The following is a 141,883-nucleotide window of genomic DNA, read 5'->3' on the forward strand; positions in this document are numbered from 1 at the left end:
TAATCCCCCGAATTTGTGAAAATGTCACCTCGCACAGCAAAAGGGATTCTGCAGCTGTAATGAAGTTAAGGATCTTGAGAGGGGAGATATTCCCCGATGCTCTGTGTAGCTCCCGTGTAATCACAGGGTCCTTGCGAGCGGGAGGCAGGAGAGGGTCAGAGACAGGGAAGGAGAGGTGATGTCAGAAGCAGAGGTGGGAAAGAGATTGAAGATGCTGGCCTTGAAGGTGCAGGAAGGGGCCACGAGCCAACACATGCCTCTAGAAACTGGAAAAGGCAAGGAAATGGACTCTCCCCAGAGCCTCCAGGAGGAACCAGCCCCGTTACTGACGCGGGTCCTTGGACTCTTTAATCAGTAGAAACTGATAAGAAACCTGACGAGGAATTCAGGCAAAGCTTTACTGGGACTTGTGGAGCCCGAGAGAGTGAAAACAAGTAACAGGTGCCCTTGCGTGCTCCTGCGGGCGGGGGTGAGCTGCTCCCTTAAATGGGGGGAGGGCAGGGGTGGATCGGTGGGTCGGGCTGGAGGGGGGCTTAGGTGGCCTGTCCACCCCCTTGGTGGTGCCGTGTGCAGGGGTCATGCACAGGATCCTGCTTTTGCTCCCGGCACCTCAGAAATGGCAGTGGGTTTGTGGCCTTTTTGTATCTTTTTTTAAAAAAATAAATTTATTTATTAATTAATTTATTTTTATTTTTGGCTGCGTTGGGTCTTCGTTGCTGCGCGCGGGCTTTCTCTAGTTGCGGCGAGCGGGGGCTACTCTTCATTGTGGTGCACGGGCTTCTCATTGCGGTGGCTTTTCTTGTTGCGGAGCACGGGCTCTAGGCACTCAAGCTTCAGTAGTTTCGGCGCGCGGGCTCAGTAGTTGTGGCGCACGGGCCCAGCCGCTCCGCGGTATGTGGGATCTTCCCGGACCAGGGCCCAAACCCTCGTCCCCTGCATTGGCAGGCTGACTCCCAACCACTGCGCCACCAGGGAAGTCCCAACCTTTTTGTATCTTATTGTTCCTAATTGCCCCAACTGCACATGCACCGCAGTTGTTTTTAGCCCCTTGTAGTTTCTTTGTATTCTGTTGTTGTGGAGACGTTTGTTCAGGTGTAAGCAATGCAGCCAAGGGTCTCGGGTCCCAGCCTGTCTCAGCCCTGTTGACACGCAGTGAGACCCGTTTCGGAATTCTGACCTCCAGGGCTGTAAAATAATAAATGTATGGTGTTTGAAGGGACTAAGAAATGAGCGCAGTGGCATTGGTTGTTCTTCCTCAGTTAGACAAGGCTCCAGAGAGGGGGAACAGTGCCTGGTTTCCTGCACTCCCACGGCACAGTGCTGTTTGCTGGCGAGGGGAAGTTGGAAGCAGTGTCTGCCATAAACTTTGCGATGAGGTTAAGTCCTCCTCTTTCCTGCGGGGGCTCACGGGAACTGATGGCCTGGGCATTGAGGCAACCTCTAACCCATCAGCTGGGATGATTGCCTGCTGGAAGTCAAGCTGGGAAGTAGTGCAGACCCGGCCTGGACCCGGGAAGTCCGTCTTGAACCCTCATCTCTCCGTGGCACCTCAGTCACGCACATCCATCAGCCAGCGTCCCACTGGGAGCCCCGCGGACCTCTCTTCTTGAGAGTTAGCACCCAGGGGGTGTCTGTGAAATGCAGATTGAACAGTGCAAATTTGGGGGTCTTTTTCCCATTTACCGTGGGAGTCGGGTTGTGCAAAAACTGACTAAATTCATTGTCTCACTTAGAAATTTTTTAAAAGATTTTTTAATAGACCTAATTTTGTAGAGCAGTTTTAGTTGACAGCAAAATTGAGTGGGAAGTACAGAGATTTCCCATATACCCTCTGCCTCTTCACACGTACAACCTTCCTCACTGTCAGCATCCCCACCAAAGTGGGACATTTGTTACAATTAACGAACCGACGCTGACACGTCATTATCCCCCAAAGTCCACGGTTTACAGCAGGGCTCGCTCTTGGTGGTGTACCTCCTGTGGATTTGGACGAATGTGCAGTGGCATGTGTCCACCACTACAGTAACACACAGAGCAGTTTTGCGGTTTTCCTTTTTTTTTTTTTTTTTTTTTGGTTTGTTTTTTTTGCGGTACGCGGGCCTCTTACTGCCGTGGCCTCTCCCGTTGCGGAGCACAGGCTCCGGACACGCAGGCTCAGCGGCCACGGCTCACGGGCCCAGCCGCTCTGCGGCATGTGGGATCCTCCCGGACCGGGGCACGAACCCGTGTCCCCTGCATCGGCAGGCGGACTCCCAACCACTGCGCCACCAGGGAAGCCCCGGTTTTCCTTTTGATGCAGATCGCAGACCATGGGAAATACTTTGCGTGGGATCAGCTTGCTCAGTAGATACTCGGTGTGATTCCCCTGTAGCTTCACCCGGCACTTATAACTTTGGCCAGTTGTCTATTAAACGTATATTGTTTGTTATGAGGAAGAGCAGGTGAGAGGGTGCGGCCAGGTCAGTGTAAAATCCTCCCAACTGCATGGAGAATGTTTAAGTCATGCTCACTGACTGAGATACATTCAGCGAGTACCAAGCACCCAGTACCACACATTAGGGAGCAAAAGCCACAGAGCTTGGTCCTCCTAGAGTTTCCAGCCTACACAGGGTTGTTTAGGGAGCTTGGCAAATCCGTTAACTACAGATGAGGAATAAGACAGGATTTGCCCAGATAATACAACAGAACTTTCTTAGGAAAGGATGGAGTTGGCGTGTAGGTCCTAGCAGGCCCTCCAACAAGCCAGTCCAGGCAAAGCTTCAGATGCCAGACCACGGGGTGAATGACCCCTCCCGAACTTCCTTCTGTCCTCCTGGGATTTTTGCTCACTCCTATGGGTGGGTGAGGAAGTTGGCAAATGAGAAACCCAGGTTCTGGTCCCTGCTGTGGGTCTTTAGGTTGGCCATGGGCTCCCTCAAATTGAGTTTGCTTATCTGAAAAGAAAGGTTTGGACATGACGGCCTCTGGGATTTCTATTAGCCAGGACAGACTGATTCTCACGTGGATGGGGGCCCTGCTAGACCAGGTCCACCTCTGTTTGTTTCCATGTCCTGGTCAGTCAAATACCACCAATCCTTAGCTAGAGCTTCAGATGAATTCCAAATGCTTGGGCAGAAGTTTCAGCCACGGCCCTGTGGCCCTCTAGTCCTGCACTGCTTGTCAGATCAACAAGTTCCAGCTGGAATGCACCTCTTTCTAGCCAGGGGGTGAGTAGGAATTACTGTGCTGGTTTTGGAGTCTTGCAGGAAAGAAACGTCCAGGAAATCGGGCTCTGTCCTCTTGTGCCTGCAGAGGGCGTCCTGCTCTTGCGGTCGGCCTGCATGCATCCTGTAGGTCGTTGCCTCCTTTTCGTGTGGCTGAGGCCCAGGGCTGGGATGGAAGAGGAATGGAACTGACATAGTAACATCCGATGCAATTTAAACCTGGACTCGGCCCCTCAAACGAAACTTCTGCTGCACTGTTCTGACTGCCACACTTGTGCCTTTCTCCTCTGGCTGACGTGGAGACGTCTGTCCTTGTCCCGTGGCCTACATTCTCACGTTCCTATTTAAACCCCCGAGTTCATAAATTGTCCCTATCTTTCATTTCCTCTTTGAAAGACACTGAGAACTCAATTTGTGGAAAATGAGGTCCACTCCTCCTGGACCTTGTATGTTATGTTTTTAGGCAAAACCACTTTACAGATATTACTCTTTTGAAAGTGGTTTTGCCTAAAAACAGAACTTACAAGGCCCAGGAGGACTGATTCATTTGGTTCCCGTTGCCCTTTACTTAAGAAGAAAACACAAACAGGAAAACTGTGAAGTAACAGTTAAAACCAATGTATAAATTCATTTCTAACCAAGCTCTAGAATTCCTGGAAAGTACTCTGCGCTTCCACTGCAGGGGGCATGGGTTCGATCCCTGGTGGGGGAACTAAGATCCTGCATGCCATGTGACATGGCCCCCCCAAAAAAGAAAGTACCGTAGAATAGATATATATATATTATATATATATATATAGCCTTAGAGCCATTTAATACCACTGCAGGTTGCCATGAGGAGGGTAGGGGCCAAATGGCGGCACAGAGGAGGGGCCCTAACCCGTTGTCACAGGACTTCCTTATTGCGGAGCAGTTACAGCTGTGGGGGAGAGGAGGGCGGACGCAGTGCCGTTTCCCATCCCTCTGTGCTCTCTGTGGTCCCCTGTGTCTTCCTCCGTGAGCACAGTATGGAACTCTTAGGCTGGCTCCAGGGGTCATTTGTCCCTCCCTCCCACATCCAGGGGACACCTGTCATAGCGTCCCTCAACACTTGCTGTCAGAAACACACAGCTGCTGTCTAACATCTGCTGCCCTTACCGGGACTTAGATGAATTTCCCTGTTTTTATTTTCGGGATGAGCTAGTTACCCTTCCGTAGTGGGTTCAATAGTGTCCCCACCAAAAGATATGCCTGTCCATATCCTAACCCCTGGGGGCTGTGAATGTGACCTTACTTGGAAATAGAGTCTTTGCAGATGTGATTAAGGTGAGGATCTCGAGATCTTCCTGGATTTGGGATGGACCCTGAATCCGATGGCTGGTGTCCTGATAAGAGAAAGGAGAGGCGGAATGGAGGCTCACAGAAGGAAAGGTGATGGGAAGACGGAGGCGGAGACTGGAGTGATACAGCTGCAAACCAAGGACACCAAGGAGTGCAAGAAACTCCCAGAAACTAGGAGACAGGCCTGGGAGAGCTCCTCCCTCAGAGGCTCCGAAGGAGTGCAAGAAACTCCCAGAAACTAGGAGACAGGCCTGAGAGAGCTCCTCCCTCAGAGGCTCCAAAGGAACCAACTCTGCCGATACCTTGATTTCAGACTTCCAGACTCCAGAACTGGGAGAGAAGAAATTTCTGTCGTTTTAAACCCCGCGGTTTAGGGTAACTCATTACGGCGGCCCTAGGAGATTAATACACCTCCTCCCCAAGCCCTGACCATTTCAACAAGGGTGTGTGATGGCTGGCTCTTATTTTTAATTAATTAATTAACTAATTAATTAATGAGGTTGTGCTGGGTCTTTAGTTGTGGCAGGCGGGCTCCTTAGTTGCGGCTGCCTCTCATTTTTGATTCTCAGTTAAACCATCCTGTGTTTTTGAATAATTTACATTTCAGGACTTCTCTTCTGGGCCCCTCTGCCTTGGGCCGTGGTAAACCTCATGGATACAGTCTCCTCCCTGACTTCAGCCAGCTTTCCCACCAGGTTTGCTCTGCTGACCTCCAGTGGGGCTGACTGGGTGCCTTTTCTCTCACCTTCACTTGGGCGGGCTGCTTATGCTCTGAGGCCCAGTGACATGTCATTAGCTGAAAAGAGTCTCAGAAGGCTAATGATGTTTTCTCCTGCTTTGTCCTCTCTTCTCTGTTGATTTCCTGAAAATAGACTACCTATTTTTAAAATTTATCTTATTTATTTATTTATTTATTTTTTGCGGTACGCGGACCTCTCCCGTTACGGACCACAGGCTCCAGACGCGCAGGCTCAGCGGCCATGGCTCACGGGCCCAGCCGCTCCGCGGCATGTGGGATCCTCCCGAACTGGGGCACGAACCCGTGTCCCCTGCATCGGCAGGGGGACTCCCAACCACTGCACCACCAGGGAAGCCCTATTTTATTTATTTTTATTTTGGGCTGCGTTGGGTCTTCGTTGCTGCGCGTGGGCTTTCTCTAGTTGCGGCAAGTGGGGGCTGCTCTTTGTTGCGGTGTGTGGGCTCCTCATTGCGGTGGCTTCTCTTGTTGCGGAGCACGGGCTCTAGGCACGTGGGCTTCAGTAGTTGTGGCACGCGGGTTCAGTAGTTGTGGCTCGCGAGCTCTAGAACGCAGGCTCAGTAGTTGTGGCGCATGGGCTTAGTTGCTCCGTGGCATGTGGGATCTTCCCGAACCAGGGCTCGAACCCGTGTGCCCTGCATTGGCAGGTGGATTCTTGACCACTGCGCCACCAGGGAAGTCCCTGTGAGTCGTTTCTTTTTTGTTATATTCACTAGTTTGTTGTATTTTTAGATTCCATATATAAATGAGATCATACAGTATTTGTCTTTCTCTGTCTGACTTATTTCACTTACCATAATACCCTCCAAGTCCATCCACGTTGTTGCAAATGACAACATTTCATTCCCCTTTGTGGCTGAGTCGTATTCCATTGTGTGTAGGTATAAGACGACACAAGTTTATCTGCTCACTGCTCTGGAAGGCAGACATCAAAATCAAGGTGTCAGCAGAGCATGCTCCCTCCGGAGCCTCTAGGGAAAGGTCCTTCCTCACCTCCTCCAGCTTCCGGAGGCTCCAGGTGCTTCTTGGCTTGTGGCCACATCACTCAATCTCTGCCTCCCAAATCTCCCTCTGCCTTTCTCTCTCTCTTTCTCTCTCTCTCTCTCTCTCTTTTTTTTTTTTGGCTGCACTGCAGGCTGGTGGGACCTTAGTTCCCTGACCAGGGATTGAACCCACACCCTTGGCAGTGAAAGCACGGAGTCCTAACCGCTGCACCGCCAGGGAATTCCCCTGCCTTTCCCTTATAAGGACAGGTGTCATTGGATTTAAGCCCAACCTGATAATTCAGGATAATCTTATCATGAGACCCCTGGTTTAATGACATATGCATAGAGTCTTTTTCCAAATAAGGTCACTCGCACAGGATCCGGGAAGTGGACAAATATTTTGGGGGGGCCACCGTTCGGAGAGTGAGTGTGCTTTGGGGTGCAGCTGCAGCTGTGTTTCTGAGCTGTCCTTCCCCCCCAGGACTCTCTGAAAGGTGGACTGTCTGACGGCCTCTCTCTCACATCTGCAGGCTCTCCCTCCACCCCCAGCACATTTTCCTCACCTTGTAAACCACTCCCAGTCTTGAACACAAAACAAACTGAAGACCCTTCTTCTTAAGACCACTGTCCCTGGAACTCCATTCATCCCATTTTTCCTCAGCTCCCGGATGGCCCATAAAGACAGTCCATGTTCCAGGTCTCACACCGTGGGCCTCCCTCTGGGCTCTGCACATTCTGAATCTGGGCCTGCCTCCGGAGGGGCTCCTGTGACCATGACCGTGGCTGCTGGATGGAGCCCGTGGGATCCTCCATCTCTTTACCACGTTTCCTGGGTTGGAGCCTTACCCTCCCGCTGGCTCTGTAACAGCTCCCAGCTGGGGACACGTGGGCCAGCCAGGGGTCTGTACCAGTGGAGAGTGGGTCTCAGCTCAACCCCTCACTAGCTGCCTGTTGAATTTGAGCGAGGCACCTCTGCTCTGGGCCTTGGGGGCTCAGGTGGCCGTGGAGGCCATCGGATGGTGGAGGTTGAACAGGACCAGTTGGCAGGCGCGCTGTGACTTCCGCGGCTATAGGGGCTCCTCCAGGGGAAGGTGATGAGGGCTTCCCTTCTCTCCCAACTCTGCTCCGAGGGTGAGACAACGGGGTGGGGGATGAGGCCCAGGGTCTCTGAAGCCCTGGGACGTCTTGCTCAGCGCAGCCTCGTCCTTTCAGTACGGCTGAGGTTTCTTCCTGGGAATCTCCGTCAGCAACTGGAAGGGCCCGGCTGGCAAGCGCTGGGGAACGAGGCTCCACACCTGCTGTCTCCTGGCTGGAGAGAGGGCGCAGCTCTGCCGATGAAATTCTACGTGGATTAATTAAAATGGGGAAAAGCATTTCATCGTTGGATCTTGTTACGGAGGTACCAGAGCCTCTGTTTTGGTGGTGGTGGTGGGGAACGTGCTCCAAGCCTAGGTTTTTTTTTGTTTTTTTTGGCCAGGCTGCGTGGCTTTCGGGATCTTACTTCCCTGCCAGGGATCGAACCCGGGCCCCGGGCATTGGAAGCTCAGAGTCCTAACCACTGGACCACCAGGGAAGTCCCAGCCTGGGGGTTTATGGTAGGGGAGAAGCTGGTTGCCTGCCTCACTAGAGGTGTGGTGTTAATCCTTAACGCCAGAAGGGCAGTGCCTTCATGGGGGAAGTCTGCAGGGGAAGCTTTAGAAAGATCCCCCCATGCACAGTGGGCAGCCTCACATTCCTTTCTTTTTTTTTTCCAAAGACGGCAGTCCTCCAGGGCAGCTTCCCCCAGAGAGGGCAAGAAAGGAGCAGGCAAGACAGAAGCCACAGAATTTGTGTAACCTAATCTTGGACATCCCATCGCTTTTGTGTTTTCTACTTGTTAGAAGCAGGTCCTTCGGTCCAGCCCACGCTCCAGCAAAGAAGATTCCACAGGGACACAGAGGTGAGGATCATGGGGCCATCGTCGGAGCCGCCTACCAGTTCACAGCCTATGGGAACGAATATGTGTCAGGGGAGTGTGACTTTGGTTCCGTGGGAGCTATTAACACCCACAGATTTATAGGTCAGGAGCATGCTCTTCCTGGCTATCTGGAAGAGAGAGACCCACTCGGTGGCCCATTAATTTATTTGACTTTATCATATTGTACACTTTGCAAACCACTTTGCTTCTGTCTGTGATAGAAGTTAAAATCCAGTTAAAATCCGCAAATTACAGATGTGTATAAGAGCAGGTAGCTGCACATATAAGAAAATGCCAGGGACTTCCCTGGTGGTCCAGTGGTTAAGACTCTGAGCTCACAACGCAAGGGGCCCGGGTTCAATCCCTATTCGGGGAACTATATCCCACATGCTGCAACTAAGACCCGGTGCGGCCAAATAAATAAGTAAATAAATATTAAAGAAAAGAAAAAGAAAATGCCAGCTCTCAAATGTCAGCATGAAAAGTTGTTTGTCAACAGTTGTAGGTTTGCAGATTGGGGCTCTGCCTGAAAAATGGGCAGGGGGAGACTCCATCCTCTAGGGGAGCTCGGCCAGACCCACGTTGATGCTGCCACCGGATCGTGCTTACCCTGGAGAAATCAAGGTCCTAGACAGTGGTTTCTCTCCATTGCCACTTGTGGTGGAAATGACTCGGCAAGGCTCAGCTCTGGCTAGAGGGGACCACCCCACCGAATGGGCCAGGCCAGCTCCTTAGGCCACTGGGCAGAGAACTGGGGGAGGGTGAGCAGGAATCAGGACACTCTCTTCCTTTCCTGAACAAGGACATATTTTAAAGCAGCTTAGAATCCTAGGAAATTACAGGGCATGTGGTCCCATTCCGTTCAACTAAAGGGGGCCCTGGAATGACTACTTTTGATCGGGAACTTCGGCCAGGTCCTACTTCTGCTTTTTTATCTCTTCCTCCTCCCAAGATCTACTGCCCTTTGTGGGGAGCCCCACTCCGCCTGGCTCTTCCGGGCGTGTGATGTATTAGCAAGTGCATGGATGTGGGACAGGACAGACCCTTCAGGACCCTGGCCTCACGACTTCCCAGCTGTCAGACCTCAGTTTTCCCGTCTATAAAGTGGGGATAATACCACCTACTTCGTAAGGTGGTATGAGGGTTAAATCATCTATGCAAGAGGTTGGCAGAATTACAGACGTATCACAGTCACGTGAAGTATTGGGCGTCTCCTCTCTCCTCCCGTCCCCCACGACAAAACAAGAAAACCAGAGCTTTTCTTCTGATATGGAATGCTGACTGTTTATGTGGGCTTGCTGTGGAGGGGCATTCCTTTTGTGCGGCAAGTGTGGGGAGTGGAAGAATGTGTATGTGTTGGCGAGGTTGGGAGGGTAGCTCACAGAGATGGAAAGGACAGAGTGCTGCTCTGATTCGCATTTCATTCCAGGAGTGTCTCCTCGTAAGTGATGATGCTATAGGGATGCAGGGCATTGATGGAGCCCCCTCCCTGCTGGCGGCCCCAAGCAGCCTCCCTGGTCCCTTGTGGGGGGACAGTGGCGAAGGAGCCTTACAGAGTGTTACGGACTGAACATCCCTGTCCCCAAACTCACAGGTTGAAGCCGCAGCCCACAGTGTGATGATAACGGGAGAGGGGGGCCTTTGGGAGGTAATTAGGGTTAGATGACGTCACGTAGATGGAGTCCTCATGATGGGATTGGTGCTCTTACAGGCAGAGACATCAGAGCTCGCTCTCTCCACCATGTGAAGACACAGCAAGAAGGCGGCTGTCTACAAGCCAGGAAGGGAGCTCTCACCAGACCCCGACCATGCTGGCACCCTGATCTTGGACTTCCAGCCTCCAGGTCTGTGAGAATATAAATTTCTGTTCTTTTTTTTTTTTTTTTGCGGTACGCGGGCCTCTCACTGCTGTGGCCTCTCCCGTTGCGGAGCACAGGCTCCAGACGCGCAGGCTCAGCGGCCATGGCTCACGGGCCCAGCCGCTCCGCGACATATGGGATCTTTCCGGACCGGGACACGAACCCGTGTCCCCTGCATCGGCAGGTGGACTCTGAACCACTGCGCCACCAGGGAAGCCCTAAATTTCTGTTCTTTAAGCCCCCAAGTCTATGGCGTTTTGTTATGGCAGCTGAAGAGAGAGCCTTCCAAACTGCCCCTCTGGAAGCTTCTGCCTTGCCCGGTGGCAGCTCAGTGTAGTTACAGGATGTCATCTGTTGGAGGCTGGGACCCTTGGATGGATGAGAATGCAACCTTCTTAGCAGGAGGTTGCTTGTCATTCAGCAGAGGTCAGGGGTGAAGGACAGTATCTGATTGGGTCTAGTCCCTGACCTTTGGTGGCGTCTCATGATTGAGAGAAAGGCACAAAGGTCGATTCTGAGCCAGGGCGAGGCTGAATAGCAGTCTTTGGGCAGCGATTGGACTATGTTCTTCCAACGGCCACCTGCAAGTTCTGTTCCTGCAGAGAACCTGAGAGCCCCTTGAGGGCTCAGTCAGGGAGGACAGCCACCCATCTTGGATGGAAGAGAAGTCCTCCCCAGCCTGGGGGGCTGCCCTCATCACTGATCCCTGTGGATTCAGCAAAGACCCCCAGAGAGTGGTCTCTCTGTCCAGCCCCTGTCATCCAGGGCCTCAGCCTGCTGAGCCCTGGGGGCCATCGCTCCCCACCTCTACACGGCCACATCAGCTCTGCACCTCCCCCAGAGATGTTCCCTTTGTTGCTAAATTTATTTTTGCCTTGTCTGTGCCCAATTATGCTTATTTTCTTCCACCGCTTGCCTCTGAGCAGGGGCGGAGAAGGGAACGAAAAAGGGAAACTGATTTGCTCTCATTGTGTACACCGAATGCACATTTTCTTTGTGAGATTTAAACGTCTGGGGGTCTGAGCTTTGAAAGTTTGTCTTAAATGGTCTAATTGCTTGGTCTCAATCCTGGCTTGGCGTTTTGCATTTGGCACTTCCTGGATTTGAATCTGGAGAGACAGTGGGGGGGCGGGGCCGGGGGGTTGCCTAACTGATGGATATTTTTAGCACATCAAAGTTTGCTTTTCTGGGTCAATTCTATCCTGTCTCATCACCACCTTCCAATCTTGTCACTTCCCATTGCCTCTAGGACCTGGTACGAGGCCACCCCCGTGCTGCTGAATTAGCTACAGGATCAATGGCACAAGCCTGACAGCGTCCCCAGAGAACCCAGGGGCGCCACCCAGCCCTGTGCCCAGGGAAGGGGGTGCACGTTTATCGAGCTCCTGTTTGTACCAGAGACTAGGGACCAGGGGCTTCATTTAAGTCACCCATTCTCAAAGTGGGGTCCTCACAAAGCTCCAGGAACTTTTCTTTACACAAGCTGACCAAATGCAGAAACAGACATGAGAATCCAGCTGCCTTCGGGTACGCCAGACCTTAAAGAGAGCTGCACTATTGTAAAACGATGCCTTTCTTTGCGCAGAAATTGTGTTGTATTGGAAACTGGAGTTTTTTTCATTAAAAAATGTTATTTATGCTAACATGTCATTGCTTTCTTTTTCTTGGCCACGCTGCACGGTTTGCAGGATCCTAGTTCCCTGACCAGGGATTGAACGCAGGTCCCCTGCAGTGAAAGCACAGAGTCCCAACCACTGGACCACCAGGGAATTCCCTATTATTGCCTTTTTTTTTTTTTTTTGGTTGCCCCTCCTCACACGCGGGGATCTTAGTTCCCTGACCAGGGATTGAACCTGCAGCCCCTGCATTGGAAACACGGAGTCTTTTTTTTTTTTTTTAAATAAATTTATTTATTTTATTTATTTATTTTTTGGGCTGTGTTGGGTCTTTGTTGCTACGCATGGGCTTTCTCTAGCTGCCGTGAGCGGGGGCTACTCTTCGTTGCGGTGTGCAGGCTTCTCATTGCGGTGGCTTCTCTTGTTGCAGAGCACGGGCTCTAGGCGTGCGGACTTCAGTAGTTGTGGCACATGGGCTCAGTAGTTGTGGCTCGCAGGCGTGGGCTCAGTAGTTGCAGCTCGTGGGCTCTAGAGCACAGGCTCAGTAGTTGTGGCGCACGGGCTTAGTTACTCTGCGGGATGTGGGATCTTCTTGGACCAGGGATCGAACCCGTGTCACCTGCATTGGCAGGCGAATTCTTAATCACTGTGCCACTGGGGAAGTCCCTGTCCCCAAACTTAATTTACATAATTTGGATCGTTACCATCGTGCAGGATTTGAACCCAGAGGTGGGTCATAGCGACGAGCTGAGATTGTGTCTCTTGGAGGCAGTGGCGGGCAGCTGCGGTGAGGAGGTGGCTTCTGCCTTTGTTTCCTCCTGTTTTGAGAGTGTCTAGGGAATTCCCTGGCGGTCCAGTGGTTAGGACTCAGTGCTTTCACTGTTGAGGGCCTGGGTTCAATCCCTGGTCGGGGAACTAAGATTCCCACAAGCTGCGCAGCAAGGCCAAAAAAAAAAAAAAAAAATAGTGTCCAGGAATAGGTCCTGTAGACTGTATGTTACAGGCTGAATTGTGTCCCTTCAACCCCAGAGCCTCAGGCTGTGATTGTGTTTGGAGACAGGGCCTTTAGGAGGTGATTAAGTTAAAACGAGGCCATTAGGATGGGCCCAGATCCAGTGTGACTGTGCCCTCACAGGAAGAGGAAGTGTGGACATGGAGAGACGCCAGGGATGTGTGTGCTCGGGGAGACCCTGTGAGGACCCAGCAAGAAGGCAGCATGTGCAGGCAAGGAGAGAGGCCTCAGGAGAGACCAGACCCCTGACACCTCGACCTTGGACTTTCAGCCTCCAGAACTGTGAGGAAACCCATTTCTGTTGTTTCAGCCCACCGTCTGCGGTACTTTGTTGTGGCAGCCTGAGCAAACTAACACACGGTGTCTTATTCTCTCTTTGGGAACAGGAGCACGAGTGGGGTGGGGCCTTCAGACGACCCAGGCTGTTTCCCACGAGGGGGATCTGCAGGGTGAGGGGAACGAACCCACGAGAAGCAGCAGAGACTGGGCCTGTGAGCCCCTCCCAGGCCCGGCATCCTGGGGCCCCGCTTGGCCTGCCTCAGGCTGGGGCCGCCACCTTCACCCCAAGCTCACGGAGTGGGGAAGCAGCTCAGACCCTTCCTGGCACAGATGTCTGCTTCCGTGGATCGGACCCTGTGGAAAGGACCCCGCTGGCCCGGACCCACCGAAGAAGAGCTCAGGCCCGGCCTTGGAGGTGGGCCAGCGCCAGTGAAACCTGTACCGAGAAGAAGAAGCAAGACAGCAAAGTGCCGCTCAGCACAGCATCCAGGGAGTCAGCCCAGAGGTGGGACAGGGTGCCCCCTCCCCTTGCTGACTCCCGGCCTGCGCTCTGTCCTCTGGGCTCCATGTCTCAGGGACACCCTGGAGAAGGTGCAGCCAGGCAGCTCCGTGAGTGGCCGCCGAGCATTACCAGTGGTGCCCAGGCCTGAAAGCCCCGTCCCTCCTCCTTAATGAGGACATGGACCTGAGCATCCTTCCCGCCTCCTGGTATCACCCTTGAGCTTGTTGCCAAATCTGGCTCCCTGTGCACCTATGCCGAATAACAATACGGAGACAGAGAATTGGAAGATAAGAAATAGAGAGGCTTTTTATTTTCTTTGCCAGGCAAAGGGAAGACACGGTAGGCTAACACCTCGAGAACTGTGCCCCCTCCTTGGGGAATTGGAGAAGATTTTATATGTGGGGCTCGCAGTCTGGGGCATGTGATAAAGGATCAAAAGTAGTGAAGGTCTTGCATTTCTTTTCTTCTGTAAATTCATGGCCAAAGCTGGCATCAGGTGGCTCATCAACCGGGTCTGGTGTTCCTGAAGTTATCGGCCTGTGACCTTCTTTCTGAAACGATGAGTGCCACAAGGGAGTGTAGGGGGAGAGAGGTGCCAGGTGCAAAGGGTAATTTGTATGGAGTCAGAGCGCAATCAGCTTTGTGAAGGACAAGTCTAGCTACAAGTGTTTCTTAGTAGTAACAACTAAAGAATAACCAAGATTGCTTAACTCTTTCAGGCCTGTTTATGCTGTTTCCTCAGCCTATTCATCGTTTCCTTATTTTTCCTGGTTATCAGGAGAGGAAAAAACCTCATTTCTTTTTTTTTTTTTTTTTGCGTTGGGTTTTTGTTGCTGCGTGCAGCCTATCTCTAGTTGCGGTGAGCAGGGTCTACTTTTTGTTGCGGTGCGCGGGCTTCTCATTGCGGTGGCTTCTCGTTGTGGAGCACGGGCTCTAGGCATGCGGGTTTCAGTAGCTGTGGCACACGGGCTTAGTTGCTCCGCAGCATGTGGGATTTTCCTGGACCAGGGCTTGAACCCATGTCCCCTGCATTGGCAGGGGGATTCTTAACCACTGCGCCACCAGGGAAGTCCCCATATAGTTTTTCTTTATCCTTCATCTGTCGATAGACACTTAGGTTGTTTCCATACCTTGGCTATTGCAAATAAGGCTGCAAGGGACATGGAAGTACAGATAATTCCTCAAGACAGTGACTTCGTTTCCTTCATGTATATACCCAAAAGTGGGATTGCTGGATCATATGGTAATCACATGGAAATTTTTAGTTTTTTAAGGAACCTCCATACTGTTTCCCATAGTGGCTGCACCTGCTTACATTCCCACTAACAGTGCACAAAAACTCTCTTTCTCCACATCCTCACCAACACTATCTCTTGCCTTTTTTTTTTTTTTTTGTGGTACGCAGGCCTCTCACTGTTGTGGCCTCTCCCGTTGTGGAGCACAGGCTCCGGACGCGCAGGCTCAGCAGCCATGGCTCACGGGCCTAGCCGCTCCGCGGCATGTGGGATCTTCCCGGACCGGGGCACGAACCCACGTCCCCTGCATTAGCAGGCGGACTCTCAACCACTGCGCCACCAGGGAAGCCCTCTCTTGCCTTTGTGATGCTAGACATTCTAACAGGTGTGAGATGATATCTCATTGTGGTTTTGTTTTTCATTTCCCTGATGATTAGTGATGTTGAGCTTCTTTTCATGTACCTCTTGGCCATTTGTATGTCTTCTTTGGGAAAATGTCTATTTAGGTCCTTTGCCCATTTTTAAATTGGGTTATTTGGGGTTGTTTTTTTTTTTTTTTGCTATTTTTAAAAATATTTATTTAGGCTGTGCCGGGTCTTAGTTGCAGCACACAGCATCTTAGTTGCAGCATGTTGGATCTAGTTCCCTGACAAGGGACCGAACCCTGGCCCCCTGCATTGCGAGTGCAGAGTTTTAGCCACTGGACCACCAGGGAAGTCCCTTTTTTAGCTATTAAGTTGTATGCATTTCTCGGTTTTTTTTGGTTATTAACTCCTTATTGGATACAGGGTTTGCAGATATGTTCTCCCAACTCATAGGTTGCCTTTTCATGCTATTTTTAAAAATATTTATTGATTTATTTGATGGTTGATGGTTTCCTTTGCTGCGTAGAAGCTTTCCTTTTTCTTTACGTAGAAGCTTTTTAGATTAATGTCACCCCACTGTTCACTTTCTCTTCCATCCCTTTTGCAGCATGCCATTTCTACAAGGTTGTCAGAGTATCAATCAGTGTCCGGTCAGGGCAGGAGCAGCCAAGCTTGGCTCCTGTTTCCTTGAATGTGGCTGTCCTGAGTCATCTGTTCTGTGATGAGAGAAACAGGAGGAGCGCTGGTGTGGAGCTGATGGATGGCTTCCAACACCCTCAGGCCAAGGCGCTTGCTGGGACTCTGAGTCATACTGTTGCCACTGCTCTGCTCCCTGTGTCCCAGTCATGCCTGCCGGCCACTCTCATTGTTGGAGACCTTCTGAAGGTCACTGCCAAATCCTGATGCCCTAACTGCATTGTGGGTCAAGGTGAGAAGCGAGGTGAGTCTTCCCCTTGGACAGTGCACGGCCCAGTAGACCCCCTCAGGAGGAATCATGGGTGCCTAAATGTATTACGGGGAGGAAGGATGGGGGATGGATGTGGAAACAAGTCACCAGGAAGACCTCCCTTGGGACAGATTGGAATCTACAGCCCTGGAAAAGGGTGTGACATGAGCTGGGAAGGCCTGGAGAGGGTGGGTGTGGTCAGAACCCCAGGGCCTGGAGCTGCCCAGTTTACTACAGGCAAGGAGCAGGATTTCTGCCCTGGGGCCCCCCCTATCCTAACCATTCTGGGTGGCCCATCACCAGCAGACTTTGGCCGTGCCTGTCTCCTGGGATGTTGGGCAGTTCTCTGAGGGTTTGACTCCCTGCAACGCCTATCCGGGATCCCATTCAGCACTGCAACCCTCACCCAGGCCAGCCCCTTCCCGTCTTCCATGACTGTTATGCTGAAGGGGTTCTAAGTTTTCAGATTACTTGTAGCCAAGGTAACCCATCAATATAGCACAAACTGATTCCTGTTTTGAATGGAGACAGTTTTCATTGGATTTCCACTTAGTCCCCGTCTTTCTCTTTGGTTCCCCTGTGTCTGGGGTTCCCGAGGCTGCTGCCACATTTGGTGATTCACTAGGACTCACAGGTCTCAGCATAGAGTTGTACCTACGACTAAGGTATATTACAGCGAAAGGACACACAGTAGGATCACCAAGGGAAAAAGATGCAGGCGGAGTCAGGAGAAATCTGTCTAGGACAAAACTGAAAAATGTCACCATCTGAGTTCGTTGAGCTCCCCCCTTTCCACCTGAGGGCAAGTCTAAGATTGGGCGGGCCACACCTGTGGGACAGGTGCCGACAGGTGGGACTGAGTACAGCTCAGGAGCAGGGCAGGATACTCTGAGACATCTGAGACATCTCAACGTGTTCCTGGAAAGTCACACAAAATACCTCTGACTTCCATGAAGTGAGAGAGTGGGACCAGGAGGGGGCGCACTTCTAGCCCGCCATCTCCCCACACCCCTCCACCCTCACCCTCTACACCCCACCCCACCCCGGCCCCCCAGCCGCCCTGGGCAGAAGCAAGAAGGAACAGGCTGAGGAGATGGGGCCCCGTGGAGAGGTGGAGGCCTGGCCTCACAGGGGGTGGGAGGAAGTGTGTGCCCTCTGGGGTCCTGTGAGAGATTTCATGCAGGGGTGACAAGTCCCTTTTTCCCCAGTGTCACCTCACTGGGCCACAGCTTTCTCGGATATTCCAAAGAAGACTTAATTCATTATCATCTTAAAGATGGATTTATTAAAAAAAAAAAGCCCTCAGAGAACTGCTGGGATTTGGGATGACTGATGGCTTTATTAGCTTGCCTCAATTTTATATTTATGGAATTAAACCAGCAGCCAAGGGGCACTTAATTAAGATTCTTTCTCATCAGTTGGAGAAGAAAAGATGGTGGGGAGACAGGGCTTGTGACCCATATTCTAGGAGAAAAGTTTTAAGTACTTGCAATAACACGCTGGAGACCCTCGGTAGGGGGGCTTGGTGGGTCACAGGCCGGGAACAAGGGCTGTCTTCACGCTGGGAACCCAGGGGCCTGGTCCTGGTCCTTCACTTCTTAAGCATTTGCCAGTCAGAGCAGCATTTATTTGGTGTCTGGTCCACAGCGCCCTCTGTGCTGTGTCTGCAGATATACAAGAGCACAGAGCAACCAGGGAGCTCGGGCTTGGAGACAGAATCTGGGTTCCAATCTCGGTTCTCCCCCTTACTAACTGTGTACTTGTGGGCAAGTTATTTCATTTATTAAAAATCGAGATATAATTCACATAAAATTCACCCCTTTTGAGTGTACAATTCAGTGGTTTAGTATATTCATAAGACTGTGCAAATATCACCACTATCCAGTCTTACATATTTTCATCACCCCAGAAAGAAACCCCCTACCCATAAGCAGCCACTCCCATTCCCCTCCCCCAAGCCCATAGTAATCAGTAATCTACTTTCCATCTCTATAGATTTGCCTGTTCTGTACTTTTCTGATGAATGGGATAATACAATATGTGACTGGCTTGTTTTACTTAGCATAATGTTCTCAAGGTCCATCCATATTGTAGTGTGTCAGAACTTCCTTCCTTTTCAAGGCTGAATAACGTTCCATTGTATGGATGGACCACATTTTATTTTTTCCTTCTTCTGTTAGTGGACATGTGGGATGCTTCCGCCTTTTGGCAGTTGTGAATAACACTGCTCTTGAGACCCTGCTTTCAATTCTTTGGGGTATATACCCAGAGGTGGAATTGCTGGATCATATGGTGATTCTATTTTAATTTTTTGAGGATCATTCCTTCTTAAGGCTGAATAGATAGCATTCCATCATACAGACACACGACAGTTCATGCATTCATCCATCAGTGAGCAGCCTGGGTTTTTTACACTCTTTGGCTATTCTGAATCATGCTGCTGTGGACGTTTGTGTACTGGCTTGTGTGTGGCTGTGTGCTCTCGTTTCTCTTGGGAACTGACCTAGGAATGAAATTACTCCATCCTTTGAGTCTCAGTGTTTGTTCGTGAAATAGTAGCTGCGACCTTGCGGGCTTAGTGTAAATTGATGAGACGCGTACCTGGTGCAAGGTGGGTGCTCAAGAAATGGAAGCTAATAATAACAATGATTTTATCTTTCTCTGTGCCTGAATCTAGTCCTTGAGGAGCTTATAATTTAGTAGGAAAATAAGACAGACAAAAATCAGCACTTACTAGGTATCAGGCCCCGTGAGAAGTCCTTAGGTGCAATCCTCACTCTTTATTTATTTACTTAACCATTTAAAAAATTGAAGTATAGATAACTTACACTGTTGTGTTAATTTCAAGGTTATAGCAAAGATTCAGTTATACATACACACATACTGGGCTGGCCAAAAGTTCATTCGGGTTTTCAGTAGGATCATATATATATATTCTTTTTCAGATTCTTTTCTGTTATAGGTTATTACAAGATATTCGGTATATTTCCCTGTGCTATACAGTAGGTGCAATCCTTACTTTAGAGATGAGGAAACTGAGGCTCTGACAGTAATTTGCCCAATTAAGGCAGGGATGCGGTGGCAGGATTGGAGCACAGGCCCCTGTAACTCCAGACTCCTGCAGTGAGTGAGGCAGTGGCTTGTAGGATCTTAGTTCCCCAACCAGGGATTGAACCCGGGCCACTGAAGGGAAAGAGCTGAATCCTAACCACTGGACCACCAGGGAATTCCCAGAATGAGGCAGCTTCGATCTGGGCAGACACTGCTGCCCTTCAGGTGCACAGGTGAGCATGCAGGGCAGGGGCCAGGCCATGCCCTGGGGGCTATGTGTATATACACCCCAAAAAGCCAGGAATAGCACAGGGAGGCTGACCTTGGAGGTGATACTCAGAGTGAATGGGGATTTGCACAAAGGAAACAGATTTGGTGACAGTGGAAAGTAGGGAAGGTTTGGGGCAGGAACTCTTTGGACGGCGTGGGAGTGAATACTTCATGGGGGGGGGCTTGCGGAGTAGAAGTGGGGTGCAGAAGGGAAAGTGAGAAATGGCCCCAGCTGACGACAGGTCAGGCTGGGCTTAGAAACTGGGCTGCTTAGAACCAGCCCTTCGACTTTTCCCTGCCCAAACTTCTCTACTGGATGTAGCTTGTGTCAGATACTGTCCAGGACATTTGGGGCACATTGGTAAACAAGAGATAAAAATCCTTCTCCTAGCTGGGGGAGTGCATCTTCACCCTCCCTCATCTGCCTCCTCCTCAAACCTCTCAAGGGACCTAGAAGGGATCACGGCTCTCCCACAACAAGCTGGGGCGTGGGAAGCAGAGGCAGAGTGGGATTGATGAAGGGGGAAGGGACTGCTTTCCACACCTGCCGGGTGTTGGGAGGTCCGTGCCTCTCAGTAGGGGACGGTCCCACATGGGGTTGGATGTCAGGAGATCTTGCTAAAAAGGGACAGATTCCAAGGTGGTCTGAGACACAGCCCAGCGAAACTTGAAATCCTGCATCACCCTTGCCTGAATGGACACCAGAGAGGGGAGCCTTTGGGCAGTTGCTCTTTTGAGATGATCCAGGGGTATTCGGGGAGAAGAAGGGGGAAACCGAGGCAGCTGGGTGGCTTCCCATGTCCACCAGCAGCTCTTGGAGGGAGGGAGCTTTCCTCCTGGGGGCTGAACTCTTTGGAGGATGCCTGCTCATGCCTGCCCCCCAGGACCCCTGGACCAGAGTTTTGAACACAATGAGTGACATAGGTTCTGAGGTCTGCTGGGCTTGAGATTGGAGGCTGGATCTGCAGTGACCCCTTGAGCAAGATACTTCACCTCTCCGAACCTCTGTTTCCTCATCTGTGAAGTGGAGATATGAGCTTGTGTGCGGGGGGCATCAGCCTTTGCAGTGCCTGGCAGTGGTGGCTCTAAAAGACGGTATGTCAGCTTTCTATTACTGCTGTAACAAGTAACCACACATGTGACTTAAAACCACACAAATGTACCAATCATTTTGCTGTTCTGGAGATCAGGAGTCCAAAATGCATCTATCTCATGGGGCTAAAGTCAAGGTGACAGCAGGGCTGTTTTCTTCCTGGAGGCTCTGGGGAGAATCAGCTTCCGGAGCCCACCTGCATTCCTTGGCTTGTGGCCTCTTTCTCCATCTTCAAAGTCAGAGGTGGCCGGTCGAGTCTTTTTCACGCTGCTTCCCTCTTCCATATTTAAGGATTTTTGTGATTACATTAGGCCAACCCAGATAATCCAGGATGATCTCCCTATTTTAAGGTCAGCAGATTTACAACCTTAATTCCACTTGCAGCCTTACTCTCCTTTTGCAACGTTACATAACATATTCACAGATTATGGGGATTGGGACATGGTCGTCTTTGGGAGATCACGATTCTGCTCACCCCAGATGGCTGCTCCCGTACTCCTGCAGTGACCTGTGATGCAACTGGGGAAACTGTCCAGAAAGAAAGGGGTCTTTTAAAAAAAATTTTGGTTATTATCATTTTTTGGCCGTGCCACGTGGCATGCAGGATCTTAGTTCCCCGACCAGGGATCGAACCCGTGCCCCCTGCCTTGGGAGCACGGAGTCTTAATCACTGGACCACCAGGGGAGTCCTGGGGGTCATGTTTTTCAAGTTGCCCTGCTAAAGAAAATTTAAATAAAATAGCCATATAGCTGTGGTGACATATTTAGAATCCCTGAGTCATTTCTGGGCACCTGGTAGGTGCTCAATAACATGTTAAATGAAGAGCTTGCCCTTGTCTCTGGCGCTGGGATGGGGTCCACTTGGGAGGGTCCCCTGTCTAGTCTGTCCTGGGCTTCCCTGCCCGTCCACACACACGCACAGACACAGACACAGACACAGCCGCTAACTTCCCTGTAGAACAGGGAAGTACGATGGCTGTGTTCCCTGCTCTCACAAGCTGTGCGGCAGAATGGCCTTCTGTCATAAATAAAAATAAACCCCAGACACTGCTTTTCAATCGGAAGATTAGGCTAAATGTGAAACAGAAAGCATGAAAGATGAATTGGAGCGGTAGCTCTCCCCGCTTCTCAGCTGCCAGGCCCGGCGCTAGGCTGCGTGCGGCTCTTGTTCCCGCCCAGAGAGGCGGCTGATGATTTGTGCGCAGTGTCAGTGAACGCTGTTATGACATTATTAATGCTCTGCTCTCCGGCAAAGGACAATGGCCTGTTGCCTCTTAATGTGCTGTCTGCTGCGGCGGTCGGAGCACATTAAATGGGGATTTCAAACACCGTAAACCACGTTTCTTTCTCTCCTCTTCCCACCCCAGGCCGCTGTGAGCTCCAGAAGCAACCTTGAAGCCTTGGGCAGGTGGGTGTGTAGTCAAAGCTGTGATGCCCCAGGAGACTCCAGGGGGGCCCTCAAGGGGGCAGGGAGGTCCCCAGGGAGCCCCTAGAACCACTAGGAGTCTTGACCTTCCTGGGGGCAGCACTGTGTCTTTGCTGTGGGGAGGGGAACCTGGCCTCAGGGAAGCTGGACTTGCTGGGTGGGCAGGGCTGGTGGGCTCCCTGCTCTGCCCTTGGGTGACATCTGCAGGAGGACCCAGATGGCAGACCTCCAATGGATTTTATCGGTCTTGCACAATGTTCTAAAAATATTGAGTCTGCATTTTAAAATTGTGTGACCACACGTGAGAAGCCCAGGTTTCTGACTCCCTTGAAATAACTGGGTCCAGAATCACACAAAGCAATGGCGGCACATCCCCTCAGGGACCTCCAGTCTTTGGCGTTCTCTGATCACTCCAGCCCCTTTCTACCAGGTCCCTGAAGTAGGTTGAACAGTGCCCGCCCGCCCCCCCCACCCCCAATTCATGTCCATCTGGAACCTGAGAACATAACCTTATTTGGAAACAAAGTCTTTGCGGATGTAATTAGTTAAGATGAGGTCATTCGGGATTAGTGTGAACCCGAATCCAATGACTGGGGTCCTTATAAGAAGAGGAGAGGACACAGAGAGACACACACAGAGAAGGTCACACGGAGACAGGGGCAGAGACCGGAGAGATGCAGTTATAGGCCGAGGATGCCAAGGAGTGCTGGGCCCCGCCTGAAGCCAGCAGAGGAGCACGTGACAGTCTCCCTCAGGGCTTCTAGAAGGAACTGATTCTACCAGCACCTTGATTTAGGACTTCTGGCTTCCAGAACTGTGAGAGAATAAATTTCTTTTTCTTTTTTTGCCATACTGCACAGCATACCAGATCTTAGCTCCCCAACCAGTGATCGATCCCAGGCCCCCTGCAGTGAAAGCACCGAGTCCTAACCACTGAACCGCCGGGAAGTCCCGATAATACATTTCTATGGTTTGAAGCCCCCCAGTCTGTGGTCGCTTGTTACAGCATACCTAGGAGACTAATATAACTCCCCTCCCTTCTTTTATTTTTTTTGCGGTACACGGGCCTCTCACTGTTGTGCCTCTCCCGTTGCGGAGCACAGGCTCCGGACGCGCAGGCTCAGCGGCCATGGCTCACGGGCCCAGCTGCTCCGCGGCACGTGGGATCTTCCCGGACCGGGGCACGAACCCGCGTCCCCTGCATCGGCAGGCGGACTCTCAACCACTGCGCCACCAGGGAAGCCCACCCCTCCCTTCTTTGCATGGCCCACCATCTAGGTATTTTGAGTACGACACCCCCGAACAGTACTACATCACCCACTTTCCCCCAATTCCTTCCCTGGAGTCCTGCTCCCCTTTCGGACAGAGACCCTCCCCTGCCTGCCCAGGGCCTCTTGCTGGTGCTGAGCTCCTCCTGACCCCTCTAGCCAGACCATCAGGTCATGCAGAGGGCAGCGGGAGAGAGCCAGGAAGTGCCACGGTTAGAGCACCCGGGCCGATGCAGGGTCTGCACCTGACCCCCCACGTTGGGCTAGGCTGTGGTTCTGTTCATAGCCTCAAAAGAGTAAAACAGTAGAAAGGGGAGGGTTTTGGAATGTGGTGTGAGCCGGCATCCTGGGTCCTTGGATGTGCCCCCCAGCAGAAGTGTCCCCTACTCTCCTCTCATTTGTTTCGGGTCACTCTGCTGCTTATCTGAAGGCTGTGGGTATGTATCTAGAACATGGGTGTTTCTCCAATGGTTCTCCACCCTGGCCAGCTATGTGGGCATAACCTGTGGCATTAAAAAACAAATGTGACATTGTAAAGCAATTATACTCAAATAAAGATGTTAAAAAACAAAACGAAACAAAACAACTCCCTCCCCCCAAAAAACCCCCAAATGTGCCGGGAATTCCCTGGCGGTCCAGTGGTTAGGACTCGGTGCTTTCACTGCTGAGGGCCCGGGTTCAATCCCTGGTCGGGGAACTAAGATTCTATAAGCCGTACAACATGGCCAAAAATAAATGCCCAGGGCCCATCTTAGGTACCGAATCAGAATAAGGACTGCATTCTGCAGGTGATTCTGCTGTGAGTCAGGGCTGAGAACCACTGGCCTATAAGCCAGGGTCTTAGTTTGGGTTCCCCAGAAATAGATTCTGAGACAAGCTTTCAAGTGCCAGTAGTTTATTTGGGAGGTGGCCTCAGGAACATGGATGGAGGAGTGGGGGATGAGGCAGGGAAGGAAGGAAGCCAACATGGGGTACATGACCGAGCCGGTTACCGCTGTGGGCAGAGGGAGCTCAGGGAACTCTGGGAACCGAGCAGCCCACCTGAGGGAGAGGGAGCCCTTGAGGGCTGCTTCCAGGGCATGAATTCCCTGATACTTCTATCTTGCCCCTGCATGTTCGAGCATATTCTCACAGCCAGGAAAAAAGCCTCAGGCAGCGTTACATGTATCCTCCGTGGTCTGTCTTCTGGCATGTAGAGCTGGATGCCCGGTGGGTAGGACGAGGCGCCGGCAGCAGCTGCTACAGGTAGACAATAACAAGAAAAGTATAACCACCTGCTGCGAGGGCTCCGAGGTGCTCGGCAATTCACGACTGGCAATTCACAAGTTTTCCCCTAATGTCTGCAGCACAGCGGAGAGCAAGCAGGGCCACGTACACTGAATTTCGCCACAGACAAGAGGCCGACAAAGGGGAAATGGGCTCCGAAAGGAAGAGGCAGCAGGGTGGTCTGGTTCAGCGTCTTTCGCTGTCTGCCCCAAGCCTCCCTGCCTGGCTCGAGCCTGCAATGGGGTACCCTCTCCCACCTTCTGAAATCTGGCTTCCGGCCGAGAGGAGAACACCTCCCCAGATGAGCCACACCTTGGGGGGGACCCCCATCTTCTCCCCTCCCTTTTGGCCTAAATGCCAACCAGGAGCAAATGTGACCCCCTGAACTTACGGGAGAGGTGCACACAATGGGAAGGGGCATTTCATGCCCGAGTGTAGATGTGGCTTTTGCCCTGACATCCAAGGCTTCAGTTATTGCCTGAGTGTGTAGCAGATGTAGGTGCCCAGGGACAAGTGGGACCCCAGGAGAGACCACCCCCCCACCCTCAGAGATCTCCTTGGCCAGCCTGCCGTGATGCCCAAATTTCCCGTCACCATTTGTCACTCTTCGGCACGAAGGCCTGGTCAGCGTGTCCTTGTTCAGTGTAAACTGGCTGCCTAGCAGGAGTTAACATATTAATCTGCCAACACCCATTCATCATTGGTTTTCATATCAGCGGAGAGCAAGGCGATGAGGTAATGGAACGTGGGACAGGTGAATTTTGATGAGGAATGAGCAGGAGAAACTGAACAAGAGTCACAGCTGGTGAGAAATGGCTCGGAAGGGGCTGGGAGTTGGGCTAGGCGAGCAGCAAAGGGGCTGGGGGCTGGGGGCCTAGTTGGACCAGGCAGGGACTGGATGGACCAGAATAAAGGTTTTGTCTTGTAGAAAGACCCTCAGGGTCATCCATGTCATTTTACACGTGGCCTGAGGCCTTGGGCTCTTCGGTCTGTGCCTGGCCAAGCTGGTCTGGCAAGTGCCCTTCCTGACTGAGCAGCATCTTCAGCTCCAGGCCTGGCTCTGGGAGCTGCCGTGCCTCGGGTGCTCACAGGGGCTGCTGACCCCTCTCTGCGGTGGCAAACACCTCTCCAGAGTCAAGAAGTGGAGGGAGGGTGGGGTGGGGGTGAAGGGGGGCTGTGCACGCTTTACAGAGTTGGAAGGTGCATTAGTGAACCTCGGGTCACTCTCATTTCATAGCAGAGAGACCGAGGCCCGGGAGTCCCCCTGACTCTAGGCATCACCCACTGGTCAATGGAGGGTCTGAAAGTAGAACCCAGACCCACAGGGCGCGCCATTGCTTCTGGGATCAGTGGGAGAGCCTCAGTGTCACAGGCCGAGTTTGAAATCAGAAAGCAAAGGGGAGCTGCTGCAGTTTCTGTTCAGAGAGGGCCAGAGGATGGGCGAAGTTTGCAAAGCGAAATCACTGTGGGTGTGAAGGGGCCATTGCAGAAGCCCACTGTGGCGGCAGAGGCAGCGGCGGCGACCGGAGGGAGGGCCCTGGCACCGCGCGGAAGCGGGGATCGCCTCCCAGCGCCGACCTCCTCTGTGCTCTGCAGGAGCCGAAGCAGGCCTCGGCCCTCAGAGCTGGTGGCACCCGGGATGCTTCCGAAATCCAGCCCGCCGCCCGCCCCCCGCCCCCCGCGCCCCGCCCCGGGCCGGGAGAACGCACTGCTGGGCCGCAGCCATGAGGTGGCGCCAGCGCGCCGAGGAAGCGCGGCGGCCGCTCCTGGGCCGCCCCAGCCGCTGCTCGGCCGCCTCCTCCAAGGAAACAATGCGGCGCCTCCGGGCGTAACGCAGCGCGGGGCCGGACGCCGGACACCCGAGCGCGGGCAGACGAACGAGCGGGAGGCAGGGCGGGCGCGGGGCGCCCTTGCCCGGAGCCATGGGCGCAGCGCGGCGCAGGGCCCGGGAGCGGCGCGGCCCGGAGGCGCGAGGGGCCGGGGCGCGGGCCCGGGGCCGCCTGTAGCCGGCACCGAGGGCGCGGGCCCGGGGATGAGGGCGACCGCGGCGGGGAGCCCGTCTGCGCGCCGCGGCGCCGTCCCGCCCAGAGAGCGAGCCCGAGCAGGCAGACGCGTGGCCGGCGGTCTGGGGGCGCGCCGCCTCCCGGCCCCCAGAATGTGAAGCGGGGAGGGCAGAGACGCAGAGACGGCCCGGCCGGGCGCCCTCGCCGCCCTCCGGCAGCCGCGCCGCGCTCCCCTTCCCCTGCCCGCCGAGGCCGCGCCGACCCCGCGGGCCACGGCCCGGGCAGCGAAGTCGCTGAGCCCCCGCGTCGCTCGGACCCGGCTTCGGCCCGCAGCGGGTTCGTGGCCCGGACGTGGTAGGAGCAGGGCCCGGGACGCACCGTGGTGCGTCCGGCCTCGCCCGCGGCTCCTCGCCCAGACAAGTTTGAACAATGATCACAGTCAACCCTGATGGGAAGATAATGGTCAGAAGATGCCTGGTCACCCTGAGACCCTTTCGGTAAAGTTGTTTCCCGGTTGGCGTGGGGAGGTCTTTTTCTCCAAGGGGGCGTGGGTTGGGGTGGGCGAGGTCAGCCCCTGCCAGAGTGTCTGTCCCAAGGCTGCCTGTCCCGTTAGCAGAGGGGGCGGTTTGTGCTTCGGCCCTCGGTGGTGGCTAGTGGGGCTGGGAAAGGGATGGAGCTGGGGTTCCGGTTCGGGTAGGGAGGGTGTGTAACTCTGGGACGGGTACCGAGTTTGGTCTAGGTTGGAGAGGATTCGGGGTGTGAAGGTGGGAATGGGGGCAGAAGTCACCGATGTTGTGGTCCTGGACCCTGGAAGTCGCCCAAGCCAGGGTGCCCCTTCCCTGCCCCTCCGGTCCTTCCCCACCTCGCGGACGGCCCAACCCCCGCGGCAAAGTTAGCGCTCTGGGCGGGGCGGTACCCCCACCTGGCGGGCCAGTGGAGCCCTAAGTCGGCCCGCTCACCCCCTCTGCCTGTCCCACCCCCTCTGACCCCGCCTTCTGCGCGCACTCCTCTCCGCGGGGTGCGGGCCTCTGTCCAACGGGAGGGTCCCCGAGATTGCGGCAAGGACCCCCTCTGATGGGAATTCGATCCCCGATCGCGGGCCTTGGAGAGGCTGGGGCAGGGGCGGCGCTGTGGGGCGGAAGGGCGACGAGAGCGTGGAGGCAGGATGGAAGCGGAGACCGACCCCCCCCAACCTCGGCGGTCAAGGCCAGGCAGGGCTACGGCCGTCTGGGTCTGCCTGGGTTCTGCTAGTCCCACCCCAGGGGCCCCCAGAGCCCCGCGGTTCCGGGGCAGCTCCCGCTCCTCCCAAGCGCCATCGGAGCCGGGCCTGCAGCCGGGGCTGGGGAGGGGCGCTAAGCGATGAGTGCCCAGCGGAGTCAGGATGCCACCTCGCCCAGGGGCTGAGCCGCGGAGGGCGCCGAGGGGGCGGCGGGGCCCGGGGCGGGGGTCGGGGGTGGGCCGCACTCGGGATGCGGCCACAGGTGGGGTCCGGGCGCGGGAGGGAGCCCGCGAAGGCAGGAGCTGTACGGGCTCTGCCCGAAGTTTGGGGGGCGGGAGGGGCCAGATCTGAGGCCCTCCCCACCAGACCTGAGGCGGAGACCCGGCCCCTCCCATGCCCCCCGCTGGTTTTCCTTCTAATGGAAAGACCGTGGCTCACGTGGCTCCCGCCCCGCCATTGCCTCCAGCTATTGGATCCTCCGGCGTAGGGTGCAGAGTTGAGGAGACAACCTTTAGGACGGCAGGGGTCAAGCTGGACCACCAATGTCCAGAGGATTCGGGACGACCGTAGAGCTGGGGGTCCCCAGAATAGAGCCTTGGGCAGGTGATTGGGGGTGTCAGGAGCCCCCACGCCCTAAAGTTCCCATGGGAAGCAGGTGGGAAGCTAGCATCTCTGGAAAAGGCCTTGTTCCTCCGGGGAAATCCTCAAATCCCTAGCCAACCCAGACCCTCCTCAGCCCTGTCTCTCCCACCCAGTGTTGGCCCCTCCCTCCAGGCCGTGGGAAGCCCAGCCTCTGACCCCAGCTTGGCTGGACATTTCCCGGCACAATAGGAGGTAGCGGCTGGCGCCAGCACCACGGACAGCGCCAGCTCCCTAGCGCTCCTTCCCTTTGGGTCCTGCCCCTGTGGCTCTTTCAGGCTCTTTTCTGAAAGCAGGATGCAGAGGTGGGGTTGCATAGGTTCCCCTCCCCACCCCCAGGTTATGTAACTTCCTCTCAGGGTATCCCTAGGCTTCCCACAGAGACCCACAGCCACCAGTGAAGTCTTCAAGTCCCCTTCAGATGCGGGGTGTGTGTGTGGGGGTTTACGACCTCCAACGTATCAGCCCTACTTGTTAATCCTCAAGGGCAGCTGGGAGCCCTATTCCCAATGGTTTTCGCAGAGCCTCCGGCAGGGTCCTTATTCTATAATTGCTTCTGGAATGTTGCTTGAATGGATACATGGGTGGACAAAACCATTTTAACTTGAATCTACTGTAAATAGTCCCAGTATTGGGTCTGGCAGAGAGAGATGCAGATGAGGTGTTTTGGGGCTTCAGGTTCTGGGCTAAAGGCCTAGATACCTTTCTCACAGCAGGTTTTTGGACGCTGGCAGCTCAGGTCCCCAGCTCTAAATACAAGTACCCCATAGCTGGGGAAGGGGAGAGGGAGTGGGGGGCGAGAAACTTGGAGAGACCCATCCTCGTCCTCAGGCTGGGGGGACAAACCGCTGATTTCCTCCAGGATCTTCCTGGATGTGTGACCACCCTCCCCCTACACGGCCCTTCTGGCTGCTACCCTGAGACCAGCCTGACTTCATCTTGGAGATCCCAGGGCTAGAGTCCCACCCCCAGGCTTGGTAGAATTCAGTGAGGGGTCCCTGGGAGGTGAGGGAGCAGTGTTCCTTGTGCCATCTGCTGGGGGAAGCTCCCAGTGCCATATCTGCTTTTGGGTTCTGCCCCCCCCCCCCCCCCCCCGCCGCCGCTCTGAGTTAATCTCTAACAGCTTTCTTTAAGTATGGGTTGGGAATTTTGTTGTGCTTTTATTTTCTGCTACAATTATGTGTTTTCTTTAATGAATCAAATTTTAATTAAATACTGCTCTGCCAGTTTCAAATAATGAAGATTAAAATGCATAAACAAGTCTTGCATAGAGATACAAACAAATGTGGGGTTTGAGGATGGAGGTGGAGGTGGGAAGGCTGGAGGTCTCCGGCATGATTTGGGGGGCCCCCCCATGGTGAGCCTGGCTCCACCAGAGTTGGGGTTCCTCACCCTGACCTGGGGGGGCTCCCCTTTCAGCTCTGCCAGTTGATCAAGTCCTCGGGTAGATTCAAAATCCCAGAACAGCCTCCACCTCTGCTTCCCTAAGGCTGTGCTGGCCCAGAATCTAGTATGGAAGCAGCAGGAGCCTGGGGCCAGACTTGAGGGTGGGTTCCCTGCTGTCCCCCTGGGGATACCTTAGTTCTTGGCACTTGGGATGTAATCAAAAACTATGTGTTGAAGTATAGACAGTCGTGTTTTGGCCAACTCCCCTGACCTCTGTGACGGCACACACTTGTATGACACCCCGTGCACAGGTGTTGGCTTACTCTGAGCCGTGGTGTAATCTACCGTGTGCCTGCCTGGTGAAGATGTGGATAGGGGGAGTCTGGACACAGAAGGCAGCCACAGGACCCTGCCCTTCTAGATCTTACCATCTGGTAGTGATGGGAGCCCTTCCCCACCCCCTGCCCTGAACATGACAAGGATGTGTTCAAGCTGGTTGCTGCAGCAGGCCTGTGTACACAAGTGCTGATCAGGACCCAGGTGATTGATGGGCTCCAGGTGGGTTTTGTCTGGACCAATTACTTGCCCTCTGGCTGGCATCAGGTCCTGCTGTTTCCATCTATACCAGTTGTTCTCACACTTGAGCGCGTATCAGGGTTACCTGGAGAGCTTGTTAGAATGCATTGCTTATCCCACCCCCAGAGTGTGTGATTCCGTAAGCCTGGGACTAGGGCCCAAGAATGAGCATTTCTGATATGTCCAAGGTGATGCTGATGCAGCTGGTCTGGGGACCACACGTTGAGGACCTCTGCTGTCAATGAGCCAGCTTCTGTCTGGAGACTAGAACCTGCCCAACCTTATACCTTAAGGATGCCTCACTGTCCTGCATGGTTTTGCATGTGGCCACTTCCTTGTAGTCCAGCTCTCTTTATCCTGTGTGATGGGAGACCTACTGGTCTGGGAGCTCAACCCCCTGGTCTTTTATTCCTCCATCCATCCATCACTCATTCATTCGTAGGGAGCCCTTACAGGATAGGGGTGCATGTGCTGACCTAACCCTGACCTGCCCTATTGTCTCCGCAGGCTTTTTGTCCTGGGCATTGGCTTCTTCTCACTCTGCTTCCTGATGACGTCTCTGGGAGGCCAGTTCTCAGCCCGGCGCCCGGGGGACTCCCCCTTCACTGTCCGCACAGAAGGTATGTTGGTGGGGAAAGGGGTGCAGGGGTTGGGGGGTCAGAGGAGAGGGAAGCCTTTGAGCCTAACGCTGCAAGAGGCTTTCTGGGGCTCTGTCTTGGGCATCTGGCCACCTCGTTGGTGGCTGTGTGAATGGTGGGGGCCTTGCACCCTGCTTTGGCTCTTGTCCTGGCTGTGGTAATCAGGCTTCCTCTGGTCTAGCCTCTCAGGCCAGGAGGGGCCTTTGAGCCAGGGTCTCCCAAGCATCAGAAGAGGCTGCCTGTGTTGCTTCTCTAGTGGGGTGGTTTGAGGTTTCTGGATATGACTCCTGTCTCTCTGAGATACACATATTCTGTACCTTCGGCCCAGGCACAGGGGAGAGGGCAGGACTGCCGTGGGCTCACGTGTCTTATCTCCAAGCTCTCTGGTCCTTCATTCTTGCCCACGTGATGCTTACAAGGCAGTGGAATGGGGGTTCAGAGCATGGGCTGTGGGGACCAGATGGACCTTGTTCGTACCCTGGTTCATCATCTACTAGCTGTGTGCCATTGGCCACATCACTTAACTCACCTTCAGAGAAGGAAAGCAGTGACCGTTTTCAGGGGTTGGATTACATGGGCTCACGTGGCATGGGGGTGTGATAGGGTGGTGGCCTGGGAGACCTCCTTCTGAAGGTGAGTCCCGCTCCCCCCTCATCCTGCTCAAGGAAGAATGGAGAACAGTTCAGAGCTGCTCAGTGTGTCATGGGGGCTCTCCCAGTAACCGTGGGAAGGAGACACATAGTGGGGAAACTGGGGCAAAGGGGGTTTCTGGAACTGTTCAGGGGGCTGCTTTGTGAGCTCTCCCCTGCCCCTCTGGGAAAGTCCCCCCAGGCCTCATCCGGCTCCCCTCTTCCCAGCAACGGATAAACCCTCCAGTAGGATGGGTTGTGATCTAGGGTCGGTGCCCCGAGGGGCACTTACTCTGCCATCTGGTGTCTCCTTAGATTCATGCCTTTGGTTTAACACGCACTTCTTTAAATTTGCAACAGCTCCCAGCAGGAATTTCACATTTATTAGACATTCTAGCCTGAATGTAAACGAATCCATCCCCTCTCTGACCCACAGAGATCCCTCGGTCTCTCGGAGCCTCCGTTTTCTCCTCTGGTAAACGGGGCTAACATTACCCTCTTCCCCGGGATTGTCATGAGGGGGTGTGAAGATAACATATGTGAAGGGTCTCGAGCAGCTTCTGGCAAACACTGTGAGCTCTGTAAACATTTACTGGATGTGGTGAGTCTGAGACGGGGGGGCATTGCCGGAAAGAATGTTTAGGGAAAAGAGGACCAAGGAGATACTGAGTTCTCTACATGGGAGACTCCTGAGGATGTGGGGGGGGGGCTGTGGAGGTGCACTTGAGGGGTAGCTTGGGGAGGTGGAGAGTAGGGGAAGGGGTATAGGGAGCGATGCTCAGGCTACCTGGGTGCCGTCCCTAGCAAGGGGGTGTGTCTGTCTGGGTGGGCTGCTGCAGGGGGCTTGGGCAAGCTGACCTTCAGCAAGGTCAGGGCCCCAGCAGGTGGGAGTCAGGGACTGGGGGAGGAGGGATGTATGGCTGGGCTCTGGTTCTTCTGTTCATCTGCCTGGGGTGGGGGATGGGGGTCCCATCCTGGCAGGGGGTGGGCCCAGTGCCCAGAGGACTGGGGGCTTGTGGGCGTCCTGCCGTGCTCTGCACTGTGCAGTTTTGCCTGGCAGAGGGAGAAAGGGTCCAACTCCAATCTAGATGTTGTGTCTAAGGGGTGGGCAGAGCCATAGAGGGCAGAGGACTTGCCCAGGGTCATGCAGTTAGACTAGAGGCGTGTGTGTGTGTGTGTGTGTGTGTGTGTGTGTGTGTGTGTGTGTGTACATGGGCACGCGTACACGTGGTTAAGCTTCCTATCGGAGTACAGTATCCAGAAACGGAACCCATGCATGCACCAGCAACCTGGATCAAGAAACGGAGTGTGATCCAACCCCAGAAATGCCCTCAGGCCTCCTTCCACTCGCTCCTTCCCCAAGGACTCCAGGACCCTGACTTCTCATAGCACAGAGGAGTGTTGCCTGGTTCTCTGCCTTTATGAGAATGGAACCATATGGCAGGTGTTCCATCGCGTGCCCCCCGTCTGTCGATAGCACATTTGTGAGATTCGTCCATCTCGTGTGCGGTTGCAGACGTTTGTTTTCACTGCTGCACAGCATCCGTTGTGTGGACACATCACAATATATTTATCCACTCTACCCCGGGGCGGACGTTGGGCTGTTTCCAATTTGGGGCGTTTGTGCTGCTGTGAACATTCCAGCACACGTCTGTGGTGGACACATATGGCCATTTCTGTTGGGTGCACCTGGGGGTGGAGTTGCCGGGTCTCCTGTGTGTTGTGACATTAGTTCTCAGACCAAGTGTTTTCAAGTCTTTTCACACCTCCCAGGCCCCTGTGCTGGAAGCTTCGTGCCTGGAATATGGAAGTAAAGGCCGTGAGGAGGAACTAGACAGGGAGGGAACCCTCTGAGAACCCCTGGGAACTGACCCCAATTCGGTTCACATCCCAGGTCCCATTTTCCCCTCAATTTTTTTCATGCCCTTGGATTAAGTGGATTTGCTTGGACAGACCCAAAACAGAGACTTGGAAAAGCCCTAAGTTGACTTTGTGGGCTTAGAATCCTGGTCCTGTAAGAGATGACCCCCCAAATGAGAACCCCACCCCGGACCTGGGGTGGCCCTGCAGACAACCTAGGAGTGCCAGCACTTCTACCCAGGAGCCGCCCAGGGAAGGATGGGGTTGGAAGTGGGGGGCGGTTGGGAAGGGGTCTGGGGAGCGATACTGGAGGTCACAGTGGGGGTTGGATGTTGGATAATGTTTGTTCTGGGGGTCTGTGAAGCCCCAAGGCAGAAGCAGAAGGAAACCCACTAAGGGTTAGAAAAACGATTTAGAAAGAAAAATCCTCCATTGGTCAATAAAACTGTCTGAGCACAAATAGGGAGATAACCTCTCCTCTCCTTGCCTGTCAAGCCTGCGAAGATGTGGACATGGCTGGGGGGGGAGGGGCAGGGTGAAGGGTTTTCTCTAAAAAGCGGAGCGCCTGCCACAGCCTCTTGCGGACTGTGGTCTCCCTGGGGAGGCTCTGGTTTCCCCTGTGGGCCAGTTCCTATTTCGTGATAAAGTTCTCTAGTTTGGGGATAAAAATGTGACAGACATCTCATTCTGTACTCTGCACACTCATCTTAAGATTCAGGGGAGCAGTAGCCTGAGCAGAGAATCATAACTGGAAGGAGGGCTAAGCCTAATTCCCTCGTGCCGCAGTTGGGCCCAGCTTGGGCCTTGGGGGAGGATTTTTGTTTTTTATATGCTCCCTCTGCAGTCCTCCCTCCCCACCCCAGTCCCTCCTCCTTGCCTCCTGCCTCTGCTTTCCTGCTCTTGTCCTAAGAGGAACTTGCTTCGCTCCTAACGAGAGGGGACTTGAACTTATGTCTGACGCCTCCCTCCTGGGGTCGCCGCAGATCCCGCAGAGCCTGTGTGGCGGTTCCTGGCTCTCTGTCCTGTCTTGAAGTAGAGGTCAGAGGCCGTCTCCGGGGAGAGGGCTGCAGGCCACAGGTCCTTGCTTCAGCTGCTTGTGTCCGCCCTGAGGTTCCCCCGTGGACTGGCCCTGCCAGGCGTCCCGGACCCTGGCCAGCCTTGGAACCTGGGGAATATCAGAGACGTAGTTCCTTGCTCTGGCTCTGGCCCTGGATCTCGGTGCTAATGGGGCTTCTATTCTCAGAGGCTGGCAGTGGAGGGGTGAGCCAGGGCCTGCCCTCGTCTCCCACGCTGCCCAGAGCTCCCGTGGCCTCAGCTGGTTTCCGCGTTGGCCCTGTGCAGAGACAAGTGTGCACACTCCTTCAGCTGTGCAAACACCAACTCACAGCCCCCTCTCAAGTGCCTGGGAGGTCTCTTCTGTCTGGCAAGGTGGGGGCTCCTTCAGTTTCCAGGAACCAGTGGGAACGGGTGGCGGGTGGGGACAAGAAAGGGGACAAGGGCAGAGAGGAGAGAGAAACAGAGAGCATGTCTGGGGAGGGGGTGGGGCCTCGGCGGGTGATAAAGCACCCCTGTCGATACATGTGAGGACCATTTGTCTCTCTCAGCGTCCCAGCTTTCCTTATTTATATGGAAATATGGAGGGAACCTGAGTGACTTCTGGATGTGTCACTGGGACCTCACATTAAATGCGGTTCGGTTTAGCCGCCGCTGAGAGCGGCGAGGTGGCTCCGGGCAGGCACGCCGGGGACCCGCTCTGCTGATAGCCCTGGCCGGCGGTGGCATCCAGGGGGCACGTCATGTGGCCGAGCGGCTGGACTGGCTGTGTGTGGCCTGCTTCCCTCCCGGGACCCACCCCCTGCCTCGTCCAGGGCAGAAAACGTGCCTAGTGTCCTGGAGCTCCTCAGGAAGTGACGGGGGTGGGGGGTTGGTGGGGGGCTGTCTCCTGAGGTCTCAGGAGCTCCTGGAGTCCTGTACCATCTGCAGACAATGGGAGTGGCCCCCGAACCCCAGGTCCTGGGAGGGTGTCTTCGTCCAGTCTGATGGAGGTGGCCTTACAGACCCATGTGAGATCTGTCTCCTTAGCCCCAGCCTATAAGCCCTCTGGTCTTCTGGGGTCCCTCTTTCTGTTGACTTTTTTTTTTCTTTTTGGCCGCACCATGTGGCATGCGGGATCTTAATTCCACGACCAGAGATCAAACCCACGCCCCCTGCAGTGGAAGCTCAGAGTCCTAACCACTGGACCGCCAGGGAATTCCCTCTGTTGACACTCTTAAAGAATTGGCTTCGTCCCTTGTATGAAGGGCACTCCAGAACCCCCAGATATCTCCAAATACTCTAGGGGGCTTATGTTTCCCTGGTCACCTCTTGCTCTGATTCCCTGCTTCTACTGAATTATCCTACTGGATGTCTCCCCTCCTGCCTCTTCTGTGTCCCCTACACTGACCTAGTGGGAAGGACACACCTTCCTCCCTAAACCCTCCACAGGGGTGGGGGGATTTGGGGTGGGGTTCGGACCACTGCTCAGCACAGCAAACAGATGACAATTCTCTTTTATCCCTGCCTTTCGCAGCCCCCCCTCCCACGCTTCCCCACGGGTCATCCCTATGGCAGCGGAGCTTCCCCCATCCTGCTTAGCCCCTCTGGGTCGTTGTCCTGCCCCCTGCCCATGTCCTCAGGCCTTGTCCTCTCTCCTGGTCTCCTAGGCTGGGCTGGGAAACTCCAGTCTTCCTGGCTGAATACGCAGCATCATTTAGGTTTCTCTCTGTCTCCTTGCTCCCGGCATCTAGATGAAGCTCTGGCCCACCCAGGGCTTTAGCAAAACAAAACAGAGCTCTCTCGCTAAGGAGATTCTGATGGCTTTTATAGGAACACTTCTTTCCTTTTCTATTACCCTGATCTCTGGGGGCAATTAGGGGAAGAGCAGAAACAAGGGTCCCAGGCTGTAGACCATGGTGGGGGGTGGGGATGGACGCTGAGGCCCAGAGAAGGACAGTGACATGCCCCTTCCCCCATCTAGTTGGGGCAGAGCAGGTCTGGAGTCAAGGCTTCCTGGGCCACAGTGCTACCCCCAGGCTCTGTCTGGCTCTTGGGGCCGCTGTAGCTCTAGGCCAGATCTTGCAGTTATTGGCTCCATCAGCTATTTTGAAGTTTTTGAAATGAGATGGGGTTGGGAGTGGGGGTGGGGTATGGTTGTCAGTGAGATCTTGGGAGGGGCACAGACAGTGAGCTCAGAGGGGAAAAGGAAGCTTGGGATGAGCCCGGAGAGAGGGCAGCCGTGTGACAGGGCAGGTGCCAGGCCTGAGGCATTGTGGGAACGCAGCGCCACCCCAGGAGCAGTGATGTGCCTCAGCACTGCTGGAGTGCTGTTTCAGGTTCCAGCTGCCGCCCAGGCTCTGTGGTCCAGTTGGGCCTGAGTGCATGGCTGGGGGGCCTCTCAGGCTCTGGCCTGAGAATGTTCCCAGCCATGGCCTCGCTCTCCGTTTTTCATCCCACTCCTTTGGGGAAGGGGCCACCCCAGCCTGAGCTATGAGCGATCAGGGCAGCCCGGTGAGGCCGGCCAGGCTGTGCACTGCACAACTCCAGGACATCCATCAGGTGGCCCACAACATGAGCGGCTCCCCTGGGGCTGTGCAAAGTGCTGTCAGGACAAATCATCTGCTGGGCTCGGATTTCTCTAGCTGAAATGAAGGGAACTCCCTTCTTGTTTTACTCTGTGCTCCAAGCACTGGTTGAAAGCAAGGTATTGCGTTTGAATGATGGGCTTTGGGGGTTGTCCTCAAGATGAGAGAGATTTGAAAGAGTCATCTGTTGTCCCCAGCTCTGTGGAGTTGAAAGAGAGAAGGAGCTATTTATATCTTGCTTTTTGATTGACTAACCGATTGAGGCCAAGTGAGTCGGGAGGGGCCGAGTGGTGGGAGAGACCTCAGTTTTGCTTCATTTAACACTATGGTGAAATTTCCTGATCCCAACTGAAAAATCCATCCAGTTTTCTGAGGGGAAAGTGGGAAGACCATTACCTCTTTCAGCTACTCGGGTGGGAGGGGTTGGAGACAGTTTCTTTCCTTCCTTCCTTCTGAAGCCCAGTTTCTCCAGTGCCCAACCCCACCCTGTGTCTGTCCTCCGCTTCCTCTTCTCTCCCCCCCCTTGGCCCCCAGCCCCCCATTCATGCCCATCCTTTTCTTCGGAGCCAGGGATCCAGGCTCTCTGAGGAACCTGCAACTCCTCCCTGCTCTGGATTTGATGCTTGGCTGGGTCCCCCCGTCGAGCTCCCCATGGCCTCCCATCTGACCTCAGGTGGGCTCAGCTGGCAGGGGACCCAGCAAGGAGGTGACTTGGTGTGAGAAAGCGGTGGCAGTCACTGGAACGGGCCTGGTGCCAGGGGATATGGGGACAAGCAAAGCAGAAATGTCACAAGCAGCCCTGGTGACGTGCAGCCTCTCTAGGCCCCCCTCCTTGGCTCAGTCCCAAGCATGGAGTGGAGGAGACCGGCCCCCTCCTGCCCACCTCCCCACGTCTCCCCCCGTCTCTGCCTCTGGTCCTCAGTGGCCAGCCGTGGTCTCTCCCGCCCCGCTCCTGGCACCTTGACATTGAGTTGCAGACAGGGCCTGGTGTTACTGCCTTGGGTTTGGGACACTGAGGCTGAGAGCAGTATGACGACTCCCTTGGCCATATGGCCATGCAGGGGGTGCTGGCAGAGGCAGGTGAGAGGCCAGGTGTCCACCGTAGCCCCTCTGAGTCCGCTGGGCCCTGACCCTTTCCTTTCCTGAGAAGCAGATGCTGTTGGTGCCCACGTCCTCAGCCCTCACGATTCCTGTCACACGCTGGAGACGGCTCTGCCACCCCACGGCAGGTGGAAAGTACCAGAACATGGCCGTCCTTGGGAGCAGCCCTTAAGCGGTGACTGGCGGGAGGTGGTGTGCACATGCCTGGCCCCCTCGCCCCCCGGGGGAGAACTCTGAGGCCGGTTCTACACCTGCTGGTTTCCCCAGGTTGATGACATGCCCTCTCTGGGCTGCCTCCTCGTCCCTGGGTCACCTCCCCACTTCCCTTCACCTCCCAAATAACGACTTGCCCTCAAACCCTTGTCTCAGGGTCTGATTCTGGGGAGCCCCACCCAAGGCAGCCCCTGACACCCCTGCCCCTCCAGCAGCCTGGGGAGTCCCGGAGAGCATCTGCGTCCCCATGGTTTCAGCTCATTAATTAAGAGGGACTCAGAACTTGGCCCCTGGGGTTTGCAGGCAGCCCGGGTGGGGATTGCAGCGTCTGGAACCGAGCACCTACGGATGGTTTGGAGGCACTGCTTAAAACCTTCACAAAATTTAATTGAAAAGGAAGGCAAGGGCTGCTCTCCCACACGGGCACGATGCTAATGATCGGGAGTGATTAGTAAGGACATTGTGGAAAGTATCGGGCCGGTTAATGGAATCTTGGTTGAAGCACCTCGTTTTCATTTAATTTTATTCTTCACAAGGTATCCCGGCCCCTCAACCCTGGAGTTGATCTCTGGGAACCCAAAGACCGGGTTGAGAGTCAGGACAAATTCACAGTGGTTTTTCTAGGGTGGTGTCTGGGGGAGTGGGTGGGGACGGGAGGTGGCTGGGGCCCCGAACCCCTTGAACACGGGCTCACAGCCTGTGCATCCGAGCCACGTGAAGAGCAAGCAGAATGCAGGGTCCTGGGCCCCATGCCCTAGAGATCTGCATTGGCAGATCTAGACAGCGAGGGCCCAGGAATCTGGACTTTAGCAGCCTGGCCGGGAGATTCAGGTGTGGGTGGATGGCTGACCACACTTTTAGAAACCCTGGTTTACAGGTTCTGTCTGGAACCTGCTGTTAGGGGGTTTTGGGGTTCCTGTCCCACTACTGGCCCTTCCCTGTCCCTTCACAGACCTGAGATTATGTCTAAAGCCAGATTTTGCTGGTGGCAAAAACTGAGGCCCAGAGAGGTTAAAAGGTCATCCCAATGTCACACAGCTGGTAGGGAGCAGGGTGGGCCCAGGCCTCTCTGGATTCCTGTCCTGCAGGGGTAGGGGGTGGGGCAGGCTCATTCTCCTGGCCCCTCCCCTTCCCGAGAAGATGGGGGTGGGGCTGGGGTCTGAGACACCCCGCCAGACACCAGGTGGTCTCCGGTGGCCTCCGGGCTGCTTGGGCTGTGCCTGACTGCACCCACGCTCTTCCTGCAGTGATGGGTGGGCCGGAGTCCCGCGGTGTCCTCCGCAAGATGAGTGACCTGTTGGAGCTGATGCTGAGGCGCATGGACACGCTGGCCAGACTGGAGAACAGCAGTGAGCTACACCGGGCTGCTGGCGACAGGCGCTTCCCTGTGGACAGGTGAGGGGGCCCCGGGAGGGAGAGAGGCACCCCACTGTGTGCTGGGCTGGGGATTCGGCCTCGAAATGCATTTCATACACACACACACACACACACACACACACACACACACACACAAAATGCATAGTGTGTGGTTTTTATAAACTTCCCTAAGTGGCTTCCCATTGTACATATGTTGCCCCTGCTTTTCTCACTCACGGTGGTGATTTTGAGCTCTGTCCATGTCGATGGGCATGTGTGGATATGTACTTGGTTGTGATGGCCATAGTGATCACCTGTCCTCCTCCTGTGGACATGGGCCGTATTTTATTTATTTATTTATTAATTTTTGGCTGCGTTGGGTCTTCGTTGCTGCGCGCAGGCTTTTTCTCCAGTTGCAGCGAGCAGGGGCTACTCTTTGTCATGGTGCGCGGGCTTCTCATTGCAGTGGCTTCTCTTGTCGTGGAGCATGGGCTCTAGGCGCGTGGGCTCAGTAGTTGTGGCACATGGGCTTAGTTGCTCCGCGGCATGTGAGATCTTCCCAGGCCAGGGCTCGAACCCATGTCCCCTGCGTTGGCAGGCAGATTCTTAATCACTGCACCACCAGGGAAGCCCCGACATGGGCCATCTTTGCAAGCAGGATTTCCTGGTTTATTCATTCTAAATATTACCCCCACTGAGGCCAGAATGTGCAAAGTTCCCCAAGGTTTTGTGCTGCAGCCCCACGTGCCTCTGTGTAGCCCCAGGAACCCAGGTGGTGCAGCTTAAGTGTCGGGTTCTCCTGAATCCCAGAGAATGAGGGGATGTGAGGTCAGGGCCGTCCCAGCTGGGAGTCCTGCGCCCCAGACTTGGATGTGGAGGGAGGAGGCTTGGACCCCACCCATCCCAGGGAGGCACTCTGCACCTGACCTTTTAGATGTTGAGGTTCTTGATGAGATGGAATTGCTCAACGTGTCCTAACTGCTGAAAAATTCGTTTGAAACCCACACTTTTACACAATTTGGGAAAAGCTATACTTCGGCCAGTGTGATTTGCTAAAAGTGTTCTACTGCTGAAAATTATGTTTGAAATCCACACTTTTAGACAGTTTGTGGGAAAGCTATACCTCAGCCAATGCGTGTGATGTAAAAGCCAAAGTTCCAGGCGTTTCTGAAGTTCGGTGTCGGGCAAAATCAAAGAAAGTGGTGGTGGTGAGTCCTGGTCATTGAGGGGCCCTGGCTGGGTGGAGCCTGGAGCACAGCCCACCCCTTTGGTCTAGTGGGGGGATCCTTTGCCCCATAGGCTGCCTGAGCTGGACTACTGGCCGTGGGTCCCGACCCCAACAGGCCTTGCTGATTTAATGTTCTGGGTGCCCAGTCAGGTCAGCCGATGGCAGCATCCCCGTCCTCATAAGGGGCGCCATGTACTGAAAGCTCACTTTATTGAGTTACCGCCATGATCCTGCCAATCCCACAGCCACCTATGGGGGACTTCAATCCCCGTTGCATAGAGGAGGCATCTGAGGCACAGAGATGTTCATGAACCTGCTCAAAGTTGCACAGCAGCTGAGGCGCTGGGGCCCCGGTCAGATGGCCCCAGGGCCCCACCTTTCTAACCGGTGTGCTCTTGGTGGCCGTTCGCTACGTAGGGGTTCGTTTCTATCCCTTTGCAAGACTTTTCATATCAATTAATTCACAGCTCAGGGCAAACAAATCCTTTGTTAGACCTTTGCTCTGATTTTTTTGTTTTGGAAAATGTAGGCACTGCAATTACAGTCCTGGAGCCTGGGATGAAATGCAGTTGTGGGTGTGAGGAGCCCACTTCAGCGCCTGGCTCCAGGTGGGAGCTCTCCACCCGCGGGAAGTCGGGGCCCCTGGGTGGGCTGTGCGGCTGTGTGCTGGGTCCCCAGTTAAATGCTCTCACCCTCCAGGGACTGAGCATCTGACAGAAGAAACTAAAGGGATCTGTCTGCTCATGAAATACGTCCTGGCACTTACTAAGCTCCAGGCACTGCTCCCGGTGCTGGGGACACAGTGGTGGGCCTTGTGCTCATTCCTGCGGGGAAGACAGACAGTAACTGAGAAAAAGAAAGAAATGAGATAAAGTCAGATACTGAGCCGTGTTCTAAGGATGAGGCAATGGGTGACTGGGAAAGGGGCTATTCAAACAGGGCGGTCTGGCAAGGCCCTTGGGAATCGATGATATTTGAGCTCAATTCTGCATGATGGGAAGGAGCCAGCCACGTGAGGAGCTGGGGGGCAGAGAATGAGGTAGAGAGAGCAGCAAGTGCAAAGGCCCTGGGGTAGGAGCAAGCTGGTGTGTTGGAGGAAAGGAACCAGTGTGAAGGCCACCCTGGCGGAGCGTGGTGGGGTCTGGGAGGGGTCAGCTGTGGTAAGTAGCATTGGGACACTATTCTTAGAGCCGTGGGTTAGTGGAGTGGGAAGAGGGGAAGCAGAGGGGCCAGTGGCAGAGACAGGAGACGGAGGCAAAGCTGCTGGGCTCCCATGGACACCCCCCGGAGGCGTGAGACTGCTTCTTCTCCACGTGCACAGGGCGATTCTCTCCCATGCTGCTGTGTCCCCTCTGATTCAGCCCCTCGCCCCCCTCTCATCCTTTCCACTTTCCCGGCTGCCCCCAGCTGTGCTCCCACCTGTCTGGGCTGCGGATCCAGCCTCTGTCCACAGGTCTGTTCATCAGGGTGAGGGCAGCGGGTCCAGGTCTCCTCCTTGGCAGGCCTGACTCCTGAATGTGCTCCTGCCAGCACATTCAGTGTCTCTGGTTTCTTCCAGTCCTGGCCTTGCCTCCCTCCCATGCTCTGCCCTTCATCTCCACCCCCTCCAGCTCCATCCCCAGGAAATAGCAACAATCTACCATGACCAGCAGAGCCCATCAAACCCCAAGGGCAGAGCCATAAATTTCAGGGACACTGTTGCTTCTGGTTTCGGGGCGAGAAGCAGTGGGTGTGTCCAGGGCACGCTGGGGCTGCTTGCCCCCACTCCCCCTGTGCACAAACACCGCAGCCCCCTCCGCACCTTATCCCCCTCCGGCTGTCAACATGGAGCTGGCGGGCGAGAATCCTGCAGACGCGAACCCTGCTGTGTTTCTAGCAAACTCTTCAATGACCTGCACTTGGATTTCTCACTTTACAATTATCTGTGGTTTAAAAAAGAACAACCTCCACTGCCCTCCTTCTGCCCTTTGGAAGCTTCTGGGCTGTGCCTCGCACTTATGGCTGGTTTATCCTCAGGGAAAACACATTTGCCTTTTTTAGCCTAGGAAAACAAAATTTGGGATTATTTGCAGACTTGTTGCAAATGGCATCATATTATGTATCCTAAAACCAAATAGTAGTGATCTCTGAATTTTCCATAAGGCTTCTCTGCAGTGGCAAATAAGGCCGGGGTTTGAGGCTGCCTGCGTTCAAGCCGGTCCGTATTTGTTGAGTGCCTACTGTGTGCGGGGTCTGGGCTGGAGCGTCAGGGATGAGTGGAGAAGACCCAGGAGACAGAAGTCAGAGAGCTCTGTCCTCAAAGAGTGTCCGAGCCTCTTAGGGAGAGGGAGCCAGCACCCTGTCCCTGTGCAGAGGAGACGGCAGGAAGGAAGATACATCAAAATTCTTGTCTGTGGGTAAGGAGTTGAGGTTTTTTTCCCAATTTTTTTAAAGCTTTATTTAAAAACTCAAAAATGCTTCTAGACATTCCTGGCCATCTCTGTACTGGCAGGGCCAGGTGCCGGGGAACGTAGCTTCCCTGGGGTTCTATGTGTGAGGATGGGGAGATGCTACCGGTTAAGATGACCTCAGCCTCAATTTTAAAAGATATGCCTCACTTTTCTCAGGCCCTGTGCTGGGCCCAGCCCCTGGATTTGCCCCTTCCTAACAGGACAGATCTGGGAGCGTGTCTGGCTCCTGGGGCTGGGGAGAGGCCAGACTGGTGGATGTCGGGGGTAGTTGGCGGGTGGGTGAGAAGGTCACTCCAGGGCAGACACCTATCAAATGTGCCAGAAGTGTGAAGGGTTAAACATCCCTAATAAAGACAGAGGTTCTCAACATCCAATTATATGCCATTTGTAAGACAGGCCTAAAAACAAATGACTCAGAAATTAAGAATAAAAAGAAATGTATCCAGGACACACAAAGGGAAAGAAAGTTTAGATGGCAGTGTTTATAGCAAAGAAAGCAGAATTTGAGGCAAAAGAACATTCAACAGGACAAAGACTTCCGCCTCGCTAATAATAAAAATCCCACCCTTAAGAAATGGTTTAACTTATCAAACTGACAAGTATGTTTTAATTATAAGACTTTTATCCTTGAGGGTACAGCCAAATAGACACATGTACTTTGAAGGTACTTAAAAGCACTACTATTAAGAAGACACTAGGAAAAGGGCCACTACAGTAGGGGATATCTGTGATGGAATAAAATGTAACCACTAAAAAATATGTTTTAAAAGAGATTTACTGACCGGCAATGTATTTATTCATACAGTCTAAGTAAAAGAGGCAAGATACAAGGCGTATGTAGCAGGATCTCAATGTGTCTTAAATAGAATAAACATATGAGATGTTAAAAAGGAAAATCCTCCAGGGGAAGTCTGGGCCCTGGGTTGTGTGTGGGGCCTCTATCCCCCGTAGTCCGGCTTTGCCCCGCCCATGGGGTACCACTCCCTTCCCCAAGTGATGAAACCACACGCACGCAGTCCAACTCCAGCTCTCTTCCTATCAATAGTGGGAAGACATCTATCTATCCATCTAATAGAAATATATATGTGTACACGTACGTGTATATATATTTCCTGGCGCAGGAGAGAAGGAGGGTCTTACTTGGGGAGGGGCAGGCAGGTCCTTAGTCATCACGTGGGGGCACTCACAGCATCAGGACCTCTGATGGGAATGAGGCAGGGGCTGAAGCAGAGGAGGAGAGCAGTAAAAATGCAGGGAAGGCTGGACACCAGGCTGGGGGTTTCCTGTGTCCCATGTGGTGTGCGTGAGAGGTAGACAGATAGACAGACAGACAGACAAACCCAGAAAGTACACATCTCCTGTCTGTGGTGCTTGTGTTTCTGGCTGTAGTGTTTGTCTACAGCATGTCTTGGTACGTGTGTCTGCGGGCCCCTGTGAGCTCGAGTCTGTGTTTTAAAAGGAAAGCGATCAGTTTCATAGTGAAATAACAACTCGCAGAAATCAATATCTCATTAATTGAATGCAACCCTCATAGATCATGGGAGGAACTCGAGATTAACCCTCCCTCCCGTGGCTTCCTGGAGAGTTGGCGCTCAGGGCCAGGGGACTGAGGGCTGGAATCAGCGATGGCCTCGTGGGGCTGGGAGGAGGGGGCTGAGCCTCAAGGGGGCCTGGCCTGTTGGGAGGTGATGCCTGGAGCTGGTGTCCTGGGGGGAGCCAGAGTTCCCGGCTTGGCTCTGACCCCTGGCACCTGGCCCTGGGTGGTGGAGGGAGCAGGGTGTCCTGAGGCCAGTGGGTGGCCTGTGGTGTTGGTTCAGTGATGGGCCAGTGCTCAGAGGCTGGCTGCACCTTGGAGGCCGGCTGGCTCTAGGAAGCCACTTACGCCTGAGTAGGAGGGGCTGGTGGCCCATCTGTCATTGCGAGTGAGGAATGCTCAGATAGGTGTTTGAGGATTTAGAGAACCATGAACGCTTCGAATACCCCAGGGAGGCTCCCTGGGGCTGAGGAGTGGCTGGGCGGGTGACCAGGGCCTGTCTTGGCCTTCTTTTACTTTCCAAGTAAGAATTGATCATTTTGGTGGAATGCCTGATACTTAGTATGTGTGCGCAGAGGCCCAGGGCTCACAGTCCGAGCAGGTTTAGTTATTTTGCAAATACAGTGGGAGGGAGCAGGGCTGGTCCAGAGCACCAGTGTCTCAGTCTCGCCTGCAGTGCAACGTTGGGAAATCATTTTACCTTCTCTGGGCCAGTTTCAGAGCTAACTGAAGTAGCAGTAATAATGATTAATGATGAGAATAGTAAAAGCGGCTACCCCCTACTGGGTACATATTATGAACTTTGACCTTGGCCAGCGGCCCAATGAGGAAGATCCTGTTCAGGTTTGCATTTGACAGATCTGAGGGAACTGGGCTCAGACAGGAAAAGGACTGGCCCAGGTCTTAGGGTTGGAGGGGGCCTAGCCTGCCTGCCTTGTCTGCACTGCCCCTTGGTGCTGAGAGCCAGGCAACCACGTGACTATCACATTGGTGGGGGAGGGGTGCGAGGTGGAATCTTCGCCAGGCTGAGAGGATGGCTGGACCCTTAGGGCTGGCGTGATAATGCAGAATGTCCCCAGCTTTTCTGCCCCGGCCTGACACCTACAGATTATAGGTTGGGGCCAGAGAACCTCACTCCTCTTGCTGGGGTGCTTGTGGGGCCCCTCCCACACTGGTTCAGGAAGAACCTTTTGCTGCTGGAGGAAGTGCAAGGCCTGGGCCAAACCTGCCTCAGCCTGGAGCCCAGGCACCTACAGAGTCCCGGGCCTGGAAGGGGACAGCGCAAGGCTGATGCCCTGGGCAAACTTGGGTGGGACCGGGGGGGACACAGTTTAACCAATAGCAAAATAATATTTTATGACTGCATTGGCAGAAAGATGAATATAGTGACATTACATATTAAAACCTTTTCTTTGACCTGCAATTGTTTCCCGATGTTTAAAGAAATGGAAACACTTTCGTGGACCCCTAAAAGCACTATGGGCCCTGGTACTGAACTGCCTGGGCCTGATGGGGAAGCCAGCCCCGCCACCACCCTGACCCCATGGTGACAACACTGTTAGCTGCAGGCAGCTGCACACCGTCTCCCCAATCCATCCCCCCTTTTTCTTTTCCATGGAAGCATTTCCCAAGTCATAGATGTGCTGCGGGACATCTTCTTTGATTGTCATTTTAAAAAAAGCTTCCCAGGGAGAGAAGCCTAATCCTATATTATTTGAAAACAGAAAGTGCTGTGCAAATGCTAAGTCCAGTATAATAATAGTGACGCCAAGTAATTCTGTTTTGAACAAGTTGAACTTGTTAAATCAGACAGATGCCATCTGCACTGTTTTAAAGCCAGGGCTGGTGATACGTTTTATGCAAAAAATGCTTATCAGATGAAAATTGCTGAATCTCCCCAAAAGTAAATTGCTTTGCTCCGTAGTTAGACTTATGAGACTTCCTCTCAGGGATGGGGTGACCACTATAGGTAGGGAGAAAAAGAAAAGCATCTCAAGCATTTTTTGAGCATTTACTGTATGCTGAGCACCTGACAGTCAGCCTCATGTTTAATCCTTGCAGTTAATCACTCTGTGAGGTAGTTGAGATTATTCAGATTTTATATGAGCTAACCCTCACATAAAGGGTTATAAATCAAAGGGGTTCAGAGAGGTTAGATAACTTGCCCAAGGTCACACAGCTCTCCAGTGGAACCAGGACTTGAATCCAAGACCTCAGACTCTGGGGCCCTTTCTTGGTCCAATAAGTCTCCGAATAATGTGGAGAGTCATGGACCTAGAAGTGTGAGGAGTCAAGGGCTCCCCCGCCCCCCGTGGCTCTTCATCTCCCATGAAAGGAGCAGCAGGATGGAGGCTGGACTACTGCAAGAGGAGGATGGGTGGGAGATAAGACGTTCCTGACAGCAGGGTGGCAGGAGAACCTGGGCTCTTTTTCTGTAGTGGATTAAAAGCCGTTTTCCCTCAATTCTGCAGACGGTGATTGTGTTTCGTTTCCTAGGGCTGCCGTAAAAACTGACCACAAACCAGGCGTCTTAAAACAACAGAGACTTATTTTCTCTCCATTCTGGAGGCTGGAAGTCCGCAATCTAGGTATCCGTAGGGCCTCACTCCTTCTGAAGTCTCCGGGGAGGATCCTTCCTTGCCTCTTCCAGCTTCTGGTGGCTTCACGTGTCCCTGGCTTGTAGACACATCACTCCAGTCTCTGCTTCCATCGTCACATGGCTTCCTTCTCCCTGGGTGTCTCCACACGGCCTTCTTATAAGGGCACCAGTAACTGAACTTAGGGCCACCCTCCTCCAGTGTGACCTCATCTTAACTAATTACCTCTGCAGTGACCCTATTTCCAAATAAGGTCACATCCTGAGGTTCCAGGTAGATGTGAATTTTGGGGGGACACTATTCAACCCAGCATAGTGATGGAGCTCTGGGCATGTGGCCCATGTGGGGCAGTACCAGGCTCCACTTATGAAAGCAAATCCCTGTTCTTGAAGGCGCAGGACTCCTTTGGGGGTTTTAAACCAGCCACTCATAGCCACCCCCAGGCATGGTGGTGCCCAGAGAGGTGGATGGAGCAGAGCCTGGACGGAGAGGTGACTTCAGGAAGGCTTGAAGTGAGGTGGGATCCCTTCCAAAGTTTCCAGGGACCTGGCAGGACCCCCACTGGTCCCACACAGGGGTAACTTGTGCCCTAAGGTCCCTGGTTAGAAGCTGGAGGGCACCCAGTCCTTCTCCACCTGGGAGCCCCTCCTGTTGGGCCTCAGCTGCCCGTGCTCTGGGCCAGCCCTGACCCAGCAGCTGTCAGGTCTGGCCTTCTACCCTGTGGCCGCCTCCCTCCATCACCAAAATGCTCCTTCCAGGCAGTGCACTGTCCATCCTGTCCCTGGAGGTCAGTGGGGAAAGCATTCCACGACCCTCATTCAGAATTTATTTCAGAGCCCAATGGACACCAAGGTCATCACAGTCATCACGTTCCTTCTCTGCTGTAGCCCAGGCATTGTCAATGGGTGCGTATCACCCCCTGAAGGGTGAAAATTGGCTCTTGTAATTTTCGCTACTACGATGGTTTGTGGCCCTCCACAGGCTATAGTGTGTAAACAGATCTGCAGAATACCGTGGAGTTGACATTTCAAGGGGGGAGGGTGAGAAGGGGAAACAATGTCTAAAAAGACTCCTTAAGGGGGTGATAATGAGAAAAGGTTGGGAAACAATGGTCCAGCCCAAATCCCTTCTGCTGCAGCTCCAACCCCACCTGCACAATAATGATCGCTAACACAGACAGGGCTGCTTTCACGCAGGCATTGCTGTCCTGTGTGCCTTACTCCTTTCCTCACTGAGTCCCCCCAGTGCTATGAGGGAGGTGCCACTATCTCCTCCATTTTATTTGATTTTTTATTTATTTTAAAATTTTTATTTATTTTTAATTTTGACCGTGTGCACAGCTTGCAGGATCTTAGTTCCCTGACCAGAGATCGAACCCGGGCCCCCTGCAGTGAAAGTGCAGAGTCCTAACCACTGGACCACCAGGGAAGTTCCTTTCTCCTCCATTTTAAAAGACGAGAGCCGGAGGCACAGAGAGGCTAAGTGACTTGCCCAGGGTCACACAGCTCATAAGAGGCAGAGCTTCAGCTCATCTCCTTGTGTGTCACTGTAAATTGGAGATGAACTGACTGTTCTCTTCCCTATAGCATTCCTTGACAATCTGAAGACCAAGGAGAAATATTGCTACTTCCTGCCTGAGGACTTTCTTGAGCAAAAGAAACATCATCTTATATGTCTTTGCTCATTCTTATTTGTAATTTCATAGAAGGTTGTTGAAGGTTGAATTGTATCTTCCAAAGGGATACGTTGACCTTCTAACCCCCGGTACCTATGAATATGATCTTATTTGGAAATGGGGTCTTGGCAGATGTAATCAAATTAAGAGGAGGTCATACTGGATCAGGGTAGGCCCTGATCCAATGACTGGTGTCCCTATAAGGAGAGGAAATTCGGATACACACAGAAGAAGGCCAAGTGAAGACAGTGAAAACAGAGGCGGAGGAGACTGGAGTAATGTGTCTACTAGCCCAGGAACGCGGAGGACCGCTGGTCCCAGCCAGAAGCTGGGACAGATGCTCCCTCAGGGCCTCCGGGAGGAACCAACCCTGTCGACAGCTTGATTTCAGACTTCTGGCCTCCAGAAGTGTGAGAGAAGACGTTTGTGTTGCTTTAAGCCCCCCCAGTACATGGTCATTTGTTACAGCAGGAAGTGAATAAAAGGCAATGCCATTTTCCATTATAGTTTGGAGAGAGTGGACTGGACTGTGTGTGCACATGTGTGTATGTGTGTGTGTACATGTGTATATGTGTGTGGAGGGCTCGTCTGTCACCCCCTTCCTGTCACCTCTGCCTTGTGTCCCCACCCCCACCTCCGTGTCTCCCATACCAGTTGCCTTTCTCTGTGGATGGGGCCACGCCCTTCCTCGCCTTACAGAAGGTAGAGGTAGGGGGGGCGGGGGGCGGCCCGAGGGGCCAGGTGGCCAAGGAGGGGCACCACTCTGCCTCCTCTGGTGAGAGATGGGGTTTACAGACCCCAGAGGAGCCCAGGTTGGAAAAATCCTCCTTCGTATAATTCTCATTATGTGTGGCAATAAAGACCTTACAATAAAGTCCTTGTAAAGGGATAAATGGAGCTTAAACGGGGCCTGCGGAGCCAGAGGACGTGGGGAAAATCAAAGGAATTGGAATTATCGTCTTCAGAAAAAGTGAGCAGCTTCTTGGAGAAGGGCCTCCAGAGCCTTCCTTGCTCCGAGACCCACGTGCCAGCCAAGTGGGATCTGTCTCAATAGAAGTTTCGGCAATGAGATAAATACTGCATCTGATGTCTAATAAACTTCTCTGAGAGAGGAGTAGTAATCAACACCAGGAAATAAATTCTCCAAAAATAAAGGCAGCACGAGTATTGATGAGGTGGAGGGCCGTGATGTTTATGGCAGTAAACTCATTTAAGATCCTGGGAAGAATTCATTCTTGGGAACCCAACAGTAGTTTACTAGAGGTTTAATAGTTGGCAAGTCCCCAGGCTGCTCTGGGTGGAATTTACTTTGGCAAGATACAATTCCTCTGGGAGAAAATAGAGAAAACAGACTCAGGGCAGCCGGCTGTGCTCAGGAAAAGGGCCTCCACCACCTGGAGATCCCTAGACAGATCTCGTCCAGGCTCTTGAATGGAATTCCTCTGCCCATGTCAGCCTCAGGCACTGCCCTTCACACGTGTGCAGACACGCCTGGCACCGGCAGATGTGGGCTTTCCCAGATGAATGCCACGTGGGTCCGTTGATGGTTAGCGAGCCCCTCCAGCCCGGGCTGGGGCAGCAGCGGCTCCATTTCCTGGCCTGACTTTACCCATCGCTACCTTTCCGTTTGGGGCAGGGCGGTGTCTGGGTGCCGGGGGCCCTGCAGTCCTGCTGCCTTTGCTGGCAGGCTGAGGCCTGCCCTGCCCGGGAAGGAGATCGCGGCAGGCTCACCCTGGCTTCTCCCACTTAGGCTACCCCCCGGGGCCGGCCTCATGGAGCGGATCCAGGCCATAGCCCAGAACGTCTCGGACATCGCCGTGAAGGTGGACCAGATCCTGCGCCACAGCCTGCTCCTGCACGGCAAGGGTGGGGGCCGGGGGCACCCCTCTACTCCCAGGAGGCCAGAGTACAGGGTGGGACGTCCGGGGTGGGGCCCTGATTTCTCCCCACGGCAGCTGCCCAGGCTCCCGGGGGCCCTGTGTCTGGCTCTCAGCGGGGTGCCTCAGGGTTCACCCCACCGTCCCTGGGCGGCCCCTTCCATTCCTCTTGATGTGGGGGCATCAGGCTGGGAGGCCCTACCTCTGCCCCCGTCAAAAAGTCAGGAGTACATTTGGGTGGATGCCCGAGGTCTGCCTGTCCAGAAAGCTGGTTCGTAGCCATTCAGACCAGCTCCGCACTGGTTCTGAACCCCCTCAGGAGGGTGGGAGCGTTGGAAGAGGGGGAACCCCCGGCACAGGGACCCCCCTGGCGGTGGCCTTTCAGTGGAGAAAACTCAGGCCAAGGGCAGAGTGGGCTCCTGCACTGCCCCACCCCAGACCAGCCCACCTGCCTCACGCTTTCTCTACCGCGCTCCTCGTTGGACCCAGGTCCTCAGCAAGGTGACCTTCTCTCCCTGCAGTGTCTGAAGGCCGGCGGGACCAGTGTGAGGCACCCAGCGACCCCAAGTTCCCTGACTGCTCAGGGAAGGTAGAGGTGAGGCCTGGGCCTGGGGCTGGGGATGACCGGGGGCGCCTCCTCCGCGGGGGCCATACGCCAGATTAGCTCTGCGGTTCTGCTCCTGGCAGGGATATCCCCCATCAAGGGCCTCTCTGCCTGACCTCTGGACTCAGAACCTGGCACTAGCTGGCAGAGGCCCGCCTCAGGGAAACCACTTCTCTGCTTGGGCCATCTGCCTGGGGCACCAACCCAAATGTGCCAGGATGGCTCACGTTGCAGGGTTTTCAGTACTTTCTTACAGCAGGCGAACTATTGAGTATACGTATGGTACCACCAGCAGCCTGATTCCCAACAAATTCAGACACGATGTGGACCTCATTCTCTCTCCCCCTCCCTCCCGGCCCAGCTGACCAGCTGGAGGGAGAGACCCCCTCCCTGTCCCCGCCTCCAGGGTCCCACCTCTGGCTGCATGAAGTCTGTCCATCCGGGGAGCCAGTCCACAGGCATAAAAACCAGCCCCCTCACTGGTGCTGAAATCCCTAAGAGCGTGGGGTGTTGGCACTGCAGACCCCTTCCTTGGGGACCAGGTGGGGGTCACTGTGGATGAGTCCTGCCCTGGCCGCAGCCCTGGCCCCCCTCAGAGGCTGCTCCCTGACCTTGGCTTCAGCTGAACCCTGCTCTTGGTTACGGGCGGAGGACAAAGGAAGAGGGACCAGCCAGGCCCTGAGCTGCTGCACCTCCACTGTTGCCCCTGGAACCTTGGCCGCATGTGTCCTGGACTGGCCTCATTCCCCCAGGGTCCTTCTCTTTCTGGGCCTGGGCGATGGTGGTCCTGTCTGGCCTTCCCTGAGGCTCTCAGCAGCCAGGACACAGGGCTGGGTCCTAGGGCCCCGGTCTAGTCTCTCTTCTCTGCTTCTAGCCTTGCTGCGTCTTTAGGGTGGGCCCCGGAGACCCTGTCCTGGGGGACCTCGGGGTCCCCAGGGACATGCATGCAGGGGCTCACCGAGGGTGCGCACGGGGCTGGCGCTGGCTCCTTGGCCCAGGCTGGCCCTCTCCACAGTGGATGCGTGCCCGCTGGACCTCTGACCCCTGCTACGCCTTCTTCGGGGTGGACGGCACCGAGTGCTCCTTCCTCGTCTACCTCAGTGAGGTCGAGTGGTTCTGTCCCCCGCTGCCCTGGAGGAACCGGACGGCCACCCAGAGAGCCCGCAAGCCCCTCCCCAAAGTCCAGGTAGGTGTGGGAGGTGAGTGGGCCGGCACGGGGCTGCCAGCCAGCTCTGCCAGGTGGGTGGGCTGCTCCCAGCCCGCCAGCCTGCGGGTGCCCGTCCCGACTTCTGCAGGATGCTGCAAGCTGAGGCTGCTTAAGGGGCAGGCTGGGGCCCTGGAGGTGCCCCCTTAATGGACTGGAATAATGGTAATAATAGCTGTCACTCATCGAGGACTTCCTGTGTGCCACTTTATTTGTCCTTATGCAATCGCATTTCATAAATGACGGATCTGAGGTCTGGAGAGCTGAGTTAACTTCTTCAAGGCATATAGTTACTCTGGCTCCACTGAAAGGCGGCCTGGCTTCCCTGCCCTTGGAGCCCCGGCTCCGACCACTACCTACTGCTTCCTTGTCGCGGCTGGGATCCTGGGAACTGTCATAGCTGACCCGCTCACGAAGGGCTCGGGACGGGTGGCTGATTGGAGCTGGGCTGGGACAGACCAATGTGGCTGGGGAGTGAGTGTTGGGGGGAGGAGAGCTGGGCTCCCTGACTGTGGGGACTGGTGGGCCTCTCAGAAAAAGTGGGAGGGACTTCCCTGACGGTCCAGTGGTTAAGTCTCCGCGCTTCCAATGCAGGGGGTGCGGGTTTGATCCCTGGTCAGGGAACTAAGATCCCACAGGCCGGGCGGTCGCAGCCAAAAAATAAAAACAAAAAACAAGAAAACAGAAAAAGGTGGAGAAGCTAGAACAGGCCCAGCCTCACGGGGAAGGTGCCAGCCCCTGTGCCCAGGGCAGTGGGTAATGGCGGTGTCGTGGCTGCTGGGTGGAGGATTAGAGAACTGAGGTCTGGACCCTCCTCCAGGCAGTTTTCCGGAGCAATCTATCCCACCTCCTGGAGCTGATGGGCAGCGGGAAGGAGTCTCTGATCTTCATGAAGAAACGTACCAAGCGGCTCACGGCCCAGTGGGCACTGGCTGCCCAGCGCCTGGCGCAGAAGCTGGGGGGCGCCCGGCGGGACCAGAAGCAGGTACCTTATCCTCTATGTGCATTGAAGGAGCTGAGCTCAGAGAGCTTAGGAAGGGAGCTCAGGGCCTCAGGCTGCCAAGTAGACACGGGGTCTACCCTTACAAAAGTTTTACTGCATTTGTTGGAATTTGAGCCGCGGGCAGGGGGAGGCAGAGTCTGGATGGATGCATGCGGTAGCCCTGGCCCTTTTCATGTTTGGGGCAAAGTGACACCCCCTCCACCTTAGGAGTCCTGCAGTCTGTAGACATCTTGTTCTTGTCAGGCAGAAGAGTCATGGCATTTGCCTGGAATGTTGGGAATAATGTAGCCTGTTTGGGGGAAGTTCCTTCGTTCATTGGTTCGTCCATCTGTCTGTCCATCCATCCATCCATGCAATAAATATTTACCTGACTCTCTCATCACCCTGTTTATTTCTTTCAGAGTCCTTATCATTTCATGAAATTATCTCTTATCTGTGTTTACTGTTGTCTACCTCTTCCATCTGGAACGTAAGCGCCTAGAGGGCAGGATGTGACTGTCTTGTTCACCTGTGTCTCCAGCGAGGTCACTCTGGCCCTTGGCCCCTCTGCTGTGCTCTGGTGCCAGAAAGCGCCCTTCCAGGCACAGCCTGGACACAGTGTCTTCCGCTGGCCGGGTCTCCCTGGGGCGGCAGGGCTGAGGGCTGCTGCTTCTCTGTGCTGATCCTTTGTGCCCCCCCGCCCCCCCCAACCAGGTCCTTGTCCACATTGGCTTCCTGACAGAGGAGTCTGGGGACGTGTTCAGCCCACGGGTGCTGAAGGGCGGGCCTCTGGGGGAGATGGTGCAGTGGGCAGACATCCTGGCTGCTCTCTACGTCCTGGGCCACGGCCTCCGGGTCACGGTGTCCCTGAAGGAGCTGCAGAGGTGAGTGCCGGGGGAGCGGAGGGGAGGAAGGGGAGTCCCTCGTCGCCCGAGAGCTTGTCGGATGGAGACATTCCTAATTCCCTCCTCCGGCTGCTCAGTCTGCCTCCTGCCCTTCCGTCCTCATCGCTGATGCCTAGTCATTTTGGGGATTGCACCAAGGGAGTGTATTTGCGTAGTGCTGTTCAAACAGGGTCCTGGTCTCCATCTCGGGGCTACTGTTTGTGCTCAGGGACTGACCACTACTGGCTTGTGGAGTTGAGCCATGTCACGCAGATGGGGTCCCCTCTGCCTGCTGTCCTGGTGGACTTGGTACAGCCTCAGGGGTCCTCTTCTGGAACGGGGCTCCTTCCTGGGCCTGTTCTGGGGGTTGGGGGCCAGGAAGACCTGGAGGGTGGTGAGGTGGGCCGGCGATGCCTACCCCTTCCAGTGCTTGCCTTTCCAGGGTCCCTCTGGTATTGTTGGAGGTGGGAGACTAGTGGTTAGAGTGGGTAGGATTGTGTGTGTGTGTGTGTGTGTGTGTGTGTGTGTGATGAGGTTTATTTTAACAACTGTATCTGTGGGATGTAGAAATACGTAAGATTTTTCTTCTTTTATTTAATAATATTTATTATATGATATTTGATACATACAAAAATATATGTACCGTATGTCATGAAGTACAAGAATGGAGTGATCGCCCATGGTTCTGCCATCCACCTTTAGAATGAGAATGTTACCAGGGCTCTCATGTTCGCCTGGGACTCCTCTTGCCCATCCCTCTGTCCTGCCCGCCACCCCCCACCCCCACCCCCGCCCCGGCCCTGGAGGAAACCTGGAACTTGGATTTTGTGTTTATCATTCTTTTGCTTTTTATTATTTATTTATTTATTTATTTTGGCTGGCCGTGCGGCATGTGGGATCTTAGTTCCCTGACCAGGGATCAAACCCCTGCCCCTTGCAGTGGCAGCTCAGAGTCCTAACACCTGGACTGCCAGGGAAGTCCCTCTTTTGCTTTTTTAAAAAAAAATTAGTTGTTTTTTTTACAAATTCATGTATCAATAAATAATATATTGTTTAGTTTTCTTTTCTTTTTCTTTTCTTTTTTCTTTTTTTGCGGTACATGGGCCTTTCACTGTTGTGGCCTCTCCCGCTGCAGAGCACAGGCTCTGGACGCACAGGCTCAGCGGCCATGGCTCACGGGCCTAGCCGCTCCGCGGCATGTGGGATCTTCCCAGACCGGGGCACGAACCCGTGTCCCCTGCATCGGCAGGCGGACTCTCAACCACTACGCCACCAGGGAAGCCCTTATTTTCGTTTGGTTTGAGCTCTGTAAAAATGACATCTGCTGTCTGTAGCCTCCAAGACTTGTTTTCTCCACCTATTATTAGGTTTTAAAGATTTCTCCACATTGCTGCCTGTAGCCCTATTTCATTCATGTTCAGTGCTGTATGATATTCCATTGTGCGAATGTACCATAATTATCACTTTTTCCTGTCTGTGGACATTTTCCCCTGTTTTTACGAGTTATTATTTTTTTTAATTATATATATTTTTTGGCTGCATTGGGTCTTTCATTGTGTGGGCTTTCTCTAGTTGTGGCGAGCGGGGGCTACTCTTCATTGTGGTGTGCGGGCTTCTCACTACGGTGGCTTCTCTTGTTGTGGAGCACAGGCTCTAGGCATGTGGGCTTCAGTAGCAGCAGCCCACGGGCTCAGTAGTTGCAGCATGCGGGCTCTAGAGTGCAGGCTCAGTAGTTGTGGTGCACGGGCTTAGTTGCTCCGCTTCATGTGGGATCTTCCCAGACCAGGGATCGAACCCGTGTCCCCTGCATTGGCAGGCGGATTCTTAACCACTGCGCCCCCAGGGGAGTCCTTTACAAGTTATTTTGAATGATGCTGTGGTGGACATTTTGTACATGTCACCTGGCGTCCCTGGGTCAGAGTTTCTCTTGGGTATAGACTGAGTTTTTTCTTTGGTATAGACTTTGGTGCACAGTTGCTGGGACTTAGGGTGTCTGAAAATTCAGCTTGACAAGGAAATGCGAACTGTTTTCCTAAGTGACTGTACCAGTCCAGTCCTAGTGTGTGTAGGTTCCCAGTGGGATACGTTGTTACCTGCATTTAGTGTTATCGGACTTTCTCGTTAAGGCTGTGGAGTATCTTGTTAGTATCTTGTGTAGTATCTTGTTATGGTCTTAACTTGTATCCCTGACAGCTGATGAGGCTGAGCAGTTGGTTATATTTTTGGCCCTCCTTGTTTCCTCTTGATGAAATGCCACTTCACGTCATTTGCTCACTTTTCTGCCGTGTTTGTCTTTTCCATATTGAGTTGGAGGAGTTCTTTATATATTATGGGTATAAATCCTGTGTATATGATATGTGTTTTAAAATCCTCGAAGGCTAATTTGTGGCTTGTCTTTGTAATTGCTTTATGGTCTTTTGTTTTGTTTTGTTTTAAGGAACAGAAGGTCTTAATTTTAATGTAATCAAAGTTATCAAATATTTCCTTTACGGCTTGGGATTTTGTGCTTGGTGAATGTCTGTTCCTTTCACTGGCATTGGGATAAGATTGTCTTCACTTTGTGCCAGGGCATAACTAAGGAAGGCCTCTGAGTTGTTCGCCTGCAAATGAACTTTTCTCCATCAGCCCATCAACTTACTCTCAGGTGGTTTTCAAGCTAGAATGTGATTCCTCTCCAGAGCCCTCCCACCAGCCGGATGGTCTGTTGGTTCTAGAAGTCTTTCTCTTTTTCTGATTGGCATTTTGTCCCGACCACGAGTGCTGGTGCTATGTAGCGTGGAAGTGTTGGAGAGAGGAGGATGCTGATGGGGACAGAGCCATCGACACTCCTAGGTCGACAGGGCCCAGGGGGCGCTGGTCTCGGGCAGCTAATCAGCCTCTGCAGTTTTCCCCTGAGGCTTAAAGTCTGCCAGTGACTCAGGTAGAACTTCTTGTGACCTCAGTCGGAGAGAGCGTAGGGGGAGAGGGAGGCTGAGACTGGGGTGTGCTTTGAAGGTTTACATCCCCATGGCTTGAAATTCACCCCTCTGGAGTCATCCTTTTAAGTTGATGCGCTTGTCTCCAGTAGGCCTAGTAAAGATGGAAAGTGTCTTCAGAGGGGAACGGAACATGTAAGTGTGCATGTGGAAGAGGGTCTGCTTTGAAGGGGGAGAAGGCGACAGGGACCGACGAAGGGGCTGCATGGTTGTGGCAGCGTTGCGAAGCCCATCCCAGGTCGGCGGGGGGGGGGGCAGCAGGTTCTGGGGAAGGAGGTGCCGCCTTGAAACGGCACCTCTGCCCCATCTGTTCGAATGTCACCAGAGTGGGAAGGAACTAGGCTGGGAGCTGTCCCCGTATGCCGGTGCTGAACCGTCAAACTAGCTACCCGGTGCCGGGAGAGGGAACCGGCACATCCCTGTGGCATTTCGTTGTCAGACAAGCTGTTGCCATTGTGCGGGCCATTTCAGAGCAGTGTGCCCTCTCGCTGCCCACCAGAGCGCACTGCTGCTCGCTGAGCTGTGCCCGGCCCTGCTTCCCCTGACCCGAGGGCTCAGGAGATGTGTCTACACTGTGTGTGGAGCAGAGCACTGCAGAGGCAGCTAACATTTGCGAATAATGAAAAGAGGCATCTCTCCCTGGCCTCAAAGCTTCCTACGGGGAAACTCAGATGGGGTGGGGTGGGGGGAGGGGGAGGGAGGAGAAAAGGGACCCGAGGTGTGGGACACCAAAGAGGTCTTAGGCCACTTGGGATGGTACAACCAGTGCCGTGGGAAGCCAGACCTGCCTCAGGCAGAACAGCAGGCAAGGGTTGGGGGACCCTTGTCCCCTGGGTCACCAGAGACCCCAAGATGCAGTGGGAAGAATCCTGGGGGTGGGGACTGTTCAGAGCCCTCATCCCAGACTCTGCCACGTACAAGTCCTCTGTCAGTGTGAAGCATCCTTCTGTCAACACCACGGACCCAGCTCCACCTCAAGCGTTAGATGAACTCACGTTTATCAAACAGCGCTGAGCTGGATTCCTCCCTTCTGACCGTGCATCTTCTGAGGCCAGAGAGGCGAGAACTTCCTTCCTTTACTGCTCCCTCAGGGAACGGGAAGGCTCCCGTGCATTTGTGACAGCCCAGCATCACACTTAGAGAACCGTCCTTCTGTCCTTCCGTGAGAGAGAGCAGGTTATGGCAAGTCTCCCTAAGAGGCAGGAATTTAACTCAGCTGTTCTGCTTCTCAGCCCGTGCTGGGGTGTCTCCTCTTGCAACCTGGGCCCTGAGTCTTTACCTGCCCAGAGTACTTCCTCTTCCTCTGGCCACCCTGGCCCGGCTGGAGCTGAGCCTGTGGTCAGTGAGGTTGCTTTTGCCCATCACAGGGCCCGAGCGGTGAAGATGGGGGTCACTGCACTTGGGAGGCCCTGAAAGTGAGGCCCTGGTGAAAAGTGCCAGAATCTGAAATATGCCCCTGCTGCCATTTCTTTCACTCCACACATGCACCCACGTGCGTGCATGCACGCCCCTGTACACAACCACACATGCACACCCTGTATGTGCACACCCCACGCATGCACACCCCTGCACACGGGCGCACGCCTCCACACACACGCAAACACACACCCTTGCACATGGACACGCACATACCCCGTGCATGACATGCAGCCCATGGCACACACATGCACACACGCACACCCCCAATGCACACACGCACACACCCCACAGAGAATCCATATCTTTCCACCAGTGTGTCACTTCCTGCCAAGCCTGTACGGATCTGAAATTCCCAGAAGCAGGGGCTCTAGGGAGAGGTCGCCCCACCTCCGCTTGGCAGTGTGTTAAAGGGGCAGAGGCCCAAGGCTGTGCCCAGACAGCTCTGCCCTTGGCTCCCTGCGGGGTGTAGGTGCAAGCAAAGACTTGCCCAGACAGGGCAGAACTGTGTAAACAGCTCAGTCACCTCAGGAAACAGTCTCAGGAAGACCCTTTCTAAATCTGTTAGCAGGTACAATTTAAAACAACTAAACGAATAAAAATTAAAAAAAAGAAAGCCACCTTCCGCAGGAGACAGCATGCTTGTATCTATAAAATTAGCCACGCCCGCTGTGCTGGAATTCGTTTCAGGTGCGAATTCTTAACCCTGGCTGTAGCCAAGCTGCCTTAGAAATATACCGACCTTTGGGCCCACTCTTGGCGTCTCTGATTTAATTGATCTGGGCTGGCGCCGGGTATCAAGTCTTCAAAGCTCCCCCAGGCAATGTACGATCTAATGAGCAGTGACGGTTGGGAAGTAGGAAAGTTGAGGCTGTGGCTTTTCAATGCCCCCCCCCCCCGCCCCAAGTCTGGGTAGCAGGATAGCTGTGGGGTTAGGACATTGCAGAATGTGTGCACGGTCCTGAGAAGTAGGATTAGGGCCTGGGGTAAGGGCTCAGCGCCTTAAAGATGTGTGGATTCCTCCCGAGCCTGCATTTGCACACTCAAAAGCACCAATGTTGCCCTTGGTTGCAGGGTCGGGGTCAAGTGGAGGGGCAGGCCAGGCAGGTACTCCTTGGAGGTGGCCCAGGTAGCGGGGCCTCTCGCAGCCCACCCAGGACATCCGTGCGAACCTCTGCCCTGGAGTGTACTTCATGCCACGCCCTTTCCTGGATGTACTTTTTCCTGGTGACAGCTGTCAGCTGGGGCTATGAGCTCCTCAAACTGATTCTTTGCTGGGACCACCCGGACGCTGCGTAAATGCAGGCCTTTCCTCGAGTGGAGATTAAAATACAGATGTGATTTAGTTTGCTAAAGTTGCCATAACAAAGTACCACAGACTGGGGGGGTTTAAACAACAGAAGTGTATTGTCTCCTAGTTCTGGAGGCCGGAAGTCCGAGATTAAGGTGTTGGCAGGGTTGCTTGGTTCTGAGGGTGTGAAGGGGGACCTGTCTCAGGCCTCTCCCATAGCTTCTGGCGGTTGTTGGTGATCTTTGGCGTTGGTTGGCCCGTGGAAGCATCACCTCCATCTTCGCCTTTATCTGCACATGGCATTCTCTCTGTGTATGTGTCTGGGTCCAATTTTCCCCTTATAAGAACACCAGTCATATCAGATCAGGACCTACACTAATAACCTTATTTCAACTTGGTCACCTCTGTAAATGCTCTACCTCCAAATAAGGTCACATTCTGGGGTTTTGGGGGTTTGGCGAGGTGACCATTTGAACCTAGAAAGGGTTTGTGGGCAGAGATAGCAATGAATACAGGCATGGCACTGCCATGGGTTCTGCGGGAGGTGGGATCATCTGGGGACCCCATCTCCCAGCCTTGTGGAGCTGTTGCATGCAGCTGGCACCAGGGTAACGTGAAAACAGGTCAACGGGATGTGAAGGTAATCCGAATTCTGAGGGTCGCAGCTTGGGTCCTGCCATAGAGCGTCTCCCTGGGCTGGCAAAATGCCCCTCGTGGGGAAAACCGCAGGACCAAGATGCCGCCTGTACATTTGTGCAGTTTATTCACAGGTGTTCATGGCAGATGTCTTGGCCACTGACTCAAAGACGAGGCCGGACGGATGAGCCGCTTTTCTCTGCTCCTCGTGTTTTGGTGTTTTAATTAACTGACTCACTGGAGGGATGTTTGGGGCAATGCACAGAACCCACATCTGGCTTTGCTGCTGCTAGTTGTTTCCGGGGTGAGAGCGGTGGCGTGCGGGGACAATGGGCCCTGATCAGACTGCAGCTTGGGCATGTCAGACAGTCCCGCCCGGGCCTTGCGCGTGAGACGGGAGGAGAGATGAAGCCAGAGCTCCCGTCAGCTGCATCTGAGACATCCTCGTGGATGCCCGGGTCCACGGCGGGCATTTTAAAGTGAAGCCTTTCCCTCCCTGCCTGCCCAGAATCGGCTGTGCTCACCCATTTTATCTGCGTAATTTCAAGCGTCATTAATAGTACATTGGCATGAGGAAGAATTACCAAGCTCTTCCTCCCTCCATGAGTGAAATTGGGTTTAGTAGAAAATTAGTTGACTTAACTGGAAAATAATGAAAGTTTGAGAGGAGAATGTTTAAATAAGGAGGACGAGGACGGGAAGCTCGGCTGTGTAGCCCCGGCCCCTGTGGAAATCGGTCTCCTGGCATTTTTGTTTGTTCAGTGTTTGTTCAAGGGAAATACTGGGGAGGGTCCCCGGAGAATGACAGAGGCTGGGACCGCATCCTGTCCCTCGTGCTCAGCCCAGCTTGACCAAGCTGCAGCCAGTAAACCCTCTGAGGAGCCAGTCCAGGCAGGCCTCAGGGTTTGAACCCATTCAGATCTGTCTGTGACTGGCTCAAACTGGCCTGAACTAGCCAGCTTAAGGCAGCCACTGGGGGGATGGTGCTACCATTCTCTGGAGTGGGGGGAGGGGAGAGAAGAGAAGAGCACTGATTTTGGGGGGCACATGGGGAAGACCTTGAATCTGGGTTTAGACACGTCGAATTAGAGGTGCCCACGTGGAGGCAGCTGAGTGATGGGCCGCGGGGGCTCAGAATGGAGACAGCATCTCGGAGGCCGCTGGTAACTGAACACACGCGTGAATAAAATTGCCAAGTGATAGGGGAAGAGGCCTGAGAGCAAAACCTTAAGAAAGAGCAACACTGAAAGGCTTCTTGGGGAGAGAGGTGCTGGCAGAGGGACTGAGAAGGAGTGGGCACCCATGGAGAAGATGCTTCTAGAAGGAGGGTGTGGCCAATGATGTCACATGCTCACAAAAACTAAGAAGGAGACTGAAAAATGTCCCCGGCATTTGGTCACATGGACGTCATTGTCAACCCTAGAAAGAGCCATTTTGGTTGAGTTGTGGGGACAGAAGCCAGAAATTTGTGGGTCGTGGAATGAGGGGGCTGTTGAGGAAACCAGCAGCGAGTTAGCTTCTCCAAGGAGTTGAGCTGTGAGCGGGAGGAGAGAGAAAGAGAAGCGCGGGGACAGTGGAGTCGTAGATGGTGTGTGAGTTTCTTGGGGCTGCTGAAACAAAGTACCACAAACTGGGGGATTATTGTCTTCCAGTTCTGGAGGCCAGAAGTCCGAAATCAAGGTGTCGGCAGGGTTGGTTCCTCCTGAGGCTGGTGGAAGACTGTTCCATGCCTCTTCTAGATGCTGGGAGCCTCAAGCTTTCCTCAGCTTCTAGATGTCTGTCTTCTCCCAGTGTCTTCACACCATCTTCCTTCTATCGTGTCTGTCTCTGTGTCCAATTTCCCCTTCTTGTGAGGGCACTAATGACCTCACCTTAACTTGACCATCTGCAAAGACCATTTCCAAATGAGTCACATCCCAGATACTGGGGTTAGGACTTCAACATCTTTTGGGGAGAATACAGTTCAACCCATAACAGAGTTTTGCATGTTTATTTTTCAAGATGGGAGAGTTGTAAGCATGTTTAAATGCTGGTGTGAAGGAGGAGGAGAAGGAGGAGTTGAAGCCACAGGAGGGAAGATAGTATCATGCATGGTGGCCCAAGAGGATGGCCCCCAGGAGGAAGAAGAGGCAGGATGTGGTGGGGGCACCGAAGGGGCTACAGGGATGGAGGCAGGGGTTGCAGCGTGCCCACTGATGCTTTTTATTTTATCTTTGTTGTAGGAGGGATGAACATCTGCTGGGAGTGAGGTGGAGGGGGTGGGAGGTGTGAGGAGAGTGGACGAGACCAGAACACCCTGAAGGCTGCCCTGGATTTGTGCTGTGTTAGCCCTTAACAAAGAGATTTCAACCAAATATGGCAAAATCTTATGACTTGACAAGGCTGGGAAGTGGGAGCACAGATACTCATTATATCATTGTATTATTTTCTATAACTTTCTGGATGCTCAAAATATTTTGTTGTTCAATCCGAACAGAGGGGGAAGAGCTGCATCCAGCATCTGCTTGGCGCTTAGCAGACCCTGAACACAGTGGTTCTTTCTCCCCCACCTATTCCCAGAGGAGGCATGAGAGGCAAATGACTAATTTACACTAAAACACTGCATCCCCTCTCCCTTCTGGTTTGTTTGTTTATTTGTTTTTTTGGCTGTGCCACGTGGCTTGCAGGATCTTAGTTCCCTGACCAGGGATCGAACCCGTGCCTCCTGCAATGGAAGCGTGAAGTCCTAACCACTGGACTGCCAGGGAATTCCCGCCTCTCCCTTCTTTTCCTTCTTCCTCCTTGGGTTCCAAGGAGCCTCGCTGGTCCCTGCCCTTCATCCTTCCCCGGGATCCAAGAGGGATGATTCCCTGCACCTGCCCCTCCACGCTGCTCTGAGCCACAAAGAGTGGGAGTCTGTCTCTTGCAAATCAAGGCCCCTAAGCCTTGACCTTGGCCCGTAAGTGTGACCTCACGGATGTAGTGGCCGAGGCGCCTTTTCCAGCTCCGGCCTGGTCCACACTGGGGCTGGGAGGTCGTAAAGGAAGAGTGATTTAAAAGAAATCACAGGCCCTCAGGAAAGGTCCACGCAACCCAAGTGGGGTGGGGAGAACTTGGGGGGAGTCAGAGAAGAAATGAAGAGGAGGAGTGGCTTCTGAAGGCTTTTGAAGGAAGTTGCTAAGGAGGTGGGATTCCTTCCGGGGGGCGGCAGGAGGGAGGCATCAGTACATCTTCAAATCTGAGGAGCCATGTGTTCTTGTAAACAGAGGTGGGGTCCTGAGCAAGGGGAGGTCTTGTCCCATGGCGGCTGGAGAGGTGGAAGGCGGACAGTGGGATGAACTTCCTGGAGACTGAAGTACCCCCCACAGGAGGGATAAAACTCCACTGCTCTGCGCTCAGAGCAGGGGCAGGGCCGGCCTGGGACTCTTTTCATTCCTAATGAAGCTGGCAGAAGCATAGGATGGTACAAATAACCCCTAGCACTCCTTCTGACTTCCCCGAAATCATAAAAGGGCCCCTGGGCAAGAGAGGATTTATCTTGGGAGCCAGACTGTTCTGGAACGGACCCAGATTACCCTACGGTTCGTGGCGGCACTCCAGGGCTGTGTCTTTTCTTTAACCCGAGTCCCCCACGGGGCTTGTTCCAGTGGGACTGAGAGCAGAGTCTCACCCATCTTTGTTTCCTCCATGGGTTGGTTCCTCACAAAGGTTTGTGGAACTGGATAGAACAGCGAGGGCCCCTAGGACCTGAGAATCCCCAGAAGAACTGAAAACCAACATCCCAGTGGCAGGCCCCACCCCAGAGCGAAGAGGTGGCACCTCTGGGACCAACCTGGCCATCAAGAGCCGACACGGGCTTCAGTGACCCTCACCTGCACCCGGGCCTGAGAGCCACCTTCACTGAAATCCTGGCTTGGACGAGAGAAGCCTTGTTTCATTCGCAGCATTCACGTGCATTGTTACATAAATGGGGGAAGGAGGCAGGGGACAGCCAGAGGGACGTGTTCCCTGCCCGGCGGCCCCCAGCGAGCTGGAAGAATGAGTCTGTCATTTCACCCTGCTCTCCTGGGAGCAGCAGCCATATTTTTAGCCCTGAGTTTGCTTACGAGGAGGGAACGCTGGGGAAGAAAGTGTCGGCTTTGGACCACAGGCCCAGTGCCGGCCTCCCAGTGCCGGCCGCCCAGTGCCATTTCCGAATCCTCCTGCCTGTGTTTCCTTTGGGCTTTGGCTGAGGAGTGGCTTTTCCTTTGAACTCCCTTTTCCTCTGAGCCCTGACTCCACTGGGGACCTGACCGTTCTCTTTAGCTGTGATCCCTGACCCTCCGAGGGCACTGGGACACCTGCCTTTTCAGGAGACGGAAGCTGCGGGTGAGCCCATCGTGAGGGCTTCGCAAGGCTGCTTTCGTTGGCTCAGGAAGGTCAGCTCAGGCTGGGCAAGAGAAGAAAACCCTGCAGGAGAATTTAATTCCTTCCTTGTTAGTGATCCTACCTGCTAAAGCAGCTCGTTAGAAGGCCAGTTAACTTTCTGGATTTATTTCTCTGTGGTCCTCACGCTCTGGGGAAGGGGCGGCAGCCGCTCTAACAATGGCCGTGAGAGAGAGACGGGGTCAATGTCTTAGTGCTCAGGGGGTGGGCACCGGACGGGGTCAGAGGGCTAGCAGGCCCCAGAGGAGACAAGGGTCCTGGGCTGCCCAGGCGGGGTGCTCCCAGTAATGAGGAGATGGATCCAGGGAAGCTGAAGTTCCCCATGGGCCCTTAGCGCCTGGAGGCAAAGATCTTTGAGGCTTTGTAGGATTCTTTTTAATTAGGTCCATCCCACACAGAGAAGACAGAGAGGGAGAGAGAATAGTTTGTTCCAGAATTTGAGCACTACCTGGAGAGATTATTTCTAGCCACAGACCAAAGGCACAGGGAGAAATAAAACCGGAGAATTTTTAGCCTAGAAGGAGCCGTGGAGGTTTGTCCACGTGTCATGGAATGGGAGCGGAGGTGGACACCAGAGCGATTCCGTGTCTGCGCGAGGCCACCCAGCGAGCTCGTGCTGCAGCTGTACGCCCAGGGCTGCTCTTCACCGTGTGGAACTCAGCATTTTGATTCCTAGCTGAGGTTCGTTTTTTTCTTTTCTTTTGGGCGTAGATTATATTTTTTTCTCTGCCTTGTCCCATTTGCTCATTCACCTTCTGATCTTTTAGCAAAGAGTAACAGTCACCCTGCTTTGGCTCTTTGCTGAGCCCCTACATCGTGGGGGGCCCTGGAGAAATGGGGACACGGGTGCCTTTGGGAGACAGAGTGCTGGGCGTGCACTTGTGCGTCTGGGCACGGAACCGTGAGTGTGGACAGTTTGGTTTTGGCTCTTAAAAAAAATTGTAGTAAAGTACGTACAATGTAAAATTTACCATCTTAACCATGTGCGGTTCAGTGACGTTAGGTCCATTCACATGGTTGTACAGCCATCCCCACCATCCATCTCGAGCCTTTTCCCCTCCCCAGACTGAAACGGTCCCCATTAAACCCTAAGTCCCCATCCCCCACTGCCCCTGACAGGTTGGCTTTCAAGGGTGGATTAATCTGGGTTGGGCACCGGGACCAGATGACCAGGTGACCTGCAGAAAGGCTCTTTTTCCCTAGATCACTCCTTCCCCCAGCCCCTTCATCTGTATTTAGACTCCCACTCAGGTGGCCTGGGGACATTTGGAAATCCATTCCAACCATCCAATTTGGCAATTCCACGGAAACTTCCCAAGCATTGTGGGTGGTAGTGGGCGGGCAGGGGAGGCTAAGCGGGTGCATCTGAAGCCCCTTCATGCTGAGAGGCTGCTTGACCCCCTCTCACCAGGGCCATGGGGGTGGGGAGGCTCTGTGAGCCCCTCCCGACACAGCCCTGGGCTAAGAGTCGGAAGAGAAGTGAACTTGACATTGGAATTAGGAAAATGTCTGGACAGGGGCCTTTTGAGGAGTCAGCACGGAAGGTGGAATTGTACAGCTGAGCCTCCCTGGGCACCTTTGTCTGAAGGTTGTCAAGAGACAGCGTTTTTCAATTCATGTCACTGCTCCAACCAACCACTTAGAGTAAAATTGCCCATAAAAGTGAACTTAAATTACAAGTGATAAAACCACAGCCCCCTCTCCCCTCGGCTGACCCTCTGTGCTGTCCTTGGGACGAGCTCAGATTCCTTGTGACAAGAGTAATGAGGAAGCTTCAGACACATTTCCAGTGAAGTCACCGTGAATTGAAAATCTTTGTTTTCTAGGGCTGGGGGGACTGTGGGTCTCTTCGTTAACTCCTCCTGGGAAGAGGACCTGCTGTCTCTGGACCAATTTGTCTCTCCTCCTCTTCTTCCTGCTGTGATGTCCTTTTGGGACCCGTGGGGCCACTTGTGTCCAGTCCAGGCCAGGAGGCTACTCAGCTAATAACCCTCGGCAACGCCCATCAGCCCTGGGCCCCTCTCACTCACCCACCCCCTCTCTCCTAACATGCTTTTCTTGACCATATTTTCAGCCTTTAAACCAGTTCTTCCAGGGGTGGGGGGATGGCGGGTTCCCATGGTTCATTACCTTGTGAATTCGTTCATGAACACAACAGTACTTATTGGGTCAGATCCTGTCCCAGCTCTGGGCTTTCAAAGATAACCTGGCCCTGCCCTGGAGGGGCCCCGGTTGTGAGGAGGTGACTCAGGGCAGTGCAGAGGGATGGTGGGGAGGGGAGTGGGATGCTGGGGCAGGGGGATCGAGGGAGAAGGGCGTCTCACTCTGACCAGAGGTCCAAGGAGGGTTCCTGGAGGAGGAGGCATGGTTTGAGTCCAGGAACAGGAGGTGAGAAGTCTCTGGAAAGAATCAGATGGAGCCAGGGATGACTGACCAGGTTGACATCATGGAAAGATCTCTCTAGAAAAGAGTCAGGCAAGACAGGAGGGAGGCAGAATGGAGAGGAAATTATCTCAAGATTCCAGCTGAAAAATGACCGTGACCTTAAGTGAGGGGTGTGTGTGTTGGGCGTGGGGATGGGGTAAGGAGTTGCCAGATTTGGAAATTCAGAAGGTGAACCTGATGACTAAAGTAATAATAATCAACGGAACTTTCACTGTCCTTGCCCCACTTGATCCTACCAGGAACCCCGTGAGGTAGGTTTTTTTTTTTTTTTTTTTTTGCGTTACACGGGCCGCTCACTGCTGTGGCCTCTCCTGTTGCGGAGCACAGGCTCCGGAAACGCAGACTCAGCGGCCATGGCTCACGGGCCCAGCCGCTCCGCGGCACGCGGGATCCCCCCGGTCCGGGGCACAAACCTGCGTCCCCTGCCTCGGCAGGCAGACTCTCAACCACTGCGCCACCAGGGAAGCCCAAGGTAGGCATTTCTATTTGTCTTTTGCTGATGAGAAAAATGAAATCCCTAGAGGCTAGTGGCCCCTCCAAAGTTAGCAACAAAACTGGGCCCAATCTCTGCTGGCAGCCCGGGGCTCCAATTTCAGGATGTCACTGTGGTCCAGTGACCCACCATTGTGCTGTCTGATGCCCGGTGGCCCTGGGGAGGAAGGAGAGCTCAGTGGGTGGGAGTGTGGGCGCTGGAGCCCACTGCCTGGGCTCCAATCCCAGCTCCACGGCTTCCTGGCTGTATGATCCTGGGTAAATGACTAAACCTCTCTGTTTCCTAATCTGTAAAGAGGAGAGCAGGATGGGAATGGGTCTGATCTCATAGGGTAGTTGCCCAGATGAAAGGAATTGAAGAATCGATGAGTTGAAAGCACGTAGAATGGTGCCTGTGTTCAAAATGGTAGCCATGAAGGTGAGGAAGACCACACAGGCTCTAGGAAGTCAGTGTGCGGTCATTTTCCCAGGAGAGGGCTGTGACTTGCTTATCTGGCCTCTCAGTGGCCCTGGTGTCTGGGGCTGGGGCCAGGGGTGCGGTCAGGGTTGAGGCAACCAGAGGAAGCACCCATGACTCTGTTGGTACCACCCATGGCCACAGAGGGACAACACGTTGCCTGGTAACCAGCCAGAAAGGCAGTGTGGGAAAATCAAGCATGTGACTGGTGCAGGTAGCAGCAACTAGACCCACCTACGGTTTATATTTTCAGAATCGTCTTAATTTTCCCAGACCCAGATTCCATGAGGGAGGAGCAGCCACCCGCTTCCTCACTTCTGCAAGAGAAATCATCACCTTGTCTTTCTATTTGTGGTTCTCAATTGAGTGGAGGAAGTGGGGAGGGGGACCAGGGTCTGTCCTAAACCCGGAGCTTCTGTAGCCCAGGACAGAAATGATGCTCCGTCTGACTGGAGGGCTTTGGGGTGTGAGAGGCAGCCACACTGGAAAGAAAACAGGGATCCTACAGAGGAGAATGTAAAGCCTGCTCACCACTTAAAAATACCACCAAATAGTTCATGCAGTCTCCAGGCTGTGGGAACTGTTTCCTCTGATGGCTCCAGACCCCTGGGGTCCTGGGCTTATTCCCCTTTGCTTTCTGAGTAATTCAGCAAAAACCTGAAGAAGCACGTCCTGCCTGAGAAGCCCTGGGTTTGAGAATCCTGTGTGGCCGTCTGGTTGGAAAGAGGGACTCATTGGAGGGTTGGACGGGTGGAGACAGGGGTGGGGGGGTGCTTGGCCATTTTTAAGTTTATAGATAAGAAACGGGGAGAAAATGGTTATAAGATTTTTGCATTCCTCTCTCCCCACTTAGCAGCAAAGGTTCTACCACTGGGGGAGCCAGCGTGGGGGAGCTGCGTGAGGCTGGGTGAGCTGGCGGGGGGAGGGCATGCCCTTCTCTGCCGGCCACAGACCAACCCCTGATGCCTTGATCCCCGTCGCCCGAAGCTCCCCGTGACATCTTTCCATCATGGCCTTGTCATCAGGTTATCATCAACATCGCTGAAAAGGCCGCGTTAGGGCAGTTTGCTCAGCGGACGGTGTTTACCGAGCCTCTGTGGGTGTCTTGCTGAATGTGCGCTAGATGGTGCAGAGGCGTCCAGGTGCTACTTTTCCACATGGCTTGAATTGTCTCAAGGAGCCGGAGATGCGACCCAGGGAACTGATGATAACTGTGGCCTTTTGCCATGTGGATCCCTGAAGGGGCTCACTGGGAGGTCTCACGGATGCCTTCCAGCATCTGGACCACGAATCCGAGGGAGGCGGGAATGGGGGAGGTGGGCAGCTGCTGGGGGGCTTCCCTGGGGGCCGACACTACTCTCTGCCTGGCTCAGCCGCTCAGTACAGACTGACTGAGTCATTCATCTGAAAGCCGCATCATCTCTGCAGGGGGTGTGTAGTCAGGCTTAGCAAAGGCTCCCGGATGGTGGGCAGGGACATCCAGGACAAAGTTCACGCTGGCACTGTGGGGGCCAGGCAGGGGGCTTTGAGCCCGTCTCCAGGGAGGTGGACTGGGCAGATGGGAGGCCGTGTCCTTCAGGCTCCAGTGAGATGCTCCAAAGTCTCCACCTGGGTCACCAGTGGCAGCCCTGTTCCCGTATGAAAGCCTGCGAGTAAGTGACCCAGCAGGCAGGGTCTGCCTGTGGGGCAGGGCTAGGCATCTCCGTGGGCCAGGAGCCAGTCAGCAGTGCAGGGCACAGGTTTGGGGACCCTTCAGCTGCTAACAGATGCTGAAGCTGCGCTGGGGACCTCGGCAGGTGTTTATGGCACCTTGTGAACATTGGGTACAGGTGCCCCCTCTGGGTGGACACAGCCCTGCAGGGATCAAGTTTGTGCAAATTAACAGAAGGTGCTCTTTCCTTCTGGCAGGTAGCCCAGGCCAGGAACAGTCTTGGCAAGCTAGCCGGGGCTGGATCTCAGTCCCATTTGCCCCTCGTTGGAGTCTCTTGTGCAGTGAAAAACCTATACAACCGTACATGGCTGCCCTGTTTGCTTCCTCTCCAAGAGTTCGCCAGGATTCATGCACTGACCTCACTTTCCTTTACAGTGTTCTCCCTGCCACTTATTCTGGGCTATAGGAACAAGGGTGGGCTCCAGGTTCCCCCAAGGCAAGCCTGTTTGGGAAGAGGGCTTTTTGCTGTCTGTGGGTCCCTCTCGGGGCTCAGACTCTGAAGGGTTCTTCTCTCAGTAACTTAGGGGTGCCGCCAGGCCGGGGGAACTGCCCGCTCACCATGCCCCTGCCTTTCGACCTCATCTACACCGACTACCACGGCCTGCAGCAGATGAAGCAGCACATGGGACTCTCCTTCAAGAAGTACCGGTGAGAGGGCAGTGGGACTGTGGTGATGGCCCATGGCAGCCCCCGGGGTCTGGCTGCCGGCTGGTCCCCAAGGTGGGGGATTGCACTTTCCCAGGTTCCGCGGTGGAGAGAAGGCTCCCCTCCCCCACTGCCTTCCTTCTCTGACAGCTCTGCCTCCTGACTAAGGCTGACTCAGATGACAATTAATAAACCACAGCCAGGCGATCCAGGCCCCTGCGCTGCTGGACAGGCTAGGGGGCAGGGTCAGAGCTGATCCAGATGGAGGGGGCAGAGGAATTTCAGGGAGTGGTGGAGGGGAACAAGGCAGGTAACGGGGCGTGACCTCTGTGGGTGGGGACCCAGCAGCCCCCCACCCCGACTCCCTCCTCCACCCTACCCCCTCCAGGGCAGGAGGAAGGCCGATGCCATAGCTCTGTCTCTCTGCAGCCAGCCGGGTACGGGGTTTAATTTAGCACAGAGAGCCCTGCTGTTTATTACGTTTGCTCTAGTCTCATTGACTATCCCACATGATTTTATTAGGGAAAAAAAAGTGACAGGCAGCATTATTGCTTTTATTATTAATGCATGTTCTCCGTGCACTGGGGGCCTCTTCCTGCCATTCCTGCCTCTTCCGGGGGAGGAGTGCCGACCTCAGCAGTCTGGTCAATTCTGGGTCACCGGCAAGGACTCTGGGTGAGGGAACTCCTTGTAGGGGCGTCTGAGTCTCAGTGGTTTTCTTCAGGTGCCCACTCCAGGGTGGCCCAGATGGAGGGAGAGGTTCTGGGCTTTGGCCCATTGACAGCAGCCTCAATGGGCCAAAGGGTGGGACAGAACCTCCACCGGCTGGGAGGCCCACCTGAAGTGGCCACACTTGCAGGAGACTTTGAGGCACGATGGACACGATGGGCCCGTGGCAGTGGCTGGTCCCTCTGAGGCCCTGATCTTCTGCACGTCAGCCCAGATAACCCCGGCACATCCTGCGGGTGTCAGGCTCCTGGGCAGAGGGACTGTGGACCCCCTGCCCAGGAAAGTAGAAATCGTACAAGTGACCCCTGGGGCAGTGGGGAGGGATCCCATTCCAGGCTGGGCCTCCCCTTCTAGGCTCCCTTGGGGCAGCTGTAAAAACTAACAGTTTCTGAGTTAGTGGTCCCTGGTTCAGGTGTATCATTGAGACCCTGAGACAGTTATCCCCATTTCACCAATGGGGAAGCTGACCCAGAGAGGTTAAGGCACTTGCCTGTGGTCACACAGCCAGCTAGTGTCTGAGCCCAAGCCCTGACCACACATCACACTATCCTGACCAGCCACCTTTGGGTTACAGAGCCCATGGCTGGCACAATCCTAGCCCAGGGAGACACAGGGAGGTTGGTGACCCTGGTTCCTGATCCCGGGGGGGTGGACAGGTGCCGCATCCGGGTCATCGACACCTTTGGGACGGAACCTGCATACAACCACGAGGAGTACGCCACCCTGCACGGCTACCGGACAAACTGGGGCTACTGGAACCTCAACCCTAAGCAGTTCATGACCATGTTCCGTGAGTGTCCGGCTCTGGGAGGCGGTGGGGGCCTCTCCGAGGTGGCCCGGGAGGAGGCAGGCCCCATTCCTTCCTCTCCTTCCTTTTGGGGCCTGTGCGGGGAGGGGGGGAACACACCCCCTTGGTGTGTCCCCTTGGACGGGAAAGCCTTGTTCCCCTCTCTGCAAATGTGTGAGCCACAGAGGAAGCCTCTGGGCTGTGTAGGGAGGGGGCAGCCTGGGTGCCGGGCGGGGGGGAAGCATGGTGACCTTTCCAACACCCAGAGGACGCAGCCTTTGTCCTCCTGGAGCACACGTTGCTGTCTTGCTCTCGAGAGCGGCTCAGCAGAGGGTTCCAGAACAAAGAGGGTTCCATGGCCTTTGAGAAAGAGAGACATTCCAACGTGGAGGAAGACTTAAGTGAGTGGCGAGGGGGCAGCAGAGGGAGGCTTTCTAAGCAGAGGGAACAGACGTAGTGAAGATGGATATGGAAAGAATGGAAGGTTCTGGAAATGCAAATGCTCCGGGAGGCTCCAGCGTTGGGGATAATGGGAAGTAAGGCTGGGGGGTGGGGTGGCTGGGGCCCCTGTGGGTGACGGACTTCGGGCAAGGGATGCCATTCGAGCTGAGCTTTCGTGATTTTTAAAAAAAATTATTTATTTATTTTTGGCTGCTTTGGGTCTTCGTTGCTGCGCGCGGGCTTTTCTCGAGTTGCGGTGAGCGGGGGCTACTCTCGTGTGCGGGCTTCTCATTGCGGTGGCTTCTCTTGTTGTGGAGCACGGGCTCTAGGCGCGTGGGCTTCAGTAGTTGTGGATTGCGGGCTCTAGAGTGCAGGCTCAGTAGTTGTGGCGCACGGGCTTAGTTGCTCTGCGGCATGTGGGATCTTCCCAGACCAGGGCTCGAACCCGTGTGCCCTGAATTGGCAGGCGGATTCTTAACCACTGGGCCACCAGGGAAGCCTGCTTTCGTGATTTTTAATGAGACTTTAAAATATATACACACTGACCTCCCCTCTTACATGCAGCACGCTGAAAATAATTTAACCTTTTCTTGACAACTCGGGGCCAATGCTCTATCTCTCTGGTGTGGGGCCTGCCCTGCGGGGCCGGCAGAGGTGTGTGGAGCCACGTCCCCTGCTGAGTGGCCCCTTCTCCTGTCGCTGTTTGGTGTGGCGCCTTTTCTCCTACTTGGGAGACTGTCAGCTGTCACTTTTAATCGTCGTCAAGCTATCTGCATCCAGCAGCATCTTGGACGTCTAATTGGCAGCTCTTTGAAGGCTGTGGGTCAGAAAGCCGGATAAGCGCCCTCGTTAGGATTGTCTCTAAATTAAGAGTGAGCTTGGTTCCAAGCAGGGTCCCGAGGAACTTGCTCGTAAGTAAAGTAGCTGATCTCTGCTGAGCCTGTCAAATGAATGCCTCCCTTTTGGGTGCTTAGGGACTCCTTTTGTATTACTCTGCAGGTTCTAGGCTGTATTAGAGGCAGACAAGATTTCTGAATAATACAGGAGTAATGGCTTGATTGGATCCCAGAAGGTTGGGAAGGTGGGAAGTTTCCTTGGAGCCCAGATGAGGAAACTGAGGCCCAGAAAGGTGGAATGTCCTGTCTGAGGTCACATGGCTCTGTGGGGACCAGACTCCCTCCCCATAGCCCATTGCAAGGTTGTATGAGGCTTCTCCAAGAGAAGAGTGACTGTCCTAACAGGTCATCTGGTGGCATTGTGCTCCCAGCAGAGTGATTGAAGTGGGATGGGTCCTGAGGAGATTTCTGGAGGGAAAGGAAGTGGGGGTGGGTAGTGGAGGTGATGCTGTAGGCTGTGGAAAATACCATTGAGGATCTGGGAGCAGAGGGGTGGGGTCTTTTAGCAAAGATTCCAGAGTTTACATTGGATATGGTAATTCGAGGTTCACTGTAGGTTCTTGAGCTAGGGAATATCATGGAGAAATTTTTTTTTTTTTTTTTGGTCACGCCAGGCAGTTTGTGGGATTTTAGTTCCATGACCAGAGATTGAACCCAGGCCCTTGGCAGTGAAAGCACGGAGTCCTAACCACTGGACCTCCAGGGAATTCCGCCCCCCAAATTTTTTGAGATACATTATTCTGGCAGACTGCAGATGGCCAAAGGGACAGTGGTAGAGGACGGGGAAGCAGGAGATGGGTTAAGAGCCCTCTGTGATAATCTACACTGAGAAAATGAGAACTTGCCCTGGGGTAAAACCTACTGGATCTAGAGTTCCAAAGCTGGCAAACTCCTACTCATCCTCCAAAACCCCATGTCAAATGTCTCTTCTTTTTACTGTCACTTTCACTGATCACCTTATCTATTCCAGGCAGAATGTTTTTATAACTCTTCAACCTAATTGTGTTAAAGCATATATTGAAATAGAGTTATTTGCTTATACATTTATATCCACTGATAGATTATGTATGAATCACTCAAAAAGGAGCCACTGACTGATTTATCTTTATTTCCCTGGAGCCTATCAAGGTCCTCAGAAAAATGTTAATTGACTGAATCAATTAAAGAAAGAGAGAACAAAAAACAGACTTGCCGGTCTTAATGATATACCAAGTCCAGGAAGGAATTCATGAGCAGACCTCTTTCCCCATCTATTGATAGCTGGTTGATTTCCCCAAAGAGCTAACTGCCTTTGCTCTTTGCTCTGGCTGCCTCTCCCTGCCTTGCCCTGCCCCCAGGAGCTCTTTGCTTAATGGTCCCTGATATTTTAGTTGGTTGCAATACTTCCTTGTCCCACGCCCACTAGTTTAGCTAATTGTTCTAAACCTGTCCCTTCTGGTGGAGTTGGTGGAATGAGATTTTCTTCATCTCTGAGAATAGGGAGGAAATGGCAAACGGGAGAGAGATCTGGGTGCAGCCCCAGCTAGAGCCAGAGGGTAGGGACAGAGGCCAGGGTGGGGCTGGGCAGGCAAACTGAGTCATGGAGGGTCTGGTCTGCCCTCCTGGGGCCTTTCCCTGGCCTGGCAGAGCCTCCTGAGACAGGAGAGCTGCCTGAGCTCTGACCATCACAGAAACAATTCCAGGCCTCCAGGGCCCCCCTTATGCCTCTGAAGCCCTAGAGGAGAGATCATTTTGTTCTGCAGCCCGTCCTTATAGTGGTCGGATTTTCAGACTCAAGAACCCGTGAGCTTTCTGGGGCATTTCGACAGAAAACCACCACCTCTTCTAAGGTACACCAGATACTGATTATAAACTTTGTGGGTATGGAGAGGGGTGGGTAGACATATTGTGTTAAATCTACACGTTTGATTAAAGTATGCATCCCAATTTCAGAACTGCTAAAATGTGAAAAAACGTGCATCTGAAATGAAGAATAGGGTATTTGGCATCGGGGCTGTTCTGGGGAATCAAGGGTGTTTGGCTGTTACCAACCTACTCCCCGCAGCCTCTCCCACCTGGGAAGGTAGAGTAGGTTTAATCGGGTTCCATAAGCGCTCTATTCAAGGTCCTCTACGTGGGACGGAGGGATCACGTGACTTGCAAACGGCTGGCACTTGTGCCTACACCTCTACCCTGCCACGGCAGACAGGGCTAATCAGTGACATTCCTGCAGCGTGGCCGAGGAATTGGAGCCCTAGCTGAAACGCATTCCTTGCCCCTGGTGTGCTCGGTTCTGGGAGGTGAGGCAGGGTGCGATCCGCGCTTTGCCGGAGACCTAACCACAGTGGATGGGGCCACAAGGGAGGGCACGTGGACCCCAGAGAAGGCTTCTGGGAGGAGAGGAGGTGATGTGTGAGTGGGGCCCTGAAGGGGAATAGGATTTTCTCATCCTGGAAAAGGGTGGTGGGCGCTCCAGGCAGAGGGAAGGGCAGGGCAGGAGTTGGCAGGTGTGAAAGGGAAGATGTCCATGCATTTGTGAGCCAGCCGGCCGGGCGCTCCCGTGTGCTGGGGACACAGACAGAGCTTTTGCTCTCGTGGGGCTTAGATTCTGATGATAATACACAACCAAATCAATATATACTATCACATCTGGTCAGTGAGTGCTGGGACAAAAAATAAAGCAGGGAAAGGAGACAGAGTGGGATTGGGGTCAGGAGAGACCTCTCAGCAGGGACTTGTGAGCAACGGGCTGCGTGGAGAGAGGGCTGGGTAGGTGGTAAGAGATGCCATGGAAGGGGGCCAGGGCACTGATGCTCTCCCCGCCCCAAACAGGACCCCTTCCCTCCCAGCCCCCTTCCCCATCCTCGCCAAACAGGGAGCCCTCTGATGGGGCTGGGCCGGGTAGACCCAGGGTGTGCCCTTGGCTGCCTGGTAACCCTCTTCCTGACCTCGTGGTCTGGCTGCAGCTCACACCCCGGACAACTCCTTCATGGGCTTCGTGTCCGAGGAGCTCAACGAGACGGAGAAGCAGCTCATCAAAGGCGGCAAGGCCAGCAACATGGCCGTGGTGTACGGCAAGGAGGCGAGTATCTGGAAGGTGAGCCCCGCTGAACGCAAGCACCAGCCCTCGGCCCCCAGGGGCTCCCAGCCCCAGGATTCGGCTCCCATCTGCCGCCCCCGGCACCGGACGACGGTGGGAAACAGCCCCACCAATGGGTCAGAAAAGAGGCCTCGAACTGCCTTTGGAAGTACCACCCGGGGACTCATGCCTCACCCCTCTCCCTGCTCCCACGCTTTGCAACAAATTCAAATGGCTTAACCTTCCACCCTCCCTCAGATGGATCAACAGACACTCTCACCCCGCAAAGGGGGTTTAGGCTAGACGTGGGGATTCTGTGGGATGGGAGGCCGTGGAGGAGCAGGAGAGGCCTAGGAACTGGAACCCCGTCTTCAGGGCGGGGTCCCACAAGAAGCACCACCAGCATGGGAGGGTACCCACTCACCCCGCCACTGACTTGTCCTCTCTCCTCTTTTCTCTCTGCCCCCCTGGCAACGAGGCAGCTCCAGGTATGCCACGTGTTCCCTTCGCCTCCCGCCCCCCTCTACTCTATAGGGTCTCCCCTGGGGGTGCTCCCGAGGCGGGCTCCCCGGGGTTTGTGGCTCCTGTGGATGGACCAGACCAAGGTGGGAGGAGGGTGACGGGGACAGCAGGGTCTCAGGCTCTTCCCGGGGCCCTCTGAGGGGAGGCAGGCCCTGGAGGTCAGGGTCCAGCTCCGCGTGGCGCGGGGCAGCTCCTAGGATGGGCCATTGACCTAAGGCAGGCGGCATGAGGCTACAGGTTAATAATAAAGATGCCGATCGTGGGGAACGTTGAGCAGCCCCCGTACCCCATGTCAAGCCTGTCACGTGACCATCTTAGTTACTGATTCTCATGCTGTGTTGATTAGGATTAAGTCCAGCTGTCACAGAAAAGCCCTGAATAATAGTGATGGAGGCAAGATGCAAGTATGTCTTCTTTTCTGTTGACAAACTCTGGAGGTGTCAGTCCTGGCCTGACCCCTGGGGCTCTTCTTCCCTGGTTGACCCGCCCTGTTTAGTTCCCACCCTGGTCTTGCCTCATCATTTAAGATGACCACAGACAGTGCACAGTCATTACATCTGCCCTCCAGCTGGGGGGTGGGGGGAGAGGAAGAGGAGGAAGGAGGAGGGGTGGGGGAAGGTCAGGTTTAGGGACGTCGCCTGACCGTTACGCGCATCTCTTCCCCATATGGCCCTGTGGCTAGGTCTCCGTCCCGTGGCCATGCCTGGTCTCGGGATGCTGGAAGTGGCTGTGCCCCCGGCAACCAGGTGCCCAGCTCAGCCCTGGAGTCCTGTGACTGAGGAAGGGGGAGGAAAGCGATATTATGGTTCATCTCATGGTCTGTGCCACAACAACCCTATGAGCCCATAGCCGTGGCTAATATTGGTCCATCCAGAGCTTACTGTTGCCAGGTGCTCGCATATATTTTCTCACTTGACCATCAACTACGAGGTTAGAGTGACAAGCTAGTTAAGTGGTGGGGCTGGGATTTGAAGCCACATCTAACTCTAAGAGCCAGAACACTTAACTCCGACTTTACGTAGCCTCCCCGTTATGACGCCTTGGATAGAGGCAGAGAGACGCTCTGGATTAAGCTGGACTATGGGTCCAAGCCCGGGCTGAGACATCAGTGCCCACTGCCAGGTGTGGGGAGAGGGGCGAGGACTCATCCTCATTTGAGGCCAAACAAGCTGGCTGCCAGGATGCCCGGGGTGCTGGGAGCGAGCACAGACGGTGTCTGCTTGGACCAGAAAATACTGTTAAGAAACTGCTCCAAGAGAATGAGAGGTTATGAGGCCTGGGAAGAGAACAGTTTTCTCTCTAGCTCAGGAGCCTCTGGGTTAGCCAGGAGCAACGCTGTGCAGCAAGAGACCTCAAAGCAGCTGCTTCCAAAAAAAGACATCTCTGCTCTGGTCTTTGTGACCCAGGGAAGGCAGAGGTGGCCGGCTGAAGAAAGGAATGACAGCAGTATCCTGGGACAAGTGCCATCTAGAGTTCAGGGGACCAGGTGGCGAGAAGCGGAGGAGGGAGGAGGGTATGAGGTCATGACATCCTTAGGGGAGCGGCAGCCGGGGTCAGGAAGAGGGCTTTGGAGGAGGCTTGTCTTATCCTGGGTCCCCAGAGCTGGAGGCTAAGGCTTAGATGCTGCTGTTTTAGGAGAGCCTGTCCCAGGGAGCAGGACTGAGGGATGGGAGAGAGGCTGCTCGTCCGGATGCAGGGCAAACCCAGCCTTGCTGTTGGAGGAAACATTCCAGACCTCAGAAGTGCTTCTGGGGGAGCTAAGGTGGACTTTTCAAACTGCAGCTTAGCTCTGGTTGTTTTCCTCCTCTGGTTTACTGAGGTATAATTGACAAAGAGAAATTGTATGTATTTAACGTGTACAACATGATGGCTTGATAAACATTTATATTGTGAAACGAGTGCCACAGTCAAGCTAATTAACACATCCACCACCTCAGTTATCATGTGTGTGTGGTGAGAACATTTAAGATGGACTGCCTTAGCAAATTTCAAGTATACAATATAGGTTTATTAACTATAATCACCATGCTGGACATCAACTTCCTGAATTTATTTATCTTAAAACTGAAAGTATGTCTCCTTTGACTCATATGTCCCCATCCCCCCCCACCCAGCCCTTGACACACACCATTCTACTGTTTCTATGAGTTTGACTCTTTTCAATTCTGCATATTAGTGAGATCATGCAGTATTTGTCTTTTTTTAACTCAGAGAGCCTTGATTAGCCTTTAAAATGAAGCAGAATAACTTAGAAACAATAGAATAAAAGGATATCAGAGAACTTTATATGTATTAAGAGTAATTATTGTTTTGTAAAACTTTAAGTTTTCATACATAAATACACACACGTGTATGATTAGGTGAAAAAAAGTTGCTCAACAGTGCATGTAATGTGAACCTATTTGTGCATGTATGTGTGTGGTGTTTTTTTTGTTTTTTTTTTTTTTGCGGTACGCGGGCCTCTCACTGCTGTGGCCTCTCCCGTTGCGGAGCACAGGCTCCGGACACGCAGGCTCAGTGGTCATGGCTCACGGGCCCAGCCGCTCCGCTGGGATCTTCCCTGACCGGGGCACGAACCCGTGTTCCCCCGCATCGGCAGGCAGACTCTCAACCACTGCGCCACCAGGGAAGCCCGTATGTGTGTGTTTTAAAGGAAATGTACACCTGCTTATAATGCATAAAAGATCTGAGGAAGGCACATAAGAAACTGTTAATAATAGCTGCTCTGGTAATGGGATCAGGAAGTTGAATGGGGGCTTTGGAGACATTTTCTAAACACTTTATGTCCTTGATTTGATTCTTTTCTAGGGCCATAATTCAGTTTTATAATAAGTAATCCTTTTACATTTTTGGTGTGATTACTGATGTGATTTGGCTCTGAATCTACCATTTTATTAGTTGGTTTCTTTTTTTTTTTTTACCTGTTCTATGTTCCTTTTCCGTTCATTTCTTATCCTTTTACATTGATATATTTTAAAAAATCCACCTCCCTTTAGCTAATTGTACTCTCATATTCTTTTGGTCCCGATCTTCTTAATATTTTTATACCCTAAAGGTTATAACACGCACCTTTGACTTATCAAAGTCTAAGCCAATACTTTTACGTTTCATTGGGTTATAAAAGAACTTTAAAATGTTTTATTTCTATCCGGCCCCAACTTATATGTTTCATGGTATTTTAATACTCTCCAAATATTTTATATCCCACGATATATTATTATCATTGTTGTTGTTATTGCTGCTGTTGTTTTGCAAAGTCAATATTCATTTACGTTTACCCACATTTACCCTTTGTATTGTTCTCTGTTCCTTCTTACATCTCTGAGATTCCATCTGGAATCATTGTCCGTCTCCAGAAGAAACCAACTTAGTCTGGGACTGCTGTTTTTGATTTTCTAAGAATGTCTCGGAGGATATATTCATTATGTACAAATTCTAGCTTGTCCTCTGCCTTCTGTCATTTCTGTTGAGAAGTCAGTGTAGGTCTGATTGTTCCTTTAAAGGTAATTTCTTTTTTGTGTTTTCCTTTGCCTGGTTTGAAGGCTTCCGTTTGGTTTTCAGAAGTTTTACTATGAAAAGCCTGTATGGTTTTTTGCTTGTTTGTTTGTTTTGTTTTGTTTTTATCCTACATGGAGTTTGTAGATCTCTTTGGATCTGTGGTTTGACCTTTCACTAATTTTAGGAAATTCTCAGCTACTCTCTCTTTAAATGTTGCTTCTGCCCCAATCTCTCTCCTGTACTTCTGGGACTCCATTTACACAGACATTAAATCTTCATTATAAACCCTTGTCTCCAGCATTCTTTTCTGCAGTTTCCATCCTTTAGTTTCTCTATGCTTCATTCTGGATGTTTTCTTTTGTTCTTTCAGTAAGTGAAGTTTCTCTTCAGCTGTGTTTAATCTGCTGTTAAATCCATCCATTTAGTCTTTAGTTTCTGCCACTGTGGGGTTTTTTTTTTCCATTTGGTTTCAAATTTTATCTTCTATTTCCTAGACTATATTCAGCATATTTATCTTAAAGTCTGTGCCTGGTAACTCCAGCATATAGATCTCCTATGAATCTGTTTTTATTGTCGTGTCTCTTGGGTGTTGATCATATAGTCTTGTCTCTTTATGTACGTGATTTTTTTTAAAAAAATCAAGGTATTTAAATTTTTAAATTTAAAAATCTATTTTAATAGCTTTATTGGGGAAAATTGACATGCAATACACTAAACTTGTTTAAAGTGTATAATTTTATGGCTTCTGACTTACGTAAAACCATCACCACAATCATGAGAGAGAATCGAGTGCTAACTAATATTACTAAACACAAGTTTAGTAATATTTTTCTTTTCCTCTCTCCACCACCCCTGAAATTCCCTTCTTCCCTTTGGCATCTCTTCCTCCCATCTCTCCTCTCCTCATCTCCAGGCAACCAGTGGTCTGCTTTCTGTCGCTATGGATTAGTTCTCATCTTCTATTGATATAATTTTATATAAATGGAATCATATGGTATATATTCATTTTTGTCTGGATTTTCTCTCTGAGTATAATTATTTTGAGATTCCTTCATCCTGTTGCATGTAACGATAGTTCATTCCTTTTTATTGCTGAGTAGTATTCCATTGCGTGGATGGACTACACTTTATCCATTTACCTGTTAGTGGACATTTGGGTTGTTTCCAGTATTTGGCTATTACAAATAAAGCTGTTATGAACATTCGCATACATATCTTTGTACACACATATGCTTTCATTCCTTGTGGGTAAATACCTAGGAGTGGAATGGCTGGGTCATATTGTAGAACTGTGTTTAACGTTTTAAGAAAAGTGGTTTTGCCATTTTACAATCCTGCCAGCAATGTATGAGAGTTCCAATTCCTTTACAAATTCATCAATACTTGGCATGGTCAGTCTTTCTAATTTTAGCCATTTTAACAGGTGTGAGGTATTATCTTATTGTGGGTTTAATTTGTAATTCTCTAATGACTAAGGATGTTGACTATGTTTCTCTGTGCTTATTTGTCTTCCGTTCATCTTTTTTGGTGAAATACCTTCAAAAAGGTTGCCCATTTAAAAGATTGGGTTGTTTATTTTCTTATTATTGAGTGGTTAGAGTTCTTTACATATTCTGGATATAGGTTCTTTAACAAATAGATGCTTTGCAAAAATTTTCTCCCAGGCTGTGGCTTGTCTTTCTCTTAACAGCATCTTTCAAAGAGCAAAAGTTTTTAATTTTAATGAAGTCCAGTGTTTTCTTTTACGGATTGTGCTTTTGGTGTATCCAGGAAATCTTTGTCTAACCCCAGGTCACAAAGATTTTTCTCCTATGAGTTTTATAGTTTTAGGTTCACATTTAAGTCTGTGATCCAGTTTGAATTAACTTTTATATATGATATGAAGTATGGGTTGAAGTCCTTTTTTCCCTTCCCTTTCCTTTTTTTTTTTTTTTTTTTGGCATATAGAGTGATCCATGACTGTATGTTGAAAAGATTATCCTTCCTCTACTGAAATGTCTTTGCATCTTTGCCAGGATTCAATTGACCCTACATGTGTAGGTCTATTTCTGGACTCTCTGTTCTGTTCTGTTGATCTGTCTCTCTCGATGCCAATATCACACTGTCTTGATTCCTGTAACTCTACAATAAGTCTTGAAATCAGGTAATATAACTCTGCCCAATTTCTTCTTCTTTTTCAAAGTCATTTTGTCTCTTCTAGGTCCTTGCATTTCCAAATGAGTTTTAGAATTAGCTTGTCAATTCCTATTTTAAAAAGCCTGCTGGGATTTTGATTGGGATTTTACTGGTTCCCTTTTCTTTTTGAGGAAAGCTACCTCTAGGTAGTTCTGGAAAATGAATATGAAAAACTGTAGAAATAATTTGAGGTCAAGGATGATACTCTCTTCTTCCAGAGAGGATTTACTTTTATCCTTGGATTACAGCTGGGGCCCTAGCAGTCCCAGGTCACCTCAACCAATGATAGTGATTGAGACAATTTTAAAAGGATTCAGCCCCTGCCAGAGCTGCTCTAGTTCTGGTCCCTCCTTTCTTCCAGGCTGTAACTCCTCAGAGTTCCAGCCCAAAGTGTGGATTTCCATCAGGGCTCCCCATCTTTGGCAGGCCCCAAACTCTGACTTTTGTCTTCCAGGTCTGCTTAGCTGCCTAGATGCTGCCCCTGGAATCAGCAGGTGCCCCCAGGAGGAAAACCAACCCCAACGCTGGCCTCAGCAATCTCTTTTCCTCCTTCTCCCTGGTCTTGGCCTTGTCATTCTTCATTCTTTGTTAGATTTTCCAGGGCCTTCATAGATGTATTTTACATTTTCCCGTTTTTCCTGGTCATTCTCAGAGGCAGGGCTGATCTGCATTACCCAAAGTGGAAGGCCTCCTTGTGAAAAATGTATACAGTTTGAGTTTCAAAATGTTAATTGTTAACAATTATTCTGACGTCCATTGATAATATTCTACAAGAGCTGTGGTTAATAAAGTGAACCTGGGCTGGAGCTCATGGTGGTCTGATCTCACGCTGGCTGGCGGGACGTGGGGAACCATGAGTTCTTTTCCTCTGACCCATTGGCCTGTTGGGAACTAATCCTCCCTGAAGAGAGCCCCACGCCCCACCCTTCTCCGTGATCTCGAAGCTAATTCCCCTCCCTCTCTTCTGCGAGCCTCAGAAAACCTCTAAAAAATAGAACCCAGCAGCCGATCCCATGCTTGTTCCCGTCGAGGTCCTACACGGACCGCAGCTCGTTCCCAGCTCAGGGCCCTGGCCGTAGCGTCAGATGGGTGCCCGGACGCTGAGAGGTTATGTATTCACCTATGCTCCGTGCCTCCTCAGAGGTCCTTGGAGGTCATCAGGGATTCAGGGGAGGCCATGTAGCTCCAGCTGGATACAATTAAATGTTGGTCTCTATGGGAGACCTTTGGAAAGAAAACAGGTCGGTGGCTAAAAATAGTCTGGAGGCCTCTGGTCTAATCCAACCTCTGTAACTCATCGATAAAGAAATTGAGGACCAGAGAGGGCAGGGGCCTCCTCAGGGTCACACAGCTGGTTAGGGGCCGACCTGAGACTGGCCCCATGTTTTCCGACTTCCTGACCGGGGGCGTCTCTTCAGCTGGCTCTGCCGTCTGAGGTTGGAGCAAGGCTCCCATCCCCTCCATCTCCTCTTCCAGGGGAAGGAGAAGTTCCTGAGCATCCTGAACAAGTACATGGAGATCCACGGCACCGTGTACTACGAGAGCCAGCGGCCCCCTGAAGTCCCGGCCTTCGTGAAGAACCACGGCCTCTTGCCGCAGCCTGAGTTCCAGCAGCTGCTGCGCAAGGCCAAAGTGAGCCCCACCCCGTCCTCCGTCCTCACCCCAGCCCGGCCATAGATGTCCAGGAGGTGCCCATACGTGCCTGCCATGCCTGCCACCATCACTTGTGGCCCCCTCTACGTGTGGACATGCCCAGCACACTCTGCTGCCCTGAGCCTCGTGTCTGGGCCTCTTAGGGGCTGGTCAGAGCTGGGGGCAGAGATGGGGATGGTCATCAGGCAGGGGAGGCCCCACAGTGAAACGGATCTGAGTGGGGCTCAGTGATGGTGAAGAGGAGTTGGGCTGCCCACCTGCCCCCCCGCCCCAACACCAGTCCAGCCCAGCTGACTCCTGGACCTGGCTTTCAGAGCCACTGAGAGGGTGGAAGGGCAGGCTGGGGGCAAAGGGACGGGGCGCAGCCTGGCTGGAGTTCCATCGGGCCAGTAGTTCTGACGAACTGCTTCTGGAATTCCCTGAGCTGTGTCCCTGAAGCGTGATCCTGCTGTTGGGCCCTGAAGTGTCAGCGAAGGCTGGAGAGTCTCTAGCCAGCTGCCAGGTCCTCTCCTGTTCTCACCATAACTTATTTCTTCAGGCCTCGTGTGTGTGTGTGTGTGTGTGTGTGTGTGTGTGTGTGTGTGTGTCAGGGTGGAGAGAGGGTATCTTTGTGCAGTGAGCAACCTGAACAACCCTACATGGCAACCCCAGATTCAGAATCACTTATTGATCACCTTCCAGGGGCCAACCCTATGAGCACTCCTAGTACAAGTCAGGTACTGAATGAATGTTTTTTGGGTGAATGAGTAAAGGTCCTTTGAGGTCAGCTGTAGGAGTGGCCTGAAGCCTTCTAAGCTTGGGAACCCTTGTTCTTTTCCCCTCCAGAATCATAGCCTTTAGAGCAGGAGGAGGCCATTGATATGACCTAACTAGACGTCCTGATTTCACAATGGCTGAGGCACACAGCTGCTCTGGGCTCTCTGCTGCCCCAGCTGCCTCCTGTGAATGTCCCAACCCCAGCCTCACTCCCAGCTTCCTGGGGCTCCTGGGCTGTGATACCCAACCTTCCCTGACCATCGTGCCACCTCGGTTCTGCAGCTCTTCATAGGGTTTGGCTTCCCCTACGAGGGCCCTGCCCCGCTGGAGGCCATCGCCAACGGCTGTGTCTTCCTGCAGTCCCGCTTCAGCCCGCCCCACAGCTCGCTCAACCATGAGTTCTTCCGGGGCAAACCCACCTCCAGAGAGGTGAGTGGGAAGGGCCTGGTCCCACATCGGGAGGGTCCGAGATGGGACCCCTGCAGTTCCTGGAAGGGGGAGACTGAGACACGGGGTGAAGGGAGAGATAGGACAGATGGGTGGGGGGCTTTTGCTCTTCACGCAGCCCAGCTTGGCAGGCAGAGGGAGAAGCCTCCCATCTCTGTGCCCTGGCTAGGTGTTCTCCCAGCATCCCTACGCAGAGAGCTTCATTGGCAAGCCCCACGTGTGGACTGTCGACTACAACAACTCAGAGGAGCTCGAAGCAGCCATCAAGACCATCGTGAGAACCCAGGTGAGGCTCAGATCCAGTCAGGCCACCAATATTCCTAAACTTTGCGTCTTTGCTATAATTAGAAGAAGATGCTCCTCTTGGTGAATTCAGACTTGCAGGCCTGGGCTGGCAACTTGGATGCGTGTGTGTTTGTTGAGGGAGTGGGGGGCAAACCTGCCTCTGTGCTGTGAGCAACCCGCACAACTGTACAGGGCAGCCCTGGATCCAGAATCATTTATCGCGTGTCTCTGGGGGCCGGGTCCTGTGAGCACTCCTGGCACAGGTTAAGTGCTGAGGAAATGTTTTCGGGATGAAAGCGTGAAGGTTCTTTGAACTCTGCTGTCTCTGTGGTCTTTCAGCAGCACATCTCAGACTATAACGTGCATACAGATCACCTGGGGGTCTTGTTAAAGCGCAGGTTTGGAGTCAGCAGGTTGGGTGGGGCTGAAGCCCTGCATTTCAAACCAGGTCTGGGTGGTGCCGCCTTTGCGTAGCAAGTGGGTAGAGCAGTTCTGCGTTTCCTCCAGCAAGTAAGTGTTGGTGGGTGTGGGCGGAGGGCGAGGAGGGGCTCGTGCAGCTCCTCTCCCCGGTGGGCACCTCTGTGGCTTCTGATGGCTCCCTGTGCGTGTGCGCTCTCGCGGTCCCTTCATTTTGAGAAGCGGGCAGACTGTGTGAGCACATGGGGGAGGGGCAGCCCTGCTCTCCGTGATCCCTCTGGACCCATTTCTTGCTGTAGCTCGGACACCAGGCTGAGCAAAAAACCCCACTTCTGTCAGGTCCCCTTCTCTGCCCATCACCAAGGTCACCGAGCGTGCCCTCCCTGGCGGGGGGCTGGGGTTGGTTGTGCTGCTCTGGGCGGACCTGTGGCAGAATCAGAGAGCATTAGGCTGCTGGGGCAGGGGCCACCGCAAGGGAGAGCCCTGCCCGGGAGGACACACAGCTGTCTGGGGAGCTGGGGACACTGCCGGGCTTTGGGCAGAGGCCAGCGCGCATCGATGCCCCATACGGTCTTAAGGGCTTAACTTCGGGTCCAGAGCCCTGCTTGGTTGTCCTGACCGTGAGGCAGGGCTGCATATTTTTTTAAATTTTCTTTTGGCTGTGCCATACAACTTGCAGGATCTTAGTTTCCTGATCAGGGATTGAATCCAGGCCCTGGCAGTGAAAGTGCCAAGTCCTAACTACTGGACTGCCAGGTTTTTTTTTTTTTTTTTTGCGGTACGCGGGCCTCTCACTGCTGTGGCCTCTCCCGCTGCGGAGCACAGGCTCCGGACACGCAGGCTCAGCAGCCATGGCTCACGGGCCCAGCCGCTCCGCGGCACGTGGGATCTTCCTGGACCAGGGCACGAACCCGCGTCCCCTGCATCGGCAGGCGGACTCTCACCCACCGCGCCACCAGGGAAGCCCTTTTTTTAAAAATTTTACTTATTTATTTATTTGGTTGCACCAGGTCTTAGTTGCGGCAGGTGGGGTCCTTAGTTGAGGCTCGCCGACTCCTTAGTTGTGGCATGCGAACTCTTAGTTGAGGCATGTGGGACGTAGTTCCCTGACCAGGGACTGAGCCCGGGCCCCCTGCACTGGGAGCTCAGAGTCTTAACCACTGCGCCACCAGGGAAGTCCCTGCATTGTTTTTCTTTTTAACACCCTCCTGCATCCCGTGGATCAGTCCCTCCCATTCGGCACTCTCGGTCTTAGCCCACCCCCTCAGCAAATGACCCCAGAAAATCCATGCCCACCCTGCCCACCCCCTTCTTCTACCCACCCCACTCTCGTCCTTCCCTCCTGTCTGGGTGTGAGTGTTTCTCTAGTGAAAGTACCAAGGAAACTGCTGTGTCACAGCCTAGGTGCATCTCTGGTCGTGGCAGATGTGGCCAGGTTGACCCGCGAAGTGGCTGAACCCCTGGACCTCCACCAGTGGTGCAGGGAGAGCCCTCCGCCCCCTCTTAAGCAACCGCTTAAACAAATCCTCCTCTGCTGGAAGTTCCTCCAGGTCCTGGACTGAGGTTGGGCTCTTCCCGGAGCTGACCCCAGGCAGGGATTTGAGCACAAGTAGTTTGTCTGGGGGGTGATTCCAGGAAGGAAGGTCCTGGAGTGCCGGTGAGTCAGGGTGTGTCATCAAGAAGGTTACCCCTGCCTCCAGCCACCTGGTGCTCAGTGCCGGCGGGGACCTCCGAGAGGTGGGGTACTCGCATCCCGGATTGTCCTGAGAAATGAGGAGACTGGGGTGTTTTTCCCACAGCTGCATCCACTGCTGGCTGAGACTGAACCGGGAGGGCAGGTGTCAGCTCTCAACACTGAGCTGAGCAAGCTAGAGAAAGCCGCCCACCCCCCGACAGACGGTGGGGGAGGGCGCTGTGAGAACCTGCCCTGCAGGGGACCCCCATCCTGCACTCTGTCCCTGCTCCCTCTCTGCACCCCCTTGCAAAAGCAACCCTCTGGGACTTCCACCCTAGGGGAGCAGGGGCGGGGTGGGAAGGGGACCAGGAAGGCTTTTGTCCACCCCCAGGCCTCAGGTCGGGCTCCACCTTCAAGATCCCTGGTGACTGAGTGAGTGAGATCCCAGCCCTGTGGAGAGCCATGTTCCCAGCCGCAGACCTAAACAGGGGTGTATGTTGGGGGGCGTCTGTGCGTGTGAGCATGCTCATCTATTCACGCGTTATTTCTGGCTGGACACAAGAAATTGATAACAGTGCCTGCCCTGGGGAAGGGGCTGGGCATCTGGGGTCATAGGAGAACTTGCTTTGCCTTGTTTTCTCTTGATTTTTTAAAACATGAACATCTGTTTAATTGTTAGTTAATTAAAAATCAGGGCTTCCCTGGTGGCGCAGTGGTTGGGAGTCCGGCTGCCAGTGCAGGGGATGCGGGTTCGTGCTGCGGAGTGGCTGCGCCCGTGAGCCATGGCCGCTGAGCCTGCGCGTCCGGAGCCTGTGCTCCGCAGTGGGAGGGGCCACGACAGTGAGAGGCCCGCTTACCGCAAAAAAAAAAAAAAAAAAATCAGTAACAAAAGGGTCCAGGAACCAAGGTACTGCAAATTCGTCAGGCTGACTTGCAGCTGGACCCCAAACCAGCCCGTGGCCCCCCTGCCTTTAGCCATCCCACCCCCACCCTGACTCTTGGGCAGTTAACCCTTTACCCGAGAATTGCCTGAGAGGTGTTTAAAATGCAGATTCCTGGGCCTATCCCCAGCTTCTGATTTAAAAGGACCGGTGCAGCCTTGGAGTTTGCGGGTTTTTAAAATTTTTTATTGAAATCTTGCTGGTTTGCTCCCGCCCCCTTCCCCCCTCATCATCACAGGGCAGCAATCCCGGCAGGACCAGCACCTGCCGTTCTGTCCAGACGGATCACCGCGCACACCTGTAATTAGACCTAATGGGGGTAATTTCCAGGCAGGCTGGCTCCTCCGGTGGGAGATTCACGGCAGGCGGGACGTGGCTGCTGCGAATGGTCCCCTCCCTCGCACGGGTGGAGGGGGGCTTAGAATCACCACGTGACGGGCTTCAAACCACCCCGGGGGATGACTCGGTGGCTGCCGCCAGGAGCAGGCAGGGTGATATTTGGAGGGGAAATCTCCTCTCTGGTGGGTTTATTTATAACCAGGACTTGAAGTCTTGGATCCGAGGCGACTGGGGATCCCCTGGGGCAGCAGCTGGCGGCCGGGGCCTCCGTGGCCATCAGCTGGGGTTGGGATTGGCTGTGTGGAGCTCAGGGCTGGAAAGGCTGTGCTGGCTGATGGGCTGTGAAGTGGTGGCTGGATGTGGACCTGGGGATTCTCTGGGATCCCGGATCTGCCCCAGGATTAAGGACACCGACTCACAGGGCAGGTGAAGTCAGAACCGCGGCGCGGTCAGATGGGTGGGGCCTGGTCCCGAGAATCAGTCCTGGTGGTATCTGCTGCTTCCCTGAGACCCTCCTCAGCTTGAAGTCGGGGATGTCCCCTGGGCCAGAGGGCCCATGATGGGCCTCCAGCCCTTCGAGGTGGGGTCTACAGGAGGCAGGACCCAGCGCAGCCTGATTGGGTTCTGACACACCCATCTCTGATGCGGAGAAAGGACTTGGGCAGACCAGCAACATTTCACTACCTGGGCTGAAACTGCCTGATTTCTGGAGCTGCTGGCAGGGAAACGGCATCATCAGGAGGCAGCTGGGCTGGGTATGGTGCCAACACACATGGTGGGGAGTGGGGGGTGGGGCCAAAGGCTAAAAGAGACCTTCCTCTGAGTCTGAGACGAACATCTCCCAGGTCACCGCCATCTCGCCTCCCGCCCACCTGGCCGACAGTCTCCTCCAAGGAGGCTGTGTGTGCTGAGCCACCGAGGGTTGCTGTAAACAGGGAGGGGGTGGCCAGGTAAGAAGACTGGAGAGGAGGTGGGGGTACCCGCGCTGGGGAGGCGGCCTCATCACCTCTTCCGTTCCCCTTGCTCCTTGCGCCCCAGCTACCAAATCCACCTGGTCCCGTCGGCCCCAGCGTGCGCTGTTCTGTAACTCTGATATTTAGACTGACGGTATGTGGCCTCCCTTTGGGGGCACCTAGTTCATGTAGCTCCCGGGTGCCTGGTCCGGGCAGGAAGCTTTACAAATGTCATCTCATTCCACCAGGCTGGGAGATGCCCTGTGTTGCTTTGCGTGAAACTTCCACATCTTGGGCAGAACACAGGCAGAGCTGGGGATGCTTTTTCATTCCGTGACTAGTTCCTCAGGGACTCCTGGGTACCAAGCATTATGCCAGGCCCCGGGGATTCAGTGGCGAACAGGTTGTGGTCCCACAGCCCATGGGGCTTATGACCTGAGGGAGACAAGGGATAAATCAGAGATGATGACACAGGCACTAATTCTCTACTGGGAAAGTCTGGAGTGTGTGCAAAGGAAAGTGGTCCTTTAACAGGAGGGGGGGGAGTGGAGGTCTGGGTCTGCTTCCTGGAGGAGGTGACGTCTAAGAGGGGAGGGTGCATCCGGTGGTTGGCTGGGGAAGAGCAGGCATCACGGCCGAGGAGGGGATGGAATGCCGAGCTTTAGGGAAAGAGGAGAAGCTCAGCAGAAGTGGGAGGGGGTCAGGGAGGGATGAGCTGTCGTGAGGCCCCCGAGGGCCACTGAAGGGTGCACCGGGGAGCGGGGCATCTGCATGGATAGGGTGGTCGGCTCCCTGGGTGCAGGCCGTGAGAGCCCCCAGATCTGGCTGCTCCCAGGGCCGAGCAGCCAGGTCTGGGGAGGCCCAGGGCTGCTCCTGCCCCATGTGTCTGCCTGTCTCTCGCACAGGTGGACCCCTACCTGCCCTACGAGTACACGTGTGAGGGGATGCTGGAGCGGGTCCATGCCTACATCCAGCACCAGGTAGGTGGGTCCCCCACTCTCTGTCTCCAGGGGCCGAGCTGGCTCCAGTGTCTGAGGCCCCACCTCTGCCCAGGGTGCAGCGTGCTTTAACCTCCAGGTCCTTCTCCAATCTGTTTGCTTCCGCGCGGGGGTTGGAGATGGGCGGGGCCGAGCAGTACTGCTCAGAGACCAGGCCTGGGACACCCCTGCCCTGGGCCCCCAGCTCGAGTCTCAACCCCCATATCACAGCACAGAAATGCAAGGACTCATTTTTCATTTTTATTACACAGTTGTTTAGAAGTTTAGTGAGTGAGTGGGGAGTAGGGAAGACCCTCCCCCTGCACCCCCTACCCAAAGGATGAGTTGGGAGTGAGGTATTCCATTTCCCCTCTTGACAATGCTTTCCTCTGGGCAGGACTTCTGTGCGGCCCCAGGCCCTGCCCCCGCAGGGGCCCGAGCCCCGGAGAGCCCCTTCATCCTGGCCCCCAACGCCACTCACCTCAAGTGGGCCCGCAACGCCAGCTTGGCCCCCGGGGCCTGGCCCCCAGCGCACTCCCTCCGGGCCTGGCTGGCCGCCGCTGGGAGGGCCTGCACGGACGCCTGCCTGGACCACGGGCTGATCTGCGAGCCCTCCTTCTTCCCCTTCCTCAACAGCCAGGACGCCTTCCAGACGTGAGTGAGCCCCGGCCCGACCCGGCCCAGCTGACCTCACCTGTAGCTCCTTTGCTCCCGTGGCCGCCTTGCCCCCGGCCCTGCCAGCAGTGGGGGCATGCGGTGCTTTCCAGTGAGTCAGGAAGGATCCAGAAGGGACCCTCCGGGCAGGTATCCACAGCACAGCTGCCCACTCTTGGCAAAGCCTCTGCCCCAAACCACCAGGGGAAGCTCCCTGCTCAGCCCCTGCCCAGCCTGTCTGGGCACCTTCTAGGTCCAGGCCACAGAAGCTGCCCCAGGTTCCCCCTGATGGGTGAGCCTGGGCCCCCCGCCCTCCTGCCCACTCTCCTCTCTCACAGCAGGGGTGAGAAGGAGCTGCAGCCCAGCGTTTGTCCTGGCGCCTCCTAGAGACGTCTCCCTGGGTCTGGAATGGGATGGGCCAGGGAGAGGGAGTGGGCAGTGCCAGGCTGGGGCAGCCCCCGCCCCGCACGCTGAGTGACCACCTCCGTTGGTGCCCACCCAGGCTGCAGGTGCCCTGTGATGGCACTGAGTCGGAGATGAACCACCTGTACCCGGCCTTTGCCCAGCCGGGCCAGGAGTGCTTCCTGCAGAAGGAGCCTCTGCTCTTCAGCTGCGCCGGCTCCAGCAGCAAGTACCGCCGGCTCTGCCCCTGCCGAGACTTCCGCAAGGGCCAGGTGGCCTTGTGCCAGGACTGTCTGTGAGGGCGCCCACCCGGCTGGCCCTCCCTGCCGCAGGAGAAAGCACCAGCAGATTCTGAGCTCCAGCGACCCGCCCTACCCACGCCCCCCCCCCCCCCACGCCCGCAGGCTGGAGCCTCCTTTCTTGGCCGGGACGTGGGCCGAGCCGATAGGTGCGCAGGTCTGGGGAGGGAGGCAAGTCTGCCGAGTGCCTGGTGCCCGCCCTAGGCAGGCTCCTTGCTCTCACCCCAAGGGCTCGTGGCGGCGTTGTGGCCAAGCAGCTGGGGGTTGGTCAGAGGGTCCCACTGGCCCAGGAGCAGATGGTCGGAGGCCCCTTGCTTTGTGCAAGACCAGATCTGGACCAGGTGGAGTGAGGGCCTTTGTCCTTCTTGGGCCCAAGGATGGGGCCTCTGGGCATACGATAGAGGAAGCGGGGTGATGCTTGCCCAGTGGCCCACTGGAGGGTCCACAGAGTGGGGAGTGATGTGTGAGGGGTCAGCCTTGTCCCTGTGGAATTGTTTGGGGTGTGGACAGAAAGGGCCAGGGACTGGGGGAAGGCCAGGCTGGGGGACCCTGTTCATGCCTCCTCAGCCCCCCCACCCCTCCTGTTTTCCCAGATTCCCCTCCTTTCCACACTTGGGCACCACAGTTAGGGTTGCAGGGACCACTTAGACCCTGGGTTGAATTGTTTCCCTCTTGCTTATTCCAACTTTCTTCACTTTGGGCATTTCCTGAAACCTGTCCCAGCATGACTGCGATTCCAGACCGTGGATTTGTTTCCAAAGCCTCAGTCCCCACCCCAGCCTCTGAGCACAGGCTCTAGAATCTACCCTGCCCCCACCTCCTAGCATCTTTTGTCGGCTTGGGATGAAGCTTCAGCCCCATGGCACCCGTGGCCCAGTTCCTGGATGCCCAGGCCTGCTACCCCCACGTAGCCACCCCTGCCCCATCAATGCTGTGTCCGTGTCCCTAACGTCCAGCTTCCTCCAGCCTCCAACCGCCTCTGGATCCAGCCGTCCATCCGTGTGGCATGCCTTCCCCTTCACCTGAGGAAACAGATCGGGCCGTCAGAAACACTGCCACCCCAACCCCGTCTTTAATCCCACTCCCTTCCAGGCAACCCGCCCCACCCACCTAGGCCTGCCCCTCCTCCCTTCCAGGGAGGCAGCCGCAGGGCCCTGCGTCTAGAGGGCGGGGCCTGAAGGTGGATACCTCCCATCAGAGAGCCCTCTCGGCCTGGGCAGCTCCTGTGGTCACAGAAACTCAACAGTCACCAAGGACCTGACCTGTTGGCGGAAAGCAATAGAGATACTCTTTTCTCTCTTTTTTTTTTTAAAGATTTCTTGAAATAATAAATATTTTATTGGGATGTGAGGTGCAGAGGAGGAGCTGTGCTATTTCTCATCTTTTCCTGGGATGCCCAGGCCTGGAGGAGTGAGGCAGTGTGAACACCCTGGGTGGGTGGGGGCGGGGGTGAATATCTGGGGCTCCCGGGCCCCTCCTCCACATTGTCACTCCATCTACAAAGTTGGGGCTGTGTCAGGCTGCCTAAAGGAAGTCCCTGCGTGCGCCAGAAGTCCACGGCCCCTCCCACCACTCCAGCACTGTGACTCCAGGGACCCCGCTTGACCAGCAGGGCTGGATCCAGTTCTGTTCACCTGGGGCTGGCCTCTGCTGGCTGTGGTTGCTGTGAGGTCAGAGAACATAAATGCATTTTGATGAGAGCCTGAGCCAGGTCGTGATAAGAAGACTAACTAGGGGAGGGAGATCAAGATGGCAGAGTAGGGACTTCCCTGGTGGCGCACTGGTTGAGAGTCCGCCTGCCGATGCAGGGGACACGGGTTCATGCCCTGGTCTGGGAAGATCCCACATGCCGCGGAGCGACGGGGCCCGTGAGCCACGGCCGCTGAGCCTGCGCATCCGGAGCCTGTGCTACGGAAGAAGCCACAACAGTGAGAGGCCCGCGTACTGCAACAACAACAACAAAAAATACATCTATAGGGTTTCCCTGGTGGCGCAGTGGTTGAGAATCTGCCTGCCAATGCAGGGGACATGGGTTCAAGCCCTGGTCTGGGAAGATCCCACATGCCGCTGAGCAACTAGGCCCATGAGCCACAACTACTGAGCCTGCGCGTCTGGAGCCTGTGCTCTGCAACAAGAGAGGCCATGACAGTGAGAGGCCCGCACACCGCGATGAAGAGTGGCCCCCGCTCGCCGCAACTAGAGAAAGCCCTCGCACAGAAACGAAGACCCAACACAGCCAAAAATAAATAAATTAAAAAAAAAATACATCTATAGGTGGAAGAGTTCTCCCAGAAAGCCAACTGAAAGCTGGCAGAAGATCTTTCACAACCAAAGCTGTAAGAAAGATCTCTTTGTAACCAGGTTGGACAGAAGAAAAAAAACAAAGCAGGATGGAAACTGGGCCCCTGGGAGGGAGCTCTGAAAGAGGAAAGGTTCCCTCATCTTGGGAGCCCTCTTTGCCATTTGGGAGCCCCGCTGGGGCAGACAGGGAGCTGGAGTGGCCTGGACTTTGCTCGGGAGGTGTGTGTGGGTGCTGACTTGCTGCCAGGCAGGGTAGAGAGAGACCAGCACCGACAGCGGCCACGTCTCCACACTTCTCAGCCCAAAACATGCTACTGCTAGTATGCACAGTGGCTGGGGCTTCAGCAGACAGACCCAGGGAGAAGACTTGATTTAGCTGTGTGGAAACAGCCCAAAGGGCCTGGAGTATGGTCTGGGCACCATTGTTAACACGTGCGAGACGGGGCGCGAGTCTGCCATATAAGACCCCTGCTGTCAGCATGCTCAGGTGGGGCGTGGCTACAGTGGCCATGGGCTCTGTGAGTGCATACACTGCGGGGGCAGGGCTGACATCTGAGCCTATTATCAGCACTCCCTCAGCAGGGGCAGGTCCAGCAGCAGCTGACTTTGTTGGTAGGCACACTGAGTGTCAGGCAGCATCACAGAATTGCATGTCCCCAGTGGGCAACCCCTGGGGAGGAATACACAAGTGTTCTTTTCCCAGTGGAAGTGCTCCAGTCCCACCTACCTCACACTGCAGTTTAGAGCCAGATCTGGGAGCTTCTACTCCAACAGCTGGGGAGCAGACCCTGCCCCCAACATAGCTGTGACAACCACAGAGCAAAGAGGAGGACCCACCCAACATCCAGTGCAGGCTCTGGTCACCACAACACCAAACACGCCCCCTATCAAAGGGACAACAGCCTGAGGAAAGACGTGGCAGACATCCATACCCAAAACAGCCCTCACACCAAAAATATTGGACTCACACCGTCTATACCGGGTCACTCCCACGTAAAAGCAGCCCTTTGGGACCACAGTAGAAAACTGTTTCTCCTAAATTCAGAGACAGAGAATTTAAGTAAAATGAAAAAGTGGAAGAACTACTCCCAATTAAAAGAACAAGAGAAATCCCCTGAAAAAACAATGAAACAGACCTCTTCAGTTGACCAGACCCCAAATTCCAAAAGGAGGTAATAAAAATGTTAAAGGAGTGAAGGAAGATTGATAGAAATATAGATCACTGTAACAAGGGACTAGAAACTATAAAGAGGAACCAGTCAAAATTAGACAACTCAATTGCCAAGATAAAAACTGAGCTAAAGGCAATGAATAGCAGACTAAATAATGCAGAAGAACAAATAAGTGATCTGGAAGATAGAATAATGGAAATCACCCAATCAGAACAGCAGATGGAAAGACAAATTAAAAAAAAAATGAAGGCGATATACGAGATCTATGGAATAATATAAAATGTGCCAACCTACACATAATAGGGGTTCCAGAAGGAGAAGAAAAGGGGATTTAAAATGTATTTGAAGAACTTATGGCTGAAAACGTCCCAAACCTAGAGTAAGAAACACTTATCCAGGTACAGGAAGCACAGAGGATCCCAAACAGATGAACCCAAACAGACCCACACCAAGACATGTCATAATTAAAATGGTAAAAGTTAAAGATAGGATTCTAAAGGCAGCAAGAGAAAAAGTGTCAGTTACAAACGAACCCTCATAAGGCTATCAGCTGATTTCTCTACAGAAACTTTGCAGGCCAGCAGGGATAATATATTCAAAGTACTGAAAAGGAAAAATCTGCAACCTAGGATACTCTACCCAGCAAGATTATCATTTAGAATAGAAGGAGACACTAAGAATTTCTCAGACAAGCAAAAACTAAAAGCATACAGCAATACTAAACCTAACCTAAAAGAAATATTGAAAGACCTTCTCTAAATAGAAAAGAAGAATCAATAGGAAAGGGAAAAACACAATAGGAAAGGCAAATATATCAAAGGACTGAAGATCACTTAAATAAGCCAGTACATAGATTAAAAAATAATCAAAATATTTTTGTAAAAGTGATTATAACTATAATTAATAGCAAAGGATAAACATGTGGATGTAAAATAGGACATCAAAATTACAAAATGTGGGGGAGAGAAGTAAAAAAATGTAGATCTTGTAGAATGTATTTGAACTAATACGACTATAAGTCTACAGCAAGCATATATAGTTATGGGTTAACATACTTGAAAACCAGGGTAACCACGGACCAAAATCATACAATAGAATCACAAAAAACCAAAAAGAAAGGAACTCAAGCACAATACAAGAAAACCATCAGAACACTAAAGGAAAAACAAAAGAAGAAAAGAACAAAGAAGAACTGCAAAGTCAAATGGAAAACCAGGTTTAAAATGGCAATAAATACATACTTATCAATAATTACTTTAAATATCAATGGACTAAATGCTCTGATCAAAAGACATGGAGTGGCAGATCGAATAAAAAAACAAGAACCTACAATATGCTGCCTACAAGAGATTCACTTTAGGGTGAAAGATGTAGACAGAAAGTGAGGGGATGGGAAAAGATATTTCATGCAAATGGAAATGACAAGAAAACAGGGATAACAATAATCATATCAGATAAAATAGACTTTAAAATGAAGTCCGTAAAGAAAGACAAAGAAGGACACTATTTAACGATAAAAGGATCAATACAAGAAGAGGATATTGCACTCGTTAACATAGGCAGCCAATATAGGAGCACCTAAATATATGAAACAAATACTAACAGACATAAAGGGAGAAATTTACAGGAATACAACAATATTAGGAGACCTTAATACCCCACTGACATTAATGGACATATATTCCAGACAGAAAATCAATAAGGTAACAGAGGTCCTAAATTACACAATACAACAGTTGGACTTAATTGATATCTACAGGATACTCTATATTAAAAAAAATACACATTTTTTTCAAGTGCACATGGAACATTCTCTAGGATAGACCACAAAGTAGGATAAAAAATAAGCCGCAACAAATTTAAGAGGATAGAAATTATTTCAAGCATCTTTTCTGACCACAGCACTATGATTATAGGCCAATATCTTTGATGAATATAGATGCAAACAAAACTCAACAAAATATTAGCAAACCAATCCAACAGTATATAAAAAGGATCATACACCATGATCAAGTTGGATTCATTCCAGAGTCACCAGGATGATTCAACATATGCAAATCAATGTGATATGCCCCACCAACAAAATACACAAACCACATTATCTCAATAGAGGCAGAAAAAGCATTTGATAAAATTCAACATCCATTCATGATAAAAACTCTTATCAAAGTGGGTATAGAGGGAACATACCTCAACATAATAAAAGCCATTAATGACAAACCCACGGCCAACATAATACTCAACAGTGAAAAGCTGAAAGCCTTCCCACTAAATTCTGGAACAAGACAAGGATGCCCACACTCACCACTTTTATTCAACATAATATCCAAAGTCCTAGCCTCAGCAATCAGACAAGAAAAAGAAATAAAACATATCCAGATTGGAAGGGAAGAGGTAAAATTGTCATTATATGCAGATGGCATGATATACTCTATATAGAAAACCCTAAAGACTCTACAAAAAAACTATTAGACCTAATAAATGAATTCAGCAAGGTAGCAGGATACAAGATTAATATACAGAAATCTGTTGCATTTCTTTTATCTTAAACATTTATTTATTTATTTGGCTGCATCAGGTCTTCGTTGTAGCACGCGGGATCTTCATTGTAGCACGCGGGATCTTCATTGCAGCACTTGTTGCAGCACACAGGCTCTTTGCTGTGGTGCACGGGCTTCTCTCTAGTTGTGGCGTGCAGGTTTTCTCTTCTCTAGTTGTGGCGCGGGCTCCAGAGCACACAGGCTCTGTAGTTTGTGGCACACGGGTTCTCTAGTTGAGATGCGCGAGCTCAGTAGTTGTGGCACATGGGCTTAGTTGCCCTGTGGCATGTGGGATATTAGTTCCCTGACCAGGGATCGAATCCACATCTCCTACATTGGAAGGCAGATTATTTTTTTAAATTAATTAATTTATTTTATATTTTGGCTGCACTGTTAGTTGTGGCACGAGGGATCTTTGTTGTGGCATGCAGGATCTTTCGTTGCAGTGCGTGGGCTATTCATTGCGACATGCGGGCTTCTCTCTAGTTGTGACATGTGGGCTTCTCTCCGTGTGGCACACGGGCTCCAGAGAACATGGGCTCTGTAGTCGTGGCGTGCAGGCTCCAGAGTGCATGGGCTCTGTAGTTTGCAGCATGTGGGCTCTCTAGTTGAGGCACGTGAGCCCAGTAGTCACGGCCTGCGGGCTTAGTTGCCCCGCAGCATGTGGGATCTTAGTTCCCTGACTAGGGATGAAACCCGCATCCCCTGCATTAGAAGGCGGATTCTTTACCACTGGACCACCAGGGAAGTCCCAGTTGCATTTCTTTACACTAAAAATGAAATATGAGAAACTTAAAAAAAAAATCCCATTTAAAATCACATAAAAAAGAAAAAAAAGTACCCAGGAATAAACCTAACCAAGGAGGTGGAAGATCTATGTGCTGAGAACTATAAAACATTGATTCAGGAAATTGAAGATGATTCAAAGAAATGGAATGTTAGCTCATGCTCTTGGATTGGAAGAATTAATATTGTTAAAATGGCCTTACTACCCAAAGCAATCTACAGATTCAATGCGATCCTATCAAATCACCCATGACATTTTTCAAAGAACTAGAACAAATAATCCTAAAATTTGTACAGAACCACAAAAGCTGCTGAGCAATCCTGAGGAAGAAGAACAAAGCTGGAGACATAACCCTCCCAGATTTCAGACAATACTACAAAGCTACAGTAATCAAAATAGCATGGTATTGGCATCAAAACAGACATATGGATCAATGGAACAGAATAGAGAGCCCAGAAATAAACTCACACACCTACAGTCAATCTTCGACAAAGGAGGAAAAACTATGCAATGGAGAAAAGATGGTCTCTTCGGCAAATGGTGTTGGGAAAGCTGACAGCCTCACGTAAATCAATGAAGTTAGAAGACCCCCTCACACCATACACAAACTTAAAATGGTTTGACCTAAATATAATACATGATACCATAAAAGTCCTAGAAGAGAAAATAGCAAAACGTTCTGACAAAAATCGTAGCTATATTTCTTAGATCAGTTTCCCAAGGCAAAATAAATAAAAGCAAAAATAAACAAATGGGACCTAATCAAACTTAAAAGATTTTGCACAGCAAAGGAAACCATAAACAAAATGAAAAAACCTATGGACTGGGAGAAAAAATTTGCAAACAAGGCAACCGATATGGGGAGAACAAATTTGCAAACAATGCAACCGACAGGGGGTTAATTTCCAAAATATACAAACAGCTCATACAACTCTATATCAAAGAAACAACCCAGTCAAAAAATGGGTAGTAGACCTACATAGACATTTCTGCAAAGAAGACATACAGATGGCCGACAGGCACATGAAAAGATGCTCAACATTGCTAATCATTAGAGAAATGCAAATTAAAACTACAATGAGGTACCAGCTCATACCAGTCAGAATGGCCATCATCAAAAAGTCTACAAATAATAAATGCTGGAGAGGGTGTGGAGAGAAGGGAACCCTCTTACACTGCTGGTGAGAATGTAAACTGGTGCAGCCACTGTGGAAAACAGTATGGAGGTTCCTTAAAAAAGTAAAAATAGAGTTTCCGTATGATCCAGCAATCCCACTCTGGGCATATATCCAGAAAAGATGAAAACCCTAATTCGAAATGATACATGCACCGCAATGTTCATAGCAGCATTATTTACAATAGCCAAGATATGGGAACAATCCAAGTACCCATCGACAGACAACTGGCTTAAGAAGAGGTATATTGGAATAATACCTTGCCATTTGGAGCAACATGGATGGACATAGAAATTATCATACTAAGTGAAGTAAGTCAGACAAAGAAAGACAAATATTATATCCCTTATATGTGGAATCTAAAAAATAACAAATGAATTTATTTACAAAACAGAAACAGACTCACAGACGTAGAAAACGAACTTATGGTTACCAAGGGGAAAGGTGGAGGAGGGAAAATTAGGAGTATGGGATTAACAGATACACACTACTATACATAAAATAGATAAGCAATAAGGATTTACTGTGTAGCACAGAGAATTATATTTAATATCTGTAATAACCTATGATGGAAAAGAATCTGAAAAATATGTATACATATATATATAACTGAATCACTTTTCTGAACACCTGAAACTAATATTGTAAATCAACTATACTTCAGTTTAAAAAAAAGACGTATTTCCTGAGCATTTACTGTACTTCAGACACCATGCTGAGTCTGATACACCACGATTTGTCATTTTATGTGCTTAGCCATCCTACCAGGTAGGTACTATTCTATCCCCATTTTACAGTTGAGAAAACTGAGGCACAAAGTTTAAGTAACTTGCCCAAGGTCACAGAGCTTCTAAGCAGTGAGACGGGATTTGCTATAAAGTGAGGATCAAATGACCCAATAGAGGGACAGCCCAGCATGGTGCCCAAGCCACAGTATATGTTCATGGTTTTACATAATCCTATGTTTGAGACGCTCCCCTAGCCAGGGGTTCTCAACGGGGGCAGTTAGCTCCCCAGAGGACAACTGGCATTGTTAGACCTGCGCGGTCTCCTAGGAGTTTCGACTCGCCCAGGAAACAACAAGAGTCGGAAGTCGATGCAAAACGCAAGAGGTTTATTGAAGGCCGGTGCACCGGGGTTCCTTGGTCCTCATGCAGGAGGTCGAAGAAGAAACCCTTTTGGGCGCGAATATGTCAGTTTTATAGGTTCCCACTTCCCCGTATGTAAATTATAGATTTGGTTGTGTTCTCCTGCTGATTGGTCCCGGCTTAGGCTCGGACCAGAGAGGGAACTTGTCCCCAGCTGCCTGATTGGTCTTTGACAGACACCTTTTTTACATTTTGTTATCTCCCTCCTTCTCGGAAGGAGGCCGGACATCCTGGAAATTCACCCATTGTCTAAGAAGCCCCTATTGTCTGGAGAGTTCTTAATCATTAGCTGGAACAATGTCCCTCGAGTCCCACAGCATGATCTGGAGATGTTTGACTGTCATGATAGGGGCAGGGGAGTAGCCTACTTCTGGCACTCAGTGGGTAGAGGCCAGGGATGTGGGTCAACCTCCCCACAGTGCACAGGCCGGCCGGCACCAACATGAACTATCTGGCCCAAAGCATCAGCAGTGCCGAGGGGGAGAAACCCTGTTCTAGGCCAGCTGTTCTCAAACTTTGGCGGACATCAAATCACCTGAGTCTGAGCTTATTAAAACCCAGGCTGCTCTCACCCCCAGAGTTTCTGATTCAGTCGGTCTGGGGTGGGCGCTGGGAATTTGAGTTCTTACCAAGGCAGCGCTGCTGCTGCGGGGCCAAGCCCCACACGTTGCACACCAGTGGTCTAGATCAAGTGGGTACCAGTAGCTAGTTTACTTATTTTTAATAGAATTTTAGTTTGCAACTCCCTGATGACATAGGATGTGGAGCATCTTTTCATATGCCCACTGGACAGCTGTGTATCTTCTTGGTGAGAAGCTGTGTATCTTCAGGTCTTTTGCCCATTTTTTAATCGAGTTGTTTGCTTTCTTATTGTTGAGTTTTGAGGCTTTTTGTATAGGAGACTACATTTGAATTCTCTTAAAATGTTAATGAGGTGGATGAGTGGGTGGGGGGCCGGTGAAGCTGGAGGGGCAGGCAAGAGAAAAGTCAGGCGCTGGGAAGAAACTGCAGCCCGGATACAAGACCAGATGCTGGTGCCAGGAGGCCCTTCCTCCCTAAAACTGAAGCTGACCACCCCCTGCTTCACCCCAACCACTGCTGAAATAGGCATGGACCGGCCTCATCCCCACCCTGCAAGGCGACTCCATTCTCTCCACTTACAGGTGAGGAAGCAGGTGTGATGAGGCCCCGCCCTAGCCTTTGCAGTCACCTGGGGAGCGTTAGCCAACCCATGTCCAAGGCTGCACGCAGGCTAATTAAACTGAAATCTCTGGGCGGGGGCCAGGCAACAGAATTTAAAAAACCAACAACAAAAAAACAACACTCCGGGGTTTCTAATGTGCGTCCAGCATGAACCACCGGTTTCCCCGTCATGCCTGGATGGCTCCTCCCTGCTCCCTCACCTCCCGGTTTTGGTCTCACAGACTGTGATCAGGTTGAGGGCGCTGGAGGAGGCCTCCTTTGAAGGCTTAGCCCCCCCAGTCCCCACCTGCAGCCCTCAGGCCAAAAACAGCTCCTCCCTACAGCCCAGGGCTCGGGAGGCTGCCAAGCCTGGGAATGAAGAGGGAAGAGGCTGCGTCCGGCCTGGGCCTGGAGCCAAGAGCACACACAGGCTCCAAGACAGAATCCTGAGATCAAGGGCCGGAGAGAGAGCGCAGGGAAGCTGCTGACCAGCTTTGCTTGCCCAGAACCAGGGAGGGGGAGGGCTGCCGAGGGGCAGGGTTTCCTCTAGTCTCTGCAGAGCGCTGAAAGGCATTCCCAACTCCAGTTTCTTCTCCCGGTCACCAAGGACCCTCTTAGCCGGGGCTGGGCCTGGCAGATATGCCTCCCCCATGTCCTGGCACCGCAGCTGCAGCCCCTCCCTTTAGCTGACTCAAAGTCCCCTGAAACCCCATGTGTTCCTCCTGCCATGTCTGGGGGAATGAGGCCAGGGCAGGGGTGAGGTCTCAAGAAAAAAGGCCCACCCACGCCCCCTGCGTTGGGAGCACAGAGTCTTAACCACTGGACTGCCAGGGAAGTCCCGGTGGCCCATGGCGTCACGCTGGTTCCTCCAGTATCTTATCCTAGTAACCTTTAAAGTGGTCACAACATTTCCTTAATTGGGGGGGTCTTTTCAGGACGGTGCTAGGGAGAGGTTCCCCCTGTTCCCCGTGGCCTCTGCTTGTGCAGCCCTGCCCCCAGCTCGGAAGGGAAGACAGGTGTGGAAGCCCCTGTTCCAGCTCTTACAAGAGCTGAGTCAGGCCCGAGCTGGCATCCGGGCACCCAACCTGCTGCCGTGGGGCTCACCTCATTTTGCCCTTTTTTTTCTCCTGTGTGAAACGAGGAAAATGATCCCGGCACACACGGGGGTTGAAGATGAAACAAGGCCAGGCAGGTACGAGCCGGGTTGCGATGTGTGGGATGAGGCGGGTGTTGAGCAAGTGGGCTGTGAAGGCCCAGAGCCGCCTCCAGGTGCTTCCAGGTAAGAGGGGCTGACCACCCCTTCCTGGCAGGTGAGACCAGTAAGGCTTGCGGGAAATGCTGCTCCCAGCCTGCTGCTGCACCAGATATTCTGAACCTCCAACCTGGAGGGGCTTCTTCTAGCCACAGCTGCTGGGGGTGGGGGATGGCTGTCCTTGGGTAGAACGAGATGCAAGGTGTCGTGATTGAATTGAGCACCGCTCCCCATCCCCCCCCAAAGCTGTGTTGAAGTCCTAACCCCAGTGCCTGTGAATGTGACTTATTTGGAAAGAGTCTGCATAGGCGTAGTTAAGACGAGGTCATACTGGATTAGGATGGGCCCTGAGTCCTTATAACAGAGGGAAATTTGGACACACACATACACAGGGGAGAAGGCGATTTGGAGACGGAGCAGAGATTAGAGCGATGTAGCTACAAACCAAGGAACGCCAAGGACTGCCTGCAACGCCAGAAGCTGGAGGAGGCGAGGGAAGATTCTTCCCTCAAGGCTTCAGAGTGAAGGCGGCCCTGCCAACACCTTGATCTCAGACCTCTAACCCCCAGAACTATGAGAGAATACATTTCTGTTGTTAAAGCCATGCAGTTTGTGATAAGTGATTACAGCAGCCACAGGAAACTAACACAGACGGGGGTCAGATTTCTGCTGCTTTTAAAGATAATAGCAGGAGAGAGGTAACCAGACTGAGTGCCCTCAGTCATGAGCCCAATGGCCCCCCGGCCAGGCTGTCGGCCCCAGCACACAGCCCAGTCCATCTTTTCTCATAAAAGCGTGGTGCTGGCTCAATAAAAGCCCCCAAAGGAAAAACAACGCTTGTGCCCAGGGCTCTAGGCAGGCTGTGGACCATGCCCGTTCTCCTCGCCGCCAAAACCCCCAAATACAGGCTCTCAGGGCACCTGGGAGGAGCATCCAGGCACTTCCAGCAGGAGGGGGGCGGTCCCTCCAGCCTGACTTCCCAGGTTGGCTCTGTTCAATCAGCCTTAGATCATCTCCCCCTGACTCTGCTAAATATAGCCCAGCCTCGGCTTCTGCATATATTTGAATACTGGGCTCCAGAGACGCGTGATTCTGGAGAAACGGTGCAGCTGAATCCCCTGAGTTGGGTAATTCAACTCTCAGCTACCTCCTCTGTCCCTGGCTTCCCAGGCTTGACCATCGGCCACGTCTTCCTATCAAGACCCTTTCGGGGGCGTCTTCTCCAGCAGGGATCCCCAGGGCTTGGGTAGGGTTGGCCATTTGGCTTTTGGAGTTTCAGGCTGGGGGCTAGGTCATGTGAGGGCATCTTGGACCCATGTGAGATATCCCTGGACACTTGATACCCTTTCCCTAGCTCCCCACCTCGGTCCACCAGAACCCCTCTCTGTCCACCCCATTCTGGGGTCCTAAGAAGGTGGGGATGGAGGGGTGGGTAGAGATTGTGAATTCCCAGCCTTGTCTAAAGCTGGCATCCTCATTTCCCGTCACTCATTCATCCAGCAAACACTGGCCCAGCACGGGCGCTTGTTACAGCGTTTGGCCCAGAAGATACAAAGTCTCCCCTCTACAGTGCCCGTGTTTTGGGCACCAGCATCCGGGGCCTGGGGGAGTGGGACTCACCGGGCTTCCTGAATCTGCTGACGCTTGGTTTTCATCCATTCTGGAAAGTGCTCAGCCAGCATCTCCTCGTATTTCGCCTCTTCCACGAAAACAGAACAGCCTCCTCGTCTCCCTGCACTGGGACAGGTATTTTCTGCTCTACCCTTTCACTGAAGCTGTGGTCCTTAAGAGGTTGCTTTTCCCCACCTCAATCCCCAGGCCCCGTCTCCCGCCTCCAGGGAGAGGCTGACATCCAAGCCCCTTGGTGCAGGGTTTGGAATCGCCTCTCGGCCTCATAGGCTTAAAGGCCAGGCTCATACACTGACCACCTGGTAGTTTTCATCTCCAGCTTCATTTGGGCCACACCTACCCCGCGGAGGGGGCGAGGTCCCTCCTCCAGCAAGCTCAGCTGAGCCTTCACCTAGACGTTGCTCTTAAAGAAAACTTTCCAGTTACCTAGGCTGAAATAGGACCAAGTTGGTAACCTTCCTAAGGGCGTTTACATTTAAAGAATGGCTTTTCTCATGGGACAGAACAAAGAACTTGGCCCTTGGAATCAGACAGCCCTAGGCTCAAACCCCATTGACCCTCATCGCTATGGCAACCTGGGCAGCCTGCTTCTCTGAGTTTTAGGCTCATCTAGTTAACTGCGGACAATACATATCGATATTAGTTTCCTATGGCTGCTGTAACAGATGACCACAAACTTAAGTGGCATAAAACAATACAAATGTATTAGTTTACAGTTCTGGAGGTCAAAGTCCGAGATGGGTCTCATAGCTAAAATCAAGGTGTCAGCAAAGCTGTGTTCCTCCTAGAGGCTCTGGGGAAGAATCTGTGTCCTTGCCTTTTCCTCCTTCTAGAGGTTGCCCACATTCCTTGCTTTGTGGCCCCATGACATGGCTGGCCAGGTCTGTCGCATCTCATCGCTTGGACACCGACCCTCCTGCCCGCTCTTGTGATTCCACAGCGCCCTTGTGGATTATCCAGGACAGTCTCCCTATTTCAAAGTCAGCTGATGAACAACCTTAATTCCATCTGCAACCTTAATTCTTCCCTGTTTTCTCCCTTGCCATGTGTATTAGTCAGGGTCCTCCAGAGAAACAGATGTGTATGTATGTGTATATACAGGATATGTACATATATGGGGAGAGATTTAGTTTAAGAAATTGGCTCATGTGATTATGGAGCTGGGATAGTACAAAATCTGAAGAGTGGACCATCTGGCTGGAGACCCAGGGAAGAGCTGACGCTGCAGTTCATGTCTGAAGGCAGAATTTTCTCTTAGGGGAGCTCAGTCTTTTGTTCCATTCAGGCCTTCAACTGATTGAATAAGGCCCCCCACATTAGGGAGGGCAATCTGCTTTACTCAAAGTCCAGCTACTTAAATGATAAGCGCATCCAAAAATAACGTTTGACCGCATCTGGGCACTGTGGCCCCGTGAAGGTGACGCGTAAAACTAATCAGCACATGATGTAACATAACCTATTCATAGGTTCTGGGGATTAGAACATGGACATCTTTGTGTAGGTGGGGGGCATTATTCTGGTGACCACCACTACCCCTGTATTAGGGTTCTCCAGAGAAACAGAACCAACAGGAGATTATCTATCTATCTATCTATCTATATGTAAAATGGAGGCTGGCAACTCTCACCATCTTCATCTGGCAAGCTGGAGACCCAGGGGGGCTAACAGTGTAATTCCAGTCTGAGTCCAAAGCCTAAGGATCTGGTGAGCCAAGAGAGTATGTTCCAGTCCAAAAATCAGAGGCTCAAGACCCAGAAGAACCAGTGTTTCAGTTTGAGTCCAAAGGCAGGAAAAAAAATCAGTTTCCCAGCTCAAGACAGTCAGGCCTTACTCAGGGAAGCATTAGTCTTTTTGTCCTATTCTGGTCCTCAACTGATTAGACAAGGCCCATCCACTCTGGGGAGGGCAATCTGTTTTATTCAGTCTACTCACTCAACAGTTAATGTCATCCAAAACACCCTCAAAGACACACCCAGGTTAATGTTTGACCAAATATCTGGGTACACATGGCCTAGTCAAGCTGGCACATGAAATTAACTAACCATGACACCTTCTTGCAGGGAAGTTTTGAATACCATCACACACACTGTGGTGCTGGGGCTGGCTCCCACTAACGTGCAGAAATGGTTGTTAAATTTTCAGGAATTTTACAAGCCAACTGTTAACTTGTTGGTATCTTGAAACTGGCCGTGGTGGGAGTGTTTACACCTTGGAAATTGGCATGTGCTGCAGATCAGGGCTTTGAAGGTCTCGTTTGCATTTTGTTTTCAGAAAGTAGGTTTATCCCATGTATAAGGTGCCTCAGTCATCGTTCAGTAAGTGGTGATTCTCTTCTCTTTCCTGCTCTGCTGAAGACAAAAGTCCTCACTACCCCATGGAGGGGATCTCCAGAGGCGAGGTGTCTCCCGGGTGGAAGGGGTGTTTTCGCCAGTACAGCCCTCTCCCTCTCCCCTGCCTTCTTTCCTCCCAGAGTTTCGAGCTCCCAGCTCTGGCTCTGGCGCCACTCAGGCTGCTCCCTTGCCCACCCTGGGCCCAGGCGAGCCTGATGGAGCCGACGGGGCAGCTGCTCAGAGCCCCACTCATCCGAGGGTTTGACAGCTGACATGTGGCTGTGGGCTGAGCAGGGTCCTGCCTCCCCCTTGCCACTGCTCAATAATGAATAATAATTAACAAAGAAACTGTTTATTGAGAGCCATTTACCACAAAAGCCTCAGGGTACGTTGCAGTCAAACATAATTAAAAGTGGCATCTTTTAAACTTTGATTTGCAACGGAAAGCTTGGCTCTGTTGCCCAGCATGAGTGCCGCCACACCTCTCTGGATCCCAACTTTGCAGATGGGGCCTGAGAAGGCGGGAGTGAGGGGTCTGGTCATGGGTATAAAGGTGCAGCCAGAAAGCATGGGAAGGGCCCTGGGGAGTGGGGCCCCAAAGATCAGGGTGTGCCCTCAAGTCTATGAGGGCTGGTGCAGCTGTGGCCACGCGTGGGGAGGGAAGCAGATGGCCTAGAAGCAGGTGGCTGCCCTCCATGAAAGGGCAAGACACAGCCTGTGTGCCAAGCTTGGACCACATGGCCTCTGTGCCAGCTGAGCCCAAAGTTAAGACTTTGTCTTTTTAGACCCAACACCCTGTGCTCCTTCCCTAGACAGCAACTGTGATTCACTCATTCAGGCAGCAAGTGTTTATTGAGACCCTACTATGTGGTAAGTACTGTTCAGGAGATCTGTGCACAAAGGACGCCTGTTCTCATCGAGCATATATTGCAGCTGGTGGAAGATAGACAATAAACAAAAATGAGAAAATTACAGCAAGAAGGAGACGGAGTATGGAAGGTGGGAAGGTGGCTATTGGTTTATAAGAAGACACTTGCTGAGATGGCATTTGGCCAGGAAGCTGGAGGAAGTGAGTCAAAAGGAAGAGCATCCCAGGCAGAGGGAACAGCCTGTGCAAAGGCCCTGAGGCAGGTACAAGGTGGAAAAAAGGCTAGTGTGGGTGGAACAAACACAGAGATGGGGACAGTGGCGATCAGACTCCATGCTCTTTACAGAGAGTCCTAAACTCTAGTTCTGTGCCTGGCCCTGGGCTAGACCCTCAAGGTACTGTGGTTGAACCCCCAAATGGAGAGGTATTTAGATGGCAGTGAAAAATATAGCAATAGAACCCTAACCTGCCAGGGCTTGTGATGACCAGCCAGGTGGGGGACCCCACCCTAAGAGCCCGGGCATCCCAGCCTTGAACAAGGATGGGTGGAGCCTGGGAGGTAGCTTCCCCTGGGGATTGCCTCCCACTCAGCTTTCCATCTCGCTCCAGCCGGGTCCTCTCCTGGCTTCCCTGGCCGCATCAGCCTTATTCTTTTCCTATTGAGACCCCCTTGGGAAAACCGCCTCCGGGAGGCCATGAGTCACTGCTGACTCTGGATGCTGACTTCCCCTTCTCCTGGGGAAAGAACGGAATTAACAGGACGCATCAGGGCGCCAGGGCCCCTCCCAGAGATCAGCGGTCACATGAACGTGGACCATCTGCGGTTGCCCTGCTCACTTGCTCTTTACGTTTCTCTAAAATCAGAGATGCTTATCCCTTTGTATCCCAAGTAAGGCTAATGGGAACTGCACTGAGGTGACCCCGAGGACCCCCGATTCCTGCCAGGAGTGGGAGAAGAGTAAAAGGTATTAGAAAGGTGTCCCTGCCTGCTAGAGTGGTCACCTGGCTGTCCCCAAAGGGGGCCATGCTGAGGGCTGCAGACCAAAGCTCTCTGCTCCCCTCTCATCAGTAAGCACACTCCAGGCCCAGGATGGTGCCAATGCTTTAGAAATCCTGCCTCTAGGAGAAGGCTGGAAGCAGGTCACATCTAGAATGTGAGGTGGGCTGGCATCGGATAGGGCAGAAAGGAAAAGCAGAATTTTTTGGCCAGGTTCTCAGCCCCTTGGTGTCCTGCAATTTCCATTTCATTTTTAAAAAAATATTTATTTATTCGGCTGCACCAGGTCTTAGTTGCGGCACACAGGGTCTTTCTTGCCGCGTATGGGATTTTTAGTTGTGGCATATGGAATCTAGTTCCCCGACCAGGGATTGAACCTGGGCCCCCTGCATTGGGAGTGTGGAGTCTTAGCCACTGGACCACCAGGGGAGTCCCTCCATTTCATTTTGGTAAAAGAAACAAAATTGGTTTTAGCTCAGAAAGTAAGGAGAACCATCCCTAATTTTGGAAGCTTCTATACAGCTGGCTTGATGATTGACCTTTGGGGTTCTTGTTTCCATCCATTCATCCATTAATTAAAAAGCAATGTCCACCAAAAAAAAAAAAAAAAAAAAGTAATGTCCAGGGCTTCCCTGGTGGCGCAGTGGTTGGGAATCCGCCTGCCAATGCAGGGGACACGGGTTTGTGCCCCGGTCTGGGAAGATGCCACATGCCGCGGAGCAGCTGGACCCGTGGGCCACGGCTACTGAGCCAGTGCGTCTGGAGCCTGTGCTCCACAGTGGGAGAGGCCGCGATGGTGAGAGGCCCGTGCAAAAAAAAAAAAAAAAGCAATGTCCAGGTGCGCTGTCTGAGCCAAGCACTGTGTTTTAAGCTCTCCAGACTCAGATTTGTTCCATCCATCCCTGGAGAAGGTGGGCTCACTCAAATGTTTCAGACTGCAGTGGAATTATAATTATAAAAAGCACACACACTGCAATTCAGGTGTAGGTTGAAAGTACTAATTTTCTGGTTTCAATTATTCAGCAGAAATTAATGAAAATGCAAAAGGAATCTCAAAGGAGCCGCTCTCACCAGCTGTGGTGGGTATGGGCGAGGAAAGTTGCATAAAGAGGAGTCTAGGGCTTCCCTGGTGGCGCAGTGGTTGAGGGTCCACCTGCCGATGCAGGGGACGCGAGTTCGTGTCCCGGTCCGGGAGGATCCCACGTGCCACGGAGTGGCTGGGCCCGTGAGCCATGGCTGCTGGGCCTGCGCGTCCGGAGCCTGTGCTCCGGGAGAGGCCACAACAGTGAGAGGCCCGCGTACCACAAAAAAAAAAAAAAAAAGAGGAGTCTAGGAAAGTAGGGTGAACCCAAAGGCCAAGGACTCCAGCATCTATCCCCAACCCCATCAGCCTAGGAGCTGCCCGAGGGTGGGGAGCCTCCTGCACCCAACACTTGGCGTTCGCACCTTCATTTGGGGGCGGGCACGGGGAATGGGTTGGCGCCATCTGTGCCAGATTCTGGGGAGACAAATAAGACAGCCCCGCCCTCAGGGACCTCACAGCCCATCAGGAAGACGGTGTTATGGCAACACAGAGGATGCGGCTCAGCCGGCAAGGGATGGCTGGGAGGAGGGGAAAGGAAGGGCTTCCCGGAGGCGGTAACTCCTGGCAGAATTCCAGAACTCAGAAACCCCCCCCCTTTGAACAAAGGCACCATTCTGAGCTCCTGGTGACCACTTGAGGCAGGATAATTTCCCATGTGGCATGTCTAATTTGTCCTTCCTGTAAAAGAATCTGACTTCAGAGAGCTCTTTTTTCTTGTCCACCCCAAAGAACAAGATGGGGTGGGCTTTGAGTCCAGATGACTGAATTACTGGGGGCGGACAGTTCCGGGGCTTTCAGAATGGGGACACTGGCTGGGAGGTGGCTTCCCCAGGAAGGAAGATCAGAGCTTTGAGGGTGGATGATTCTGAGGGTGGGGAAACCTGTGTCCCAGGCCCATGAGGATCCTTACCAGGAGACAGGTCTTCAGAAAGGATGATGCACAGATGTAGACAGACCCCAAGAGCTCTGGGCTCGGGAGCCCTGGCAAAGGAGTCCGCAAACCCAAGCTTGCCCCAGGGATGGAGCTGCCCATCTTTGAACGGACACCAGCATCTGGATGAAGAGCATCGCCACGGGGACCATGCAGGGATAAAGATGGGGGCTTCCCCATTCTTGTATGACCTTTGAGAGGGTGGGGTGGGGGGCGGAAAACATGACTGACTCCAAACTTCTTGCCTCTCTCAGTAGCAGGATTTGGAGTAAGATTTAACTGGAGTTAGCCAAGTGTTATCTATTTCAAGAGAATGAGAAGACAAGCCACAGACTGGGAGAAAATATTTGCAAAAGACACATCTGATAAAGGACTGTTATCCAAAATGTACAAGAAATTCTTAAAACTCAACAGTAAGAAAATGAACAACTCCAGATAGCTGGCTCACTCTCCTCTGCTCTGATGGTTCCTCTCTCAGAGACCCTTGGATTTCAAGGTTTCCTTTTAAAGTTTTTTCTGTGTTTACAGACAGGTGACCTCCAGGATCTTGTGCCCCGCTGGGGAAGGAGGCCACACACACAGCAATTAGTGATGTGAATGGGCCAAAGGGTGTTCATGCAGAGAAGGACCCAAGTTCAGAGGAGGGAGAGGGCTCCGTGCACTGTGCTGGGCAGGGCAGGTGGGAGCTCAGATGTACCTGAGGGTCAGGGGACACCAAGTTCACCACACACCAAGGCAAAGGGACACAGAGGGAAGAGCCTGGGCTTTGAAGAGAGCAGACCCTGAGTTTGAATCCCACAAATGACTGACCTTCTGTGTGCCTCAGTATCCCCAGCTGGAAACGTGGATGTTTCCATGGCCATCCATGGCACCCATGTCCTGGGGTTGTTGATTGGATGCTGGTGTTTTTCTGGTGATCCGGTAACCAAGCTTTGTTTTGTTTTTTTAATTAATTAATTAATTTTTGGCTGCGTTGGGTCTTCGTTGCTGCACGCGGGCTTCCTCTAGTTGCGGCGAGCGGGGTCTACTCTTTGTTGTGGTGCGCAGGCTTCTCTTGTTGCGGAGCGCAGGCTCTAGGCGCGCCGGCTTCAGTAGTTGTGGCTCGCGGAATCTAGAGTGCAGGTTAAGTACTTGTGGTGCACAGGTTTAGTTGCTCCGCGGCATGTGGGATCTTCCTGGACCAGGGCTCGAACTCATGTCCCCTGCATTGGCAGGCGGATTCTTAACCACTGCGCCACAAGGGAAGTCCCCCAAGCCTCGTTTTTATGGTATCGGCACCTCGGTTTTCCTTGAGGGAATAGTCACCTCTCTTCCTTGATGGCACATGACCCAAGGCAGATCAACAGGACCCCACCCTCCCCCAGGACCTTATCTCCAAGAGTGACTCAGGGCAGAAACGGGTTGCATCAGGCATGGGGCTGGAGCCATTCTGGCTCCTGTCCTCCCAGGCCTGGCTCTCCCCATATGTTCTGAGCTCCCAAGGCAATAAACTCCTGATTCTGCTTAAACCAGTCAGAATTGGCTATCTTGTGTAATCAGTGAGTATCAGCTGATGTTAATTGCAACTGTTGGCGGGTCCAAGGTGTCAGGCACTGGGGTTATTGAGAGACTCAATATACAAATGGATAGGCCAGACTGTATATAAAAATAGAACGCTGACCCACAACCTGCAGCAACCAGCCCAGGAAACAAACCCATTATCTACAGTAACCAGTCCAGGAAGCCGGCCTGCTGGCTGTAAGTCAGACTTGGAGGAATTCAGACCACTATCTCTAGCAAACATCCTGGAAGCCTAACAACCAGCCCTGTAACAACTGGCCCCAAACAGCTAGGACTTGATTCATAACCGGCAGCATCCCTAATTTCTGTCCCCACTTCCAAATCAGGACCAACCAGAGAGTGCCAAACATGCACCCCTAACCAATGGGATGCCCTGCTGCTAGCAGACCCCCACCGGCTTGCACAGGCTGCCAGCCACCAATCGGCGCATACCTGAGGTCTCCTCTTCGCACCCCTAGAAAGCCTTCCCACTCCCTTGCCTGCCTTTGAGTTTCTGCTGAAAGAAAAGTGATGGGGGCTACAGCAACCTTGAATAAATGGTCTTTGCCTATTCTCATCTGGTTGGGCTTCATTTATGTACCAATATTTCCATATTATTTTTTACAGAAACTTGTATAGCACTTACTATATACTGGGCACTGTGTGTAGTGATTCATTTATGCTGAAAAAGACCCTGACACGGGCAAAAAACCCAAACCTCTTACTGTGTGTCCTGTCTCACACACCTTTGGGGTTATCTCCACTTTTTGTTGTCTTTGAGCTACAACTTTAAGTTGTAGAAAACTGATAATAATGTACGTAATTTTTGTCCATAGGAATGCGTAGGAGCTGAGTTGATGGAAAGCAATTGATTATCGTCCTGGGGCCAGGTTTGCATCGCTTCGTAAATTTATTTCAGCATTCCCAGTTAACCACATGTGTGTGTTCTTTGAATTCTCCTTTGAACTGGTTGTGACATCTTGGTTCCCTCAGCAATTAATGAGTTCAAGAAAATCTTTGAAACATGTTCATTTTCCATTTGAGCCACGATTTTACCCTCATAAGAAATATCCCTCAGCTATGTCTCACGGTCCTTGACATGGGTACTGTTGTCATCCCCCATGTTACAGAGGAAGACCTCGAGGCACAGAGAGGTAAAGTAGTTTGCCCAAGGTCACACAGCTAAGTGGAGCTGGGATGTGGACCCAGGAATCTGGCTCTAGAGTCTGCGTGCCTCTGAGAGTCCTCGAGCTTTTTTATCTGAGTAAATCCCTCATTAACCCCACAAAATAGGTACATTATTTGTGGAATGAGAACAGGAAAGCACAGAGAGGTTAAGTAACATATCTAAGCTCCCCCTCCTTTAGTGAATGGCTGATTCTATCAATACAATATGGCAGCTGTCCACAGTAGGGGTGGTCTGATGTTGGGGCTGATAGAATACTGCATTGATACAAATCGTGGCTAACATTTATGAAATGCTTTCTAAGTTCCAGACACTGTGCCATGGGCTATACCCAGGCCATCTCATTTACTCCTCACAGCGGCCCTACGAGGCAGATAATCGTATTATCGCATTTTACAGATAGGGGGACTCCAGGCACCCAGAGAGTGAGCAATGAGTCTTCATCTCTTGGTTTATCTGGGGCTAAGCTCTGCAAGCTGAGGTCCCTCCACCAGAGCCCCATCGGGGGTCTCCCTTAAGATCTGGTGTGTGTGTCCCTGGGCTCCCCGACCCCACCTCCCCACCTCCACCTCAAAGTCTAAATTCTCAGACTTCTGAGAGGCATGGTGACAGGTCCAGCCTGACCTGCGCGCAGACCCCTCCAGCTGGGCCTGGCTTTGTGGCACCAGCCTTGAAAATCCACTAATTACCACTGAAGGCGGGAGCCCCAGCTCCCTGGGCTTCAGCCAGGGCCGGGGTCGGGGCGGGGGTGGTGGTGGTCAGGGATCGAAGGTGCCCCGTATGCTTAATAGGGACGCGTCAAGCTAATTGAAATGTGCCAGCTACCTGCCTGGGGACCGGTGAGCTGAGCAGCCCTGGGCTCCTGGGTCGACCGCTGAGTTGATGAGGTTTTAGAGGAAAAGACACGGGAGCAGTGGCTTCATTTGCAAGGGAAATGACAGGGGCCCTTCATTTGCAATCTCTGCCCAGAGGTTTTGATTAACTGCGGAGGAAAAGGTTCCTCCTGTTTTATGTACGAGGAGCTGTGCCTGGGGATGCGGGAGACCCCAGCGGCCGGCAGCTCCCTCACCCTTTCTTTCTCTGCCTCCCGGATGGGGAAGGAGGAGAGGGGTCAGGGCGAGGGTTCCTGGAGGGCAGGATCGATTGCCAAAGCCCAAGGCCAGCCCTTGAGGGTGAGAATGGAAATTTCCCGAGGGAAGCCTGTTCCTCCTCTTCTGTGAGACCTCGTCCTGAGGCTGGCGGGTGGGGGTGGGGGTAAGGGAGGGGGAGGGGGAATTTAAGGAGCTCAGCATGCGGGCGCCTGGCACGAAGCAGGAGCTCCTTTCTGTCCTGCTACCCCACCTGCCAGGGGGCTCAGTGCGAGCCCGCCCCGCCCAGAAGGCTGCTGCCCCCAGGCCCCCTCCATTCTCGCCAGCCCCTCCGGTGCCTACTCTGAGCCAAGACACCAGGCCCCCACCGTGGGCCCTGGTACCTACTGCTGGGAAAGTGGAGGGGGCGGGGACTGAACCAGATGCTTTTCAAAAGGTTTCTCTCCAGCTACCAATTTGGGGGACAGTTCCCCTTTAAAAGTTAGATTTCACTTCCGATTCTCCTTTCCTTTCGTTCCCATCACACCCCCTTCACCGCGTGCTTCCTTGGGTTTTTTCCACCTTCTGTAAGGGCTGCCACCTCCTGCTCTGCACAGGTGATGAAAGGCGGAATCAAGTTCTGCAAGGCTTGAAGGCTGTGGGCGGCCGAGCGGGGTCGGGTGGCCAGCAAGGCCGCGCAGGCGAGGGAGGACTGATCCAGAATCTTGACCAACAACAACGTGGCTGTTTCTCCAGGACCATGGGGAGGGGGGCGCGCAGGATTCAACCTCCAAAATTCCCAACCCAGTGGCCTTGGGGACACCCAGGCCAGGGACCTCTTGGGGTCAGCCTCTGGGACTGACCGCTCCTTCAGGCCACTCCAGCCTGTGGCAGAGGTGGGAATCCTGTCACCATGTACGGGGCACACGGCCGTGAGTAACTTTCAGATATAGGTTAATGTCTATGTCACTTACCAGCTGCTGCTCTTCGACAAGTTTCTTAACCTCTGAGCCTCAGCTTCCTCATCAGAAGAATGGGGATGGTCATCCCTACCTGAAAGGGTTAGCGGAAAATTAGAGATGACGTACTAACGCACGTGACTGTGGGAGGCCTTCAATAGACGGTAGCTATTACTCTGAAACTCCTCAGGTGGTGTTACCTGCAGACCAGGTGGGGGATGATGGGGAACAGCTCTGCCTTAGGCTCAGGTATCCCCGCCCCATCAGGCATCTCATCTCCTTCCTCGGACAGCTGCCGTCAGAACAGGAGGTGGGCCCAGGTGGGGCTCTCATCGAGGTGCATTAATAACCTGGAAGAGAGAAAGAAGCCGCAAGGGGCAGCAAGGGCCCTGGAGAAATCTAGTGTTGGCAGTGCTCCTGGAACACAAGTGTGGGTGAGGATACCGGATGCGAGGGCCTGGGTGTGCGGGAACATCTCCCCCAGTGCTTGGCGTGGACTTTGCTGATTCCTGAAGGCTGGAGCTGTCTTGCCCATGGACGATGGTCCAGTGGGGCCACAGGGAGGCTGCAGAGCCATCTGGACCTTCGTGGCAAATGCGCTGGGGTTGGAATTCTGGTTCCCCCCAATTTGGAGTGAGTTAATTTCTCTGTCTCGGTTTTAAACTGTAAAATGGGGAAAGAATAATAACAAGAAATAAATGAGAGAAGCACGTGAAGCGCTGTGCCTGGTGTGTTACAAGTGCGGATCAATGTCCAATTTCATTCGTGTTGTGAGAACTTCTATTTCCTACTGAGCCCCAATTCAATCTTGGGGTGAGGCTTCTATTTTGAGCGCTGTGCACATGAGCATCTTCCAAGTCCCCAGTGAAAGGCAAGTGTACAAGCAGGAAAGGAATGGCCACAACAGCAAAGATAGCCCTGGGTGGGGGGCTCACCGATCCCTGGAACAGACAGTGGTAAGAGGCTACTGTGGGGCTACATAGGGGGAGCATACTTCAGCCCAGAATAGGCTGTGACAGAGCTGCAGAGAGAGGGCAAGGCCATGCAGGTGAGGGAGGACTGATCCAGTCCTGAGGCTCTGCGCTCAGGTCAAGAGACACTGCAGAACCCAAGTGCGAAGAGGGGTTGCTGAGGACAGGGGAGGGATGGAGGGTCTGTTTATAAGACAACGGCACCAAGGGCAGCTCACCCCTCCCAGTCCCTGTGCTTCTCACCCAACCAAACTCCAGCAGGCTCCCTTGCTAAAGAGGCTGAAACGACTGTTAGGGAGAGCTAAGGCCACTGAGCTGCAAGGCCACCAATTAGGACTGTGGTACCCAGGAGGACACTGTAAAGCCCTACCCCTCTGGCAATGGGAGGTGGTTGGGGAGCTGGGGTAGCTCTCTCTGAAATAAGGCCTGCCCTTACCAGGCTCATATAGAATTCTCTCTCCAGAGAGGATGGAGAGGCCTAGCGACACAATGGCAGAGGAAACACCAACCTGTCACCCAGTCCTTGTCTCTTATACGTGAATGAGCCACAAAGGGTCACCAGGCATTTGAGGAAGGTCACTAGTGTGAAGGAGAAGATTCAGGAAAACAACAGAAACACTGGCCCTGAGGAAGCAGAGATGAGTCACGAACAGAAGATAGCATTTAAAATCTCTGCTGAGCACAGGGAACGCTACTCAATACTCTGTAATGACCTATATGGGGAAAGAATCTAAAAAAAGAGTGGATATATGTATAACCGATTCACTTTTCTGTACAGCAAAAACTAACACAACATTGTAAATCAACTATACTCCAATAAAAATTTTAAAAATAATTTTTAAAAACCTCTGCTGAATATATTCAGAGATTAGAGATGATGTTCCGTCTATAAAACAAGAACTCAGTTTGGTCGGGGGAGTAAAATCAGAACAACTAACGAGCTCTTAATTTTAAAAACATGCTTGCCACGATTGAAAGTCCAATAGACACACCAAAAAACAAGTGAACTAAAGGAAACAGAGATGGGAAACATAGGAGAAAAGAGAAGCAGGCTCAATAAAGAAAGGAGAGTCAGGCTAGCGCCACACTACCTATCAGTAAAACTGGATGCTTGAAGAAAATGAAACACTCCTTCCAAGTTACAAGGAAAAATTATTTCCAACCTAGAATTCTATATCTAGCTAAACTATCCATCAATAAACCTCAGGGAAGAATTAAAGACATTTCAGACATGGAAGGACACAGTTTATCTTTAACACACCCTTTCTCTAAAAATTGCTGGAGGATATCAGAGAAGTCAGGAAATAAAGAAAGAGGATGATAGAGTATCCAGAAAGCTGGAGTCAACCTAGGAGTCAATGGAAGTTTCAGGATCGAGTGACCCACTCATTCCAGGATGTTTTCTTTTTTAGCACTAATAGGCTTATTTACGTGCTGGGAAACCAGGATGGTTGTTCACCCCAGGCCTCGAGACCAGCCAGTCAAGAGTGGAGCAGGAGGGATAAAGATTCTAAGAGCAAGGTTGGCTGGGGGCAGGGGTATCCATAGAATTTACAGTATGGTAGACATATGATTAAAGTCAAACTATGGATAAAGTAGACAAGACTTGGTTGTAGTTCAGAGACAGATTATAGATGTGAAGAAGTTTGACGATGTAAGGATTCAAATGTGGTTGTCAGAAGGAGTGGAAAAGATTGTTAGGGAAAAGGGTGGGCGTGCATATATCCTTGTTACAAAGTCGGAGTCAGGAGATACTGTCAAAAGTTGATGGCAGGGCTTCCCTGGTGGCGCAGTTGTTGAGAGTCTGCCTGCCGATGCAGGCGACACGGGTTCGTGCCCTGGTCCGGGAAGATCCCACATGCCAAGGAGCGCTGGGCCCGTGAGCCATGGTCGCTGAGCCTGTGCGTCCGGAGCCTGTGCTCCGCTGCAACGGGAGAGGCCACAACAGTGAGAGGCCCACGTACCGCAAAAAAAAAAAAAAAAAAAAGTTGATGGCAACATGAAATAGAGGTTCATATGTTAGAGTTAAAAGGTACTCAAGAGAACAAAATAACAACAACTTTCAAACTTTGAGAGGCAGAGAGGGGAAGAGAAAGAAGTGAGCTAAACCCTCATGCTTACAGCAGGAAGCCAATAACGTTTTTAAAAAGTCATGATACAGACTTGGAGAAAACATTTGTGAAGCACATAGCTGATAAAGAACTTGTATCCAGAATATACGTGAAGAACTCTCATAACTTAATATGAAAACAAACAATTGGCCAATCAAAAACGGGCAAAACATTTGAACAGACGCTTCACCGGAGAAGAGAGGCAGATGGCCAATAAGTACATGGAAAGATGTTCAACGTCATAAGTCTTCACAGAAATTCAAAAGCCACAACTAGATACCATTACACACCTATTAGAATGGCTAAAGCTCAGGGGAAAAAGTCCTGACCATACCCAGTTTTGGCGAGGATACAGAGCAACAGGAACTTTTGTACACTGTTGTTAGGAAGGCAAAATGGGACAGCAGCTCTGGAAAATATCTGGCGGTTTCTTACAAAGTTAAGCAAACCCAGCATCCCACTCCTAGAGTAACCAAGCAGGACCCTGTGAGGCCTTCCCAGGACAGAACACCCCTTCCCGTGTCCTCTGCCTGCGCTGGGCTACTCTTCATTGCGGTGCGCGGGCCTCTCGTTGTGGTGGCTTCTCTTTGCGGAGCACGGGCTCTAGGCACCTGGGTTTCAGTAGTTGTGGTGCACGGGCTCAGTAGTTGTGGCTCGCAGGCTCTAGAGCACAGGCTCAATAGTTGTGGCGCACGGGCTAGGTTGCTCCGCAGCATGTGGGATCTTCCTGGACCAGGGCTAGAACCCGTGTCCCCTGCATTGGCAGGCGGATTCTTAACCACTGCGCCACCAGGGAAGCCCCTACCTTGCTTTTTTTTTTTTTTTTTGCAGTACGCGGGCCTCTCACTGTTGTGGCCTCTCCCATTGCGGAGCACAGGCTCCGGACGCACAGGCTCAGCGGCCATGGCTCACGGGCCCAGCTGCTCCGCAGCATGTGGGATCTTCCCTGGCCGGGGCACGAACCCGTGTCCCCTGCATCGGCAGGCGGACTCTCAACCACTGCGCCACCAGGGAAGCCCCTACCTTGCTATTTTTTAATTTAACGTTAAATCTCAGAGATTCTTCCATATAAATACATCCACAGTTGCCTCATCCTTTGTTACGAGCTGTACAATATGCCTTTGTGTCTATACACCATAATTAACTTAACCTGTTCCTTACTGATTGACATTAGTTTCCAATACTTTTCTCTTACAAGAAACAATGCCACAAATGCTTTTATTTGTATAGGTGCCAGGGGTCAAAGTTTTACTTCCAAGAAGTGAAAAGCATGATTCTTGCACCACTATAAAGTGACTGTGTGTCAAAGACCTTGAACTCATTAAGGGAGGAACCAGCAGGATGGCAAAATTGGTTCAAAGAGAATTCAAGAGGCTGGATACATAGAGGCACTGAAAGAAATCTGGAATCAGGCAGCTGTGTTACATAGAAAACTGGTTCATGTATAAACTCCAGGGCAGTGAAACTGTCACCTTCGGGCTTAGTGCTTCTACAGGATAGAAATTATTTGCATCTCTTCCAGACAAAATTCATTTGAATTGTTATTAGACAAGCACCATTTGCATAGCTAACAGTTTTCTACAAGCTGACATCTGCCCTTCAGCGTTGTAAAATACCCTAACCCAGAGCAAAAAGTAGGTCAAACCAAGGTGCAAATGTCTATAAAACTAGATGATCCTTGTGCGGGTCTGGTAGACAATACCCTCAAGGACACTGAAGGGACAAGCAGCCACCAGCTTAGGATTATTTTTCTTAACATGGGGCAGCTGTGGGATACATTCCCAGTAGACTTGCTGGGTCCAAGGGTACATGCATTTGTAATTTCCATAGATATGGCCATGGAGACCCCATGGAGTGGTACCTATATGGTGGCTTCCAATCCTGCTGTTCATTGTGATAACTGCGTCCGTTGGGGTGCTGATGGTCAGGTGTCGCCACGTGGCCTCTGTTGTTTCGGGGAGGGGAGGAGGTAGAGAGCGGGGTGGGGTCCTCTTCCTCCCACTGCTCTCAGCTCTGCCCTTTGGGCAACCGTACCTCCCACCATCAGCCTGGACTTACAGAGGAGGCACCAGTGCACCCTCTAGCGATGCTGGCGCCCTCTCCCCAGCACGTTCCATACGCTTTGGTAAATGGTGTGTCCTCTGGGACTTCCCGTGATGCCTGCTCATCTGGTGGCTTTCTGGCCTTCCCTGGTAGATCTCCTTGAACCCACCCACTTCTCTGGCCTTTTGACCCCATGGAATTCGGGCATTTCGACCTCTCTTGGTGGGGGCCATCACCTTCCTATGCTGCTGGGGGCTGTCCTAGCGGGGTGTTCGCATCACCTCCGGGGGTCCCTGCCCAGAAGACTGTTCCCCCGGCCGGCCCCGTGTTCCACCTACTTGGTCAAGCGCGTCCGGCACCGGTTCCATGCGGACTCGTCTGCCTTCTGCAGGAACCAGCCGGCTGCTTCCCAAGCTACTCTGCAGTGTGGTCTTCCTCTTCCATCAGGCCCAGAGTGTCCCCAGCTGAGCTATGTTGCCAACTTGCCCTGGCCGCTGGGGTGGGGGTGGGGGTGGGGGAGGGAGCAGTTTCTGAAAAGGATGCGTGTTGTTTTGCAGGGGAGAGGCCTCCAGGTTGGTCACCAAGCAGGAGGGTGCTACATGTAGTCGTGGGCCTCTCTGCAGATAACGTAAAGCTGAGAGTTGGAGAAATCTTGAGATTCAAGATTTGGGGAATATCGTCCCGTAAGTTCCTATCCCACGTACCAGGGTCCCATTCTTCCCAACCAGGACTCTGCCCTTGGCTTTGCAGACCTTCCTGGATTAGGAGTTTAGCCTTCTATGGAGTTCTGCTACTGTTGGGGTCAGGTCTTGGGCCAAAACTGGGGTCTCACCCCAAGACATGAGAGCCTCTTATGTTTTTCCCAGGAAGGCCCTCCATCCTTCACACCTGGCCTATAATTGCCCGCTAATCACTCTCAGCTTTACATTATCTTTTCCCAAAGCATCGCGGTCCTCATTTGATAAGTGTTTCCTCCGTATTTATCGAATGCCAGATATACCACGCTGGCTGGTGCATTCTCCTCCCCCAAAATGCCAGGTCACCATGGGGAAAATTTTCACAACGTTGGCTACCTGTGTGAAGATCCATGCTCCCCTGACCACTGCTGGGGTCCTCGTTGCCAACCAGATGGCAGATGACCCAGCTCCAAAATCCAACTCCATGTGGGTGTTTTGGACCCTTCTGACACCCCAGGCTGGATTCTCCAGGGGGGCAGACGCTGAGTCAGAGATTAGCATCACAAGGTTGATCGGCGTGCTCTTGGAATCATGCCTGTGGAAGGGAAGAAAGGAAGGGAAGGGAAGGAAACAGATTGGGCCGGGGGAAGAGCTGGGATGTGATGTAGTCTCAACAGAAGCCCCGGCTGACCCCACAGGGATCTGCAAAGATGGGTGACCCCCAGAGCCATCCCAAGGCGGGAGGAGAGGCCCGGACTTTAAATCCCTGTGTTGATTAGTCCTTTGACACGGGTCACCCTGAGAAGGGGTGTCATCCAAGCAAGTCTTCAGTTGAGGCAGTCCCCAAAAGGAGCTGCCAGCTGAGGGCTGAGTGTCGGTGACTCAGGCCCCCAGTCCTTCCTTGCTGACTAGGGATCTGGGCAGCTCCAGCACCCACCACACAGGTGCTCAATATATACTTGTCAAGCAAGCAAAACACAGAAGAGGCCCGAGGGAGGGGTGAGGATGGGACAGGTCATCAGGGGCAGTCACAGCGACAGCTGCTAGGTATTGACACTGGACAGTCCATTTGTACCCACTGTCTCATTGGATCCTCCGAGACACAGCAGGTTCTCTCATCTGCCCCATTTTACAGATGCAGACACAGTGGTTCAGAGAGGTTAAGTAACTTGCCTGAGGTCACCCAGCTAGGAGGCGCCCATGTGGTGACCCCCTCGTGAGCTGGGTAGCAGCCCCCCTCTAGAGGGGTCACACGCTCTCCAGTTTTCCACAGGTTGCACCATGCCCTACAGTGTTCCCTGACCATTCCCATCACCTGACTGGCTCTGTAGCCGTATGAGTCTGTGAACTCAGATCTGGTGGTTTCTTCGGGCCTTTCTGGTACTAATGTTTTCTATGGCTAATCGTGCCACTTGAGAGGGATTAAAGATAGCCCTACGAGACTAGTGTCATTCACATTTATAATAATGTTCTGGCTGGCTTACTCCCAAGGTCTGTCCCCAACCTGTGCAGAGTCTGCCCCTTGGCCCGTTGGGAGTCTGGACTCCCTGACCTTAGAGCCACTCCTCAGATCTGGGGTGAAAACACATGCTACACAGATTCCAGCCTGCTGTCCCCTGGGAAGGGCAAGATGTCATCTAAGGGACTCCCTGGCAGGGACCTCGCTGCCTTGACTAATCCCCATGTGCACTTTCTCCAGCTGAAAGCAGGCCCTAGAGGAACGCAACCCTGGGCAGTTTTGTCATGATGGGAGTAGAAAGAGCATAAAATATCTCTGGGGAATTGGGCTGCCAAGGCTGAGATTGGGACAAGAAAGGGTCGTTGAGTGAGGACCCTGCAAGCTGGGAGTTTGGGACGGGATATGGATAGAGTCAGGGTGAACTGTCCATAACCAACGTCCTTCGCACTGGTTCTGAGCCCCTGACGCTCAGTGGTGCCCCCACGGCCTGCCCAGACATCCCCTCCCTGATGCCATGCCAGGGCTCTTGGTGACATCTACTGGCTCCTGCTATGTGCAAGGCCCGTGCTGGGCACCTCACATCTGCTGACCCAGTGGCAATTCTAGGGTTGGGGCACTGAGGGTCAGGGAAGGTAAGAAGGTGACACATTTGGAAGAAGAATCTAGGTGCATCGATGCCTCAGTGATTTCTACCTCACGATGTGGTCCCACCCCAAGGGCCCCACCCACCCCCAATTCATACACCCCCTCACCAGGAGGGCGGGAGGCAGCCCCCTTGTACCAAGTCCTGCAGCATCGAATCTCTGATCCTGTTGTCATAGAAACAACTTTAGACCTCACCAGTGTCTCCTAGGCTGACTAGGGAGGTATTGGAGGGCATCATGTACCATTTGCTGGCAAAGTAAGGGAACTGGGGGATCGTGCTAGGTAGAAAGGCAGTGATGGGGGGCGGGGAGGCAGCTTGGTATAATTTCAGCCTCTCTCCCTGTTCAGGATGGGGAGATACAGCAGCTTCGCCCCCCTTAGAGACCCCTCCCTGTCGGGGAGGCTGGGCATCAGGAGGGAGAGGCCCCGAGGCTGAACCCCAAGGAGTTCGGCCTCCTGGGATCATCCTCACTCAACCAATAGTCATTCTGCTGCTGCTTTTCGCCAGGCGCTCTTCTGGAGATGTGGGGATGGACATGTATGACAAGGATTCCTGCCCTGGAGGCGCTTACATCCTCGTGGGGGAACCAGACAAGCTACCACAGACACAGCACATGCATAATAAATAGTGCTGGAAGATGTTATGGAAAAAAGAAACAGTAGCTCTGTGTACTGGCAACTGGGAGAAGCACGAGTTTGCTTTGAAGTAATAACGCAGCTCCATCTTGGAGGTGGGCGTCAAGGTGCCCATAAACAGGATCCTACTTGCCCATTTCCGGGCTGACAGGGGACCCAGAAAGGTGCTTGCTTTGTGCAAAGGCAAGAATTACAGGATTCCAGATGAATCATAGGGTCCAATAGTGGGTCAGCAGTTCCCCCACCCCACCCCGGCCCCAAATTTCACAGCCCAGAATTCCTAAGTTTGAACATTAAAAGCTTCCTGTGTTGAAACCGCTCCTGTTATCAACTGGACATGTGGGGAGGTTCTGCTCATAGAGCACGTCGTGGGGTAGTTAGTGGCTCTCGGGAAGCAGGCGTAGACCCTGGGGGGGGCAAAGACAAAATTGCTTGGAAATGAGCCATCCAGCTGACCCTGGGAAGAGGCATTGCCACCCTCGCCAGGCCATCGAGATGGAGGGAAGGCAGCAGGATAGAGCAGGAGAGCAGAGGTGAGTCTGCTTCTGATTGGCAAGGACCTGGGATTTTGAATTTCAAAAGTCAGCTTTGAAGGACGTAGGACATAAAGTTGATGGATCGGTGTGAAAAGATGAAGAGCCAGCCACCGTGTCCCACCCACTCCCAAGACAAAATGTATAAAGTACTGTTGCCATGAGATAATAAGGCAAACAACCCAATTTTTTTTTTTTTTTTTTTTTTGCGGTACGTGGGCCCCTCACTGTTGTGGCCTCTCCCGTTGCGGAGCACAGGCTCCGGACGCGCAGGCTCAGCGGCCATGGCTCACGGGCCCAGCCGCTCCGCGGCATGTGGGATCTTCCCGGACCGGGGCACAAACCCGCGTCCCCTGCATCGGCAGGCGGACTCCCAACCACTGCGCCACCAGGGAAGCCCCCAATTTTTTTTAATGGACAAAAGATTTGAACACACACGTCACTGAAGAAGATACGCAGATGCCAAAGAAGCTCGTGCAGAGATGCTCACCATCGTCAGCCATCAGGGAAATGCAAGTAAATTAAAACCATCACGAGAGAGCACCGCCTGCCTTTCAAGATAACTGTTGGAGAGGATGTGAGGGAACCTGAACGCTCAGATGCTGCTGGTGGGAATGAAAAATGGAACAACCACTTCGGAAAACACCTGGTTCGTTTCTTAAAAAGTGAAACGTACTCCTACCATGTGACCCATCATTCCATTCCCCAGTGAAAATGTGTTTACTCAGGAAAGACTTGCACAGAAATAGTCATAGCAGCTTCATCTGTAATAGCCCTGACACTGAGAATAGAGATGAGGGAATGCCAAGGGGAGCACCAGGGCTCTGCTAAACTATCACATGGGGTCACCTGGGGTCACAGGCAAAAGGCCACTTCCAGGGCTTCCCTGGTGGCGCAGTGGTTGAGAGTCCGCCTGCCGATGCAGGGGACGCGGGTTCGTGCCCCGGTCCGGGAAGATCCCGCATGCCGCGGAGCGGCTGGGCCCGTGAGCCATGGCCGCTGAGCCTGCACGTCTGGAGCCTGTGCTCCGCAACAGGAGAGGCCACAACAGTGAGGGGCCCGCGTACTGAAAAAACAAAAAAAGGCCACTTCCACAGAGCAGCCAGCTGGTTCCCTTGACCTGAGGCTTTAGGGCTCAAAGTCCTTGCAGCTCCTTCCCCGCGGAAGCGCAAAAAGAGCCAAGTTCTCACTACATCCATGCCCTGAGAACCTCCTGTTGCCCTAGAATTTCAGCTGGACCATTACTGACAAGCTCCTGTGCCACCCAGTCCTTTCCCTCACGGACACTCTTCCCAGATCTAAACACGGAAGTCAAAAATCAGTTTTACCAAAAAAGGATAGAATAGATAGGGCTGATGTGCCTTATAATAATTTTTTCTTTTTTTTACTCTGCCTAAAGTTTCCCTTTCAGATAGCAAGCACACCTGGGGCGCTGGAAATAGAATTCAACTCACAAAATCCTGACTCACTCCCAGGTTTCAGGGACCCCACCTACTGGCCTGGCGAAGTGGAGCTGGACTCCAAAGATGATTTGTGGTGAGTGGGGGTGACGGCGGAAGATGTTTGCGTCTTACCCATGAGACAGCACCCTGGGGAGGGTCCCCAAGATGACAGACGTCATTCTTCCCCGGTTTCCAAAAACCCTTGCAATTTCACTATATTAACGGGTATATATTTTTGCAGGATTTTCTGTTTCTGCTCACGAATTTTATTGTTTTCCGTAAAAGAGAGTTGCTCAATGTATAACAGAATGTGACTTAATGTTTATGGCTGTTTTGTCGATGCTCCAGATGCACTGTGGTTACCTGGAGTCACGGGGTTATTGGAAGGAATGACATGCAGGGGAACCAGGAACAGCTGAAGCTCCGGGCTGGGGAGGGCTGCACTAGGGCTGCCCACAGGGAATAGAACTGGCTATTGTCATCTTTTTTGTGTGTGTTTTTTTGCGGTACGCAGGCCTCTCACTGTTGTGGCCTCTCTCGTTGCGGAGCGCAGGCTCAGCGGCCATGGCTCACAGGCCCAGCCGCTCCGCGGCATGTGGGATCTTCCCAGACCGGGGCACGAACCCGTGTCCCCTGCATCGGCAGGCGGCCTCTCAGCCCCTGCGCCACCAGGGAAGCCCTCGTCATCTTTTTTATTGAAATGCATTCTCGAGGTGAAGAGGGGGAATCCAGGCATCATTTTTGGCTCAGAAAATATAGAAGTTCTTTAGTTATTTTTCCGGCCTGTTCTCTGCCTTCCCGAGATGGACTCGCCTTCTCTTTATAGCCGCCCCAGCAGGGAACGAATCAGTCCTGCCCGTCTGGGCCCCAAGGTACTATTGCCCCTGAGGGCTCTGACTCTCACTGCAGGGCGGGCCGTCTTTCCCTGCCTCCTCAGGAAGGTCTTGGCTGTTCACGAAAGCCTGCCTGGTGCTTCTTTAACATGAGCTGTTCAAGAAAACAACCTTTTCTGACCGCTTGGCTGTGAGCACACGTCAAAGTTTACGTGCGTAAGGGCTCTTCCCTCCCCGACCCAAGTTGAGAATCACCCTCTGAAGCGGGTCTGGCTTCCCCTGCTGCCCTCTGAGCAGTGACTTCTCTCTCAGCTCGGGCTGGCTTCTCCCCAGTGGACATGGGTGGGTGTTTGCTCCAGCCCCTGCACCCCACCCAGCCCGTGTGTGTGAACACATTCCTTGCTCACCGGGAACACACACCCGTGTATACCATGTGACACGCGTTCTGGGGACCCAGACGGTCTGCTCAGAGGGAGTCCCACCTGCTGTGTGCTCTCAGGTAGCCTCTGCGTGTCTGGGATTCTTTGCACAGGATGGAGGCCAAACCCTCCTCCCGGGAACCTTCTTTCCTTTCATCCGCCTTCATCCTGAGAGTGGCCCCCCTCCCACTCCTGTGGACTGACGCTGTCTCTTAGTTCAGGCTGCTGTAACCAATTACCATAGACTGAGAGGATTATCGACAACAGACATGCCTTTCTCATGGTTCTGGAGGCTGGAACTCAGAGAGCAGGTGCCCGTCTACTCTCCTACGAACTGTGGCTCGGTTCTTTCCTTGTCTTACTTCTCTTTCTTTGAAGGGACTGGAGATTTAGCTGAGATCCGCAAAGTCTCCAGAAGTGTGCCCTGTGTCTGAGTTTCCTGCTGTCACTGTAACAAATGACCACAGACTGAGTGGGTTAACACAGCAGGTGTTTATCCTCTGACGGTTCTATGGGTTAGAAGTCCAACATGGGTCTTACTGGACTCGATCAGGTGTCAGCGGGGCTGAGTTCCTTCTGGAGGCTCTGGGGTGGGGGGCAGTCTGTGTCTTTCCCTTTTCCAGCTTCTAGAGGCCACTCGCATCCCTTGGCTCACGGCCCCCCTCCTCCACCACCAAAGCCAGCAATGGCCAGTCAAGTCTTTCTCTCTGCTTCCAATTTCAGCCTCCCTCTTCCCAGAAACCATTTTAGGAGCCCTGTGGGGGACTTCCCTGGTGGCGCAGTGGTTAAGAATCCGCCTGCCAATGCAGGGGACACGAGTTCGAGCCCTGGTCCGGGAAGATCCCACATGCCACGGAGCAACTAAGACCGTGCACCACAACTACTGAGCCTGTACTCTAGAGCCCGCGAGTCACAACTACTGAGCCCGCGAGCCACAAGTACTGAAGCCCGCGCGCCTACAGCCCATGCTCCGCAACAAGAGAAGCCACCGCAATGAGAAGCCAGCGCACCGCAACGAAGAGTAGACCCTGCTCGCCGCAACTAGAGAAAGCCCGCACGCAGCAACGAAGACCTAACACAGCCAAAAATAAATAAATTTAAAAAAAAAAAGGATAAGAGCCCTGTGATTAGGTTAGCCCCACCTGCATAATCCACGATAATCTCCCCATCTCGAGGTCTTCAATCACATCTGCAAAGTCTTTTTTGTCATGTGAAGGGAAAACTTTTTTTCTCTTCTTTCTCAATACTTCGGATACCAGATGTGCGTGTGTGGAGCGGGGAGGTGTTTTCTACATCAAGAAATTCTCCAGTTCTCAGCAGACACCAGCTGGCTGTCCTATAACTCAACTCGGTTCTGACGCTATCTATCTGGAGATAGCCTCCGACCCCACGGGTTAAGGGCTCAGTCCCACCGGGCTCCCCGCAACACACAGAGATTGTCACCAGTACTTCTGACCTACTGGTTATAACTCAGGACTCTCACCACCACCTCCTCAGGTTTGATCATTTGCTAGAATGGCTCACAAAGCTCAGGGAAACATTTACTGACGTTTACCAGGTGGTTATAAAGGATACAGATGAACGGCCAGATGAGGAAGTCCCCACAGGGCCAGGGCCAGAAGTGCCCTGAGAGCAGGATCTTCTGTCCCTGTGGGATGAGCCAACCTCACCAGCCGGAAGTTCATCAGATCTTCAAGAGTTTTCACTGAGCTGAATCTCCGGGCACTCTCCTTCCCTGGAGGCCAGTGGGTGGGGCTAAAAGTTCCAACTCTCCAATCGCTTGGTCTTTCTGGAGACCAGCCCCATCCAGAGGCCATCTTGGAGGGGGCACCCTAAGTCACCTCATCAGGATAAACTCAGGTGAGATCAAAAAGTGCTTCTTATGGGGGGGGAGGGATAACTTAGGAATTTGGGGTTAACAGATACATCCTACTATACATAAAATAGATAAACAGCAAGGACCTACTGTATAGCACAGGGAACTATATTCAAGATCTTGTAATAACCTATAACGGAAAAGAATCTGAAAAAGAATATATATATATATATATGTATATCTGAATCTGCTGTACACCGGAAACATTGTAAATCAGCTGTATTTCAATTTTCAAAAAGGGAGGGCTCCTTCTGAATGACAGAGGACACTCCTGACACTCAGGAAATTCCAAGGGTCTTAGGAGCTCTGCGCCTAGGACCTGGGACAAAAACGAAGTATGTATTTTATCATTCCACACCATGTAAGGTGATAGATTCCCAGGTTCCCTGGATTAGGATGCGGACGACTCCGCGAGCCATTATTCTGCTGAGAACACTCTGTGACTGGCTCTCAGGCCTTTCCTGAATTGGGAGTGAAATCTGATTCCAATTTTGAGTGCAGTGTTGCTGGTATAGTGGTGCGCATAGCTGCCTTCCAAATGTTGTGGGCTCTGTGGATGGAGGGCATGCCCATGCACCCCCAGTCCTGCTGGAAGGCTGAGCCCCAAGCTCCAGGACCTAGGATGGGGAGGGCTAGAGAGGTGAAGGCCATTTGGGTACGATGACCACAGTCCTACATCAGGACCAGCAGAGGTGGGGTCCTTCCCAGGCTTCCTCAGCAGTTTCTCTTTCTGCTTTGCCTCATCCTCAGATAAAAGAAAACTCAGCACAAGTTCTGCCTGACTGTGAAGGCAGCTCACGATACCAGGAAATTCCTCCCATCCCACCCTCCTCCCAGCCCTTGCCCTGAGAAGCTGTTTCTCCCAATTTGTTCTTTGGGGTGGTGGATGTTTATCTGTTCAAATGCACAACCTACACTTGTGAACCACCTCCCAGGGGAGCTGCACGGGGATGCATCATGCAAAACATATCAGGAAAGAACTGGGAGCGGAGACATCGCCATCCAGGGCCCCCAGACATCTTAGGCAATTTTCTTATCCTGCGCTTGCGCTAACCCTGTGGGTCCACTTCTCCCAATGAGACAATGGTCATTTCAAGCTCAGACTTCCTGCTGAGGGTCAGCGACTTCCTCATGGTTCCTCTGAAGATTAATAGAGTGGCCCACCCCCAGTCACTATAGCAACCGCCCTCCCCCACCCCAGGGCTTTTGTCACTGGGAAATGGAATTCATCGGACCTGCCATTCAGTGCACTCTTCTCCAGACAAAGAGATGGAAGAAAGAAATTACCGGAAAGTCCAGCACCTCCAAACAGGTCTTTGTTTCCAGGAGAACAGTTCAATTGGCTGATGAGAGACCCAGAAACCACTGCAGAAAAGGACATCTATTAATTAAGGAGTGTTGGGGAAGTTGCCCTGGCCATGGTGGAGGAGTGTGCTTTGCACATCCCCTGGCACCGCAATTAACATCTCCTAAGCCCTCTCCCGGCTCTGCCATCTGAACAGCTGAAGCCCGTTTCCCTGTTGTGTTGACTCTGGGGGTGCAGACCCCATCCCTATTCATGCAAGCTTCTTCAGGCTGGGCTGGGTGTCTGTCCTTTGCATCTCTCAACTATAAGGGACACATTTCAAGGCTCTCTTAGGGGCTGTAGCAGAGACCATGCAGCCCACAGTCTAAAATATTTACTACGAGGCCCTTCATAGAAGAAGTCTGTCAGCCTCTGCGATGGAGGATTAGATCCCCCTGCTTTTTGAACTCAGGGGTGTCCAGGTGATCCTCTCCAACCAATGAAATGTCAGCAGAGTGACTGGGTCACTTTTGTGCAGAAGCTTTGAGAACCAGCTCATACTTTGTGCCTTGCTTTATTTTGCTTCCAGGAAAACCTCCAGTGGTCTGGGTAGAAGCTGCTCGGTCAGCCTGGGTCCCGGAGTGAAGATATAACTTGTATCAGTTTCTTATGGTTGCTGTAAGAAAGTACCATGAACTTGAAACAACAGAAAAGGATGCTCTCAGGGTTCTGGAGGGCAAAGGTCAGAAATCATGGTATCATAGGACTGTGCTCCCTCCCAAGCCTCTAGGGGAGAATTTGCCCTTGCCCCCTCCAGCTTCTGGTGGCCCCCAGTGTTCCTGGACTTGTGGCCATATCACTCCAACCTCTGCCTCTGTCATCACTGGGGGCAGGGCCATAGATGACCCACAATGGACACTATTCACAGGGAGCCCCTGAGACTCGGGGCTTGTTTGCCTTTGCACCACGGCACCACGTGGCCTGTGCTGAGTGATGCTAAACATTAGGTAACACCAGGTGAGGAGGTCATGAGCCTCGAAGCATGGAAGGCAGGTGTGGCCAGTGACCAGGCCGACTTGGACAGTGACGGGAGGCACAGCCTGCCGCGTGTCATGCTTTCAGAAAGCTTTGCTTCGTGATATCTGAAACTACTTAATTTTCTTCCACCTGTGTTCTTCTATTTTTTTCAAGTGCATCAGTTACAATGTTAAGAGTTGAAAGTAAGCTATCGGTTGGGGCTCTCTGGGACAAAGCAGAGAACTTTTGACATGGTTTTGGGACATGGACACCCCCTCCCCTGGTCCCTGCCCAGACAGTAACCCCTCATCCTGGCAGTTCCAACTCTGACCAGAAATCTGCTGCCAGCCTGTTTTATCTTTGCTCGCGACCTGGCTGGAGACCAAAGTGTTGCACCAGGAAGACTGCAGACTGTCTGAATTTACATATAGATTTTCCTGGGCAGGTAGGTTCCAGCTTTTTCCCTGGGAGGGGAGTTTGTTCTCCATTTTCTGATTACTCAGAGGTCGGGTTGACGGTGCAGCCTTTTGTGGAAACGTTTTGGGAGTGGCGTGGGGTGGGAATTTAACAGTAGAAGTTGGTGATCTTGGAGGGGGGCTGGCCAGTCAGAGGCATGGACTGGGCATTCTTTTCAGAAGTCTGTGCCGCAGAGTCAAAACATTCCTTGCAAGGAGCAGGGAAGAAAACAAACCTCACCTCCCTCCCTTTCATGTTCCAGAGTCACCACCTGGAAGACCAGCTTCCTCTACACGACTTCCCTCCAGTGTCTTTCTTACCTCTTCCATCCTCCAGCTAATTTTACATCCCTCTTCCAAGGCTGGGCTGGTCAGCTTAATGAACCTCACTGATTTGCCCCCAGATGAATAATGGACCATTAGCTGTCATTTAACGACCATATTTCTTCCTCCCGGTGAGGGCTTAGTATCTCTCCCATAAATTATGGCTTGAAGAGCCTCCAACCCAGACTTGAATTTCCAAGCAATTACTCAGCAGTGATTCTGGAGCTGCGGCCGCTCGATGACAGCTGCCCCTTCTGTCTCCTCTGCTTGATTGGAGATCAGAAATGAGCAGACTTCTATTTTATGAGAGATTGATGCCGCTTCCCCAGCGTTTTTTTGGCTCTCTGTGAAGCTTTCCCTCCAGTGTCCTCTTTCCGTCCTGCATTCTAGAGCCACGGGTCTCAGGGCGCTCAAGGGCTGAGACGGTCTGCAGGCTGGACCTCTGCTAGAGGGAAGTGGCCGGACCACGGCCCTGACCTAGGGCAACCATGGGGTTAATGCCCACGAGGTCATGTTACCATTGCAAAGATAATAGAGTGAGACACAGGACATCTACTCTGGAGGACTCTTTCCAACCACCCTACCGAGTTGACTATTTAAATAGGCCCATCCCTGACCCCAAACCAGGTCTCCCCAAATCCATCCTTGTAGAGACTGGCCCTGTGGTCACTCAGGTCATGCATCCCTCCATTATTATTTATCCTCCTCTCCCTTGCTGGTCCATGTCCCTCCCCGCTACCTCCTCTATCTAAGGGGCTTTGGAAACATGCCTGTGTCTATGTTAAAAGCAGGTGGAGGGCAGGTGAATGGAAGGCGAGAAGGGCTTCTAGCAACATGGCAGACCAAGTGGATGGGGGCTTTTCTCTCCTCTCTTCTAGCGCAAGGATAAGCAGAACAGAATATAATTCCACTACCAAAAGGTTTTTTAAATGAGTATTCATACTCAAAAGAGAGAGAGAAAAATTCCCAGGGTGGAAAATAGATCATTAAAGGCTGGGGCAGGATAGCAGAGGCAGACCCCAATACTCCCCAGGTTTGGGGATGGGGGCTGAGGTTCTAATGTGTCAAGAAGAGGTGACGTTTGGAGCTTACTTGAGGTGATGTAGCTGGAATGGAAGCCCAGTTTGAAGCCTAGAGTCTTTAAGAGCTGCCCATTACTGCCCTGAAGCTGGTGCGAAGGGGGCTAGAAAACTCCACCTATTGGGCCAGTTACTTAGGGACCTGGATAGAAAAAAAAAAAAAAAATCCACCTGTCAGAAGTCAAAACCCCAGGCCTCTGCCAAAAATGGGGGAAAGTTATAATTTTATGAAATCCGAGACGTGGAGGAAACCTAAGTCACGAGAATAACATAAAAACTGGTCTAGAACCATTTAAACACTTGCACTCTGGCAGAAGCAAATATGAAACTTCTCTGCAAGGACAATTCACAACCCAGAGCATACTGGACTCCCATGGGGCAGGGGCGAACACTCTTAATACGGACCCACGATAGAAAAATTACAAAACTTGTATGTAAACAGACCACCATAAAAAAGAGACATTAGAAATAATAAAAGGAGGGCTTCCCTAGTGGCACAGAGGTTAAGAATCTGCCTGCCAATGCAGGAGACACGGGTTTGATCCCTGTTCCGGGCAGATCCCACATGCCGTGGAGCAACTAAGCCCACGAGCCACAACTACTGAGCCTGTGTGCGACAACTACTGAAGCCTGCGTGCCTAGAGCCTGTGCTCTGCAACAAAAGAAGCCACCGCAATGAGAAGCCCGCGCACCGCAACAAAGAGTAGCCCCCCCCACTCCTAGCAACTAGAGCAAGCCCGCATGCAACAACGAAGGCCTAACGCAGCCAAAAACTGAAAAATAAAATAAAAATAAAGTAAAAAAGAAAAGGAAATAATAAAAGGAGAATTAGCTCCCCTATAACTAAACTTAATAGAACATCTGAAATACATTTAAAGTATATTTTAAATGACATGGGAAGTAAAAGAAGGAATCAGAGTCATAAAGAAAGAATAGGACATTTTGAAAAGAGAATAAGCAGACATGAAAAAAATCAAACAGACCTAAATTTTAAAAAAAATTCATTGAAAGTATAAATTAAATTTGTGAGATTAATAGCAAAGTTTACAATGCTAAAGAAAGAATTAGAGAAGTAGAAGATAAATAGAAAGAAATCATCCCAAATGCAATATGAGATATAAAGAGATCAAAAATATGAAAACACAATACATAAATGTGGAAGATGGAATGAGTAGGTTGAAGACACATCTTATAGATGGTCTAGAATAAGAGAATAAAGACAATGGGGGGAAGGAAATTTAAAATGAAAAAATTATAGGGTTTTTCCATAATTGAAAGAATGAGTCATCAGAGTGAAGAGTCACATTATTCAAACAGGACAAATAAAAATAAATAGGCATCTAGACACATGGTGGAGAAACAAGAGAGCATCAAAGACATAGCGATCTTAAAAGCAACCAAAGAGATAAGACTCACTACCTAAAAAGAAATGACAATTTGATCAACAGAATTCTCAACATCAACAATAGATGCCAGAAGACAAAGCTGTGTTTGCAAAGTAGTGAGAGAATGTATCTGTTAACTAGAATTTTATGCCCAGCTAAACTATCATCCAAAATGTCTCTATTACAAATAGAGACATTTTCAGAAAGAGACAAAAAGTTTGCTATTCATGGATCCTCACTGAATGAACTACTAAGAGGTTTGGAGTGGAAATTAAATCCAGAATGATTTAAATGATAATCAACCCAATGCACACTGACTATAATTAACCATAATATTAATAAAAATAATGATGAATCAAGGGGGTTAAAAACAAACTGAAACTACAATGCCAGCCGAGAATAACATGCAAGATAGGAGGGAAAAATTAGGGTAGAGACATGATAAATAAGATAACAGATGTAAATCCAAATATACCCATAATTACAATAGTAGTAAATGTATTGCATTTACCTGTTAATTGACTCAGATTAACTGGATGAAAAAAATCCAGACTAACTGGATTGGATGAAAAAAAATCTACCTGTACAACATGTTTTAAGATACAACTGACCCCAAACAGCACAGAAAGGTTGAAAACAAATAAAGCTTGAAAAAAAAATAAGCTGGTATAGCAGTACTACTGCCACACAAAGGAGTCATTAAGACAGAAAGCAAGTCTTTACTCAATAATGAAAGACATAATTCTTCAAGAAAATATGCCACACCTGAGCCTCTGTGCCTCTAACTATTTAGCGTCAAATATAGAAAGGAAAACTGGGAATTCCCTGGTGGTCCAGTGGTTAGGACTTGGCACTTTCACTGTCGTGGCCCCGGGTTCAATCCCTAGTCAGGGAACTAAGATCCTGCAAGCCACTCGGCGTGGCAAAAAAACCCCAAACTTCAGGAGAAACCCATCACAGTGGAAAATTTTAACATATCTCTGTCAGAAAAATTATAGCTTAATTAGTAAGACTATAGAAGATCTGAACCACATAATTAATAAAAGCTTGATCTAGACATACACAGGAACTAAATATTCTTTTCAAACATGCATCTGACACTTAACAAATTTAATCAGATATTAGGCTCAAAAAGGAAGTTTCAACAAATACCAGAGAATTGATATCATCTAGATCACTTCCTGACACTAAATAAAGAAATGAGAAATCACAAGTGTTTGGAAACTGAAAAGCATACTTCTAAATCATTCAAAAGATAAAGCATAATAAAAAGTATCAAATATTTAGAACTGAATGTCAATGAAAGGACTACATTTCCAAACAGGGGAGATAGCTGAAGCAGTAATGAGTAATTTTAAAAACTCGTTAACGAGTAAGAGTGAAAATTAATTAAGCATTCAACAGAAGAAGTTAAAATACCAGGGAAACTTTTAAAAGAATGGAAGGAAATAATAAAGTTAACTACAGAAATTAGTGAAATAAAATCTGCAAAAGAAATAATTAACCAATGCGAAATTGATTCTTCAAGAAGACAAAGTAGATAAACTCTTAGAAGTAAAGATCATGAAAGAAAAAAAGGGAAATCATGAATGAATATTATCAGGAATGCAAAGGAAGATATAACTACACAGTAGAGTTCTTTAGAAAAATAAAGAGAGCATTTCCTAGTGCAACTTTATGTCAAAATGTTTAAAAACAGATGAAACAGACAAATGCATAGAAAAAGTAGAAATAATCAAAACTATCTCAAAAAGTAATAGAAACCCTGTAAGCATTGACTATTAAACCAATAGTCACAAATCTATTTGCAAAAATATTAAAGCACCAAACTGGACAGTAGTACCAAGTAAGTTTTATACTTGTAAGTTTTGTATAGTAACACCAAGACAAGTTTTACCAAACCTTCAAGGAGTATTTAACCCTTATCAGATACAAATTGTTCCATAGAAATTTCCTGGGATGAGGGCAGGAGGAACGGACCCCACCACGACTCCTTTTATAAGGGTAGCAGAACTTTGATCCCAAAAGTAGACAAGAACAGTACCTACAAGAAACATAGGAACACAGATGCACAAATCCTGTATCAAAATTAGCAAAACAAATCCAGCAATCTATATATAAATACTTCATCACGAGCACAGAGTCTTTAACTCGGGAATATAAAGACAACTTAACACTATAATAGCTGTTAAAGTCATTTACCACATTAAAAGATTAAAGAGGGCTTCCCTGGTGGTGCAGTGGTTAAGAATCCGCCTGCCAATGCAGGGGACACAGGTTTGAACCCTGGTCCAGGAAGATCCCACATGCCGCGGAGCAACTAAGCCTGTGTGACACAACTACTGACACTGCGCTCCAGAGCCCGTGAGCCACAACTACTGAGCCTGCATGCCACAACTACTGAAGCCCGCGTGCCTAGAGCCCGTGCTCCACAACAAGAGACGCCACCGCAATGAGAAGCCCGTGCACTGCAGGGAAGAGTAGCCCCCACTCGTCGCAACTAGAGAAAGCCTGTGCACAGCAACGAAGACCCAAAGCGGCCCAAAATAAATAAATTTATTTATTTAAAAAAAAAAGATTAAAGGAGAAAGTCCATATATAATCATCTTCTTAGACGCAGGGAAGGCATTCGGTAAAATGTAATATACACTCATAATTCTTTAAAGAAAATTCTCAGCAAACAGAATAGATAGAAGTTTTTCTTTTTTTTAAGATGTTGGGGGTAGGAGTTTATTAATTAATTTATTTACTTTTGCTGTGTTGGGTCTTTGTTTCTGTGCGAGGGCTTTTTCTAGTTGTGGCAAGCGGGGGCCACTCTTCATAGCGGTGCGCGGGCCTCTCACTATCGTGGCCTCTCGTTGTGGAGCACAGGCTCCAGACGCGCAGGCTCAGTAGTTGTGGCTCACGGGCCTAGCTGCTCCGCGGCATGTGGGATCCTCCCAGACCAGGGCTTGAACCTGTGTCCCCTGCATTAGCAAGCAGATTCTCAACCACTGTGCCACCAGGGAAGCCCCGGGAGTTTTCTTAAACCAATAAGAAACATCTACCAAAAAAACATCATACTCAATGGTAAAACATTAGAATTATCTTCCCTAAAGCCAAGAACAAGGTAAGGTTGCCTTCTCCACCATTTCAATTCAGTATTTTACCAGGATCTTCAGCTGAGTTAATAAATAAGAAAAATATTATTACTTAAGATAAATATTTGCCTGCACTTAATTGATATCCATGCAAATTGATAGTGACTTAAGCAAAATGGGTGTTTGTTCCTCACATGAGTATCTGGATGTGGTCCAGGGCTGATGTTTGTGGTTCATGAGGTTGTCCAGGAACCCAGACTCCATCTATCTTGTTGTTTTACCATCCCTAGCATAGTGTCTTCATCCCAAGGTCCACCACACCTGCCACCATCTCCACGTGTAAAAGTCCAACAGTCACCAAGACAATTTTGAAGCAGAAGGATAAGAGATTTGTCCTTCCACATGTAAATACTATAAAGTGATATGTAGAAATAAAACAGCGTAGGGAGGGTGGGAGGGAGACTCAAGAAGGAGGGGATATGGGGATATATGTATACGTATAGCTGATTCACTTTGTTATACAGCAGCAACTAACACAACAACGTAAAGCAATTATACTCCAATAAAGATGTTAAAATAAAAAAGAAATAAAACAGTGTGGTTTGGATCTAAGACAAATAAACCAATGAGATAAAATAGGGAAACCAGAAACTGATGATCAGTTTGTGGAAATTTGGCAAATGTCAAAGGTATCAGTACAAGTCAGTGGTGGGAAGACTGAGTTATGTAATAAATGGTATTAGGATACCTGGCTATCCGTAAAGAAAAACATAAAATTTGTGATTACCATATGTTATGCATGAAAATCAATTCCAGATGAATTAAAGTCCTAGATGTGAAAAAGAAAACTTTAAATCTTTTAGGAGAAAATATAGAACATCTTTTCTTTTTTAACATAGAGAAGAGCTTCTTAGGATCCAAAAAGCACAAGTTATACAGAATAAGATAATTATATTTGACTGCAGTAAAAATGAAAGCTCTTAAACTAAAAAGATGATGTAACAAAGTAAAAACACAAGTTCCATTCTGGGAGATGTTTTAAAACCACCATGTTGCTCAATAAATACTGGATGGATGGATGGATGGATGGATGGACAGATGGATGAAAGGATGAGTGGGTGAAAAGAGAAGCAATCGTTTATTAATTCTTCTGCCTATTCTGGAAATGGGTAAGAAGCCTGAATGTTTGTTACTGTTTAAAATAGAGTGTAGGGCTTCCCTGGTGGCACAGCGGTTAAGAATCCGCCTGCCAGTGCAGGGGACACGGGTTCAAGCCCTGGTCTGGGAAGATCCCATATGCCGCAGAGCAACTAAGCCCGTGCACCACAACTACTGAGCCTGTGCTCTAGAGCCCGCGAGCCACAACTACTGAGCCTGTGTGCCACAACTACTGAAGACCGCGCACCTAGAGCCTGTGCTCCGCAACAGGAGAAGCCACCGCCCGTGCACCGCCACGAAGAGTAGCCCCCAATCGCCGCAACCAGAGAAAGCAACGAAGACCCAATGCAGCCAAAAATAAAATAGAGTGTAATTTCATTGCAGCACTATTTACAATAGCCAGAACATGGAAGCAACCTAAATGTCCATCAACAGAGGAATGGATAAAGAAGATGTGGTACATATATGCAGTGGAATATTACCCATAAAAAAGAACAAACTAATGCCATTTGCAGCAACATGAATGGACTTAGAGATTGTCATACTGAGTGAAGTAAGTCTGAGAAAGACAAATGCCATATGATATCGCTTATATGTGGAATCTAAAAAGGGGTACAAATGAACTTATTTACAAAGCGGAAACAGAGTCACAGATGTAGAAAACAAACTTCTGGTTACCGGGGGTAAGAGGGGGAGGGATAAATTGGGAGATTGGGATTGACATATACACACTACTGTATAGAAAATAGATAATTAATAAGGACATAGCACAGGGAACTCTCAGTACTCTGTAATGGCCTATACAGGAAAAGAATCTAAAAAGGAGTGGATATATGTATATGTATAACTGATTCACTTTGCTGTACACCTGAAACCAACACAACATTGTAAATAAACTATACTCCAATAAAAATTTTAAAAAAAGAAATAATCATCCTTCAAGTAAACCTCTGAGGGCTGATCTTGGACTGTGAAAAAATAAAATTAAACAAATAAAAGAGTGTATTAATAGAAAATCTGAGGTATGGTAAGGACAAGAGATCAGGAGATGACTGACACTGAAAAGATAGTTAATTACTCACGGTTCCCAAGAGAGCGGTACACAGCATTCCCCAGGGGTCACGTGGGAAAGAACCACAGTCAGTCAGGAGGCAGATCCAGAGGAGGGAACTGTGAACAAGAGTCTTTATTGTGGTTTCCACGGAGAGGAGGGGGCCAGGCAGGGTGAGCAGGCTTAGGATTGGCT

At 52.1% G+C, this 141,883-nt stretch overlaps 1 protein-coding gene and 1 long non-coding RNA gene across 2 annotated transcripts; both read left to right on the plus strand.

Moving 5' to 3' along the window:
• Nucleotides 1–8,108: 8,108 nt before the first annotated feature.
• LOC132594347 (uncharacterized) lies at nt 8,109–13,850 on the plus strand. Its single transcript, XR_009560504.1, has 4 exons — nt 8,109–8,205; nt 9,935–10,067; nt 12,834–12,992; nt 13,097–13,850. It is a non-coding gene; the product is annotated as an uncharacterized lncRNA (long non-coding RNA).
• A 12,600-nt stretch (nt 13,851–26,450) lies between these two features.
• Nucleotides 26,451–94,420, plus strand: MGAT5B (alpha-1,6-mannosylglycoprotein 6-beta-N-acetylglucosaminyltransferase B). The gene is made up of 17 exons (XM_030837953.2): nt 26,451–26,911; nt 30,742–30,854; nt 39,543–39,690; nt 50,886–51,001; nt 51,534–51,607; nt 52,632–52,802; nt 53,641–53,805; nt 54,517–54,686; nt 71,030–71,161; nt 72,544–72,677; nt 76,957–77,087; nt 84,741–84,896; nt 85,956–86,102; nt 86,290–86,406; nt 91,636–91,710; nt 92,105–92,361; nt 92,864–94,420. Exons 1-17 carry the CDS (start codon nt 26,844–26,846, stop codon nt 93,060–93,062), a joined length of 2,373 nt encoding a protein of 790 aa, XP_030693813.1. The 5' UTR covers nt 26,451–26,843; the 3' UTR covers nt 93,063–94,420.
• Nucleotides 94,421–141,883: the final 47,463 nt, after the last annotated feature.

This window comes from Globicephala melas, chromosome 20, assembly GCF_963455315.2.
Source record: "Globicephala melas chromosome 20, mGloMel1.2, whole genome shotgun sequence".
In the NCBI taxonomy this organism is placed as follows: Eukaryota; Metazoa; Chordata; class Mammalia; order Artiodactyla; family Delphinidae; genus Globicephala; species Globicephala melas.

What these genes read in the sequence shown, in the direction of transcription:
- MGAT5B (XM_030837953.2), top strand. Translation starts at nt 26,844, where the DNA reads ATGATCACAGTCAACCCTGATGGGAAGATAATGGTCAGAAGATGCCTG. An exon ending in CTTCACTGTCCGCACAGAAG is followed by an intron (nt 30,855 to 39,542) that starts GTATGTTGGTGG and finishes CTCTTCCTGCAG; the next exon opens with TGATGGGTGGGCCGGAGTCC. An exon ending in GCAGTTCATGACCATGTTCC is followed by an intron (nt 72,678 to 76,956) that starts GTGAGTGTCCGG and finishes GTCTGGCTGCAG; the next exon opens with CTCACACCCCGGACAACTCC.